This window comes from Chanos chanos, chromosome 6 (genome assembly GCF_902362185.1).
Source record: "Chanos chanos chromosome 6, fChaCha1.1, whole genome shotgun sequence".
In the NCBI taxonomy this organism is placed as follows: domain Eukaryota; kingdom Metazoa; phylum Chordata; class Actinopteri; order Gonorynchiformes; family Chanidae; genus Chanos; species Chanos chanos.
In genome coordinates, this window is record NC_044500.1 from 27,964,681 (window position 1) to 28,095,585 (window position 130,905).

The 130,905-nt window shown below is 39.6% G+C and overlaps 1 protein-coding gene across 1 annotated transcript; it reads left to right on the plus strand.

The window, feature by feature from the left end:
- The first annotated feature begins 13,474 nt into the window (after positions 1 to 13,474).
- Positions 13,475 to 115,873, plus strand: grm4 (glutamate receptor, metabotropic 4). Its single transcript, XM_030776573.1, has 10 exons — positions 13,475 to 14,002; positions 58,838 to 59,054; positions 73,573 to 73,708; positions 77,412 to 77,566; positions 77,723 to 77,863; positions 89,654 to 89,854; positions 96,507 to 96,643; positions 96,862 to 97,797; positions 110,382 to 110,628; positions 115,824 to 115,873. Exons 1-10 carry the CDS (start codon positions 13,475 to 13,477, stop codon positions 115,871 to 115,873), a joined length of 2,748 nt encoding a protein of 915 aa, XP_030632433.1.
- Positions 115,874 to 130,905: the final 15,032 nt, after the last annotated feature.

Consider the following 130,905-nt stretch of genomic DNA (forward strand, 5'->3'; position numbering starts at 1 on the left):
GTGCAGCAAAGAGCCACTCTCTGCGGAGATCTTTGATAGGCTGTAACTTGTTTAATCTTGACAGCTTGCAGGAGCTTGTCTTCACATAAATCAATGAATCAGAGAGAGATGACAGTTATCACTATTGACTGTTCCATATCATTTCCACAAGAACACCCAAGATAATCCTGCAATTCATTTCACTGTGATTATAGGCCAAATGAGCTTCAATACCAAAGGCTGTATTTCTCTCAGTGACAGATAAAACCGTACAAAAATACATCTTATAGGAAAAGTACTGTAATATATATCCGCCATCTTAAACAAGATGCAAAAGAACATTTCCCAGGGTTTGGTTTTTGACAACTCAGGGTTTGGTATTCTGAAGAAAATGAAATGATCAGATCTTTCAGAAAGTAAAGAGCCCCAAACTAAAGCAAACAAAAATGAGCACTGTCAAAACCCCTGTTGAGTTGGATCATTTGTTTTAATGGCAGGTTTGAATAAAGATACGCAGCCCTTCGGGTTCCCAGGAAATGACAGAAAACAATGTTAATCATTTTTCATTGCGGTGCAATCAGACTATGACAACTGATAAACACACATGACAACATCAGCAGAATTAATGTCAAGGGTAAGTATGTCGTGGTGGAGCTTTTACACACAGCTGTGTTTACTCACCAGCTTTGTGAACCAGCGGTGAGGCTGATCCGATCTTGTTCCGCTATGGTGTCAGATAAGAATCGGCCACCGTCCCTGGTTCTCCACACAGGCTCTGATCCGATTACCTCAGTACTTATCACACCAAATATTTGGCCAACAAATGAGCATTCTCCATTCTCCTGACAGTGTGTAACATCCAGGGCTGTCAGAAGATGTTTACTCTTGAGTTAACGGCTACATTTCCAACACACATATACACACATACTCACACACATGCACGCACACAAACACACACAAACACACACACACACACACACACACGCACGCGCTCATGTACGAAATAACACACACGTCCCAATGTGCCAAAACTATCCCGTGATTTAAAAACCATATGTGTAAAATACATATTCAGGAATACTTGAAATCAACATATTGCAATAAATGTTTAACACACAAAGTAAAACAGGGCATGGTTACTCTCTACAAAATTTAGAGGAAGTGAGAAATATCTGTGGAACTCTGTACATGCCACGCAAGCTGTGCAAAGCTCAGTGAACGTCATAGTGAGTCATCTGCTGGAACTACCTGGAGTTTGTTTGTTTGTTTTCTGCTTTCCATAGGAAATAACACATCAGTAATGTCTAAATGGACCAAACATCATTTTACTGTATTCTTCAATAGATCAAGCTGATGATATCTTCAAGTAAAAAGTGCGATCAACTTGTTAGTTTTGAGCAACACACACTTTGTTGGACACTGAATTCAGCTTTTCTCAGTTCACTTTATAATCTCAGTTCACTTTACAATCATTATTTTCTCTATACACCGATTTGTAAAGGTACTGGTTTTTGGGGAGGAAATGGATTTCTTTGTAGCCACTACATCCACTAATGATATGAGTCACCCAATGATTCAGCCTTACACACAAAAGAGAGAGAGAGAGAGAGAGAGAGAGAGAGAGAGAGAGAGAGCACTAGTGTGGCCCACTTGCAGTCCTTCTGTCCTGGATCATTAACCAAAGCTCCCTGTGTTGATGGCTTTAATGAGGAGTCAACAGGAGAGCTCTGATGTGAGGCTCAACCCTCCACCTCTTTAGTGGCTCATTAAACAACCTGACTGAGAAAACAGCTTTGTCTGGACACAGGCACTGGTGAGCCCAACGTCTGAAAAAGAAAAAAAATCCAAATGGTTTTGAATAATCAGCACCTTAGCTGGTCTTCATATTTTTTAATGTGTCGCAGGTGCTTGGGTTGAATGATGAGTCTGTGAATGACTGCAGGGAACAATTGCTGGACGTGACCCAGTCTTTGATAAGCCCCTGAGATAGACAGAGAATGTCACAACACAGCTGAATCCTGCTCTGTAGATATATTGTGCATTGTATTTTTTTTGTTTTTTTTGTTGCTCCCCCCCATGGTTGCCAGGTGCATTGTTAGCCAGCATAATACTGTGGCTCTGCCTCTTTGTTACTATGACAGTATTGGACCAAACAATCTTATATGAATTAACCTGGACTTATGTGCGTTAAAGTCTGTGGGTCATGGCTTAACGGGTGAAAGATTTGATCTCGTCAGGAGTGACACTGTCAGTCTGTAGTAAAATGAGATATATTGGCTGCACTCAGTATCTTGTTTGCAGTTGGAGGAGTTCATATTCGCTGATTAGTTTTAGTGTGCTGTTCCAACACGAGTGCTGCGATACATTTCTAGGCAGCGTAGGCGCACGCTGGAAATCTAATGGTGTGTCATGACAAACATTTGCATTGTATGCTCCTCAAGAGGCTGTATTTGTCAATAGCTAAATAGGTAAAATGCTGTATTTTGTAAAATGACACAGTGGAATCACTGGTTAAGAGACCCCAAAACTTCTACATGACGTTTCTATATGAGTGCAGCTTTAGCTTTTTTCTCTGACTTTATATTCTAGACTGTGCCTCTCCTTGAACCTCAAGGCTGGATAAAACAGGCTCTGTCTCAGATGAAACGCGGAGAGTGGTGTGGGACGGCGGAGTAGGGTCATAAAAGATAGACTGATTAATGAATATCTAGTGACGCTGAGGGAGTCTGTGTCCAAGCACCTGCCAGCCAGTAAACCCTCTCGCATCCACACCCCCTCTCTCTCTCTCTTCCCTCTCTCTCTCTCTCTCTCTCTCTCTCTCTCTCTTTTCCCTCATATCTCCCCTAAGGTCTGAAGAGATTCACATCTCTCTGCACTCACAAAGACAGAATCTGGGTCAGGTCTCCACGCGTTTCAAGTCATTTCTTCATCTAAATGGCTGTATTCTTCAGTGATTCGCTCTCAACTGCTTGTTTAAAGGTGAGAGCTTGAACGAGGTGGCCTGCTAGAGGAAAATAGGATACTTTAGAGAGGGACTAATTAGCATAGGAGGGTGAAGCTATCTGTCGTTGTCATTGTCCCCACCACCCCTTTTTATCTGGGGACCTTTTTTTCTTTTCTTTTTTTTTTTTTTGCATTGTAAACCAGGAGGGGAAAAAAACAGCTTCTCGGAACAGTCCAGTTTACACATTGTCTTCAGTGTAGCTCAGCTGAGGTTTCTATTTTAATAAATGTCTCCTTCATTACCAGAAGCTTCCACCAGCACATGGTTTTCAGTGTGCCCAAACGAAGGAGGCTCAGAGTGAGGCACAGAATCCCTCTCTGGGGTAACTGTCTACAGGTTTTTTTTTTCTTTTTTGTTTCAGTAGACAAATTGCACTGGTGTTTCTTCAGGTCCACAGCCAGGGGAAATCAAATGCCCACAAAAGAGACAGATGATGCATAATGTGGTATCTTTCCTCTTCTAACTGCTGAACCTGATACCAAGGAAACAACCCACCTCTCTCCTGACTGCTTCCAACAGATGCAGAGTGGCGTAGGCAAACAAACGTTTCTTTGAAGGGAACGTACGGTCATCTTTACCAAATCGTCTGTATCAGTCTCATTCGTGATATTGGCTGAAGTGCAGGACAACTCTTCACCGCAGCCTGAAAAACAGCTCATGTTTTAATGATGACTTTACTGCCCTTGAGACCATGCTAGTGTTGATCCTCTTGTCCTCAGGAATATCAATAGGCTCAGAACATTATCATAGCAGAATGTCAGTTAGTCCCAAGCAGTGAAATGTACTCTAATCAGCTCTGATGCACCATTTCACTAATAACTATGTCTGAACCCATGTTGCTTGAATGTGGCGATTAGCATTCTTGCTATAGCATTTAATTTAAATATTATGGCAAAAAAATCCACCTTTGTCTACTGTTTTATACTCATTAGACAGAGACACTTTGTGAGTCTTTAAGCATACTATTTAGGCATAACTATTTCCTTATTATTATTATTATGATTATTATTATTATGATTATTATTATTATTACTATTATTTATTGTTGTTGTTGCTGTTGTTGCTGATGTTGTTTTTGGTGTTGTTCTTATTGCTCTTGTTCTTGTTGTACATAACAAGTTGCTCCTCTCAAAATTTAATAGGGTGTATTTTTGCCTTTATGAACAAAACTGATTCTTTTTTAATTTCAGATTGCAGGGAATTTTCTAGCAGCAAAGTGGTATGATTTTTTTTAGAGACCAATTTTTTCTGGTTATTATTTATGTATTTATGGACCAACTTTACTCCGGATATTTTAGGGAAGAAAGAGAGAGAGAGGGAGAGAGAGAGAGAGAGAGAGAGAGAGAGAGAGTGCTTAAGTAACGTCTAAGAACCAGGCCTGCTGGAAAACTACTTTTATGATAAGTATATTGTTATAAATGATATCGTTCATAAGCTGAAATGTTAATGATAATACATTACACTGTGTGAGTAAAAAAAAAAATCTTGCAGTTATTTTTCATAACCTGAGTGGACAAAAATTTGGGGAGATGAATGGACTATTCAGTGAGAGGTCGTGTAAGCAGAGTATGAAATAAAAGAATTCCTTTGTAAGACAGAGCTCACAAAAAGTCAACCCAAGAATGGTAATGATCATCACCATCATGAATGGTATTTTAAATGGTTTCTAACCTGTCACTTTTTTAATTAGTATATTTTGTTTGTTTGTTTGATACGATTGATTTTGGTTTATTAGGAGTATATCTGAATGAAGCTTTGTGATCTATGATCAAGTTGAACACCACATTTTACCAGTACACCCCCTGACTATGTTGAAAAACTCCTTACCATTTTTCACGAGTAGACTCTCTACAGAGGAACCCTGACCTTACCAGGGATGTCAGGACTTGCCTTTCATTAAGGCCTATGATAACGCCCTTAAGAACCGCATTTACTTGTTCCAGGTTCACCTGGTCTGTATGTATAACTTTACTTTTTTTACTGGAACCATGCAAATATTCTGACAGATTGTTACCATGTGACTGCACACTAAATACATACATTGAAGACTGAAGCTAAAACTGAATATTCAAATGAGATTTGTACTGATTACATCCACAAGAGACAATAGTTGGCATAAAGACACCCATGTTATTGACAAGACTAGTTGAGGCAGAACCAAGCCACCTCATGATGAAGCTGTACAAGCCACCTTGCACTGAATGTGTGTATATATATATTTTCCATAGCAGAAACTGTATTGCAGAGAAAATGAAGCTGCTACGGACAATTAAAATCTCAAATTGAAAATGCCACGAGTCTGGAAGATTACAACATCAGATGTATTTCAGACAATATGTGAGGCGTGAACAGATTCATTTGGAGTGGGCTCATAGCAGAGATTAATCATATCAGACTTGAGTATGTTTTGATAATGTAAGCATATAATGAATTATACACAGTTTATGAGGAAGAATAGATATACATTTATTAAAAATAAATAAACAGAAAATAGAAAATGAAGAGCTATGTATGTTTACACAAATAATGGTTTACAGATCAACATTCCTTAACATGGAAATAGTGCAGTGTTGTTGGCGAGTCAATGGTTGACTAGAAAACAGACATTACAAAAAAAAGTGAATTATTTAAATGGTTTCTGTTATCTCTTATCACACTGCTATTTTTTTCCTTTTTGCAGTACTGTTTTTCTCCAGTTTTGTCTGCTAAGTCCACCATTTCACTGACAGCATGGGAAAGTCTTTCTGTATTCCAAAGCATTTATTCATATCTAATGGAGAGATATTGTTCTGTTTGTTCTTGTTAAAAGATAAACTCAGCGGAGAATGAATGTTCTTGTTGTGAGACAAAGTTTGCTCAACACCATAGTGACTGGTGGGGCAATTAAATTCACCACAAGTGTAGACAGGTACAGGTTTATCAAAGGCATACTGATCTAGCGCTTTAAAAATCCTTTCACGTTCTCTGGGATAGCTACGTTCAGGAGAACCAAAAATACAAAGCTTTGTAGACATGACACAGCATTGCTCTCACTCTCCTTCTGTCTAAATCTGTCAGACTGTTTCAAACAGATAGCTATGATAATTCAGGAGGAGGCCAAGTCAGGTCCTGGGGGCCGTTGTCCTCTCGCTTTTTGTTCTCACCTTTTAATTGGGGGGCTGATTTTTATTTGGGAAACAGGTTTGTGAATTTTTCGACCGATCAGAGACTGAGGTTGGACCCTCCAGGACTGCATTAGGACACCCCTGTTATGAAGTATAAATATTTAGCAGAGAAACCGCTGAGACACATTGCATCCACTGCCCTCATTCTTTGGCGTGCTATACTTCACTATGAAAAAAAAAACTTAATGAAACTTGTTTGAAAAATGAACACATAGAACACTTCAGAAGAACCCTGGCAGCCCAGGGTATGAACTGAAAATCGTTGGATTGAACTCACTTGTGGCGCCTAAAATAATAATAAAAAAAATCTGTCAAGGAAAGTGAACAGAAGCGATAAAAACAACGGCTTGAATGAGGAGATGGTTATTTGTGTATACTGTTAACCGAAGTGGGACCACAGCTCTGTGGTATTTTGGTGAATGAAAAGCACATAGGCAATGTGTTACTGAATCTGACTGGTGGTGTGTTGTGTGTGTGTCGGGAGGGGGGGGGGTATTGGCTAGCCCCCCGTCCATATAACCCTCCCCCCCTTTCATGCTGAAAGCCCCTCCACCACTGGTCTCTCCTCCCCTGTTTTCTCTTTCCTCACAGCAGCACTGCAATGCTCTATGATTTCAGAGAACTCTACTCCTCCCATCTCCATACAGGGGCAGAAGCTGGGTTCTTCTACTGCAGCACAGCTGGTGAGGATCTTTAAAAGACAGAGAGGCAGAAAGGAGAGGGAGAGAGAGAGAGAGAGAGAGGGAGAGGGAGAGGGAGAGGGGGTGAGAGAGCGAGTAAGTGAGAGAGAAAGAGAGGGCGAGAGAGAGAGAATATGTTAGAAGCATAGATCAGCTTGATGTTACTTCTTGTCCTCATTTACACGTTTCTCCGTTTTTTCCACACCCTGTGCCAAAATGTCAGGATCAGAGTAGCAACACATCCTGCTTCTGAAGTTTAAATAGACTCTGCTGCCCCCCCCGCCCCCCCCCCCCCCCCCCCCCCCCCCCCCCCCTCCATTTCATTGCTGGCACTAACCATTTCAGAATCCCTCTGCTACACACTGTGAGAAATTACTGCAAAAGGAAACAGGTTGCACGAACATTTAGGAACGCAGCACAGTTGTGAAGTGGAGTATACGTTGATAGGGGATGTTATGACAGTGGCACTTAAGCACTTTTAAACTAAAAAAAAAATTTTTTTTCTTTGATATTCAGCTGAACATATTTCATTTTTTTCCCCTCTAGCTGTCTTCCTACAGCTTGGTCTACAAAGGGTTTTAAAAGATGTTGGTTATAGTTACTGCAGTAACATGAAAAATGAGCTTGGAAAGTGGGCCAGTGTTGAAGGGTCTTCTAAGAGAGCTGAAGATGTCCCCTTTTTTTCTGCTCATCATTTGCAACACTTTGCTTGGGGGTGGGGGTAGGATGGGGGGGGGGGGGGGGGGGGGGGGGTGCTGAAAAAAAGCAGCACGCTACCATAATGTCACTCCCTCCTCTTAAGAAGTCCCCTCATCTCGCCATAAAAACATGCGGTAATGACCTATCTCGGGTTTGCCCGCTCCTGCCTTAACAAATTACATGGAAATTCATTCATTTAAACATTCCGGTGCTGGCCCAAAACATTTACTATCATCTCCGCTGGAGGAATTACGAAAACATAAAAGAACGCATTCATGCACAATGCTTATACCCTTAGGTTATCGTATGCCCTTTACATTTGAATTTGTTGACTGTCATGAATTGAGCCACCAAACCGTTAGAGGTTTTTTTTTTTTTTACTCTCTCTTTCTCTGGATCCCTCTGTCTCTTTCTCACTCTCTCAGCGCGAATCCCACATTAGACCCACAGCAGTCTGTGACATTTTGCTGCTGTAAAACATTTTTTGTTTGTCACTGTGGCCCAAATGCGCCGTAGCAGATATTTACAGCTTTAATTTTGCTGAGGCTGGCTGCAAATATTTATTTATCTGTGCTAACCTGAGAGAATTTGAATGAACCTTCGACTTGTGGTATAGAATAGAATATTTAAACTTTATCTCTTGCGTCCCATGCTGATCCCATACCAGTGTTCTGACTCAGTTAAGAAACACACCAATATCACACCAATAAGGTTAGTCCAACAGTTGTGTTTGCTGTGAGTCCTATTACTCTTCCACACATACATTCCCACATCTATAGAATCGTGATTGCAAATATAGAAAGGAGCAGATTGTACCAAAAAAGACAAAAAGCAAAGTACCTATTACTGCCAAAAGCAGTTTACATTTTCCCATAAAAACAGAATGTGCAACACATCTGTGTGTGTGTGTGTGTGTGTGTGTGTGTGTGTGTGTAAAATACATACAGTGTAACCCACAGTTACATTACAATACATTATGATAACATTTTACATTTACCCTAACAGCATCTTGGAATGTCTCTGTTTCCAATCTGAATTTGAACTTCACGTAGCTCTGTCCGTCCTTACTTATTAACTTAGCTTCAGGAGCTGTTCCATTCGTAGTGGTGTGTGGGTGTGTGTTCGGAGAGCTGCTTGCTTTGCTGATGCAAGGCGTTTTGTTTACAGTGACACTCCAGATTCAAGTGATCCATGTTTTTCTTCAGGGTAGATGGGAGTCCCCAGCTCCCCACTAAACTGCCTGATGATGAAATATTAAACTGCCTCTGCTGTTTTCTTCTCTGTTCTTCCACCTATTGGACTTAAAAGGAAAGATGAACCGCGATTTAACAGTCTCAAATAGGTTACCTCCCATTCAAGGTAGAGTGGAGCACAGGACTTAAGATCTGTAAGTCAGCAAAGTTTTATTATTAAGCCCATGTTCACATGTTTTACCCACAAGAGCCTTGTCCATTACTTGTCCAAAAACAGATTTAGAGCCTCTGAGAATTTTAGTTCTGAATCTCTCCTGTTCCCTGAGCCAATTTTGGTTGTGCATTAGCAAGTCTATCCAATAGCTTGTTGGAGAACATTGTTAGGGAGAGGGGAAGAAGTCAGCATGTTTTTGCTGCTTCTAGTGCTACCTCTTGATTCTTAGGTTTTCTTAATTAAATTGCTGAGTGTCGAGCACATGCCTTACAAAGGTCACATTGGGTTCAAAATGTTCTATGTGTTATGTCCAGTACTATACAGATTTGGATGTCTAAGCAAAACACTTATCTGTCAGTTTACTTTGACAACAAACCCAAAGTCTAGACTCTAAAAAGCAATGTTCATTAGTTTGGTAACTTGATAAAAGCAATTTCATTCCCTCTGCAGCAATCCCTTGTTTTGTTTTGTTTGGGTTTTTTTTTTTTTGGAATATTCATGCTGGGATGACAGGAGTGCTCTCTTTTATATGAAATGGACACACTTGGACATTCATCTGATGACCAGAGCAAAGTCCAGTTTAAGAGGAAGGAGTGCATGCTTACCTCATTCACTTCCCTGACGCTAATTAAATATGAAGTGAATGAAGTTGTTTTGCCTTTTATGAGACTGAAAACTGTTAGAAAAAAGAGCCTGTTATTCCTGAGTGAGGGACCTGCTTTCTTTTTGTCTCCAGCAGACCTGGTTCTTCCTCATTCACAGTGAGAGAGTAGATGGAGATTGTTCTTTCTGGATCACTTACAGTTTTCCCTGACTGAATGGTGTCAAGCTCAAAGAGTCAAAGAGAGAGAGAGAGTGCGAGAAGGGGGTGGGGGGTGGGGGGTGGGGGTTTGGGTGACGGGGGGGTTGTTGCCGTGGAAAAAGAGGAGCTACCATTTTTATTCTGCAGCATGCACTAGAGCAAGGTATAGTCCTCACATAAATGTGTGCTCTGTCTGTGTGAATGGAAGCTGGTGGTTGCATTGTTCTGGTTCATTCTACACGATCATTACACTAAAAAAAAAAATGTACGTCTTAAGAAATTTAGGATCTTTATCCTCCTGTTTGTTCATATCTGGATATGTCCCAGTGTTTGATCATGTCTAGTTACGTAAATGGTCTTTCACAGAGCTAATGACTGCATGTGAGACAAATGTGTAGCCTGAAGAGAGATGGAGTGTAGACAGAGGTGAGAAATGTCACCACAGCTTGAGCAGTTTATTCATTAATGAAGAACACCGATAGTGATCTCGATGCAACTACTTACCATTACCATGTCTAATAAAGCTATTGACTGACAAAGACCATTCATGAAAACTCTCAAAATGAGCTTAGCAACAGTTCAAAGATCACAACTAAAGAGAGAGAGAGAGAGAGAGAGAGAGAAGAGAAACTTTGAGTGTTCTGGAATGTTACCATTAATCGCAAGCCAGAAGAGTTTTATTTTTTCAAGCAAAATTATTTTCATAGTTAAATGCGACTCTGGGAGAGATTTTATGTATCTTTCAATTAGTCCATGGCCTGTGGTCTGCACTAGATGTTAGATAGTGATTTTAAAGTCTGCTTCCATTAGCTTTGTAATGATGTCCAAATCCACAGGCACCTGAATAAAAAGGTGGTAGTGCTGGAAGTAACTAAGCAATGACTGACATTTCAAATTTCTAATAAAACTGTAAGTTTTAAATGTACAAGTCAGTTTCAAATGTTGGTTCATCATTAAATATTTGCCTTCAAGTACCACATGACAATAGGAAGTTTTAAGCTAGTCAGTTTGCCACAAGCAATAATAGCATATAATGAATACCACGTTTTCTAATGGTGGTGTTGAAAATGTTTCACAACTTTGTCAGGGACAGAGCCAGCAGTGCACTGGTAAATGTGAAATGCTCGTTATGGTAATTTTCCACAAAACGTTAATAAGCTTGAGCAATGAGCTTGATTTTATATATTTTTTTAACGTTTTGTTTAAGTTGGTTTGCTTTCTGAAATCACTGCTGCTTTATTATCTGAACTGTGGAGGTACTCATGCATGTAAATTATTAGCAGCATTTCACATTTTCATATCTATGTCTAGCCATGCTCTCTGACTGACACTGCTATGTTGTTTGCGGTAAGTGTGTCGTTTTTAAATTTTGTGTTTGTGAATCAAATGCAGATTTCTTACTTAAATTCACAAAAAAACTAGTCATCAGTGTGATCGTGAACGGTTTTCAAATACATCACATTTTGCAAACTAATATAGTACGCTTCAAATTCAAAACATGATTTGTAAATAAATAAAAAAAAAAGTGTTTACAAATACTTTCATTCCACTCGTGAATCATGTGACATTTAGTAGGAATTTCTTGTCGCTTTGTGGTCAAATGTTTTTCTCACAAACAGAACAATTGTTTTGTGGACAAATGTTTTTCTCACAAACAGTTCTGCATATGTGCTGGACAGATTACAATCCACAACAGCAATTAAGAGGATTAAGGAGTTTTAAAGGAGTTTTTAAGGAGTTTTTAAGGAGTTTTTCAAAGTTTGCAACAATTAGTCATATAATCATATTCTTGAGACAGATGTAATCTGGGTTTTTGTTTGCACTAGGTACAGGCCAGACTCTGTGGTTTAGGACAAAGAAAGATAGGTAGAGAGAGAGAGAGAGAGAGAGAGAGTATTTATATTTGATATCTCATCTGTTTGGCTAACATTCCCACAGTAGTGGAGTGTGGGCGTGTGGGAATTATGTGCCAAACCTTATCGAGAACTCTGCAATGAACTCTTAAATCTCACGAGAGGGCTCACCTCGCACCCTCTCTTTTATCAGAGCACCTTCTCCAGGTCTGAAAATCCATTTCACAGTCCCCTTCAGAAGCATTGGTGTAATCCTTTGAAGTACCTTAGCGCTGTCAGAGAGGTGTTCAGACACTTTGCATTACACTAATGTAAGTGGAGGTAGGAGGACAGGCATGTGGGAAGCGAAGAGGGAACAGACAGGATGAAAATGGAAGATGGTTGGCTTGATTCTGTGAGTGGATTTAAGGGTACAATCATTCTCAGATCAAAAGATAACAGTAGTAAAAGTAAGGATGCTTCAAAAAAGCTGAATACTGACAAAATTTTTTGAGGGGTTTTCTTTTTTTTAAAATTTTTGGGTTTTGTCAGATCAGTGTACAGCGCATGTAAGCATGCTGCCATTTAAACAGACCCAGTCTGCAAAAAAAAACAAAAAAAAAACAAAAAAGGAAAGAAAAGAAAAGAAAAAAAAAGAAATACAATTTTTTTTTTCTTTCGCTGTAATTGAACTGGATCAGACATTGATTGTGCACAACATCCACCAATCAGCAACCAATCTGCGAACATAAGCATTAATTATCAATTAATCACACTAACTAATCTGCATGTATAAGGATTAATTACTGCCCAGTTAATGCAGAATTTAATAATTCATTCATGCCCGCAGTGTAATTCATTCAGGCTGATAACTTTACTTTGCTAGGGCATCAGGACTGTTGCTCTTGCCTTTTGACAAATAGAAAGGGGAGTGGGGCGGGCTGACTCACAAGCAATCAATGGTACAGGAATCATTTTCACAAGCATTACTCATTTTCCTGCCAATGCAGGTTTACTCTGAGATAAAAAGAATTTTATAAAAAAAACGCATAAAAAAATGGTCACAAGGGGTAAAAGTGGTTCATTCAAATGCAGCTCTCTCATTCTCAATGTTGAGAAGACACATGTGGGAGCGAAATCACATTCTTTTTGACCTTGGGAACCCTTGGCAACCTTTTAAATTCAAGATACACAAGAAGCAAGAAGGAGAGAGAAAGAGCGAGAGAGACAGAGAGAGAGAGAAAGAGGGAGAGGGAGAGAGAGAGAAAGAGAGAGAAGCCATGAAAGGAAAGAGAAAGAGAAAGAGAAAGAAAGAGATCAGTTCTCAGTAAAATGCGGGAAAACAGTTTTACCTCAACAGAGAAATGCTGTACAGCATCACCAGCAGTGCATCCATACCACTGCTTACTTACTTTAACATTTTCTTCTCCATCATGCTCTACCTCATTAACCAATCTTCTCTTCTGTCTTCTAGAAAATTCCTCACGGACCGGTGAAGCTGAGCATCCGTTGGGACTGACCTCCGCTTTGCCTCCCTGAGGAGATGGGAGAGAACTCCTGAGGGAGTGGGCAGAAAGAGAGAAGTCCAGCACTTTTCATTCATTCACGCCAGAGCAAACGGAGATGAGATGAGCTCCATATGGGCTGGACATTAGCCAGTGATCTGACCATCACAACGGTCACAGGATGCAATGAAACACGGCCGTTAACGAGAGAGAGGGACCAGAGCGACAGCTTAATACAAACAGACTTATAATCCAACATGTCCAACATGACAGAGAATCTTAGGAGATTCTGTCACCTCAAAGGATATTATCATTAATCTCACAGGACAGTTAAGAAAGGCAGGCCTTTTATCCCTCACGACTGAAAGCTATAAAGTTGTACATGCGTTGAGAATAGTGACTATGACTCACTGTCTTATGAGGGTGTTTGACCGGACGACCCGTCTGGGTCTGGGTTCGGCACCGGTCCTCCTCAGTGTCTTTTTGGTTACGTTGGCAGCCAGACCCAAAGGCCCCGGACACACGCATCTGAACTCCATCCGCATCGATGGAGACATCTCGCTCGGCGGCCTGTTTCCGGTTCACGCCCGTGGGCATGAGGGGAAGCCCTGCGGGGAGCTGAAGAAGGAGAAGGGCATCCATCGGCTGGAGGCCATGCTGTTCGCGCTGGACCGTATCAATAACGACCCAGAGCTGCTGCCCAACATCACGCTGGGAGCCCGTATTCTGGACACGTGCTCCAGAGACACCCATGCCCTGGAGCAGTCTCTCACCTTCGTCCAGGCTCTTATCGAGAAGGACGGCACGGACGTGAAGTGCCAGGGGGGCGGGGCGCCCATCATCACAAAACCCGAGAGGGTGGTGGGTGTGATCGGAGCCTCCTCCAGCTCAGTCTCCATCATGGTGGCAAACATTCTCCGCCTCTTTAAGGTAGGCGCTCAGTCACGCTTGGCTGTTTTAAGCTGGAGTGGTCGAGTTTGATTTGAACGTCTTTCAAGTTTTGTATAGCTCTACAAGGAGATATATATATATATATATATATATATATATATATATATATATATATATATTCATACTCTGTTCATTCTCTGTTCACTATTCAAAGGGTTTTGTTCCAATTCGGTTCATTTCAGATTAATCTACAAATGATTCTGATGTTCACGTCAGAACGGCACAGAGGTTGTCGGGATATTTCCACTTGGTTAATTTCTCTGTTAGTCTGTTTCACCTGAGGACCTTGTGCTGTCATAGTCTTTTTGGGAAACTAAAAGATGCAATATTCGCACAACATTCAAAACAAATGAAACGGTTGCTCCAAAACCAAAGCTGCGCATTGAATAAAACAAAGTGAACAACTCTATTTGAGAAGAGTTGTAAGTGAGGGTGAGTATATTAATAAGAAAAAAAAAGAATATTCTTCAAGAATGCAAAAACAAAATTTGAAAGAGGAGAGGGGCAACTGGATGCTTTTTTTTGGGTCAGAATTTATTATATGAGAATTTATTATTATATTATATTATATACAATTTCTAGTGCATTTCGACTGGAAGTATTTGTCAGATGTTGTCAGCTATGTTTTAGATTAATGTTAACTGACAAATGATTATACTGGATTATGGAATGGAGATATCTTTATCATATGGAGCAATGCATTTGAAACAATACTAATGACGTGTAATATCTGTGCACTTCATTTATCATTGTATTTACATAGTTTACTGGTTTGATCACTGGTGATTACCGACACATCACACATGGAGTACTGTGTAACAATGCTCAAAGCTGTGTACAGTGTAGTGAGACCATACAGTGTGTGCTTAAGCATGAAAGTCCAGATAAAGTACAGTTGAAACCAGGGAATTACCCCAGGGGTACTGTCTCTACCTGTCAGCTTCACAGCTGTGATAAATGTGCTACTTGTTTGTATCACAGGACACACAAAGCGAACATGTTTCTTTCCTCAACCTTGATTCATCCTTTACGCACATCCATTTGATTTGATTCACATTTGTAAAACATTGTTGTGCTCGATGCTTAATCATTTGGAGACTTTTGAATGAGAGAGCAACCAATTCATCTCCAAAAGCATTTTCCTGACATGTGTGTTCTTGGTTCTGAAGGGCAATATTTCAGTTTGATGAATGTTACACAGTACTCTTTTGATGAACAAAACAAATATGCAAATGAACATGGTTTTGTGCCCGCCAACCGATTCCAGCAGAGTGTTCATACACACACACACACACACACACGCACACACACACACACATCAAAAATAGCTGATCTGTCTTATTTCTGGGAAGAGCTAGGGTTTTCCTTTTTTCTCTTCTCTTCCCACATGATGTGAACAGTCTTTACGTAAATCCACATATGGATATCAATGTCTCATTCAGGAGGAGAGGGATAGTTTGACGTTTAGCCAAACACAGAAGATTCCAGACTGTTCACATATCTTACAGTTTCTGATTATTAGGGATCTTCTTAATCTCCAGGTACTGCAGCTCAATTACGGACAAGTGGCTCATACTCAAAAGCTTTGATTCCTTTTTGTAATGAACTGGTCTCTCATTCATTACACTGAATCATTCATTCAACTTACAAGTTGATTAAGCTCACATTTTTTGGGAAAAAAAACCTTAACCTTGACCAATGAAGGTTTGTTTGTTCAGTCATAACAACAGATGCCCTGCAAAGATCAAAAAGATGCTTCTCAACTTTTCAGCTGATCCCCTTGTGTCACGTGTGCAGAATGTGTTTGCCTCTTGGGATCATCGTTGCTCCTACTCTAGGCGCTTGGCTTTATGAATAATGTAGAGATTTTGAAGTGGTTTTGAGTGCAATCGTGGCCCGTGGCCTCCGTGGACTCAGGGCATTCCTGTGGAGACGGCCGGGTCCCACTGAGCCCTGAGACAGATGCCTGGTGTTTAATGGCCATTCACTGTCCACAGAGTGCAGGCTGTGCGCTGTCGTTCATCAGCTGCGGAGGTGTGATCAAAGACAGAGCCTCCGTCAGGGTTGGGTGGGGATGGGGAAGGGGGAGTATGGGGTGATGGGGTGGTGGGGGGGTGGAGGGGGGCTGGAGCAGGGGGGGTGGGGGTTGCTGTAGAGAAAGAGGTCTGTGGTGTCGTACCGATGACAGGTCTTGGCCGTATTTGCTGCGATAAGCACATTTATCAGCTTCTGTAAACATTCACAAGACAGAGTGAGAGAGAGGGAGAGAGAGAGAGGCAAGCAGCTGCATGTCTTTAGCCATGTCCCAAGGTGAGAGTGCCTAGAGATAGGCAAATTGGGCACACACACACACACACACACACACACACACGTACACACACGCACACAGCTGTGTGTTAAAAAGCCTCCCAGACCATGATCAGTGATTGCCCTCCCAATCGAGTTATCTTCAGGAGCATGTCTCATGCTGCCCCATTGCTTATCCGCTCTGCCTCAGCAGGATGTCCACCCCCAACCTGCCCCGCCCCCATCCTCTTCTTCAGGATCTTAACATTTAAAGCAAAGTCAGAATCCCAATCGCCTTTCAAATTCTTCAAAGTCTCACCTCAGACATTTTGAAATGGTTTTCTCACATTGCTGCTATCACTTTGCTAAAAAGCTTAGAATCACACACACAGGCAACATTTGGAGTTATTATTGTTGTTTCAGAGTCCAAAAGACCAATTTAGACTCGGGCCACTAAATTTCAAAGAAGCTTACAAGTGAGCAGCATTAATTATGTTCTCTTTTTGATTGAAAAATGTCTCATAGACTATTAGGCTAAAAGTCCCTGATGCAGTGTTGGAATGGGTCTGGAGTATGGATTAAACCGTAAAGCAGTGAATGTGCTAGTGTCTAGCCCCATCCATTTAAAGGCCTCAACTCCTGCTGAAGGCGGATGGATGATTTGCACATCAGCAGAAAAAAAAAAAAAAAGAAAAAGAAAAAAGCAGCCCTATGCAGCCCGGTGCCTTTAATGCCCTCTAGATATTACCCCTACAGAAGTGGTGTTTTATGGGTTTATCAGAAGTATTTAATGTGAGGGGAAAAGGGGGAGTGACACTGAAAATTAATGCACCTTGGTGACATGTAACGCGATGTATCATTTTGACTACAACTGTACATGACTTCTTTCTCTCTCTCTCTCTCTCTCTCTCTCTCTCTCTCACTCAGTCTCACATACACACACACACACACACACACACACACACACTCATACACACTCTCTCTCTCTCTTACTCTCTCACTCTCTCTCACACACACACACACACACACACACACACACACACACACACACACACACACACACACACACACACACACACTCACTCTCTCTGTCTCTTACACACATCCTTCCCTTCCCTCCACCTACCTGCGGTTGGGAGGCAAAAAGACACAGCGCATGCGGCTCTATGTCCAGAGCTGCCTAATGAATATTTTAGACCAGAGTTACATAACGCCGAACGCTCAGGGCTGAAACTGCAGCTCAACAACTTCTGAATGCTGAACTCATAACCACACTGAAACACAGCTGAGGGAAACAAAAATTTGGAGATTAAGGACACCCTGATTGTGATTTGATTTCGTTACAGTTTTGGGAAACAGGTTCTCTAACCGAAGCCTTCAGCAGCACCAAAAACAAGTTTCATCACTTCAGTTCCACACACTTTACCCACTTATTCCTCCTACACTCTAAATGATCCAGATAATTAGGGAGTGGTCATATTTAAGGAATCAAGAGATGGAAATGAGATGTTTTGAAATCAACCTGACCTCACAAAGCTGCTGGAAGTAGTAATGTGTGGACGAACATCAATATGCAACATGCTTTTATTTCATTATCATGAAATGTGACACAGTTTTTTGTGTGCTGCCATTTGACCTTGTATGAGTACTGCTCCAAACAAGACAATGTGTCAAGATTAACTGATTTGTGTTCAAAATTTCTTGGCAGTTTTCCCAAAAAACAACAACAACAACAACAACAAAAGCACATACTCATACAAGCACAGATGGAATAACTGAGTTGAGTCCATAAAAAATTCCAGGCTCAGGCAAACAAATGAAAACAACAAACCATAAAACATCAAATTACTTGTTTCAGTCAGTTCTCCTAGCCAGCACATGAGCCGCAGTAAACATGCTTTTGGGTTTGCACATCGGGCTGCACATCTCTAAATTCATGACTTCAGGCTGTTATGTTTTTTTCACAAACGTGGAAATGTTCATCATGAAAATGAATAGATAAATATATTTCCCAGCAAATTGAAGTTGGGTTCTTTTCAGCCTGTGTGGACAGAACGACATGGCAACTGCCGGGAAAGATTGAGCAAACCGGAGGATTTTAACAGGTAAGGAAATTGTTCAGAGGCTTTGGGATATGACAGGGAGCTGAATGTGACTGTGAGGAAGGTAGCGCGCCAACACACCATGTACCCTCGGGCACTTTGCCGCCGTGGTGAGAAGAGGCAGGCGAAGGGAACCTGAAGAAGTTTGAAAACAGGACCTTAGCACAGGGGGCAAAGTCAGGAAAACGTAGTTCCAGGAGAGGGTGTGTTACAGAAAGCCAGGTAATGAGGGAGAGGAGGAGCTAGTATGTTACAGGACCGAGAGAGACCGAGAGAGAGAGAGAGAGAGAGAGAGAGAGAGAGAGAGAGAGAGCGAAAGGGCTAATGGTGAACTGTGGTGGGTCTTGTCTTTACTACAGATGATGGAATATTCTTTCACAAAGTGAAATCATTAAAGCTTATGTAAATATGTACAAACTTACAAACTCTACTTCCCACCATTGAAAACTTTTCATGTACAAGCTTCTAAGTGTTTTGAAAGAAATAACATCCTACAGATCACATAGGCAAATCAGAAGAAGTGATAAAGGAGAATGAGTACCCTGAAAGGGAGTACAGAAACACGTTGAATATCGAAGCTTGTCAACGAAGACATCCTGAATATGGACAGTGTCCACACATTCTTTTGTCACATTGATGGTGTCTCCCTGATATCTCATTTATCTCATTTAATCAAGATCTCACTTTGCATTTTCTTTTTCATTTAATCAAGATCTCACTTTTACATTAATCTCTCTAATCTCTCTTAGTTGTTTATGAACAGTTAATGGGTAATTGACAATAAATGAAATGTTTATATCCTGGCATGTCTTAAAAAAAAGCAGTTTCTACACACACCGCACAGTGTAAATCACTGCGTGAAAAGAGGTGTATTCGGCCTGGAATACATCTGTATATTCCCGGATACTCCGCAGATTATCGGCTGTATCCGGCAGTTTGCAGCTCTGTTACGCGGCATGGAATACTCCTGAATATGTACCGTGTTTTGGGGTCTGCCTAGAGCCCTTAGTTGCCATGGTGAATAATCCCTTGGGGTGCTTGGAAGGGAACATTTGCACTTCACACCTTGGGCCACCAGGTATCCTGCAATTGGTCAAAAGTCTTTCTTTGGATTGGTGGAGCAATGTCTTGCCCCTCCTCTAAAACCCTTCCCCATTGGTCCATTGTGGGTCCCCAAACATGAATTCATATGGTTTATATAATAATAATAATAATTATTATTATTATTATTAATATTATTATTATTGGTGGTGGTGTTGTTTTATGTTCATAGGTAGATTGTATAGATAGTCTGGCAAACAAAAATGAATTACACAAATTTTATTATAAATAAAGCAAATACAGTATAATATAAGGCATATAAATTGACAATTTTATATATATCTATATATATATATATCTATATATATATATCTATATATATATATATATATATATATATATCTATATATATATATCTATATATCTATATCTATATCTCTATATATATCTATATATATATATATCTATATATATATATATATCTATATATCTATATATATATATATATATATATCTATATATCTATATATCTCAATGTACAATATATAACAGAATAGAATACATTAGAACAGAATATACTGTAATATCATAGTATATAATACAAATGCTTTTGGGAGCATAAATGAAACTCTAAATGTTGAGCATTCCCAAGAACAACCCAGCTTCCGTGGTCTCTATTCTGTAGCACCCCACACAGTGCAGACAACTCTGTGCTAGGCGGGAGGACCCACGCTGGCCTTCCATCCAAGATGGCGGCGTCCCCGTCAGAAATTATATCTACTGATGCGGTCCTCCATATGGCAGCCTCTTCCTCAGTTTAAAGAACACTAGCTCTGGCCTTGAGCAGATGCAAAACACAGTGAAAAGAGAAATTAGATCACTGAAAATAGCAAATGGAGAAAAAGTCTAAGAACTACTAGGGAAATGATCTTTTGACTTACTCTTCTCCTCCTTTGCCTCGTTCGAGTGGCGATCCTGCCCCCCTCTTTGTTCTCTGGATTCACCCGGTAACTCTTTCGAATAGTCTCAATCGGTCTTTCAGGATGCTAGAGAGAAAAAAAAGCGGAGGAGAAAGGAAGATTGATTAAAAGTTCGTTTAGAATTCCAAGCACTGCTATGAAACAATCGCGACGATATAGTCTACCAACAAAACACGCTGTCCTACCTTGTCCGTGGATCATATCTGTGCGTGTTGTTTTCAGCATTATGCATGATCCGCACAGCTTCCTGTAGAAGCAAAATTAATACAAGAGTTAAATTCAACCACATTAAGGGATAAAGCAGATAAAGAAATGTGAACGTATCAGAATGCGCGGCAGTCAAAGACGAAAGCCAGAAGGCTACAGAAATAAACTTACGGAAACAGAGTTATTTCCCGCTCGTCTTCTTTTCTCGGGCAGACTCCTCTTGCGCCTCTTTGATGGGACTCCATCCTGTCCAACCGCCGAATAACATTCTCCATGAACGTTTACTGCTGTTCAGACATCTTCTTAAAAATGCATTTAACGGGGACACCAGTTGTTTGTTTTCGTTCGGACTCGCCGTTGGAAAAATTGGATATTCCCGGCGCACGAGTAGCCTCTCCACTCCGCTGTTCGTTCGAAAACTTAAGTGTTCTTTTGCAAGCCATCTCCAAAATGCACACTATCGACAGAATACGGAGTAAAACTTCTGTAATCCTTCAGTGACTCGCCTCTCCTTACCTTACTACAGGTAACCCCTTCTCCAAAGCAAATTTCGCGCTGCAGTTGCACACAATGCTATTGGTTCCTGTCACCCTACGCCATGCACGCACAGAAAACTGATTGGACAGGACTCAACCTTAGATTCTAAGTGGGTGGTTTGAAAACGGGGCGCGTCCTCGTACTGAGGAGAAACATTCCGAACAAACAAGCGAGAATCAACAACAAAAACTCCTATGCCCTGTAAACTTTTTTTTTTTTTTTAAAGTCCTGTATCCTTTGTCCCGCATCCCTCATACTGAGATAATGTCCCGCATTTTCGCTGGTCGTTTGGTTTTTTAACTGTCAGAAATAAAAAATATAGGGATCCATTATTTTACCCGCCCGCACATGAGCATGGTTTCTATTTAATAGCGCTATGTCAAAAGCAGTGAAAATGCAACATAGGCGAGTTTTTTTAAAAGCCTTGCTTTCACCAAATGGCTGAGAGGAGAGCGTTGAGGGCGGTCATCAAGAGTCTGTGGCGACCGTCAATCAAACTGTGCAGCTGTGGGGCCGACGAATTTCTTTGCTACGTCACAGAAACCAAACTTAGTGAAACTTTACAGATATGAGGATAAACGCTGTCAGCCGACGTCATGGTCAAAAAGTTCTTTTATCCCTTCTGACCATGCTTCTCATCCAATAGAGATTTTGGCTTGATATAAAGATTTGCATTGAAATTGTTTTATTTTATTTAATATTTTATTCTGAGCCTTATTTATTCTTATAGTTGAATTTGGTCAGGGGTTTAACTTGAAAGACTTGAGCTGTATGATGCCTGCTGCTTTGCTTAAGTACAGTTGCCTTTGATGGGCCTGTAATGGCCAATGCATGTTGGATGTCTATCAATACAAGTGTATACAAGTGTTTCTTATACAGTTAGACTGACATTACATCTAAGTTTTACATCATCTCTCAGCATTAGTAACATGTCCCACATTGTCCCACACAAACTTACTACTTGTCCCCCATTTGGTCTGTTTGTATCTGGTCACCCTGTACCTTTGACCCCAAGTAAAGGACAGTTGCATAACCATCAAATATGTAATTAATGAACCTCTCATTTAGACTTTTTTTAAATTATGTTTTCAGTTTGTTTTTGTATGCTCCATTTGAAGTGTCCATTGTAATTTAGCTGCACGACAGAGCAATGATATTAAAGGCTACATGGGCCTACCACTGCTGTATTATACACCATGCAACACCTAAGAAGTTTGTGTGGTTATCAAAATATCGGCTAAATATTACATATAGGCTAACTGATAGAAAGTTACAGCGAGGAAGGGGGGCAGGCTTCTATACCCAGTCCCACCTAGACCACTGACTGTTATTAGCATTTGAAAGGCCAAGCCATCAGCTAACGACTGTGGTCACGCGGTTGCCTGAAAACTGCCGTCTGACAGCTGTATTCGGACATTTGCGGGAGTTTTCAGGTCCGCATGACAAAGTTCTGCGGGCATCCGAATACCTCCGGAAAACAGCAGGTTTAGCGGAAGTTTACTTCGTCCGGATATTTCCGAATACACCACTTTTCACGCAGTGAATGGTTCCACATGAATGAAGCAATGCACTAGAGGGTAATAACTATTATTTGGGTCAGAGATGGATTAGTAATGTACCATGTTATCTGTAATATTGGGCACTATTTCTTTTGTAATTCTTGTTTGATCTTATATGCTGTTTTTCTTATAAAAGCACAGTATGCCAACATTATCGGCTATACACCCACTCAACTTTCCTCTGTAGCTAATGTAAGTCCTGAGCAATGCTATCACACACACTGAATAGGTTCTAGATTACTGGTTATTTTTAAACTCTGAATGCACTGCTTTCAACTAGAAAGTGAAAGATTTTAAACTGTTGGTCGTGCTGTAGCAAGAATAATTCAAATAACGATACACACATGCACTGAATGTTTAGCTTTAGAATGAAAGCAGAAATTGTAAAGCCTTTTTTAAATAGAAAAATAGTAACAATAATAATGTACCAATTATCTGTGACAGAGAATACACAAGACACCTGCTGAGGATTATGTAAATACATCATTTCACAGGGAATCAGTCCCAGGCTGATTTTCAGACACCTGAGAGAATGCATCGAGTATCACTGACCTGAGGCCTGTTAACCAGACCAGTGCCTTGTTACAGCACCGTGTCGTATTGCAGGGGTGTGTCCTGCATCTGGGGCTGATGGGCAGAGTCCCGACTCTGCCGAGCTTTCCGCCAGCGAGCAGACGCCATGGGGAAGTAATCGGCCTCACTCTTTGGAGCTGGTCTGTTGGCCGGGTTCCCTCTCTCTTCTCCCTATCGCTGATGGTTGTCTTGTAAATAAAGCTCTCCTCCAAATATGGAGGAATGAGGAAAAGAAAAAAAGATATCAGAAAAATCATTGTCAATATAATATTTAAAATTCAACAGAATGTGATTACATTACATCTTTAAATCAGAGGCAGATAATATAATCAAACAATTTAAATCTGACACAAGAATTCAACAGCCAGTGTAACGATTTACTTGTTACCTCATATACATAAAGCATCTTCATTACATAAAAATGTGATGTAGTACACATCTCATCTACCTGTTCCCACTGCACCTGCTTTGACCCACTATCTCTCTGTTCATGTGGCTTCATATTTGCTTTAACAGAAAGCACAGACGGATCTTTCTTTTGGCAATGTAGGTCTCTGTCCAGATGAGAGAGAGTCTCGTTTTCAGTTTTTACTCTCTCATCTGACAAGAACACAAAGTAAGGGTCATTCAGAGGAATTGTGATAATTAAAGTAAGATGTGAACTACATCATTTTAGGCACAAACACACTACACATAAAACAGCATAAACCTTAATAAACTTTTTTTTTTTTAAATGATGATTGGGTTTGTGTTTATCCATTAAATCCAACATTAAGTTTTTCAGTCAATAACTGTTTTACTCAACCACTGTAACCTAATGCCACTGCTAGCTGTGTTAAATACACCAGACCAACCTAAAACACTGCAGCATAGTGTTCTTTTGAATTAAATGCCATAATGAAATGATTTAGAACACTCATTGTAATCTACTTACTTTTTACTTACAGGGATCCCCATGATTTTAGTAAACTTCATGATCATTTATAAACCCTGTTATGATAAAAATTTCAGATTGGACATGTACCTGTAACTGTTCAATACCCTTTCTTTTTAGAAGTCGAAGAATAGGTACACTCGGCATAAGGAAGACTATGTACTGCCTTCTGTACCTCTGTATAATGTTTTTAAACACAGTTTAGACTAGACTTTAGACTAGCGGGATGCGCTTGATCCCGAAACATCTAATATGTATCCGGTCATGATGTGATTTTAAAAGTTTCTTGCAGGCGCCTGAGAAAGATTTCAAACATGAATGAAATCTAACATTTCCTCCTTCAACCAAGGACTGTCTTTTCCTTTCTATTTGTACATAGTTCTTTGTTATTTCTGAGAGACTATTTTAAAATGAGAGAAAATTATTTCAACTTTAAGAACAAAGATACTTTGACCAAGATACCAGCCAATTCTAGTTCAGATCCCTAAGTGAAGGCCATTTTAGTCTAGTTTACAATACACAGGGACTCAAAGATATCTCAAGTCATAAAGCAATTGTTGCAAATTTACAAAATAGGCCATTTAAATTCTTTGCAAAGAGTCTTCACAGCTGTTGCTGAGAATTTGCCTTTTTGAATCAATTACAACTTCTCCACCTTAGCCACTGAAATTTGTATGAAACAGATTGTCTCTATCATTTAGGCCAGAGCAGCAGGAAATACTCAACTGCGTCTCCGGTTGAAGACTCAGATCATTGGTCGTTTTTTTTTGTGCATCCTATAAGCATAGCAACGTTAAGCATGAGAAACTGTTCTTACATACATACAAATGAATCCAATATTAGATCTGCTCATGAGATCGGTAGTGGTTGATTAACAGTACATCTTAACGACAGACCCTAGATTAGGCAACGCATTCTCCCTTAACAGCTTGAGCGTCGTGATTCACCGCGACAACTGAGCGGAAAATGCATAAGACGAGTCTTTCTCAGAATCAGTCTTGTTTATGACCTCTGGCTAGCGCTTCTGTGATGAAACGGAGTAGTTATTTAGAAATATGAAGTTTAAAAGGTGCTTATAAATTTGACGGGTGAATTGGAGCATGCTAAGTGTACCAAGAAGTCATGGCAGGTTAGACAACAATAACCAGGAAGAGGTCACTTTCCTTTGGGAGGATTTTGTGAATAGAAATTCAGGGACATCTTGTGTTCATCCAGCCAACGTTGCACATCCATTTCTGGATTCTGTAAAAGTAGAACATTGTCAAAAGGGCAAGCATTATGTACTCCAGTGGTTCTAAGTCCTAAGGACCCAAAAGACCCTATTTCAACTTATGTACTGATGACTGACCTCTGTTCTTCCTTAACTAAGTGTATTGGTGGTAGGCGTTAAATAAAATATGCTTTTCTAAATGATTCGCAGTACTGGATTGAGAAACAGTGATGTATGCCAGTATGACCTTGTGAGTCAGTGTTTACAGGTGGAGTAAATGGATCCTTTAGTTGTACTGATACAGAGTACTCTGCTGTACAGGTTAAGAAAGCTGCTGTGTTTTGTACTAGCTTGTGTTTGAAGTAAAATTGCCAGGTTGTGGGAATTTGCTTTGCTGTGTGAATGAAAGATAGTAAAATGCAGAATTGATATTTTCAGAACTGGGATTGCTCAGCTCTTCAGTTTTTCATAGATTCACTGATGAAGAGCCCCAATGTCTCCTTTGACAGCCACACCGGCAGAACGGCTCTGTCAGTTAGAAACCAGTCATCTGTATTCATCGCAGTTTCTGTTTCTAAAGAAAAAGACAGACAACAGAGTGGTCAGTTCAGTGAAGAAGTGTGCCCCTACTGTTTTCTAAAGCCGTACTGTTTCTAAAAGTGCTGACTTCCTCGAAAAGCACCAAAGACAATAAAAAAGTTCCAAAGCAACCAAAAATGACCAATGTATAAAAAATATGTTCCAAAATACCTTCCAAAACAATAATAGAAGTTCCAGTACAATAAGTCACAAAGCAAGTAATAGTGACCAGTAATCCGCTCATAAAAACAATAGACAATACATGACAAACACTGAACAGAGAGACAAGACAAGACGGCTTAGCTGCCATATCAGATTCAGAGGAGCGCTATGTGAATACTTACATATTTTATAAATAATATTAAAGGGTAATGTAAATCAGTATGAAAGTGGTTTGTGATTGTAGCTGATCTGAGTTCCCGCATCGAGATGGGTTTTGTAATCATGCTCTGAAACTCAGCTCACGGATTCTGAAGTAGTCAGTGGGGACCATATCCGCCTTTCACCACTCAAAGTACATTTAACACCTCCATGAGAGCTCTCAGGCGGGCTGTGGCCACTCATACATCTCCCCATCAACTCTGAAGACACAGGTGCCATTCATTACCAAAACCCACTGAGGTAGCTCAGTCCTGTTTTTTCCTCCTTTCTTTATATTTGTTTGTTTTATGGCTGCGAGTTGACCGGCTGGTTTCTATGAGTTACCGCTGGTGGTCAGGGCCAAAGCAACACATCATTAACAATAGCTCCTATGTGGAGTTCTCGCATGTCTCTCTCTCTCTCTCTCTCTCTCTCTCTCTCTCTCTATCCATCAGCTGTAAAAGCCTCTGGCAGAGTAAAACTCATATCATTAACCCCACCCATCCTGCACATTCACAAAGGCAATTTCGGAATTGCTGTCTCTGAAAACATAATTAACGTAAAGAGGCGGTAAACATCCAATTCTGTTTTAAAATGATTGGAAACCTCACAAATAGCAGCAATGGAATATTTTCAAGCAACAAATTATGGATGGCTAGGTTAAATGCTGCTCCTAGTATGGATCACATCAGATTCCTTGAGAAAGATTTTAGCTTGAGAAAACAAACTTGGATTGTTGTCATCTTTTTTAGAAGAAAAATGTCAGGTGACTGGCATGTAACTATCTAAATTTTAAATTAAAATGAAATTAATGATAAGTGTATGCAGGACACTAAACTGAAGCCTGGCAGAAATGCTGACACATAATGAATAACAGAGACAGTGGGAAAAACTTGAGTGTCCATCAAATTGAATGGGGGGCATTCTCTTGCACAGATCTTAGTCTTCGGCAGTTTGTGTCACGTGTGGTGCACTATCAACTTTAAAACTCAACTGATTAATTATATCAGTTTTCAGTTTTGCAAATCTTTCTCAGTTGTACTCTGATGGGACTTTGGAATATACCAGACTTAGAAACCCTTAAATGAAATTGACTGGGTTTTCTACTGTTGCTTGGCCCTAATAGGAAATTCAGTCATTAACCACTGAGTCTGTGAGTCATAACAGCACAGACTGCTTTTGCTACTTTTGTGATGCTTGTCAACTCAGTAAAAAGTATCATGGATTATCTCAGACTTTACACCAATCTGTCCATTAAGACAGTTTCGACTGAATATTATTGTTGACATTTTCCCTTGGAAAGAATAATTAAATTTACCCAAAGACAATGCCAATTGTTTAAATCCTTGTGCCTGGGAAATTACAATTGATTTCTGCATTGTTCTCTTTCTGTCCATGGAGAACATAGTGCTGTTTCTTGGAGATACTGCTGACAAATCTTGACTTGATTGGCACTGACTGAATGCCCTGCATCCTGTGTGATGTAAACAAGATGCACTGATAACAAATTGTATGTGGGGAAGCCTGTGGTTTATCGGCATGGTAACCATTGTCAGGGTACATCGGCCCGCGGTGCTTCGGTCTGTTAAGTGCACTCAGTCTGAGCACTGCGTCGTTGGATATCTATCGCAAAGAGTTCTTTTCCTTTGAAACCCGTTGTTCTGTCATGAATGAGTTAATGCGTATACCTGACCTGGTGTTTTTTTCTTTTTTCTTTTTCCCACTCGGATCCTATCAGTCGTATTTGAAAACGGTGATATTTACATGGACGTCTGGTCTGTTCCTTTGGGCTGGCCTCCAGAACTCAGGAGGGTCACTGGAGAGAGGGTTTTTTTTCCTTCAACCCCTTCAGGCGTCACTCCGCCACGCTTGTCAGACAGTACAGTGAAATTGGCCCTTTAGTCTGGGATTAGTTTTAACTTACATCCCACATTGCACCTTGGCATCCCGGTCAATTCCCCACACAGCTAAAAGAGAGGGGTTTTTTTTCCACAATCCTATTACCTTTTCTTATTCCTTCTATCAAAAGCTCCCTATGTGTGTGGGACAAAAGAACACAACACTATAATAAAGTATATTTTGCACATGTTGCAGAATTAAAATGCACACTCACATGGAAAAGGACGAGTCTATCTAATACACTGTACTGAAAGGTCATTAAAACAGAGCAGAAGAATTCTTGTAGATATATATCCTTCATTTATTTGATAGTTTGTGAGAAACAATGCCTGAAGGATACAGTTTTCAAGAGCAAATCTCAGACATATTAACCAGTGAAGCTTAGCACCCGAGACCTGCAGGGAGAGGGGTTTCAGTCTTCTGGTAGATTCCGAAGATCAGTGAGAAATACATCTTGAACTTCAAGACAGGAGAACACTGTATGAAAGAATGCATTAATACCTTTTTGTGACATTTCTATTATGCATTACACAGCAATGACTTAACAGGCTTTGCCTCAGTCTGTTTCACAACAACTTGCATGGAAAGAATTTCCAGAACAACGAGTAATTGTTTGAGCCTCTATGTATTGCTTCAAAGTGCTAGCATTCGCTTCCTGTGGATTTCATTCTCCTCCTCTCCGCTAAAACTTTTTTTCTCCTCTCACTTCCTGTCTTTTTTGTGGCAAAATGAATGACTCATTCATGCCATTTGAATATTTATGTTGGCCTTTACAGCAGTATCAGTGAGGACAGCACTGAAAGTCCAGTAGACCTCCTTCAGTAGCCTACACTGTTCACAGAGACACGGGTTAGCATGTCCCCAAGCTTCCTCGGAAAGTCTCTGTGCCACCAAGTTTTAAATCTTTCAATGATTGTTCCAGACACTCACAAAGACTCTCTTTCATTTCCTCATGTGATAAACAGCACTTTCAGTATAATACTGCATTTTCAATATGTCAAGAATTCTTCAGCTTGGCCTTGATTCTACGCATACATGTGTACACAGTTTCTTTTATTCAAACAATCTCCCCTGTTTTGTTCAAGTGTCAACTTGGGGACTACAAGTTTGCACCAGAGGGCATTCAAATTCATATTTTTTTTGTGTGTGTGTAATGGAGGTATTGCAGGCAGCTGGTATCTTTCATGAGCTTACTTAGGATGTTATGAGCTATGAGAAAAAAAAATAAAAGGCAGAAAGAAACACCATCATGATTGAAATGATCGAAGTGAAAAAGGGGCTGATGAATACATCCTCGCTCGGCCGAGTCAGTATGAATGGCTCTCCCGCTGTTCATTAATGTTTCAGCTTTTTTTTTTTTTTTTTTGCTTTTGTGAGTGAACCTGAGTGGTAGAAACTCTGGGCTGAGGGGCCCCATATCTGTATTGATTTAACAGACCATTGACGGCGTGACAGCCAGATCAAGACGAACAATTCTGCTCGATATGTATGCTGCGTGGCCCGTTTCTCTTCAACCCCATTAGTTGAGAGTTAGAGCCAAGCTGGCCAACAAATATGTTTACACTGTCAAACACATACAGTAGCAAATGCACCAGCAACGTTCGGCTCCGTAATTACGGGTGGGGAGTGAGAGGGGAGAGGGGTGGATTCTCTCCCTCCTCTGCACTGATGCTGATGCATAAGCCTGGGGTGACGTTATTCTTAATGCTTTACTGTTCACATGACTCAATCATTGTCTTCATTTTATTTTGCGTGTTGGCATTACCAACGGCTTTGCTTTGGAAAAGAAAAAAAAATCCACTCTTCTACATAGAGGAAATGTGACGTAGTGATGAGAGAACTGGTGGAGTACACTGTGCCAGAGTACAAAGCAGTTATTAAGACAGGGAACAGGATAAAAAACAGGGTCCTGGGACACTTCAGCATACAAAAAAAAGAAAGTAAAACGTTTTTACCTCCATTCCATGTTATCCCTTTGTAGAGACTTTGTCATTTTTGGACTTATTACTTCACCACACAAGCACACCTAGTCAACTGTAGTACCACTACCTCTACATATCCTTTAATGCTTGTGGTGGAGAACAATATTGACAGCAGTGTCTCTCTCTCTCTTGCTCTGTCCCTCTCTTGCTCTTTCTCTTAGACACACACACACACACACACACACACACACAGTGATTCAGACCAATATGACTGAACAAGTGAGTCTGACCTTGATAAACTCTGTGCATAAGCCTGAGCTCAGTCTGTCTGCACTGCCATCAGGGTGAACCTTTCCTTTAACTCTCACTCTCTCTCTCTCTCTCTCTCTCTCTCTCTCTCTCTCTCTCTTTCTCTCACTCTCACTGATGCATTGCTTCACTTTGAATAAATTGCATATTGATGTTAAGAGCTTGTCATTTGCTGGCTAATGGCTAATGACTGTATAAGGAACTATTTTTCTGCCTGGATGGATACATTACTTGCTCTGTCCTCATAGGCATCCAAAACTCACACAGTTTAAAGATGAATAATAACTGCCGGGACATGTGCATGGAATGTGAGATCATCTTGATTACATAAATACGTATGTAAGAAAGAATAAATTAGATGGCGAACATGTAAAATGTGAAAATATCGTGGACCTTGTGGATCAATATGTATTTGACTTTTTATTTATTACATGATTCAGCTTGGAAAATGCTGTCAGACATAACTACCAGTGACTACATACACACACACACCTGTAACTACTGTTGGCAGCTGACGTATGTGCAGCATGTCACTACTACAGCCACTAGCGTGGAGTTTACGTACATTTTTGTCATAACACAAACAAATTAATATAAAGTTTGTCATAGCTGACCCCAAAGAGGGACAGGCTCTCTAGCAAACAATTTCAGAGATTTTTGTTAATGGGATACAGTATATCTGCTATTTCAGAGATGAAGAAGCCAAATAAATTCAGCCCTAGCAATGGCTGAGGTAATATTCTGAGCAGGTTTGGTAATGCACATTTGATTTTCTTTGAATAGCCTTTCTGGTTGTAGTTTGTATGTTGTGGAACTACCTGACCACTATAGAGTCACTTTAGTCTCATTTTTACCTGTGAAGATGTAGTTTTGAGGCATTGTTTTCCTGAACTAAGAGCTACTGGTTCATATGTTTTGGAAGAGAGTAAGTGAGTAACTGTGCAGTACATGTATGACTACTTACTGTGTTTAAATGACTAATAAAGTATCGAAAGGACTACTGGGTGTCAGACTTATACTTTCTATTTTGTAGCTCTGCATGAGTTTTAGAAAGAAACTTAGGAGTGAAGTAATTTCTGTCTGTCAGTGACTATCCCAACACTACTGTTATCTGAAACCTTTTCCCTACTTTAGGAGTCTCTGCTTGACTGTGTTCTGGCCTTGCAACAAACAGCAAAATCTGATCAAATAGCTTCTCTCTCTCTCTCTCTCTCTCTCTCTCTCTCCCTCTCTCTCTCTCTCTCTCTCTCTCTCTCTCTCTGTCTTTATCTTTCTTACTGTCATACTGTCTATCCAGGGCCACTCCATCTCCTGCCCTTCTGACCCAGTCCTTCTCTCTTTGTCTAATCTGATAGAGGACTCAGTACGGACTTTAGTCTTCATCTTTGTAAGCGCTCCACAAATGTACATCTAGTCTGTGGCCCACAGTACCAAATTAAGACAAAACTGTATCTCATCTCTCCCTCAGTAATATCCTATTGCTCTAACTCGCTCTTTATCGTCATCCTCCACTTTGAAGCTTTAGTGATGTCAGAGATGATGGTGTAGAATAACATTCTGTTTTACTGTCAAAATCAAGACGCCACATTACAGAGAGGTCACAGGTCAACCACCCAGACTGTCTGAACGATCAGAGGAGGTAGACTAAACAAACAGACCAGTCCATTTAAGCCTGCATGGAAAATGCTTTGTGTGAGGATTTTTATTTACTATTCTTCTTCAAGGCGCTCTCATGGCTGGAAGTGCTTATTATGTAGATAGGTCTTGGCACACAATGGTCTTTCTAGTTTTGTGTTGCAGTGTACACTGCTGCAAAATGGTAACAGCCTATTAACATGAAAGAGGGCAAAGCCATGGAGCTCGCTGGGCACAGTACCTGTCCTCTGGCACATGTCCACTTCCCCCCAGTATAAGACATCGAGCAAAGCCCTTAACACAGCCATGCCCCTCCAGGGCCCGAGTCAAGTATCATTCAAACCATAACATCCAAGGTGAACACAACACATCCTAAATACTAACTTCTGCTCCACAGTTATACAGCCTCTCTGTTCCCCTCATTCAGCTCTTCCCATCCACACGGGTTTTTTTGCATGTTATCTCATTAATTCTGTGGCAGTAATAATCAGCGTGAAATGTGGATGAATAAGACTTTATTTAGACACCATCGCAATGTACCAAGCATTCTGCAATAGTTTTTTTTTTTTTCCTGTATGAGATCCAGGCAAAACTCTTTCTCTCTCTCTCTCATACGCACACATATACACATACACAGCTGTCATAAACAAGAATATGGGATTATGGTCATAAATCATATCAATTTCTCTGAGGCAAGAAACCATGAAAAGAAAATGTCGTCACAAACGCCTGTGGCTACTAATTACACATTACGTTAGGTTTGTGCATTCTTCGCCACAGAAACATAAGATGCAATACTTGGAGCTATTGATTTCATCTGGACTCCGTCATGTCTGATTTAATACTTGTGCTGTTAGGCATATGGACCAGTGAACTGTATAATAGCGCCATCGCAAGTGACCTGTTTGGGCCGTCACACAGAACCGTACTATGGTCCAAAACATGGAAACACTCAAACAGCTTTCTACTTTTCCTCTCGTAAAGATTTCAGGATGTGTTATGGAATAGGTTATTTTCTGTGAGGTGGCAATGAAGATTTTTGGGGTTTTTTTTTTTTTTGGTAGATGTTGATATTTGAGACATTGAAGTGCTCTTCAGTTAAATGTTGCAGGAATTTATTCACACATGAGGAGAGATTTCATTTGTTAATGTAGTGTTCTCTCCCTTTTTTGTTCAATAGTCCTCCTCCTTACTCCAAATTGCTACAGTAAACGTTTTTACAGGAGCAGCTCACATTGTGAGAATGAATAAAAAAAAAAAAATCACCGCACAGTCTTGTCTGAATTTATGGCCCTAAAGTAATGGTATGCAGTGGAATGGCTTCCCTTAGGCCGTTCAATTTATTGTGGTTTAATTATTCATGGTCTCTTAAGATACCTACATGTTTACTAAAAAGGTCATTTAACCGGGCTGAGCTGTAACATCAGCTAAACAAGGAGTGTTAAACATATGGGCATGGCTTTGAATGCTGGCAATAGCACAAAAACAGAACAACATTGTCATGAGTGGTATACATTCCTAATGGTCTGTGCTACCTATGACCCCCATGAACCGTCCGCTGCTGGGGAACATTATCCCAAATGGATCAGATATTTTTCTCTCTTTCCTTGGTTTAGGCTGAACTTTTTTTCTAATGGACTATAAAAGTGAGGACACCTTTGTTTTGAGCAAAGGAAGATGGACTCTGCTACCGCACTTATCTGACCGATGGGAAAGTTGAATCACTAAAGCACATGGATCGATGGTTCAAAAGGGGGCCGTTGCAGCCAAATGGGCGACTCAGGCTGGATTGAAGTGTGTCTCCTGTTACAGTGCATTATCTGAGCGCTGGAGAAACTGGATACTTAGACTCCTGAATCTCAATGCTTAGACTTCAGAAGCTTGTCACGTTCTAATCACAAAAAAAAAAAAACCAAAACACAAAAACAGCAATCGATCGCTTCTTTTCATGTAGATATAACCATTAAGTAAAAGTATAAGAACAGCTCACGGTGCTGCGTGATATAGAACTACCTTGCTTTCTCTGGTTCATATTCAGCATACAAAGGGTTAAGGAAGCAGCATAGATAAACAATAAATGGTTGATAGAGTTAGCATTGGTCTGTAGGGAAATATAGACAAATGGATGGAGCATGGCATACAGGTCTACCAGGCCTGTGGGGACTCATTGCTCTGGCGTTTGCAGCTCTCTTCAGAGCTCCTGTCTAATTTTGTGTGGAGCTTTCTCTCCCGACCAGAGCCTGGGCAGCGTGGTGTGGGAGGGACCATTACACACGAGTCTGGCGTTCGTTGAATGATGAGAGGCGCTGAAATGATACTCCTGAGTCCCATTCTCTCCAGCAGCTTCTGGCCCGGTCCTTTCAAACAGCGGCTCCTGCCTGCTACCCTGCCCCCACTCTGAGCTACCCTCAGAGCTGGACTAATGCACCATAACAAACCCACTGAGCCTGGTCAGCAGACAGCCATGTATTACCACTTTCACTGTGTGCAGGTACACCATTTTTAAAGCATATTTGGGGCACTTCTGGGGAAAAAAAACAGCGAGATGCACTGCACTTAGAATGTAGTTTATTTATTTGTTTCCAACGAGATGGTTTGCCATTCTCCCCCTCCCCCCGTTGTCTCCAAGTGACTGCCTTCAAACATGAGTTAAACACAGCAATATTTTATCTATTTAAATATATTAATGAAAACTAAAGGCCAATGAGTAAATAAATCAACATGGAATGGGTAAGGTGCTGATTAAAGGGCCATGATCTGCAGTGATGCGACGTGAGAGGAGAGACATCTGACCTCAGGGTTGAGTTGTTCTTTTCAGATCACAGAGCAATTAGCCATCATAGGTCCTTGATGTTCTCTACCAAAGCATAACCTCTGAAACCTGGTCTCCAACCTGAGGCTAAGTCATGATCCTTGATCTGTGAATCAAATGTCTTAATTCTTATGTAATACCATTAGAATACACAAGAGGGCGCTGAATTGGTTCTCTCATTAACATAACATTTGATAACTTTAAAACTGTTCTCTGTTGCCAGAAAAACACTGTTGTTTCATACATTTGCAGATTGGTGTCTGTAGTAAATTAGCCCCTCAAGAATTAAGATTTATGACTTTTTTCATGATATTAATTGCTGATAGCGCAGCTTTTCTTACACGGTTTATTTCTTACACGGTTTATTTAGCTGAGGTATGTCATTGAGATCATTTGCTTTGTCTTGATCAAGTATACGTTAATCCATTGTTGGGGTCTGTGATGATAATTAAAATGTCAAAAGAGAATTGTACCATGTAATTGTATTTTTGATGTCTCTCTGCTGAATATTATTTTCAAAACTGAAGTCGTCCGGAACAACAAGAAAAGGGAAATTACCCACTGTTCCTCTGATGGTTTCATCAGTAGGCCTGGACTATTGTTCTACAGAGAGAAAGATCTAACTTTTTTTTGGTACTAGTCAATTTGCCTCATCTTAACTGGAATTTCATGTCAAGAGATCTTTAAGTAATTTATGTCTTTAAAGGAATTTCTGAAACATTAGAAAGGAGTCTTCATCTGCTCCATTTTCCCTACATTTCCCTTTATTTTCCTTTCATTTTCATCATACTAAAATAATCAGTAAGTTCCTAGTGTTGTCACTTTTTTTGAGATATTATTCTGTTATTGTTAAAGATTAAATGAAGTTTTTACTGATAACCTGAGAAAAAAGAGAGAGAGAGACATACAGACATACTCAGGTATTATTTCTAAATTCTTATTTTTTTATATTCTGCCTCAGACTGTAATATTCCCTCATTGAAGATGCACTTGCCAACTGAAAGGAATATGGTGTTTTCTGAGTCATTATTTTCTATCCAGCCCAGTTCTGGAACTGATTTTTGAATGGGGGTGGAATATAGGGCCTGTTCGCCATTGTAATTAATTTGGCCTATTTTGGAAGACCTCTCTTTTTCAGCTTATTGCCTTTATTAAGAAACAGAATGCAATCTCTGTTCTGGAACCAATACATCACAGTAAGAAGGACAGGAACTCTAATGAAGATTATAGCGCAGGCGATGGGGTGTTCAGAAGAGCATATCAGTGTGAAAAATATGCATAAATGCATGAGCCGAGCTGAGAGTGGAGCATGGGTTCCCCCATCTGAGGCTTGAGAAATGGGATGGGACAAAATCTTAAACATAAGCAAGCCCTCAGGTCAGTCTGGACTAGTCTAATGGAGAATATTCAAGCAGCTCAGATTGGCGTATTGACCCAGGATAGTTAATATGCCAAAGCATTGCTTAGGGCTCTGTCTTCCTTTCCATCTCTCTTTTGGAGTCTGACCCGGATTACAAATAAAGTTTGATAAATCTAAGAATCCCTCTATGCATGCAGTACAGAACCTATTGTTCAGCTGTAGCTTATGCCATACACACAGTTCTCATCCTTCATTGTGTTCTTATGTCTTTAATACTTCTAAACCCTCTCATGAGTCAAAAACCCACACTTGAACAACTAAACAACACTCCTCCATTGTTACATGCACATGTTTGATGTTAGAGCCTCAGATGGAATGAAATGTTTCAGACATCATGTGCGTTTTTCTCAGCTTTGTACATTAACCCACTCAGGCCACGCCATGCCGTAAAACATGTTATTATTTCAAAACGATGTGACTCTTAATGATGTCAGTTGTCTATGATACCATGCAACAAGTTTAATTAAGGTCAGGCAGAGCTATGCTTTTCTTTAATGAGATTTGTAAGTTATTAATCATGAGGAGGAATCTGTGCACAGCATTTCACCGGCTGTGAGATAGAGCTGTATCTGAATTTAATGTCATATCAGCGATAGCCATGTTGCATGAGCTAATGTCCTCTGTCAAACACATGGGGCTTGATATTGCTAGCTGTGACAACCAGCACTCAGAATCCACCACCTCTATTCTTAATGTTCCTTTTACCTATAGGTAAAACAGACATGCCAATCTAGTTTACAGTGGATAGTTTTACTTGCATATCCTTGTTGTTTAATATCTAAAAAAAAAGAAGTTTAAAACACTGTTCAAAAAAAAAAAAGAAAAAAAAAAGAGGAAGAAGAAAAGAAAAAAAAAGGAAAAAAACTTTTGCCTGGCATTCCAGATCATTTAACAAGTGACACAAGGGTAAACATAGTTGAATAAAATATAAAATATGCTATTTTAGACACTACCAGAAGTCCGCGTAGCAGGGATGCTCACAAGTCATTTTTTGCACATCCATGTCAAGTCTCAAGTCTTTGAGCTAGAGTCCAAGTCAAGTCTCAAGTCTTTGGTCACAAGTCCAAGTCAAGTCTCAAGTCTCTCATTGTTGTAATGAGTATTCTATCATCTGCGTGCCATTTGGTCTGCTTAGAACACTGCATTGCTATACCTGAAGAATTCAAAACATTTAATGCATTATCATCACTCCTTTATCTATTAGAATATAGCATTGATTAGTTGTTTGGTGTATGATCACTTTAAACAGGCTATTGCAATGCAATATGAAAACACACACACACACACACACACACACACACACACACACACACACACAATGAAAACTTTCTTTTAAAAAGTTAATAACTGTATTTTGTAACATTCACTCATCTTCTCAAAATATTTGGCAAACACCAATCTAATCACAGTAACCTCTGTTAGCCACAAAGCTAGTAACAAGTTAATGTTAGATAGCTGATGCTGAGCTGACATGTTTGCTAACCGTCCCTAGGCGCTAATGTTAACTTGTCTTTCATGTTATCAAGTGACTGACTGACCTATCCAGGTGCGTTTTGGGTGCCTGATAAAATTTGATGTGGTCAGTCCAGCATCCTTTATTTTGATACTGCACACCTTGCATTTAGACATTCTTTTGTTTGGGCCTTGTGTGAAGGCATTATAGCCAAAGGTTATCACAACTGCACAGCAGCAGGAGTGCTCACCATGGATCTGTGGCTACATGCATGCGTAAAGTTAAGTATGATAATAAGGGAGGGAATGACATCCAGTTCGTCAGACATTTCCTTAATGTTGATGCACCACAAAAATAAAAAATGAAATAAATATTGTGCACGAGTCCCAAATCTCCAGTCCGAGTTGAATCTCAAGTCTTTTGAGGATGAGCCTCAAGTCAAGTCACAAGTCACTGTGTGTGCGACTTAAGTGCAACTCGAGTCCAAGTTGCAAACTCGAGTCCCCATCTCTGCCAAGTAGTAACAGCATCAACACTAGGGATAATAAACTGTAGAACTAAAATAAAAATCTCTACAATAATTTTCTATTCACTGTAGCTTTTTGTATCTGCTCTTTCTGATAGAGCCTCAGGAGATCTGTTCTTCTATCTTCTCTTTTCACATAACAGATAGCTTTACCAAAGATCCCCTAACAATTTATTAAAAACTTTCATACCAGTCAAAAAAAAAAAAAAAAGTTTATTTGCAGTTGACAAGTCATGCAGCAGTAAAGAGAAAAGTAATTATCCCTGGCAATCATTGGTTGCTTTATTGATATAATTGAAATAACTCTGTAAGATAAAATTATCTTCCGTCAAAGACTTTTTGTAAATCTTGCTATAAGTCACATAAAACTATCAAAGGCTAAAGTGCTGATTAAATGGGGAGGGGAGAGCCATTTAAAAAAAAAAAGGAGAGAGAAAGAAAAGAGGGAAAAAAAGCTGTTATCAATTACTCTAGAGGCGTAAAGGAGAGTGCCAGCCAACCTATCCCATTTAGCCAACGACGAAAGTCTCTGGGCTAATGGAATTTGAGCTGGCTGCTTGTGACTCATGCTGTCTGAGTAAAACCATTAGAGAGCTGTATTAAATGAGTATTACCGCGAGGACAGCCACTCTGCCTTTGTCAGGATCCCGCACCACTGATTTAAAAGTAACACCGCACTATCGACCCTTACCAAGCATCCACTCTGCTAACAAATAGCAACCGCAAAGCTTTAAAGTTACTTGAGAGAGTTCTTTTTTACTGCAGTGGATGCGTTACCTTCTAAGTTCTAAAACAAGTGGCCAGATGAATACTATTTAACCTTAAGTTTGAGATGCAGCTGCCGAATTTAGGAAATAAGTACCTATTGAACCCGGTCCCCCAGGGCAGTCTGTGTATCAATGTTCTACTGTACTGAATAGACTAAACTCTAGCTCACCCGGAGCAGTCTGTGTATCAGTGTTTTACTGTACTGAATAGACTAAACTCTAGCTCACCCGGAGCAGTCTGTGTATCAGTGTTTTACTGTACTGAATAGACTAAACTCTAGGTCACCCGGAGCAGTCTGTGTATCAGTGTTTTACTGTACTGAATAGACTAAACTCTAGGTCACCCGGAGCAGTCTGTGTATCAGTGTTTTACTGTACTGAATAGACTAAACTCTAGGTCACCCGGAGCAGTCTGTGTATCAGTGTTTTACTGTACTGAATAGACTAAACTCTAGGTCACCCGGAGCAGTCTGTGTATCAGTGTTTTACTGTACTGAATAGACTAAACTCTAGGTCACCCGGAGCAGTCTGTGTATCAGTGTTTTACTGTACTGAATAGACTAAACTCTAGGTCACCCGGAGCAGTCTGTGTATCAGTGTTTTACTGTACTGAATAGACTAAACTCTAGGTCACCCGGAGCAGTCTGTGTATCAGTGTTTTACTGTACTGAATAGACTAAACTCTAGGTCACCAGAGGAGCTGTGCCTCAGCACGTGTACCAAGACTCTACATTGTATCTAATTGAAATAGCAACCTGAGATACAAATCAATTGTTGTAAGCAGTGGAACAGGAAGAACTGGCTACTCCACACTCATGTTATTATTAGATTTCCAACAATCTGATAACCTTCCTCCTTTTGATTGTCTCCCCTCCTCCCATTTCTGAAGTTCATGGTCAAATCAATGTTTTGTTTTGTTTTTAAGATGAAAAGTGCAATGAAAAATAGTACCAACTATATTCTATATAAACAGGCAGCCTATATCCAGAATACCCTCTTCAAATTACCTCTGGAGTTTGTTAAACATATGAATTCACGATTTCAGAAGGACCTAGGGGAAGAAAAACAGCTTGATGCAAGACGATTCATTTATCTGTTTATGTATGAATTCATATGTATGTATGTATGCATGTGTTGGCTGAAAAATATTAAATGTAAGTCATGCAGATAATAGGAATCTGCAGGTATGAAATTTTCATGCAGTAACCTTGCAAACTGCAAACATCTCATTACACAGTATGAAATAAATCACAAATTCAATTTTGTTACACTACAGTCCAGTGCCAGTATCAACACGTATATGCATGTAATCAGACCAATATTACTACAATTTACAGCAAGAAAATAGTCATGTGAAACTTTAAAGACATAAGAAAACAACAACAACAACAAAAACAAACTCATTACTCAGACAGCAGGGTAGAGGAGCCATGCTATGTGACCTAAATTGCAAACTGTTAAAATAATTTGAATATTGATTTTATGAAAACAGGTCATCACAGAATTAAAAAAAAACAAAGAGTACATGCTAAGCTGTATTGGTAGCAGTACTATTCTTAATCTAAACAGCTTCAGGTCTAGCTGACTATAGTAGCAAGTTTACTTTGCATTCATCACAAAGCCGCATGGGACTTCTACCATGTTCCAATCAATAAAGGATAAGACTATGTGGTTGGATTTGTTGCCTTTTTTTTTTTTTTTTTTTTTGATGTATTGAAACTGACTGGTCATGGACTGTGATCAGACATGACAAAGGGAAGCCACTACGTGGCTATGCAAAATAAAATATCATTTCGTGTTGTGTTTTACTCATCTGGATTTGGACTGGTTACACTTGTAGTAAAAAATAAAGCTTGTCAATGTGATAATGACAGTTATCAGCGATGTTACCCCAGCTTCGACTCCATTATTTACCATATACTGCTTTTCTGTTGTAATGTTTAGTGTGTTCTCAGTATCGGTGGCAATGAAGGCACCCTGCTACCTCACTTTTGACATCCTGTCAGATATAATGGGGATGCCAGTTATGGGTTATAACTAAATGACAGGAAATAATTATACGCACAGTTTAGGGTCACAACCTGTTAATGCTGTGAGTCATATGATAATGTATAACCAAAACATGGTGGGTCTTAGCTTATGCTCAGCTCCATCCTGCGATGCCTGTGTTTGAACGATCTGTCCGTGGTTTGTTTTGAGTGGGACAAGATGTGAATGAATGGCTGAGTAGGCACGTGGATTTTAGGTGTAGATGACTGTGGTATGTGCTAAGTCAGCATAATGTTCCTAATAGCCAAAGGAACAGAGAACCTCACAGAATCTTTTTGCCATTTGGATGTGATTAGAGATTTGACTTGTTCACGAGCAACCAGCTTATCAAATGATCAATAACAACATGGCCTTTTGATATTTGGAACAGGAAATGTACTTCATGAAAAGTTAATAGATTCAAAGCTTTTCCTTTTGCCTGCTGAGCCAAAATAAATAAATAAATAAATAAATAAATTTTTTAAAAAAAGGACTGCCTCTGATGTGGAACATCCAAGCTCAGACCGCAGAGACTAGGCCTCCAAATTTGCTATCTGGAAGTACAGACAAATCAAAGATCAGAGACAACACCATGACAACAGCAGTGATGGAAAGGAGGGGTGGAGTGATGCTTCTCTTCTTTGGAAAAAGCACAAAAATACCCTTCTTCCCTCTCTCTCTCTCTCTCTCTCTCTCTCTTTGTCTCGCTCTCTCTCTCTCGTCAGCTCTTTCCCACCTTTCCACTAAAGATGGAAACTGAGCTGACACACCTGCTTGTCTGCAATTATAGTCCTCAGTATGTTTTGTTTTTTGTTCTTAAAATTGCTACTTTCAGACAACATCTTTCTGAAAAGCCTGGATACCAGTCAGTGGTTAAATAATCAGTCATTCAAATATGCATTAGAGGTTTATTAATGCAATATTATATGTGGTCATTTACACAGAAAAGATACAAAACACACACCCACGCACATGCAAAGGCACACACAGACACACACATTTGCAAACGCACGTGCACACACTCACACTCACACTCATTCTCTCTCTTAAACACATACATACAGTAATCATAGCCATAGCAGAAAAAAGAATAACTAAAAAAATCATAGCATTATTTTGACATAATAAAAAAAAAACATCTATATTTTATTATTAAAGACAGTAACTTCAAATGGAACACCGGCAACAGGAATGTAAAGCACTGCTCTTTCAATTTCCCTACTCACGTTATACCGGTTCAAGTCAAAGATTTAGCCGTGAACCGTTTTCATCTTCAGAAGCAGTAATATATAACTACATTCTGTGTATTCTTCTGCAGCAAGAATTAGAATGAGCTTGCGCACAAAGACATTATTAATTAACACAATCCCATTTTAAAAACCTGCCCTGGTCCTGTTTCAGCATTATAATGACTTGCCCCAGCCCTAGTGATCTGTACATGAACACGATCACTAATGAGCTTATGGAAATCCAAAGTCCCAGGCAGAAATTCTGCTTGCAGTTCTTAATGAATATACCCAGAGCTGAATTTATGATTTTGAGAAAAAAAAAAGAAAGAAAAAAACAGGGTGCACAGAGATATATCCCTCTGTATGAGTTGAGAAATTCTCCATAACAGCTGAGAACATGACATGGCCCCACTCTCCCCTGTGCGCTTTTAAGAGTCAAAGTGCGAGATCCATACCGGCATAACAAAACCCCCATTTCTCAGCCAGGACTGTACTCCACCTGTGCACTTCTATTTATGACTCATAAAACAGTTATTTAAATGACGATAAAAGAATGGAGACAAGAAGTTTATATGTTCCCAAATGACTCTCTAAGTGACTGTCCATCGGTTTCTGCTGTTGTTTGTCTGTGGCTATATTTAGTGCGCTTACAGTGTCACTGATAAATGAAACAGCCTGTTAACTCACTTTCAACTGGCTGTCAGTTTAGGTTGAGCGTCACGCGTGCCAGTGGGTACTATCCTTGGGTACTAGACTTGGGGTGTCTCATGACTCTTTGTGAAAGCCTGCCAGGCAGACGACTGAGAAACACTAGCTTTGTGCCTCAGAGGCAAGCCAGGCAGGGTCAGAATCCCATTGCTCAAGCCCAGAAGCTCTTTCTTCCATTGATGAAAGGAAAGAAAAAGGAAAGGAAAGGAAAGGAAAGGAAGAAAAGAGCATCATTTAATGGTCCATCCTCTGGTTCACCACAGAGAATGAGTCATCCTCATGTCATGGTCATACTGTAGATTTAGAACAGTGGTGTCATTCTGGACAAAAACCTGAGAGCACACAAGATATTTAGAGGTGTACACAGGTGGTATTTTTGTAGGTAATCAGCATGAATTATGGAAAGATGAGGGCTGTAGCCACTCTAGTACGGGGGAGGACCTTTTGGACCTTTTTTATTATTAAATGGTTTATTTGAATTGGCTTTTAACTTGACCTTTTGGACCTTTTGCTGTTGGGGTAGGTCAAATGCTAGGTCTTTTGTATAAAAGAAATTTTAATTAAAGAAATTAAAGAAATTTAAAGAATAAAGAAATTTTACCCATGTGCCAATCTATCTCCAGGCCAATCCTCAAAGGTCCAAAGATTTCCTTGCACTGAGGACATTATGACGGTTGGAAAAAAAAAGAGGTGATGTGCATGAAACTAAAAAGTTTTCAGAAATACGCTTGGCCTCACATACATAAAGCTAACAGATTTTTTTCCTCAGTGTTTACAATGTGTGATCCAGACGTGACAGTTGCTTTAATGGTAGGCTGTCGTTTTTTTGTATTTTTTTTTTTTTCACCTGTGGTTCCGCAGTATGTCAGTTGAGCATTACCACCCGTAAAAATAGCTGCCTCACTGACTGACGGCAAGACAAGATGAGCCACAGACGGCTTGTGGAGGACTCTTTTTCCTCCCCTTCAGGGAAATACAGCATTTTCAAACGTCTTCCTCTACAAACGGAAAAACTTTGTGTAAAATATTGAGGTGTGCTGGAAAAGGAGGGCCAACAAACAAACAGATAGCACAAAGGAGAGGAGAAGCCCCCTTCACAGCAGTGTGTGTTGTCTTTCAAGGAGGTAGTGCAAGAGCAAACTTCACAGAGATAACGTATTAAAGGAAATTCACTCTTCATTGTAATTCTGTGCTGATGCTTGAGCAGAAAAAAACATGTATATAAAGGTTCTCTCCAGTCCTTTTTAATGTGGACCACAGAGAAGCTATTTCAATTTGCATAGATTCATACTTTTCAGTGTATCCTAATGTACAGGGACATGTACGAGTAATTAGAATGGAGGAGATGAGTAAATCAATATACTTAATTTGTTTTCCAATCTGGAAACAACTCCCTTGCATTCCTAACAATATTACTAACCAGGGACATACACTACACTGAATTATACTCAACAACTCTGGTGATAAACAAGGTTACATCTTTTCTCCGGCACAGTTCTTCATCTTCATCAGCTGGGCAATTTGTCAAATTCTGGCTGACCTACCAAAAGAATCCAGTGAACACCTCTCACACCTGAACGAGTTTGATTCTGTTTATCTGGCCTTAACTTCATCCAAACACAGATAAAAACCTCAGACAGAATTTTTTTTTTAAGAGGGCTTAGTTGTTTTGTAGAATACTAATTTGGAATTTTCTATATGGATTATATGTCTGCTTTTGTCTTAAAGTTCATTATGTAACCTCTGTATGGACACTGTAAGCAACTATGGCACGAGGAGCAGATTATAATCTGAACTATGACATTTGAATGTTTTCCTGAAATAAAGAGTGTTGACACAGACACTGTCATACAAATATCATGGTATGCAGAGGTGACGCACATGCTTGCAACCACATGCCAGTGGGAGAGTCAGTCACTGAAAGAATATAATATGCAGACCTTGACTACATTAGATCAGATCAGATCAGGTCAGAGTTCAGCAGAGTAGACTATCTCAGTGAAGTCCTTCAATGTGTGCTGTATGTGTAAAAAATAAAATTCCATCTGAATCCCTGGACATCCAGTCTACACACTGCCAGATTGGTTTTAAGTCCTTATTTTTCTGTTCTAACCGACAGATCTGAACATTACTAAATCGGAACATCCAAATCATGAGCATCAATGCAACATATCTCATCCCATCTACAGAGAGGAGACACTGGGATGGTGCTTGAATACACTGTAGATTTTGCTCTCTTTCTAGGCCTAATTAACAGCAGTGTTAATGCCAAAAAAAGACATCAAGACCCAGCTGAACAAAGCCAGAGGTGCATTTAGGAACCTCTTTTCCATCTGGAGCTTGAAGGAAAACACCCTTTAGACCCACGCAGCTTTATAATGGCAGTGTTAAATCTCCCTTTCTAAATAAAAACCAAATGCTAGGGGGTGCTAAAAACTGATGTAAGCAAATCTTAACGGATTCCCCATTGGTCACTCATGCAAAATATGAAACATCCCCTGGTCTGACTAAAATTTCCACCATAAACCTGTGCTGTGGGGGGAAGAAGCTGTACCAGCATTGCTTTCAACATTACGACACACGGATTCCAGTGGCTCAGGCATGTGCTGAATATGCACCGCAAGAATACGCCCAAAAACGGCTCTCAGATGGTCCCTACTAGAAAGCAAAAATAAATAAATAAATAAATAAATAAATAGCAAGCTGCTTGCGAGACATCCCATGGCAACAGTCAGTGTAGCCTGACAGTGCAAAGTGTAGCCAAAGACACATAGTCAAATGGCACAAGACTATTGCAGCCTTATGGCTCCACTGGGACCAACAGGGCTAAGTTAGTAAATAGCATGTACTACACATCGCAAGTTGCTAAAAATCTGCTTTTTTCACCATTAACAGCACATCAGGTGCCACCAAGTCACTTGTGAGAATAAAGTGTCAGCTGTTGTCAAAAGTTTTAACAGAGTCTCTTGGATGATAGACTCAGCGTGTGGCAGAATTCTTCGTGAAAGACAGCATATCACTTTGCTCCTACAGAAGGCCTCTGACTGCCATCTGCTGAACTGTGCCTCACGTCCAGCTGAGAGCGGGGCTTAGCGACTTGCCAATAAAGTGCCTGCCACCACTGAGGAACTGTGAGGACTTCAGATTGGCCTGTTGGCAGGCATCACGTAGTCTTTCTTTCTCTCTTTTTCTCACTCTTTTTTCTTCTCTCTCTCTCTCTCTCTGTCTGTCTCTCTCTCTCTTTTTCTAGAATTCTCCAAGTCTTACAAGAAAATAGCTGTCCACCCTTTTTTCATTAGAGTTCATGACATATTTAGCTACTTTTCACATATGACCTGTTCCAAAAACCACCAGTAGCAGAATCATCATAAGGCTAATGCAGACCAAATTGGGAGTTAGGACCAGTTGTGCAACACGAGCGTTTCTGTCTGTGCAACCATTTTCAAGGCAAACAAAGAAAGCTGCGGCCAAGATACTTGAGAATGTCCAACTGTCCTGTCTGATCAGGTAGGACAAATTTTCTATTTGACGAACCCTGGACAAGTCGGACACAAGATAAAACTAACAGTCCGTCATGGAATTCAATCAACCATATGGCAGCTCATTCATATCAGAGATCATAAACGTTAAGGCCATAAAGAGTACTCTGAAGTTGTGGGACACAAAGCTAATGAATGAAGAGAAGTGGCAGTAGAGAAAACATGGCCAGTTCTACATGTACTTCATATGTTTGCCCGTGGGTTAGTGATCCCTTAGTGGAAGGACCAGCCTGGTGTATTTCCACAGAAGCAGTACTGGTTAAACACGGAGGCAGCCATGTGGTTTTCATTTGGGTTTCTGGGCAGATGGATCGTCAGATGTTGATAATGACACAAGATTTATTTAATATTCATAAGCCTGGGTGTTCTCTTGGTCAGAGTCACATAAATGTGTTCCCTGACCCCAAAAACTCACTGCCCAGTGTGTCAGCTTTGGCTGATGGCTGACAACCAGAGCAAAGTACCAGTTGTTGCTGCCGATTCAAGAGCGATGAGTGTGGTGTCATGCCGCTTTTGTGCTTTTAAATACCAAGCCTTGACAGTCATGCCGCGCTAGCTGTTCTTGGTTAAATAGATATATAATGTTTTGGCTAAATAGACACATTCGTGGTGTAATGGAGCACTGGAAGCATTTGTCCTAATAGTCAGCTCTGTGTGGGTAAACATGTTGTGGAGGATAGACAGAGAACACAGCATGGTTTAGAGCTGGGAGCCCAGGGCTGACTCATATTCTGTTTATGGCCAGACTTCCATTTATGATGCACTTGACATTTAAAGGGACGTTTTGACACTCACGGCTTCATGGAGCTTAAAATGTTTCTGATTTAGGGGGGCAAGTGGTCGTATGGGTATTTTTTTTTCCCTGGAAATCCATCCTGTTGTGTACACAGAGTCCTTTAAATTTCTCTGTCATTTACTCTTTACTGAGTTAAAGTCAAAGTAATGAAAAAGTGGAATCTTACTGTTTACTCCTAACAGTGATGGTAAATCATACCTGTGTCATTGACAAAATAGACAAAAACACCACAAACTCTAAAAACAGAGTTTTTCTATATGCAAATGCCTCCAGCCAATGCTGTGAAATCCAATATCTGTCCAGTGGACAGTTGTCCCTATAAAAAAAAAGTGAATGCCTTTTGCTTTCTTTCTTTCTTTGTGTAATTGTAACACCTGTGTTTTATTTACTTAAATCCGTCTTGTTTCAGCTCTGAGTTCAGAGGTCATTGTAAACTCATAGACCGATGCCAGTGCCACAGAGCTTCTCATTAAATGGGAGAAATTCCACTGGGGTGGGGGGCTGTGAAGAAAGGGAGAGTGATGAATTGTGTATCATTGTGACAGGAAAACAATCAGGGAGTCTGTGTATTTCAGTTCGATAAGGGACATGACAAAGACCACAACAAACACCATGGCATGTTCAGAGAGCCCGTATTCCCCCAAATCCCCCATCTGCACGCTGCTCTCTTTAGTTTTTTTTTTTTTTTTTTTCTCTCCATGCCTCCTGAGGTCTGGACCCAGACGAATGGTGATGTTTGTTGAATGCGTCAAGTGTCAGAGGGAAGGCATTGCGTATTAATGCCAAGCTTGATTAGTTTCTCTGAGTAGTCTGACACTGAAGGACACAAAACCAATCCAATAAAAATATGGCACCACAGGGCTTAGCAGTAACATTATTTTTTTTTAAAAATTCTCATTGAAATGTAAAGGCAGGTTGGTCAGGCTTTCTGAGGTTAATGGTCAATGCATTTGACCTGTGCACACAAGTGGACTTGCACTGATTGATTGAGGTCACATTAATGCAGGTATCCAGAACCTGGGGAATGAGACATAATTTCTGCACGTTCCACCTTCTGAACCTGAATAAAATTAAAGCAGTTTAAACTCACGAAAGAGTCAGCTTCAGTAAAATGGGACAGTGCATTTGGCACTGTGGCTGACAGAGGCTTAGAATCAAGAATTTAGAAGTTATGCAAAAAAAGATTTTGGCTTCTCTGAGCGATTCACACAGTGCAAGCTGTGAATTTTGAATATATTTTGAACAGGTTTTTCCCTTACTCAGACTTTTCAAAGATGGACTGCACCAGGCTTGCAGAGCTAGACTGACTTGATGACAGTCCGGTTCAGTCAATTGAACCACTAATCCAATAAAGTCTGCTCTGTTCACAAGGATCTCAAACACAGTCTTGTCACCAGAGGCAATGAATGTAGGTCAAATGTCAAGACAGGACTGACCAGTGGCAGACAGCTATTAACTTGTCAACCTTTCACTCTTACTACAATGCTTTGGCTATCACCATGTGGCCTAATTGTCGTGAGTTAACACACACCGGCTGCATTTAGTATTCAGTAATCGCTGTCTGACACAAATCACAGCAATTACAAAAATACAGCAATTAAGGGCACAATTTGCTCTCTCCATAAACAACATCACAAATGGATATGAACATTAATCAAACCATGACCTTCTCTGCCGCTAATGACGCTTCTTTTTTTTTTTTTCCCCAAACTTGGGTCTGTTTATGTTGGTGTGTTCTGCATATGATGTGAAGAGGCTGGAGAGAGAGAGAGAGAGAGAGAGAGAGACAGAGAGACAGAGACAGAGACAGGGAGACAGAAAGAGAGAAATTCAGTTTCATTCAGGCTAAAAGTTTAATCAACAAGCCTTTGAGGCAAGAAGGCAATCCATCGGCAATGAATGAAAAGCACTATGATACAAATTAACCGGTGATATTAAGGAATATGTATAAATTACATCTGATTTCGCTGAAAATTAGCCTAGCTGAATGCAGAATAAACAGATATAAAGTAAGTTGTCAGTGAGAGATGAAGTTGGTGAGAAAGCGTATCGAATTCCATTTCTCGGCCGAGTCTGCAGTAATAACACCTGTTTAGTCAAGGATATTGAGGATGTACTGAGTTGTTTGGGATAATGTAAGCAGCTATAAAGATGAGTATTTAGTATTCTAACAGAGAAATTCAGAAGGCTGACTGAGGGCGGGGGGGGGGGGGGGGGGGGTTCCCCCTTATTTATATTTCTTGCGTTCATCACCAGAGTGATAGAAGAGTGACACAAAACTGGCAATGAGTTCAAAAGTTGCCGTATCGTGACAGTGTGGTGATTGAGGACACATAGTCCTGCGGGGGAACTTTGACCAGCAACAAAGCAGAATTCACGACAATCAAGCTATTAATTTCCCATCTGGAGCCACGCAAACCGCGGTGAGTTAGATAAACAAGGATGTATGGTGGGAGGCAGTGAAATGGCCTCCCAAGCTAATCATCATAATTAACCAGGTGGTATTTTCCCCCTGCCAATATTTCACCCGCGGCCACCACAGAACGCTTAAAACGGCCGAGGCATCTCTGAATAATTCATGGTACTCGTGATCATCAATAATTTAATCCTTTCTTCATTAAACACGTGAGAGGGAGCAACAAGGCAAGTGTCATTAAAGACTTTTTTTTGGCAAGTTTATCCTGAAGAGCATGGGAACAGAATCTGTCACGAGTCCGTTAAACATCCTTTTTTTTTTTTTCTTTTTTTTAATTTGTTGGCGTACATCTACTCCTGCCATCTCGAGAATCGTAGGGCCTGTTGAATGAGTATTGGAAGTTAAATTTATCCCCAGAAATGACACTTGGCCGTTTGAGGACAAAAGATGGCAGCTTTCACCCAACCCCTAAGCATGAATGCACTGGACTCGCTTTAAATCGCTTTGCACTACAGGCCAAGAATATCACATTTCTCCGTATTCAAAAATAATTGCACCGTTTTCAAAACAGTTCCTATTTCGCAATGCATAGTGAGACAATTCTTTTCTGAAGCAAAAAGCAAAAATCAAAGACAAGCTTTACATTCGCATTCAACTGTATGACTACATCAGTTGAGAACGCTTAGTCACCACTTCCTTTCAATAGCTGAAGGAGGAATATGTTTTCATGTGCTGCCAAAACGTTGCAAATGAGACCTTAAAGGAAAGGCTCCTTCTGCCAAAATCAGAATGTTCCCTTAAGTGGCAGTACGTTGTCTGGGCTAGGGTGTGCAGTGGGGTGGGGTGATGGGGGGAAAAAATAGCACAAAGAAAGTTTTGTGAGAGCTATGAGTGGCCTGGAACACATAACAAATGATTCTGTGCTCTCCTATTAGTGGGTCTGTAAATCTTGTGGGGGTTACACTTGTTTATTCCTCTGGGAGGCCATTAATATGCAATATACTAAGCAGCCTCTACCAACTGTAGCTTCCTCTGTCTCAGAGCACAAGAGTTCTTCACTTTCAGAAATACTAAGTGTTCATTCTTACAGAAAGCCATGAATAATACACAGCTAAGACAATACAGCACAAGCTTGACACTGTTTGTCACGAGCTGTTACTGTTTTTTTTTTTTCTTTATTATTTATTTATTTTTCTGTCAGTGTCTTTATTGGGTTTCAGTGTTGAACCTGTGAACACCCTGAATGTCGCTCACAAGTCACAGGCTTGGGATGAAACCAGTCCAAGAGGACCATCATGCTATCAAATGTCTCCATTGCCAAGACAGCTAGATGTCTTACACAGGGAGTGTGACAAACAAATCAATAGCTGGAGCAGATGTTGTCGAGCCTGCATGCCTTGGCTAAATCCCCAGTAGCAATTATATCCAAACCTTGCCCTGACCCTATGACTTGACTAGATCCTCCCTTTCTCTCTCTCTCTCTCTCTCTCTCTCTCTCTCTCTCTGTCTGACCAAACAAGCCCTATGTTGATCTGCTCTGAGCAGATAATGAACTGACCAGAGCTCTCCTACTGCTTTTTGCTCTGTGTTCCCTCTCATCTGTAGGATCTCAGATAACTGGCATGACCTTAGTGATTTTCTCATTTGCCACTTTAACTTTGAATGAGTTTCCAGCATCACCACTGCAGCACAGACAACCAAGCCTGCATGGAACTAGGACCCATCAGTGTAGTCATGTGCGTAGAAAGCCATTCAAGCATCACAGAGGCACCAGTGGAGACTTATTGCGGAGTGGATGCTAGTCAGATATTCCTTTAATTCACTAGGCGTTAAGACTCCCATTCTAAACGGTGTATAATGAGGAGAGGGTGAATAGGGAGGGAAAAGATGCCTTGAGAAGGAAGCATGGTGACAGTCTCATTCAAGGCTTGAGATAGTGCCTCAGATAAGTACAACCACATGCCACTCTCTGTTGTGCAATGGAGTGCTAAATCTTTAAAGGTCAAATTTGAGTGATGAAGATATTCTGAAAAGGTCTAATGCATGCAGCAAAAATGGAGTCTCTCTCTTTTTCTCTCGCTCCCTCTCTCTCTCTCTTTCTCTCTCTCGCTCTCTCTTTCTCTCTAAAAGAGTTGAGAAACAGAGAGGGAGAAGATGAGGTCAAACTTTCTGTGAAGAAGTCAATCATTTTTTGTGATTATGTCAGATGACAGTTATGGTTATTTCATTTGAAAACTTTATACAGTGAAAGCCTATCTCACATCAGCTGATAATCAGCTTAACAGAAACCCATAAGACTTTTCTTTTATGTAATACTTACGTAACAGACTACTTGCCTCTGGAAAGGAACAACACTGAGGTGCGTCTAAAGGAACAGAACACTTAAAAGCAAAGCAATAAGATGAACTCTGCATTTAGCAACAGTGGAATCACACATGTGTATCAGTGCTTACCTAAAGCCCTCGTAGAGCATATGAGTACATATGAAAGTCTTTTTTATGAAAGTTTTAACATACCTGACTTGTATTATCTGACCCTTTAGAAACAGAATGAGAAGAATTAGTTCTGGGGGAAAAAAACCCATATGCACAAAGTGGGTGGGGGCACTCAAGGAAAGGTCTGGTAAACTTCACCTTGGAACCTGTTTTTCTATTGGAAAATGGTAATGTGTGTGTGTCTGTATGTGTGTGTGTGTGTGAGTGTGTGTGATAGGAATCTCAGTCAATGGTATGTATTTATTTATTTATTTATTGCTGTCTAAGTGATTTGAGTACACTGTATGCAGTTTTTGCCAACAGCATTCAGTGGCAGTAATTACAAGATTTACCTTTGACTTACCAAATGTGTAGTGTGAATGTATCATTCAGACATGTGTGCAATGATACAGTCTCTGCACTTCAGTGACTTTTCTTCATTTTATTGTTTACATGCATAATTTTATTCACAATACATAGTTGCATTTTAACTTTTTTTCCCCTTTTGTTTGCGAATGCTTACGAGAAATGATGTGTGTTGTTTAGAACGTAATTTGTAGTAGGTTCAAGGTTTTCAGTCAAAACTTTGAGTGTTATAGAACTGTCTTGCACAGCGAAGCGAACTGCAGAAACTGTCTCTTTTAGGTTCAGATGTGGTAAAATGATCCAACCTGCTGTGAGTTCTGAAGCATCCTGGATTTAAAGTGCCTCGACTCTCAGCATTAGTCCTCAGGATTGGATCTCAACAAAAGGGTGTAGAGGAGAGATATCAGCTGAAACTGCTCAAGTGCCTCTCACTCTCTGTCACTCATTGTGTATAAGCCATGCTGATATGCCATTCCACTGACATATCAATTTCAGTGGCACAAAGCTTTAGAGTGGGTCTGCAGATGTCAGACTGGCTTCATCACGTCTCTAAGAGGAGCTCTATTTGACCCAGGCACTGTGGCTCCATAGATGACTCTAAAGGCTACACTTATTTCTCTCTGAAGTGGGCATAGATTTGTTTTTAAGGAACTAATAATGTACAAGAACACTTTAATGAGGAATAAAGGGATATGACACAGTTACAGAGATCACAGACACACACACACACACACACATGCATGCATAGGCACACACAATGAGTTCTGAACAACACAAAGCCACAAAAATAGAGAAATTCTGCCAAAAGCTACTGTGACAACTGAATCGGAAAACTAAATGGATGTTTAATGCAGAATAACCATTCTATTTTTAGACGAAAGTATTCCTTCTCTCCGATCAGCTTTGTGCAATAATTTCCGTGAAAATTAATGGGAAAATTGGCTTGGCGTATTGGAATTGTATTACAGCGCTCCTGCGCAACGGCGTTTGCTAGACCAGTGTCTGTTCCTAGAGCGTTGCCAATTTGTTTTGTCCAATAATTATGCTGCGTTTTGTCGTTCTATTCTCGTAGCTCAGCCATTTGCTGCTCCACTTAGCCTGACAGTAACAGATGTGAAAATTGCATCTCCTCTCAGTGTGAGCAACAGCTGATAACAATTGAGAAGCAGTGTTAGATATGGGAAGCAGGGTATTTGTTTTAAATGAGTTTATACACATCCCTCTCTGTGTCTACAATCTGCTAGCAGTAACACGCAGCAAACTGTGGACTCAACATAATGCTTGGATAGACACCACAGGGGAAATGTCTAGTGAAAAAAAAACAAAACAAAACGGCTAGATGCATTTGAATACCTTAATTTAAGACGACTTCATAGCAGAGTGATGTAATCTGAGGTGCCTACGGAGTCACGATGTAGCAGGGCCCGAGTGTATTGTCTGTGAGTGCAGACTTTTTAAACATGCTAAAATCTTGTAGTACGTCAGCAGAGTTAAATATGACATTGTCTACAATGGATGAATAATATTTTAAGCCGCTTTTGATAAAGCTGTTTTCCTGAGAGTTAAGATGGAATTGTATTTTTTCCGTTCGGCTCCTCTGAACACTTCTTGGGTTGTGCTCCTAATTCCCCTCAAAAGAACTCTACAAATCCAAATGCCATTTTCAATAAGGTTAAATAATGCTACTCTGGTTTGTTTGCCAAGAAGGCAGCAATCACAGTACAAGAAACGTTTAAGGGAAAAAAAAAAAAAACAACCCAAAGGAAAAACAGCATCAACAGATTAACAAATTGGCCTGTTTTGTATAGTCAAATTGGTTACACTTCTTCAAAGGTTTGGAAAACCTAGTGATCTCCTCAACAGGGCCTCGATTAGGGACTTGGGGGTGTTGGTTAAGCGTTGAAGCAGAAGCTGAGGTATACTTACGCTCTGCAGGGGCTGCTTATCTCAGGGGCCAGCCCATCAGCAGCAGGCCCTTTTTAAGTATTGATATACTGGAGAGCTATATTGGCCCGTTTCCTCAGAGCGAAAGAGGTGTTTAAAACATCTCCTTTCTCAATCACTGGAGAACACAAACAAAGCCCTGAAATGCAACTCCGTCCCCTTCAGAGTGAAAATACAGCACATTTACCAGCTGTCACGGACGGCGCCCAGTCACGCTGTGAAAAATGCAACTTTTAAAATCTACAGAAAAGGATCAACTATGGTTTCAGGCAGGCTATATTTAATGAAATGAAATAGTTCGGTATGTCTAGTCTTAGAGCACAATGTAGAGAGAGAGAGAGAGAGAGAGAGAGACAGAGAGAGAGAGAGTGGGGGGACCATCTTATGAATAACTATAATTTACTGAAATGGGGATGATCCAGTATGATACAGATTTCTTGGAGTCATAGTGTTCCCTGCTCATGTATACTTATGCAAAGATCTGTGTGCCTTAAGCCCTATTTTAGGCATCACATTTACACACAGCTGTTCGCATTAATGGGTACCCCTCACCTGCACCAGATGCTGAACAAATCTCATGCTTTCTCTTTAATATTTTATGCTAGCGAGGCTAGACAGCAGGGAGGACCCTGAGGGTCTGTACTGGAAGACTCTTCTGTCAGAATCACACAGAGTAATGGCATTTTCTATTCTTTTTTTTCCCCCCTTTCTTTTTTTTGTGATGCGACAACATTTTGAGCCACTTTTAATTGGCAAATGTAGCAGAATTCAATATTACTGTGGAACGGTTCAGAGCTATTTAAAAATGAGGACTATCATGATATCACCCTAATCTATGTGTGATGATATGCTTAAAGAGAAAATGTTCTGATTCAGCGCAGATTAGCTGTGCTAAAAAAAAAAAAAGGCAAAAGGCAAAAATTAGTATTGTATAGAGTCGTTAATGATGTAACACTTAAGGTAAGCTCTTGGTATTGCTAAACAAGGACGTTACGCACAGTTTAATTTAAAAATAAGCCCAATTAGTTGGTGTAATTGCTGCTGTCCTGCTTGGCCAGTGGCAGTTAATGAGCGATCTGCGCTAGGTATTTTCTCTTTAATCAGCCATGTGATAAACGTCCTAGAGGTATAATAACATAAAATATTTAGACTTCACGTGTATGTTTAGCTGAAAGGATAATACTTTCTCTTTTTTTATTGCAGCAAACGACTGTTATTCAGAACTATGCCTGCATGATCTTTATGACTTTTCATTACTCGTGGAGTGTGTTCGACTGCAGCGCCTCACATTCAGTGTGTGTCCAGTGAGTTGGGTCCTGTTTGCTCCTGAGTAATGGATATAGTGATCTGTCCTGACAGAATATGTGACTGTACACTGTAGCATAAACCCTGTGTGACTTCATATGTCCTTATGAAACCATAGCGGAACAACATGGAAAACAAAAGGGAACTGAGTGCTGTGGAAGGCATATGTTTTCTTCACATGATCATTTGTCCTGTTACCCTGTTAAGACAAGGTGGTGATAAGTTAACTTTAGCAATCAGTACTCAGTGCTTAATATATCCTCAGTAAAATTGTGAAGCACTGCTAACACTAAATGTTATGAGATTTTTTTTTTGACATTGCAATCTCACCATATACAAGGGAAGAGCATTTGTTTTAACTGAACTTTGTTCAACCGAGCAATAAAATCAACAAATATCAGGTTTTAGGTCATATTCACAGTTGTGTAATGAAACACATATGCACTCTGCAGTGGCATTACTGTGAAGTGTTCACTTGTGCAAATTGAAGCTCATTATGTTGTCTCTCTTTTTTTGTCTTTTTCTTTCGTTTTCTTTTTTTTTTTTTTTGGTTTTAAGTGCATAGACTGGGCTAATGCGGTCCGCACTGACACATTCAAATGAAGCTAAGTCACTACACCTTATATGGCTCAAAACTGAGAATTCATAAATAAAAAGTGACAATTTATTGGCTCACAGCCACCACATGATAATCACAGTAAATGCCAAATTGGCTGTAGGTCAAGTGCACATTTACAAAGCCATCTGTTACTATTGTTAATGACACTGCATAAAAAAGAAGGGTGCATTTGCCCATTTAAAGGGAACTAAAGGGAAGTAAGGGAGTTTACTTCTGTGCTTCATTTACTGTCCTACAGCTCTTCTTATACGTCCTTTGGAAGATTAATTAAACTCATTCCATTGGGTTAATTACGCAAAAAAAAAAGAAAAAAAGGAAACGCTAGAAAATCTTCGACATTTCTGGACTGGAATGCTGCTTTGGAATTTACATCACTGGAGTGTGCTGAAAATAAGTGAGATGCAACACAGCTTATATTCTTTTGTTATGCAGTTGAATTTTTTTTTCCAGAGGATGTTGTGGAATAGGAAGACAATTAATGAATGTAAATGAAATGAGATTCATTCAAGAGTCATTGAATTTGAACCTGAACTGACATTTGAGGCAGGCATTTAATGCTAGTTGTTCCAGAATGCATCTGTAATTGATCTGAATAAAGGAGCTACAGCTCGGATTGCCACTCTAATTAGAGCTACAGCGTCCTGCTATGATGATGATACAAAAAAACAAAAAAAAAAAATTCAAGTGGCAAAATTGTGTGTAATGAAAAGAGAAGGCAAACGGTTTCCGTTTAATTAAAGCTGTTGGCTGATGAACACTTAACCAATATTTAAACTGATACACCAGCCCAAAAAACACTTGTTTTCATGATGTTGACTTGTGTATAATAACTTTGCTAAACAACAGCAGTTTATGACAGAAGGGACGGTGATTTAAAGCATAAATTTTGGTTCTCCTTTAACTGAATTTGGCCATTTAGTCTTGTGAGGGGCCACAGTTAGGTCTAGGACATGAAGGACTTCATGTCTGCTTATACAAGATCTCTAAGGACCACTAAATGTCTCCAGTCTGTCCGCTGCTGATTGACAAGTGTCAGTGTAAATTCAATTTCTCCTCTTCTCCTCCTAACCAGAACTGACGTGACATTGTGTATAACTTGCCTGATGACCCATACGGTGTACCTGTGACTGCCTCTGTGCTTTTCAGCAGATAACCGCTTAATGCGGATGGCTTTGGGGGATACACGTGGAAATCTTTTCATTTTGGCCTGAGTTGGATAGACACAGTCAGACTTTGTCTGAATAGGGGGCTTTGCTCTGCCCACTTCGCTTCATTGTCATGTCTCAATTTCTCAGCATTTGAAAAAAAGAGAAGAAAGAAGAAAGGAAAAGTGAAACAAAAGCTTCAGTTAGCAATATGTATCTAACCCCCATCATGAAAAAGGTTTTGAGTTAAAATGCATTATCACAGTCTTTTAAAAAAACATGGAATATGTTTAGAATGCCTAGTTACCGGTGATTTCACTCAAAGGAAAGTCACACTTCAGCGAAGGTGAGAAGAGTTAGCCTAAACCTCTTCCAGGAGATGTAAAGCAGGTTGCAGTATTTGTAGACACTAGTAGCTGTGTTTAATTATCACGTTCATTTTCACGTGACGTGCTTGGGAGAGCATGTTGTTTGTGCAGAGGTACCTGCAGCTAGGATGGCACCTGACTGTCTGGGAGTGCCACTGAACAGTGAGTGTGACTTTGGCCCACTTGTCTACCTGAGCAACCGTGCCCAGCTGTTTTTCCGCAGGTATCCAACACACCGCAGCAAGTGGAACTGTGATTCTCAGATTTAAGCCTATCAAACAGACCTTTGCGCCGTTTAATAGCGTCTTAACCAGGTCTCGCCTCTGGAGCACCCTGCTTCACAGTCTGTGAAACTTGTGAACTAAGCTGAAATTTATATTCAGTTGAGATGGTCATGCCATGCAGAAGAAAACACCAAACAAACAAACACACAACGCTAAAACAAACAGATATATCCTTGCCAATAACTGGGGCTGCCTTTAAAAGTTTATGGATTCTTTTGACTTAGGTGTCTGTGGCTTGACACAGACATTATCTCTGAATGAACTGCCTTGATCGCCTGCGGTTTGAAGGAGACCACCTGTGGCTCAGTGAGGGAGAGAAAGCACAGCAGGAGTTGCGGTTTATGCGATGCTGGAGTGTATTGTAATCAGGCTGAGGGGGGCTTGAAATCTCTGGGCTTGTGTGAGTTGTGTACTTAACATGGTAAACAACATGTGTATCTCTCTCTCTCTCTCTCTCTTTTTCTCTCCCCTTCCCCAAACAGATTCCCCAGGTGAGCTATGCCTCCACGGCTCCAGAGCTAAGCGACAACACCCGGTATGACTTCTTCTCCCGTGTGGTTCCACCCGACACTTACCAAGCCCAGGCCATGGTGGACATAGTGCTGGAGATGCAATGGAACTATGTCTCCACAGTGGCGTCAGAGGGAAACTACGGTGAAAGCGGCGTTGACGCCTTCATCCAGAAAGCTCGTGAACATGGTAAGTTTGGGTCCGCAGTAAGAGAACGCTTAATATACCACCCATGGAAATGTTAAAGGCTATATTGAGATTATCTGGAAAAAAATTACTTAATGCAGTTTCATTTCCATTCCCTTGCATTATTTCTGTATCATTACATAGTTGAAAGAGCACAGATATTGGAGTGTTTTGTTATAATGCTTTGTTGTGCCTCACTAAAATATTGCCTGTGGTGTATACTTTGAAGCAGGGCAACTCATAAGCCAATCAATGGCCACATATATTGTAATCAATAAGTCACAATTCCAAACTGAATTTATCTTCTTGCTTTGTCAGGTTTGATAGTTATCTAAATCCTATTGGTGATGTTTTGAAAAATTGCAATATGCCAGCTAAGCAGGTACAGGGACTGAAACCATTTATTTAATGTTGTTAGTCCATCCAACAAGAGAAATGTCTCCAGAATGAGAAAAAAAAAACATTTGGATTATTTGATTGAAGGAGAAGAGAAGAGAAAAACACAGGCCACGAACAACAACACAGAGTTGCACCTGAATTCACCCTAATTCAGTACCTAGATTACACACAATGGACAGGGAAAACAAAGTGGCCATTTGACACTCATAGCAACAATAGGGAATGTTCCTGTTAGACAAGAATTGTGTGAGAAAGATGGAGTGGAATGATTGATTATATTTGGTCTTGTCTTCCCCCCTGCGGTCCAATGACTATTTATCTTTGTCAGCCAAGCTTCAAATTCAACTTGACTGACAGGCCAAAGCCTGTTTCACAGTGTTAGGGAAGAGATAAAGGTTTGGATCCTCAGCATCAGACATGTGCTGTCAGAGATCCATGTGTCTACACTTGCTTTATGCAGAAAACTACACACCATTAAAGAAGAGATCCCCTTATGGCATCTGTAATGAGCTTGGTCTACATGTTAGGAATATGTACTGCTATGGCCACAAAAACTGCGTCTTCTTCTTCTTTTTTTTCCTTAAGCTTATATTGAATAGCATCACTTGTTAGCAGGACTGGAATTGAGCTCCTGAGAATTTTCCTATTATTCTGTCATTCTTCAGGGAATCATTTGAGAAATACCTGCATGTATAGCTGATGCAGTAAAATAAAGAGCCAGTTCTCAGGAGGTTTTTATATATGTATGTATGTATTTTTTTTTTTTTTTTAATACAGGCAGGCACTGCTGGAGTTCTAGCACAATGCTGTTATAACAGCATGGGTATCATACTGTGTCATATAATCATGCTCTTATGGTTATGGTTCTCCTGTATTGATCCTTAAAAAGGGAAAATTCAGAACAGGGGCCTGGGGGGAAGAGGAATATCTGTTGGCAGTAAATCTGAAGAACCAAGCAAGCATTAGATTTATTGCTGATCTCTGTTGTGGCCTATCAAAAATGGATATCATCAAAAAGGCGAGATTCACCATTACCACAATCACCAACTGTAGCAAAAAGGTTTCTGTGTTCTGCTAAAGCATTTGGTCTACAAGCAATAAGAAGCGTGATGGAAAGTGACGGTAACAGTTGTCAAGTGCTAGCAGCCACCCCATGCTAACTCTTCAGCTGCTATGGCTAGCAGCAGTATTTTTGGATCAGAACCGAGAAAACAGGCTGAATAATACTGTATTTGACAAATACAGGTTGTGTGTTTGCAGCAAAATGTGTAATTTTGTCAATAGGTCCAGCTGGTTTAATAAAAGGACTAAACAAAAGACTTGGTTGATACTTACATGGCTTTTGGTGTCTCATGGTGAGTGTGCTGGTTTGTTTCACTTTAATGGTAGCTTTTTTTTCCTTTTTTTTTTCTTTGCTGGCAGCCCATAAAATATTTTGCAGTTTCATGTAGTCATTAGGTGCTTTGATTTGTTAATGTTCACACCCATGCTATGATGAACAACAGTTATCCTTGACTGTGGTCATTTTTGCAAGTTTGCAGGCTATGACATACCCATTGATGCAAGTATCAAGACGTAGTCCTGACCCCTCGATAGCCTTCCAGAAGTAATCATACAGAAATTTGGGGATTAGCAGGGATTGTCCCTGTAGCTACCTGTCTATGTTGTAGACAAGCAAAAACGACCCATTTTATGGACCGTTGCATGCCAAATGAGGACAGAACAAGGAAAAAAACAAAACAACAAAAAAAACATGGCAAATAATTTAGTTCCTAAATATGCCTAAAGTGAAATGCATACATTGAATGGAACAGAAGATAATACTGTTGCTGGAAGAGCAAAAGTATTAGAGAAGATGACCTTGGATCTACATTGGCTTGGCAGTCTTCCAAATCAAGGCCTTTTAGTCAGACCGCTCACAATCCATTTTATAAGCATAGGAATAATATTCATCACTAGTTATTTATCTGCCAAGGAATATGAATGAATGACATTGAAGGCACTCTATATATCTCTATATTTACAACCTACACTGGCAGGACACAATGCTGTATATTACGGAGAATGTTCCATGAACATTTGTGTATATGTTAATGTATATGTACATGTATTTGTATATGTCTCTCTCTCACTATATTTATATATATATACGTGTGTGTGTGTGTGTGTGTGTGTATATGTATATGTATATGTATATGTATATGTATATGTATAGTGAGAGAGAGAGAGGGAGAGAGCTTATACATGAAACATGTATATCAAACTGTAAACATGACCTGTAGGGGACAAATGATCAGTGAATGGTTTTCCAAAGACCTCGAAGACCTTCACAATTTGAAATGTCAGGTCAAAATGTCTGAAACCCTTAATCTGTTTAGCCCCTGGCCCTTTTCCCACACTGATGGAATAATGGAAGAGGATATGCACATAAAAAAAATACATGATGAAATATTGAATTTACCTCATTAAAACATATTTTAAAAACACATATACCCTCAGGCCCGGATTTTTTTTTTTTTTTTAGATTTGATACTCAGCAACTGCTCGCAGACTTGTTCAAAAGTAATATCTAAGACCACATCAGAGCCTGGTCGATTGTGCCATAATTCTAGCCGTTCTACAGCAATGTTCAGTTATGTCAAACTGTGGGAAGCATTGATTGATTTAATTCATTAGCTCCCGTAATATTCCCCTCAGTGAAGTCAGAAGCTGAAGCTATACTGTAACCTTTAATTTGATCATTTTATTCCAAGCACCTTTTATGTCAGTCTCCTAAAGGTGCTCTTTTGGCTTGTATATTCCTACTCTTTCTGTTGTAAGATTTGATAAAAACTGACTTTTATGTAGATTATTCTGTAAATATTCATTTGGAAGATAATAAGCAAGATGAGGATGCCAACCATAGCCACTCTAAAACAATTTCCACAAATGAAGACCGACAGTGCAAAGTGAAGGACATGTTTTGTGCGTGTGTGTGTGTGTGTGTACCATGTTTTGGTATCTTTCTGGGGACCGATAGTCTCCAGTAAGATACCATAATCTGACATAAAGTGCCTGGTGGGGACCGAATGCTGGTCCCCACGAGGAGAACAACATTTCTCTAAACTATATTGTTGTTATTGATAAAACAAAAAGTGTCAAAACATTTCTTTAGTTAAGGTTAGGGTTAGGGTTAGGGTCAGGGATAGGTTAGTCTTCTTTATTTACAGGATAATGGGAATCAATGGGAAGTCCAAGCTAGGATATCAATACAAATGTGTGTGCATGTGTGTACGTGTGTGTGTGTGTGTATGTGTGTGGTGTTGGGGTGGGCGAAGGAAATGGCTGTTTACCCCTGCTCCAGCCTCTTGTGTTGTCCCCACCATGCCTGCTCTTTATTCCCACGGCAGAGGAAGTCAGGCAGCTCTTCCTGTGTCCATGGCCCTGGAAGTGACCCCTCTGCAGGTGCAATCTGGGGTAGGGAGAGGGATTCTCTCTTTGTCAGAGAAGCAACTAAAACTGACAGTAGAAACAGTGGAAATAGACCAGTCTGAATGCGGATTCTTTTCTTTCATCAATCTTCTTTAGCAAACACGAGTAAAGTAGAAGTGGCGTTGTTGGAACAAAAGCCGCCTGCGCACAGAATGACCACACAGGATGTCACAAAGCGCTCCAGACAGGGACTGATGACTGACACACACGCAAATGACTCTAACTGCTGGCGAAAAGAATAAGACAATAAGAATGTGAAAGTCGCTGGGTCGCTCATCCGAGTCACTGAGTGGAGGGTGAATTCGATTTGCCAGGAACCAAATTACTTAGGAGAGACAATCAATTTGGCAGAGAGGAAATATTACGAGAGCATGAAATGAAACCGTCGCAAACAGCAGACTTAATTTATAAGACAAAATTCTCACAATTTTATTGTTTCATTGAGAAATGTAACTGTGAGAGTCAGGAGAGAAGACAACCAAGGGCGAAGGCAAATAGTTATGCTAATATTTGAAAAGTCATTTTTGCTTTTCATCAAGGCCAAAAAACTTCTCCCAAATCATGCATGAATTATGCATGACAGAACATGTTTGAACAGACAAATAATATTTGGATACTAAATGGAAGCTTAATGTTAATAATCCTACTGACTCCACTTTTTTTGACATTTATTTAAAACTGATTTGCTTTAAACATGGTGATTCTTTGTAAAATTGTTTTCATAAATCAGTATTTCTTTTTATGAATACAGCATACTTGATGCGAGATTATGGCTTCCTGTTGTGTTGCCCTGTATGTCATAAAATTCACCAGAGGTGCCGTACTCGTGGTAGCTAAGAATCTCCTGACTCTCTCCAGTGCTGAGGTTTCCATTTTTCAATCCCAGTATTGCCACCGGTTCGGCTGGGCATCGCTAAGGACACAGTTTGCCATCCTCTGGGAGCAAGAGCTGACAGGGAGCAATGGCTGGGACATACAAGAGAACAGGGAACTGAATATGCCCAACTGGGAGTAGAATTCTAAAAAGGGGGCGGGGTGGATTTAAAAAACAATATTCTGACTTTAAAGCTAATATTGTTCAATTACAATGAACAATGTATGATGCATTTTTGAAAACTATGGCAAGCATTAGAAATATCAAACTAGGTCCTGCATTTACACTTGTGAGTTTTTGTATGAGGGTCTTGTAGTTGGTACATAAAAAAAGAGAGGATGTAATTATTCAATCAACCAAGACATATTGTAATGATGCTTAGATTCAAATTAGTACACCGCTCTGATGAATGAAGATAGATAGATAGATAGATAGATAGATAGATAGATAGATAGATAGATAGATAGATAGATAGATAGATCTTAAACAGAAACTTCAGTGATCAAGCCCCTAATTGTTTTCAAAATATCCTTTTCAGCAAAAAAAACAAAAAACAAAAACGCACCAGTAAGGCACACCCTAGTGATATGAATTTGGTGTATTTAAAGTCAGAGCCATCCTGTGCAGGGCTAATTGGCATGGCAGGGTTTGTTGTGTTTATGGGAGTCTGTTGTCTGGCATTAGATAGAGTAGCCCTGGTGCTGTCCTTGCCTGTCCCACAGCTGTCCTGACAGGATTCGCTACAGCAGTCTGTGGCTCTAGCAGTGTGTTATGAATAACCATGAGGCTCATTTAAGCCACAAGCCTGCTCTCCAAAGCCATCCCTGGAGCCACAAGAGTGTTTGCACATCTGCCCAGGATGCTCTGAGAGAGAGAGGGGGGAGGGGAGGGGGGAGCATTAACCTACAGACATCACTCTCAGTGGTCTCTTGCCTGCTGACAGCTCTTGCTGAACATACATGTTGGTTCCACTCATTAGACTTAATATCACAACATCTATATCGATAATTAGGAGAGTAACACGGGAGTTGTATGAGTTTGCAAAATTGTCATGGACAGCCCAACAGCAGGATGGTAACACCAAGAACAGTTTGATTTGGTTCCACACATATTTAAATCACATGTATTCTCTAATAAACAGCCTTTTGATTGTTCTGCATTCTGGTCCATTATATATCCCTTTGAGCACCTCAGACTGGCATAATCTGGTTTAATTAATTTGATGACAAATCACCTTGGTAATGCTCATTCTGTTTCTAGCTGTGTAATGATCTCCTCAGAGGTAATACAGTGAGTAGATCTCCTACTGAGGTGCCAGCACAGTTGAGTTGTTACAGTGGCCAGAATAAATTCTTTGTACCTACCTATTGAGTAATTGCTGCACATTCAATAGCGTATGCATTACTTAAAAAAAAGGTCTTTACAAATATTGTAAGCATGTTCAGTTACCATGTCTTGTCAATGTTCCCCCATTTATATGCTAGACATACTACACAATTTTTCATCCATAGCATTGCTTTTATTAAAATGAACTGAACCCCCCCCCCCCCCCCTCCGAAAAGAAAAAACCTATGTTTTCCCTCACTACAGCGAATCAGGAACAGAGAGAATGATGTAGTGGTTGTTTGCTAGCTTTGGACACTGCTTAGATCAGTCCTGCTCAGACAGGTCATCTCATTCACTATTGCTTTGACAAGTTCAGGGAACTGCTTTGGCAAATCCAAATTTCAAGACTGTGGCTGTCAGCTCATGTTATGAATCATATGGTGGTGTCCCATCTTCAGCCACAGAAGGATTTGTAGTCTCGAAACAGTATCACCATGAAGCAGTGCTCTCATACCGTGCGAGATTCCAACTCTTCTGTCGTCAAACATCAGTGAATATGCTAAGTCCGCTTACCTTTCCGAGTGTCATTAGAGCCGAAACTGATCAAAACGCTATTATCAAAAACATCATGCCAATGACGCTGGTCCTTGGTCATTTGCCCTTTTTGACTTCCCATTCCACTCCCTGTATTCACAGTCGCTGGGGTTCTTGTAATGAGGGCTAAAATTTATAATGTGTCCGCAGCACCGCTGAGGGACCTTGACAGGTCAATTGTTGGAAGAGTAGAAAGGAAGTGGTGTAGTGGGGTTTTTTTCGTTTCTTTTTTCTTTCTTTCTTTTTTTTTTTTCTTTAGAAACACTCTTCAGACGTGACTTCTAACAGAAGAAGTCACAGAGGGAGGTTGTTGCCCTGAAGTGTGGCACAGCTCGAGTGTGTCATCTGCGGAGGGACAAACAATCTTCAAACCCAGCATGCTCCAGAAAAAAAACCCAACGACGGAGTGGGTGACGCGAGGCGCATCCCACATATGCACGTCCTCATTTCAGATGTTTCCCCAAATAAGATTTTCAGAATATAATTGATACCACACAGAGATACTGATGGAAGCATCAAAAAAGCTTGTTAAATCTAATCAAGTACAGGAGGTTACTCTCACTGTTTGTGTGGTAAAACGTGGGGAATCTTAATTGGGTCTCCTCCACTACAGATAGAGGACATGCTAACCTCCAGCCTTTTTTTTCCTTTTTTCTTTTTACTGTTGTGGTAACATTGTGGTCATACCAGTTGAAAATACAGTTTTTGCACCAGACTAGCTCAAGGAGGGAAGTCCCATCTCCATATCACAGTTCAATCACCCATTTAAAAGAACAGTTCTTCCAAATTGACCCTGGCGAGCTGATAATTGAGGCATGCGAGAAATTGTCTCCTCTTCCAATCGTATGCTAATTTCCCTCTGCTCTGAAACTGTAGTGCTCCACACAAATACAATTAGTACATAGCTTTTTTTTTCTTACTTACGTGACTACTTCAAAGCTTCCAAAATGATAAAGGGAATTTTTTTATAGAGAACTTCAATGTCTTTATTATTAAAACAATAAAACGTTACATTTTAATATAAAATATATAATATGTTTTTCATATCAAACACCTGTATCCCTGTACGCGGAAATTTGTCAACATGTTGGTGTGTGTAGATTTGAGTAATTGATTGTCTGTCAAAAGTGAATGATCATTTGCTCATATTTACGTTAGCTGGCCTGTGAGATTCTATGGCCTTAGTCTTAAATATGAGCAATGTTGGATGGGTCCCTATTGTTTTTATTGAACATATAACACAGGCTTGTGATTAAATTGAACTGTTTCGGCCTCTTGCCTAAAAAATATGGGGCTCTGGTTTTTGTGGAAATGTGACGCTGTCTATCTGTCGAGGTGACAAACTCCGAGAGGCTCAGACAAAGCCATATAGTTAAGCCCCTCCACAGTAGCGCGGCCATTTTCAGCAACAGAGAGGAAAACAAACAGGCTTTTATACATTTGCCTCTTAGAAAAAGTCAGAGACAAAACATTAACAAATCATGCTAAAAAGTTTAGACGCTGCAACTTTCTTGTTCATATTCACCCAAACGCGTCAACTTGATTTTTTTTTTTTATAAGGTCTTTAAGTGTTATTGAAGATGCTCTGCTTGGGCCTTTGAAGTTATAGATGCTTTGTGAAAATCTCCAATTTAGCTCTCTTGCTGTGTGCCTGGCATGGATAACTGACTCCGGCAGAAATCTCAGGATAAGATTCTGACACTATGTCACTTTGACTTGGGCGTTGCCTTTTCCATTACCAAGGAAAATGCTCAAAGCAGGACTACTGATAACTTGGATTAGAGTGACAGGAGGAGAATTCTGTTTTCCACAATGCTCCTTTGTATTTATTTATTTATTTATTTATTTTATTATGGAATGATGAGACAACTGATGTTTATTTTCTTTTGGTTCTTTCTTTCTTTCTTTCTTTCTTTCTTTCTTTCTTTCTTTCTTTCTTTCTTTCTTTCTTTCTTTCTTTCCTTCTGTATTTCTTTCTAAGATCTGCAATGCCTCATCTGACCAGCAGTTTTATCAAATATCATCTAGACCTCAGTCTCATCTTGATATCCTGGCAGCCACGACCCTGTTTTTATGAGATCTCAGTGTGAAAATAAAGTTGTGAAGGTTACACAAAGTTCAGTTCTACAAAGCAGTGATACATGGGTAAAAGAAAATTGCCCTAGAGCTACCCTGCTGATGTCTTGACTGCACTGATTTTAAAGAAAGGACCTCTAATTTAATTGTGCTTCTATCCATGATGACCATTGTTTAGGATGCCACTGTTTTTAGTGGAGGACAGAACTCCCAAGTACAGCTGTTCAAATTCAGGCAAATTCAGTGTTTAGATATTTTCCATATACTGGCCCCTTGCCTTGGAACAGTGACCTCTGGAAGACCATTCCTGTTTGCCTTCACAGAGGGAGTCTTAATCTGATCCCAAATTATTGGGTTTGCTTCTGTCCATGTTAGCTGCTCTCATCACATGTGATCAGCATCAAAAAGAGAAATCTTGCTCACTCGCTCATTCACTCGCCTGCTCGCCTGCCTTTTCCAAAGGCATTTATTTATGTCCCATGAACTGGCAAGGATTTGGGAAGCATGCTTACATTCACTTCTTTTTTGAACATTACTCATAGATGGTCATTTTCATGTTGTAGCTTTTCAGTACAGTCAGCTATACAGTGACTTATTCACTCCATAGTTGAAGAAATATGACTCATGTTTTGACCCTAGAGTACGCTTATGTTCTTAGCACTGTTTTAAGTCAGGTTATTTATCTTAATTATTATACATATTAGTTTTTAGTCATGTCATTTCTGTAAAAAATGAAAGGAAAAAAAAACATCTGAACCACACACTTCATTTTTTTCCATTGCTGTCAGGAAGGTACTTTAGAGTTATGTTTAAAAATACAGACACAAAAAGTGAAGAGAAAAAAGTTACTTTTAAAGGACAAACACGTACGTCTGTATGAATAATAAAGAAATAGCCTTTGCACTGAAACCACTGAACAGAATTGGCTCATTAAACTGATGATGCTCCATTAGTGATATGGGCCAGCCTGAATCGGGTCCAACCCATGCCACCCTGCCTCTCACTGTTTAAGCTGTTGTGACAGAGCCGGAGGGGAATGCATATGTCTATACAGCTTTGAGCTATTCTCACAAAGAATGTTTCCAACAGCCTATGGGATTACAACAAAGACTCACAATGCTATCTGCTCTTTTTGTGGACAAATATAACAACATATGTAAAGTGCACATTTCTTACTGAAGAATAAGGAGAGCATAAAACGTGTACAGGGTACTAACTGTTCCCCCACTCAGGTCTCTATCTCTGCCCTGCTCCAGGTGCTGAATCATAATTGCTTGTCCAAATGACCAGTCATATTCATGAATTGTGGAATGGTGCCATTAAGATTTAGTGGTCGTTCATTTAACGTTTGTAAAATTTTAGAGCCTGACAACTGAGAGAAAGGATAAGATGGGGCAAGAGCCAACAACAAATTTTGGAGAGCATCAAGGCCTAATGCGAAGGTGGATCTCTGCCCTGCTCATGGTGGGACGTGGGAAGAACACTGCTTGTGTTTATGTCTGAGAGCAGCCAGTGCATTCTGGGCATATTCCTTTATCTATCTATCTATCTATCTATCTATCTATCTATCTATCTATCTATCTATCTATCTATCTATCTATCTATCAACTCACAAAACACGGGGTGATAAGAGATTGAATTCTGAAATTTAACCAGAGTTAGACTTTGTCCTTGCAAATGGGTCACTGTGGTGACAGAGACCTTTCAGTCAGCCTCTTGCAGAGACGATACTCCCTCGCCACAGACATGTGGACGCTCCAAACGACCCGATATTCTGAGGCATATGCACACTGCTACACTGGGTACATGCACGCTAGCGTCCTGCCGACAAGAAGTCTCTTCCATATGGTGCCTTTGAGGAGTTCCTCTGCTTTCTAATTAGCGCCTTCAACATTAAGCAGCGGTATTTTTTGAGCAAGGACAGGTCAAACCTTTGTAAAAATGCCTTTTGTTCAGGAGCAAATAATTTGCTCCGCCTAAGACCTAAGTTATTTTTAAGCGCAACATAAAGTATTAACAAGTTACAGCATATTAAATGTACAAACAAGTGAAACTGGATAAAGGAGAAATTTGTGAATATATTATGTAAATGAATAAAGGTGAATTCAAGGAGTTTTTCTACGTCACACACTGTTTCTTGGCACTTGTTTTACTTATAAAAGCTGTTGCTGTGTTGGTACAATATTATAGTGCAACTGAACAAGGCCATGTCTCATACTTTAATAGTTACAACATAAATACATATCTGCTCATAAACTTGATGTAATGTTGGATCATAGCTGTAACGTACGATAAAAACAAAGAAATGTAAATACAGTCATAAGGTAAAATAAGTCATATCTTAAAATCCCATCCTTACCTTCTGTCAGCTGGTACCCCACTGGCAGTTACATTTCTGTCATTTCTTTATGTTTACATTTATTGATTGGCTTGATGGGTTTTTTAACATTCCTTGGATACTAATGGAGAGCCTACAGGCAGAAATGTTGTAGTTGCTCCTGAAAAGCACAATCATTTAGAATGGATCTTTACTACCAAATGCAAGCAGAGCCTCAGAATGACACTTTTATATGTACAAACAATTATTTAGGATACAGCCTACAATATCTCATAAGGGACACAAATAGCTCTTTAATTTTAATGCTGAATGTTTTTTTTGTTTTTTTTTAAAGCCTACCTAAGGCTTTTCAGTATTGACCGAATTCTCCTGTTGTGGATTCTCTAAGACACGGGAAGGATCTGTCTGCAGTGGGTTACCTAGACATCCCCCAGAACTCAGATAAAGTGCCCACTGAATGACACATGATCAGAGGACAGATTGGACTCTGGGTGACAGGCAGATTTTGGTTTTAGAACACTGTGAATTTTCAGACATTTAGGGTTAGATTTTGAGCTGTCTCCTCTCAGATCATTTTACACTTAAGTTTTCTGCTTCTCTTTCCCTCTAGATATGCTATGATGGATACAGGATATCCTTGCATGTATTGTAAATATGATCACATCAGTGTCAACCTGCTTTTTTTGTTTGTTTGTTTGGAGACGTTTGGGAATGGCATGCACATTGAACCTCCAAAAGCAGATAAAGATGAATGTGGGGCAGGATCTTTCTCAACACATTCACAAAATTCAAGTTCATTTGCATTGTGACCTGAAAGATCTGAAGCTACAGGGACATACCTGCACATATGCAGGGGCAAATTTATGGTGACCCACTAGAAATGAGAGATGACATAGATCTGCTATGGAGATATAATTCACCTAATAAAAGGTAGTCCACAAATCAGTTATCCAGCTGAATGATTTCATGAGATAAATACATACAGAATTGTACATAAAGGGAAAACACTAGTAAAGGGGGAGATACAATTAGAGAACCCAGTGGAGCAGCACATGAGCAAATTGGGGTTTCAGGGCTATAAACAATTGAATTGAGTTTTTTTACTGAAAGAACTGAACCTGAAGTCTCTGTGGAGGGACCATATTCCTCCCCGAAGCCCGTCCCACGGCTGTCATGGCAACCTGATCCCTACAACCTGTCAGCTCTAATTATCTTGTGGGAGAAGGGCTCGCTGGAGAGACAATCTCAAAGTCTGAGGTCCTGATAAGTCTAAAGCAATTAGCGAACCATAAAATATGGTACATTTCACAGATAATTTGCACATATAATCAACTCAAACTGAAAAATCCATCATAAAAAAATTACATAAAATAACTCCCTCTCTGCCAGGCTTGGCCAGGGAGCCAACAGCTGGGAATCACCACTGTATTCTTGTTTGGAATGTGCAGTAGTTGCACTGTACTGCTGATGCTGGTTCATCACGTTGTGTCAGAATGTACCCAGTTCCTTTCAGTGAATCGTTTAGATGCAGCAGAACCCTAGGCCTGAATTTCCAATCACTATCACTGACTGCAGTGATATTGGTTTATGTAGAAGATCTAGAATCTTCCATCTGGTCAGAGCGTTATACTGGTAAAATTAAATTTGGACTCCTTTACACAGTCACATTATTGCTCCTCACTGTGAATGTGTCTTCAGTTCTCCAGATGGTCGTTTCCCATATATCAGATGAGGTCAGTCAGTTTCTATATATGTCATACACACAGAATTGTAGGGGTGAAAAAACAAAACAAAAAAAGTTCAGCTAATGTTTTTACAACGTGTATGTGCATGCAATGCCAAAGCACTGCACCTACCAAAACATTTTTGTCTATTTCTCAAAAGGCAATGACACTTACCCAAACATTTTGTCTATTTCTCAAAAGGCAATGACACCTACCAAAACATTTTTGTCTATTTCTCAAAAGGCAACGACACCTACCAAAACATTTTTGTCTATTTCTCATAAGGCAATGACATGGGACTCTCCAGGCCCACTCCTAACATTAAACTAGTGAACTAATTGAACTAATAAAGAAATTGTGAGATTTGAAAACAACGGAACCATGCTTTCAGGTTGTTTTAGCTCTATGCTGTTTGATACATATTAAATTTGACAAGACAATCATTCTTACGACATATTCTTTTTCGCAATGCTGTTATTTTGACTGAACCACTGTTTGTGTTACTGTAAGTGGTAACATGTCCTGCAGGGTGAAAAAGCATTTGTTTATTTTGTTTATTTTGTTTGATTTTGATTGTTGTTTGTTGTTGATTGCATTTATTGTTCAAATGCTTGACATTTTTAAAGGAATATTGTGTCATTTCTGAGCCCAGCTGCTTTTGTCCTTTAGGAACGTTAGACAAACAGAGTGTTATTTGAAAAAGTTTTGCCAACTGTAAAAGAGGAAAAGACAGCCATTGAACAATCAGTATCTCTTTTTTACCTGTTTTCACAAGAGAATATCCTTTATCTGATGCCGTCTCACCTCAGAAAATCTTTCATTTAAAAGGAAAAAAACACACAGGTAAGCAGACTGAGACTGTTCAAGAGCAGTGTGTTGTTGTTTTCTCTCAAATGTCTCTCTTAAATGTCTCCAAAACTCGATCCTGACTGCAGAATATCATTGGCTTTAGCAAGGCACTCACTGACTGATCTTGTTGAAGGCAGACTGAAGTAAAAGAGAAAATATGAAAAAAAGGAGATATATATTTGTGTGTGTGTGTGTGTGTGTGTGTGTGTGTGTGTGACCTAAAACTGCATGTCTTCATTTTCCTTTGTTCTACCTACTGACTGATCTTATGGCATAGCCTTATTGTTGTACTACTTTTAGACTCTCCCTTGAAGCAAGAGGAAAACTGATAAACTGCCAGTGCAATGAGCATAAAAGTTCAGTTCTGTGTAATTACAATTGTAGGTCATCCCAAACAGCAAGAATACAGGCCAGGAGCCCTGGCTCCAAGACCCCACTGTGACAGTCACTGTGACAGACTGTAAGGTCTGAAATGGTCTCGCATGTAGGACACTGTTTTAAAGGATCTGAAATGCAGATTTATTCCCTTAACTTTCATGAGACAACAGCTTGAAATGATGTCTTTCACCTCTACCATGTCATTGTTAAAATGAAGAATATCCATGACTGACAAAAGTTAAGAAAAGAAAAAAGACACCAAACAGACATACACACACACAAAACAACAACAACAACAACAACAACAACAAAATGTATTTTGGAATATGCTATGTTCACCTCGTTTATATTTTTGTGAAGGAATTCAAACTTTAAAAAAAAAATTCTCTTTTTCCCCCTGTTGTATTTAGAATTCATCACAAAGTCATTCATCCACTTGACATAATGTTGCAGATATTTTGTCACAATTCATTTTTTCTTCTTTGTTCACAGGGAGTGTGTGCATCTCACAGTCTGTTAAGATCCCACGGGAGCCCAGGCAAGGAGAATTTGACAATATCATCAAGAGACTGAGAGAAAATCCAAATGCCAGGGTCGTCATTATCTTCGCAAATGAGGACGACATAAGGTGAATATTCCGTGCTCTTACAGTTCTGTCCCATAGGTTTGTGTTATATTTCAGTTCACTTAAAACTAAAGACAAACAAGTAAATAATAATAAATGAATGATCAAGGTGCACTGTTGTTAAAAATAAAAACAAAGAACTAGAATGTGAGGTTTTTGACTGCTCCCAAAATGCCCTTTGACGGTGGAATGTATGCCTATATGTTGAGTCTTGTGTTTGCATTATACCATATCGTAAGCGTCAGAATATAATGGATTGATTAAAATTATTTCTGGGATTACAATGAATAAGGCAGAGTTGATATATTATGTGTTAAATTTTTACAGAACAATCATTCTGACTACATAATATTGTCTACATATGTGCTCATGGAACTTTTATTGCTTCACTGGTCCTTGCACAAGTCCCAACACAAATAGACAAATGCAGCTGTTTACAATGGTGGCAAGATACATTTTTATGACTTCCAGGACTCTGTGTGTAATTCTTCTTAAGACATATTTGAAAAAGCTCAAGTTATGAGCACTGCACCTGGATTCACTAATTTGCTCCATTAGAACCCAGCTGTTGTACTGTAATTTTATAAATACTCAGACCTTAATGAAGCCCAGCTTAAGGCCAGTCATTAAGAGAAAAAAGTGCTTTCCATTGTGGAAAATTGTTTTCCACTTTTTTGTTACATCATTCCTTGAATGAGCATTCAATACTGAAAGATTTAAACTGTTTCAGATTTAAATGACGTATAAATCATGGTGTGGCCATTTCATTATCTACATTTTACACAGAAATATGAAATGTCACTCAAACAATTAAATGAAAAGTTACAAATTCACTGTCCCTAGCCCACATCCTGATCTCTGGTAGTAAGACTTAGAAATGACTAAAATGAGAAACTTTATGATGTTGAGAATGTTATTTTATTTCAAGTTGTTTTGTTTGCCCACGGATTTGTTGGATGAATTAATCTCCAGTGAACAATCAAACAACTGATTATCAAATTAGCAAAATGTTTAATTTCCACTTTGGTTTGCTCTCATGCTAATAACATTTCATTAATATCATTTTTTTTAAAAAAAAATGGTAGCAATATATTTAAGGAATCCAATTTCTCAGAAAACAGTAACATAATTGGAACACTAATCCTTCTTAACAAATCAACAAAAAAATGAGTGACAGTTGCTACCAAAGATGGCACATGCAGTATACAGCGAAGACCTGGATGTTGGGGGGAGAGTGGCAGAACTTCTCCAGTATGGCAAAAAAAAAGGGTGAGAAGAGAGAGGGCATAGACAGCCAGAGGACAATCAGCGTCAGTGCAACTTAAGTGGAGAGTGTTTTATCCATCATGAGACCAACTAACTCACTCCTGAACCCATCCGTCCACTCAAATCCAAGTTCATCTCCAAGGCCCTCACAGACAGGCCCTAGTCAAAGGGCATCACCTAAGAGAGAAGCTGTGGTAAATACCTGTGGATAGAGTTAGGAGAACACTGGCTATGAGAGAGAGAGAGTGAGTGAGAGAGAGAGAGAGAGAGAAAGAAGATCTATTTCAAGAGGGAGAATCTCTAGCTCAAAAGAGTCCAGAAAAACAGTCTGTGAGAGGGGAAAAGGCACAATGAGGACTTGACTGAATTTAAAAAGACAAAACTGGAGATTGTTGGCAGACACGCAGCAGTGGCAGAGACACACTCTGAAAGTCTGACCACGTCCGTACCAGAGTTGGCCCTCTGACCAAGCTATGAGTTATCGTGATATGTAAACATGCAGTGTCTCTGTTCGCTATTTATCATAGAAATAGCATTACATGTTGCAGCCCAATAGATCATGTTGCAGCTCTATTTCAGACAGACAACACCAAAGAGAGCCTTAAGAAGGTGCTTGTGCCTGCTTGCACTTATTTTTATAAGTTGAAATGTTCTGTTAGTTTTGGGGAAAAAAGTGTGAAATTGCAAAGTTTTGTGCAATACATTTATTTAACTAAATACACAATAACGAACCCTGCAAAGCAACCCCAACATTCTAAGAAAAATAAAGCTATTTTTCCCTTTATTTATCCTCCTATCTTGGGAGAATGTTTGTAATATTGTTCTGTTTTGCCTCCACACCAGTCTACTGAAATGCCCTCTGCTCTATGCAAGTCATCTGACAACATTCCCCAAGTCCACTTCCACAGTATTTTTGATTTAAATCTCATTCAGATTTAAATTACCCCCCCCCCCCCAAAAAAAAGGTCTTAAGAGGGCACTGACTTGGAAACACACATACTCATATACATAGACATGTAATTCTGTGTAAATAGAGGTGAAAATGTAGTTTTTATCTGTTTTGTGTTTTTCTTTTCCTGCTTTATCAAAGCAGCACAATATGAATGTTCCACCAAAAATTTGATTCCTGCAGCATATCTTTTTGTAAGCAAACAAACAAACAAACAAACAAAAAAGCTGTGCAAGCATCTGTTAGTAACTAGTTTGCTAAGAAGTTCCTCCTAAGTTTCAACCCAAGAATTTCAATCAATAATCTTGGAATATATCAATATAATAATCTTGACATATCTCAGACAATAGTACTACAGCATTTTGTTTCTATTAAAAATAAATGAGGAAATTTCCTCAACATGTAACCACATCTTGTCCTAAGCTGCTGTCTGTGGCCATGAGTAGAGCAAGACTTTGGAAGCACTTAATGATTAAGAAGTACATCAAGGATCACATAAATTAATGACTCCAGTACACAATGCCAGATTAGTCTCAGAAAGTTTTAGAAAACACTTGTAAATTAATAAATGGTCTTAAGAGCGGAGTTTGCAAAAATGTTGTGCACTACAATGCTTTAGGACAACACATCCCAGATTATTTAATTTTGTCTGTTTTTATGGCATTTTCCCCCAGACAAAGCAATGGCTTCCACGCTGAGCGCTATCTCTTGTGGTTGGGTTCTGTTTCCCAGCAATGACAAACTATACTCCAGAGACATCTTAGGCTTTTATAGCTCTGTTATTTGCCCGTTCTGATAGTACAGTTAGCTGTGCATGACTGGTTTTCCCATCGATGGAACTGCTTTGTAAAGCATTTTTATGTGTTTCACTGTTAAATGCTCTCAGTCGTTAGCTGTCAATGAAATATTGACTTGCAATCATTCTGAATATTGATTTGCAGTAGCATTAAGTCAAAAACACTTGACTATTCCTAATGATCTTGTTTTTCAAGTTGACAGTTTCTCTCAAAACATCACTGGGTTTCTATTTTTATTATGAGTTACTGTATAACATTACAACAGACAGAGAATAGATATAACTATGACAGTCAAAAGAAGAATATCACATTTCATTTGCAGAACTTTTTTTTGTTTTGTTTTGTTTTTATGTTTGCAAAGTCATGAAATTAACTCCTCCACAAACAACCTGTCTGTCTGTTTGCTTGCCTTTTTCTCTAGTGAGGCACTGAAACATCTGTGTTCTTTAGTACACTTAAGGTGACCCTAAACCTAGTTCAGATGGTAGATAAAGTTGGCTAAAGCAACAGAGAAATACTTGACGAAAATAATGGATCATGTTGTTAATATTGAGAAAACATTCCCATTTGGATCATGTCACATCTGTATTTTCAAATACCCGATATGCCAGGTGTAATCTGGAGGGGGGGGGGGGGGGGGGGGGGGGGGGGCAAACTAAAATAAAAACAACTCAAATCTGCTCTTTCCTCTCAGGCGGTTGCTGCAGGCTGCAAAGAAGGCCAATCAAACTGGTCATTTCTTGTGGGTTGGGTCAGACAGCTGGGGTTCAAAGATTTCCCCTGTGCTGCACCAGGAGGAGATGGCTGAGGGCGCGGTCACCATCCTGCCAAAACGCCAGTCCATCAAAGGTACGTAAGCGTGAGGGACAAGTTTCGAACTTTGCCAAATGCTGAGCTATGGAACAGTGTTCATCCTCTCCCTGGCTGATTTGTTCCTGGAGAGTGGACTGACATTTGTCCTGAAATTCTTGTATAGTATACTAATGGTGTTACCGATCTCTCCAGGGTTCGACCGTTACTTCACCAGCCGCACTCTGGAAAATAACAGGAGGAATATCTGGTTTGCCGAGTTCTGGGAGAACAATTTCAACTGCAAACTGAGCCGACATGCCTTGAAGAAAGGGTCGGGAATAAAGAAATGCACAAGTAAGAAATTTGTTTTCTGCCCACTGGCAAAACAGTGTTTTACACAGCTGTATAAAAATAGAAAGAAAAAACAGGTATACATATGAGAGATGCTAAAACTCCACTCTGAAAGGCTTAGCTAACATAGCATCATTCTTTAAAGAGTATTCTATTCTTTTACTGATTCTTCATTTATGTTTTTGTATTTTTTTTTTTTTTTTTTGTGATTGTTGTGAATTGTTACTCCTGTTTGCACATGTAAACAGTCATACGTGATTTTGCGGAGGGGTTTATTTTGAACTTTCCAGTGATAAACAGAGATAATCCTATATTTGCTACATGGGGAGTTCTGTCTGTGGCACTGAGGGAAAAAGGTGATGATTCCAAATTGATTCAGCATGTCTCTGAAAGAGGGGAGCATCCATCCAGACAGGAGTTCATCTGTGGTCAGAGTGAGACTGCTTGGCAGTGTTTGGTCACTGGCTCACAGAAATGCATTTCAGATCTTCTTATCTTGGGAGGAGGATGTTGGGGATCTTAGAGACCCTCCTGATCCAGCAGTACCGCTTCCTGCAGAGAGGACCTCGTCTGCGTTCAGAGTGTGACCGTTTGCCAGCGTTTGGTTATTGGCTCACGGTTACGCATTTCATGTCTCGTGTGATCTTGTGGAGAGCATGCTGAGGATCCTGGAGAGACTCTGCATCAAGGAGTACAACTCCTTCCAGAGATTATCCACAGGGAGAAGAGGTTTTTCTGGGCCAGCACAGTGTAGCGGGGGCGGGTGCCAAGCAGTGGCACATGGGCTCTATAGCCTGACATGTGGCTTTGGGATGGAATGTTCTGGAACTGTTAGAGATAATGCCGAGGTTATGTGTGAAAGCTATTACTATGGCACTTAACCAAATATAAAGCCCAGAATACATATAAACATGATCGTGACTCTTTGAAGTATAAGATTATAAGGTTGTCATGTTAAATGAGCAGACTAGACCTTTGTGTGTGCACTTACAGTCTATGCATCAACAGAACAATGTAGTATTGTTGTTGGTCATGTAGGCCTAAACTGGCTTTCTGCCAGTATTTCATTATTGGGTGAATATCTTGTAAAATTAATTACCGGCGTATATGCTGCTTGCTCTCTTGTCCCCTGCACAGTGCCAGCACAAAACTGATCCATTATGCATCCACGATGAAATTAATCACTCCGTTTTGTGCATTAACTCTAGAGCATGCTGGCAAATTATTACTGTTACTTTGTGGGAAGTCCTTGAAGATTGCAAATGATAAAATACAAACTCTCTTCTCACTTGGTAAATCAGACATACAATTGGCTGTTAGAAAAAAAATTTAAAACTAAAAGTTGAGGACAATTCACACCTGAAGTAGCTTGAAAGGTTACGGTTAGAGATATGAAATTGCGAGAGAGAGTTTGAGATATAGAAGTGATGCTGAATGAGTGAATGCCAAAAAGTACATCTGATCATAAAATATGGATTTGTGAATAACTTTTATGAATCCAACTGATGGTGTTACTCTGGGAGTTAGCGGAAGTAGCTTAGATGAAATGTATCAGGGTGAATTTCTGTTGAATGCTATACTCAAGTAAAAGCATTGTTACTTTTTATCACTGACAACTAGCAGTATCCCTCCCCATGTAACAGATAAGTCAAAGTTAAAAAAAAAAAATACCAGGTCAAAAAACTGCTAAAGTGGCCATGGATTTTTGATGGCAGTTTAGAATTCAGAAGCCATGCCTGTCCTGAAATAAACCAAATCTGTGTTTCCCTTCAGAACAATACAGAATAAAAAAGGTCTGTTTTTTCCCCCAGTTTATAGAAGATGCCTTTAATTACTCCCATCTTTCATTTAATCTAAATTATTCAACATCAAGCCCTCTAGAAAGAGAATGAAATGCTCCAAAACTGTAAAAGAGTGGGGTCATATTTTCCTGGAGTAAGGAGCAGATAGCCTGAGTGTAACGTCACAATGAACCTCTAGGTCAAAAGACAACGACCCATCCAAATGGACAGCGCTCACTCCTACCCCAACAGTTCTGTCTATATGACTGGATCTCCTGGTCTGTGATACTTTTTAGCTTGAGGTTGCCATGGTTATCTCTGGCATCACCATACAGTCAATTAAGATCTGATAAAGTAGCCAACATGTTCACTCAAAAACTAAATTATGAGGTAGATCATTTTGGGCATCTGAAATGACGTTTAGCCTTGTAAATTGCAATCTAAAAATGGCTTATTTTGCATTGCTCTCGGTGGGAGATCATGTTTGTCTTTCCCCAGGGGTGTGTGGCCTCCAAATTCCCATCTGTCTCTATAACTCCAGCGCCAAAGCAAGAGCTGGGCCATGAAGGACCCAGCAATACGCCAACTCATTCACCATTGGAAATAGAAAGTAGTGTGTGCATCATCCAAATATTCCAACTAATCCTTCAATTATACCACAAGGGCCTTATCACAAAATCATACTTTTCCCTCTTGCAAAACTGCAACATGGGAATTTTTAAGGTACAACATAATTTGGTCATTGAACTAGGTTTGTGACCTCAATTGTATAAAGATCCAGGACACTCGACTGATGGCTGAAAGTAAATAGCAGTAGTCATACAGAAGAAGAAGTATAATTTTATGACTGTTTAGGCCATGTTTGCCAGGGAAATTGTTCCATAACCAGCATTGAAACAATCATTCTGATGTATATTGCATTTTTTATTAATCTATGTTATTATTTACTTTTATATTTTATTTTATTTTTTAGTGTAGGTACGTGTTTTACATGTTGCCTAAGCCACCTTGTGACCTATTTTATTGTGACAGTGGGTCAAATCACAAAGCAGCCCCTTACAACTTTAAATCAAACTTTTAAGATGTTCAGCAGACTGCATATGAACTGTTTAAAATGAATTATGTTCAAGGGTCCTCATGAGAAGACCATAGCTGCACCTGATCCTGATTAATACAGAAACTATTTCAATCAGTGTCATTGCTTTTATTTCACATCAGTCACAGTTTATGAAAGTTGAGGTTTGAAATGAAAAAAAGGACATAAAAAACAGTGGTTGCTACACAGAGGATATAATCTAAACCAATGAAACTTATCCTTTGTCTGGTAACAGTATGAGTGAAAAGACACACTTGAAGCAGTTTCATTAGCATACAACATACTAATACTAATGCATACAACACCTGTAATGCTTGGATTTTATGCCCCGGGATGGAGTCCACTTTTCCAGGACGGACGATCAAAATCCAGAACGATCACAGACAATCCATGACGGATGGCAACTGTATCATCAGAGCCTCTGGTCCAGATGTGCAACTGAATCGTAGGTTTAGCCACTAATACCTGGCAGGCTAACAGTTAATGACAAAGCATCAGGTTTGTTGTCGTATTTGGATCCAGTTTCTCGGCAGAATAGTAGAGCCTATTTGATGTGGTTTACAATTGGGCAAATTTAGCTTTCTTTTCTTATTTCCAAATTTGACGGGAAACTGTGATTAAGAATAGCCTTGTTGTTTGCCTGGGAGAAAATATGCAAACTGTTATTTAGTGCTCTTTGGTGGTGTACTCACCACCATGTAATTACACAATGTTCAGGAATGAAGTGTTATGATCTTTATCTCATTTGCTAATTGTTTCCATTTTGTTTAATTTTGTTTATTTCATAGTGTGACTAAATTAGTTACAACGGTTAACAACATAAAAAGAGCTAGCAATATCTGCTAATCCTAATTACAGCTTATGTTCCACTATGTTTAATAAAATGAGTAGTATTTGCGACTAATACTTAGCTGGACAAGTTAGCATTGAGGAAGACAGAGGTCAAACTTGCAGTTATGAATACTTTTGGCGAAATAGGACACACCCATTCCATCCTGGCAGGAGAACTATTTTGTATATCTAAATGAGCTTATTTTAAAAGTTCTGCATGTCCAAAAAAAAAAAAGGAACAATGATAAAGTGGAGGGAAGAGGGGAAATCAATTGCATTACATAAAACAAGATTGTCTGAAGGCTATTTTAGAAGGAGAGATGTGAATGACACAGAAGCAGTCAGGACACAACATAAATAAATGAATAATAAGAAATAAATAAATAAAAAACAAATGTATTGACTGGACAGTGACAAAATCTTAATTAAAATTATAAATATAAAATGATAAAAAAAAATATTTCTTTGCCAGTAAAACTGAAAAGTACCATTAAGTCAAGTTGCTCTGAAAAGCACAAACTTTTCTTCCAAATTTTACTGACATAAATTTAAAGGAGCAAAATGCAACTCTTCTCTACCCAAGTTTGTTCCTACCACTGGAGAGTCAAAGTTTAAGATTCCCAATACTACTGCAGTGCACTTGAGCATTCGACCTCAAGCCTTTGTGCTCTAGGGGGACTGTATATTAGCTGACCTGTGATTGGATCTTCTACTCAGCAAACCTCTCCCCCACAACAACAGTGTATGTAGTATAGTCAGAGATAAAACAGAACACAAATTTCAGTTGCAAAATGGACCATAGAGGTTACATTGTTTTGTAACTATCTAAAATAGATTTTTCTTTTCCTTTTTTGGCTTTTGAGACATTTCTTCTTAAATATCCCTTTAAGCAAACCATTTCAGTCCATGCTAAATTATGTAAATTATGATTTTTGGCACATCATAAATTTAACAAAAAATGTAGTACCCAACCTCCAACCTTACCCCTGTGATAATCATGCTGAGCCGGTCACACATTATATATATAACTATATATATGTTGGCACCATGAGGGTAATGTAGCGATGGACAGAGCTTTCATTGACCGTCAGGATGTTTGAATTTCTGATTCCCATCCACTTCAGCAGTGTTCGAGGCAGTAAACTTGAACTGTTGCCATGGCAACAGTGGGGCTGTTTCATTCATAAGCCCTCTGAGTTCTCAGAGTGAGAAAAAGTGAAGATGCTTCAGAATCCCTTTGTGCACTCTCTCTCTCTCTTTCTCTCTCTCTCTCTCATTCCCTTGGTGAGATTGCATGAAATACATAACATCTCTTCTCTGTTTTCAGAGGTGAGTAAACAATGTGATGTGTGTGTATGATAGAAAGAGAGAGAGAGAGAGAGAGAGCTCTTTTCCTCACGTCTGAAAAGAGAACGTGTAATATTTGTCATAATCACGAAAATGGCAACGCTCAAAATGAGTCCCGTAATCCCAGGCATCCGACAAAGAAATAATAAATCAGGATGGAGAAAAGATGTATCAGAACTGTGCTGGAGAAGAGCATTTTTGTATTTTTGGTGCTAATCTTTGAGAGACTCTGCAGCTCTGCCCTCTCCCACACTCAGTTACAGCCTGAAGCACTATAGACACAAAGGACAATATATTAATTTCTAAGCACTAACAAAGAGCAAGAGCTAATGTCTGCTAATCCTAATACATTAATATTTGCAGCGACAATTTGCTGATTTTTCTGTCTTTTTATGTCAAATTGTCAAAAATGGTTGACCACCTGATTAACGTGGTGGTGGTTCAGTAGATCTAATCTCTAAAGTCTATCTAGACCCCCCATGGTTCACAACACACACACACACACACAAATTATTATCTGCATCTTCACCCCATTAAGAGGTCTGTGTGAACCATTGTCTCTTTCAGCTATCAATATAGCAGTGGAGTTGCACCGATAGCTTAGATGGGAACCAGGCTGGTGACAGTCACAGAGGGACACCTTTCGTGGTGATAACCCATCCATCCATGTGTCTGAAAGCATGCACCCATACAGATCTGCTTCAGTTCCCACCAACACCGTTGATAATGGCAAATGCAAGACAAAATCCACGGCAGTGCTTCAAGGCATTTGAATGGGCAAATCAAAGTACAAGCAGTGACATTTCAGTGCAGTTATTTCCTCACAGTTGGTATAGAGCAGTACCTTACTGTCTTTATCTGCCCTCTGCATTATTCACTGCAGATCGCTCTGCGAAATTTCAACTCAATTTACATTATGAAATCCAAGCAAATAAGAGTTTGACAAAAAGTAAAAGACGAAGAAATACCCATATGCCCATATTGCAGCTATATTTTATCTGATTGGCAATGAATTTGAGGAGAATACAAAAAAAAGAAGAAGAAGAATACACGTATGTTGTCTCTGCATGTGTTTGGGTCTGTAACTGAAACTGGATTCTGCTGTGAGAGAAGATAACCAGGAATAGGGTTCAATACTGAGCCAGCATGCTGATGTGTAGGATTTAGTGTTGTTTCCTCCTTTTGTTCCTTTTAGATTTCTTAATGCCTGATGTTCCCCAATGGATGAAAAAAGCCAGGGTGCTGCATCAATGCTCTGATTTTTTTTTCTTCTTCTTCTTCTCCTTCCTGCAGCTACAAAAAGGCACAGAGGATACTGAGGGATTAAAATGCGGTCTATCTCTCCTTTCAGCCAGCTCTTTCTCAGTTCATCCCGTGTACGTTCTGTTCTGGTCATATCCTGTGTGAACAAACAAGAGACTGTGCACGGTGCAATACTGGCCTTGCTTTTGTGTACTTTACTGCAGGATTGTGGTTGTGCATTATCAGCTGTGATACCTGACAGAGGTCGACTTACCAACAGCTAGCAGGAATTTTTAAATCGCTGTTCTACCGATGCCTCATTAGATCTACAACCATACGTCAGCATTTGGCATATTGTTCCAAGAAAGCACTGAAGCATCGAATTCTATTCAATGAATTTTTGTGTGTGGCTACCTACTTTTAAAAAGGGACTTTTACATAAAAAAAGTTTGCAAAAAAAAAAAAAAAACAGTGTGCGTCACGATAATTCCCAAATGCTAAAAATGACAAGACGAACATTAGGTTCGGTCAAGGACTTATAAAAAAAAAGAGGTGCTTTTATGACCATTGATGCAAGTGCCTTCATCTAGGTTTCTTTTTTTCTTTTTGCATTGCGTAGTCCTGGATGACAGCTGTTGTGTGGGCAGCAGGAGGTATCTTTCAGAGAAGACAAAAGCCTATGTCTTCAGGGAATTTGCATGAGTGCTCTGATCAAAGACGAAGGCCAATCTTTTATCTGTGCGAGACTGTGTGATAGAAGCTGATTGCAATAGGAAAGAGCAGAATTGTTTCTCATGGGGCTCTATGTTCAGAGCCTACATATCTATAAATTGGGAAAAGAAGTGATTTTATATACCAGGCACTCACCAAAAAGTCTAAAAAATGAATCAGCACTACCTGTTTTGGCTCAGTTTTAAAAAGTGCACAAGTCATAAACAACAATTGCTCATTTGCTGTGTATCTATATTACTTTGTTCCTCAGTCCTAAATAGGCCTAACACATTGATGTAAATGATAACAGCTGAGACAGCACCATATTTTCATGTTTCTATACATATAAAGACACTTACATCATTACAATATCATTGATTTAAATGAAGCACTCCTGGGGGGTGTTCCAGAAAGTGGGTTTAGTAAAAACTCAGTTAGTTAACTCAAAGTAGTAAAGCTCCTAATAGAAGAGCCCTATGGCTTCATTCTCCTAGCAAAATAAAGCCATAAAGCTCTTCTATTAGGAGGTTTACTACTTGCTCTGAGTTGACTAATTCAGAGTTTTCACTAAACCCGCTTTCTGGAATACCCCCCTGTCAGACAGCTTTGATGGGTTTTGCCAACCACCTTACATCTCTAATTTACACCTCTGGTGCAGCAGTGCTTGGGTACATTTTCAAAAAGAAGACTCTTTTATTGGACTGCTTGTCGCAAACTGAGATAAGAGGGGAAAAAATGTGTTGCAGTGTTATACTGAACATTGAATTGTCTCACCTAATTATATCATTTATGACAATGTGTGTGCATTTTATCTGTGTTTTGTATGTGTCAGACTATTTGTCCCCATTTAAGCCAATCTAATCGCCAGCTCTTAATTCTTGGCAGTTTTAACCACTATAGGAAGAGTGGTGCAGTTGTGATGTATTTTCTAGCCCTAAAGAAAAAAAAAATCTGTCAAATAAGCAATTCCATTAGCTTTTGGCTAGAAAAATAGAACATATTCCAGAATACAAGATATTCCATATACACAATCATATCTGAGAGCTGAGTGACAGCTTGTGGCTTGCAAATAGTGCACTTTCATTTTGGGTAGTTATAAATCATTGAGGAGTGATTGTATTGTTTGGAATTAGTCCAAGCACTTTACTGTAGAAGGCCTCTGCTCCGGTTCCAGTCTGGCTGATGTATGGCACTGTGTACAAAAGTGGAATATTGATGTAAACTCTATCTTCAAGTCCCCTGAAAGGAACCCTGTAGACTCAATCCCCTGCCAGTCATTGGAAACTGAAGATCACGGGTTGGGTTTGGATGGAGAAGTCACCTGAGGGTAGAGTTCTGTGCTGAGAGTTGGCAATTGCTACAGGGCACTAAGTGGTTGCTCTGTAATTGAGTGGAGGACGGTATGACAGACACAAGCTCTCAGTCTTCCACTACACTACTTTACTCTACTCTGATGTCATTATCTCAGGCTAAGCCAGTTCGCCGAGCATCCGGTGCCATCTTCTGGAAATAAAGACAGGAAAAAACGAGAGCATTGCCATCAGTTTATGAAGAGAGACAGTCTGATGTTACTTGCCGAGCGTGTTTGTTCAGTGTTGAATGTGAATTAAAATGAAAACAGACATTCAGGTGGAGAGGTTAAGTCTTACTGAATGTTTGGATTCAGGTCCAGTACTTTGTTTAATAGTCAATTATAACCCCTGTGGTGAGCAGAAAAACAGAGAGCAGAATAATATCATTTGTGTCCGTGTGTGTGTGTGTGTGTGTGTGTGTATGTGGGGCACAGTGGGTCCCGATACCCTGAGCATAATTAAAAAAAAGAAGAAAAAAACGCAAGGCAATGCAGGCTTGCATACAGTATTTCTAGAACATTTCTTGGCGCACGCTGAGTGGAAAGCCATTTAGCCATGGAGAGAGAGCAAAGCCTCTTTCAGCCCAGAGACTTAGACTCGTTACAACCCACAAGCAGTGAAAGGCTGTGGAGGTCAGAAAGTGGCGTTCTCTGTAACAGCTTCCAGTCCTGACACCCTCCCAGTCTCAGAAAACCACACTGTGATGGCACTCTTAATCTGAATGGATTTCTCTCCAGGCAGGGGGGAAAGGGGGGGGTGGGGGTTGCCTGAAGACTGGGTGTGCGTGCTCAGATTCAACAATGAGGAGAAAGAGAGAGAGAGCGAAAGAGAGAGAGAGAGAGAGAAATAGTGAGAGAGAGAGAAATGGTGAGAGAGAGAGAAATGGTGAGAGAGAGAGAGAGAGAGAGAGAGAGAGAAATATTGAGAAAGAGAGAGAGTTTGTGTGTGAAGGGAAAAAAGAGTGCATTTATGGAGAAGCCAAGACAAAGCGTAGTGTGTGGGCTGGCCTTCTTCCCTCTGCGACAAAGATATCACCCAGACTTTTTCTCTTAGGCAGCTTCTACACAACCACATTGCAGCAGTCAAACGATGGCGTTGTCTTTGTGTGTGCGTGCGTGTGTGTGTGTGTGTGTGTGTGTGTGTGTATGCATTCACACTTTGTCCAATCACATTGCTTCTTATACACAGCCACAACCTGCTGGTATACTCCAGCCCTTTAAAGATGCATGGTCTAGTCAAAGATGTTTGATAGCTTTTGGTACTGTAGCCGTGCCAGGCAGAGATAGAGTGGCAATGATTACAGTGAGAGAGTAGCCAAAAAAGACAGTTACAGTCTGTCAGAGATTTGAGAGGAGCTAAAGGGGCTTTGTTTACACAGCGACGTTGGTGAGCCCAACTCTAAAAGTAAGGGAGTAAATAAATAAGCCATCTGAATTTTTCAAATATTTTGCATGTTGAGGAGACAGTATGTAGCAAGTAAGCATGTTAGACCCACTGTTGTGTACCAACACTCAGCTGAGCCTACTAATTCACAGTTATAATGTACATACCATAAGAATGTTAGATCAACTAGTATTGATTCATTTTAATTTTAAATAGAGCTCAATGATCAGTAATAGCAATTTTTTTAATACAGAGGCAAAAACCCCCCCATGTATTTGTATGCTGCAAAACTGAGATATGTTCATCCCTGACATCTGGCACCAATCTGGCTGTAACCGGAGCACAGGTATAATTGAAACTCTTATTTCACAATTAAGATCTTGCATCGAAAAAAATGAGAGAGAGTTGAATTGAACAGTCTCTACTCAAATGAATATATGGCTGTCAGCAATGATTATATATGAGTCGGGAGGCATAATTAATCTTGCACTCTGTCTGTTATCTCATCCGTACGCCTGACATAGCCTCTCTCCAGCATATGAAGAACAATATGCCAAACATGGACAGCAGAAGGCAAAAAAGACCAAGTAAAAAAAAAAAAGTCAGAGAGAGAGAGAGAGAGAGAGCAATTTGATTTTAGCTGCACAGCTCCTGCATAGACATAGATAGGTTTTCTCAACAGAATTCTTCAAAGTAGAGATGTGTTTGAAACCATCATTAGGCAGTGCATGTCAGTTTAATGAATGACTACATTTAAGTGTGATGTTTTGCCACGATGGGATGCGCCAGTACCTTTAGGAACGTGTTAATTTATAATGAAGTACACTTGGAGAGGATATGCATATGTCAAGACGATGTCTTATTGTGGTGCTTCAGTGGCTTTTAACTGAAATGTTATTGTGGATTCTCTGTCCTGTGTATTTTTCAAAGACTCCAACTGGTTCAGCTAAGCTAAAGGTCTAGGAGACGTTGCAAGCTTAAGGTTTTAAAAAAGGATTTGTGTCTTCACAACAGTGTAAACAACTGACTTTCAGCTACTTAATTGAGTGAGTCGGTCCCTAACAAAAGCAAGGAAAGGTAAATTCACTAAGAACAAATTGTTTTTCTTTTATGCCAACAGCTAGTACACATTTAAGGTGATTTGTCTTTCTTTGGGATATTAGCTAGCTTTAGCCCTGTGAAAAGTAGAGCAAACATAATGAAAAGTTTGAACCATCATCCTCTCTGATGTGCAAACCTACTCAAGCGTAAGACATCATAGGTATAGTCAATGGTTTGCTGTTTTTTTCCTAACTGCATGTACAGAGGCATCTTATTAAATGTATATGGAGCATAGCACTAAGGCAAATGAGCAAAACCAAATGAGCTAAGTTTTGTACACATGTATATGCTGCTTTCAGTCATTTAGACACACCTTGTATTATGTTGAAAGACAGTGACAGACTGGCCTCCAGTGGTTAAATGAGGGTCCCGTTCTCTGCTGTGAGGACCCCTGGTGTGGATGACTGACTATGGGGTTTTTAAATCTTGACAGATGATGTGATTAGCTTTATACCACATCTGGCTCCCTCCATTATGGATGTGAGATGCAAGGCATTATCACGCTAAATCTTTTGGAAATCTGAGGATGTCTCTGTGGAGGGTTTATGTAATGAAAGTGAAGCTGACTACAGGCAAAGCCAGCCAAGAAACTGTCTCTGGCTTTCACTGAGTTGAGACCCAGTTGACATGAGGGAGCCTTTGGTGTGGGAGGGGTGTTGGGAAGGGGCGGGGGGGGTCTTGTAATCAACCCGCAATTAAATGCCTTTTCCCCCCGAGTTTGGTCTGGAATCGATTGGACTTCTGGAGGCTTTCCTTAAAGGACCAAAATACCAAACCAAATCATTATTCACTGTCAGTGAGAACATGTCTTGTGGACAAGTTTAACCAAACTTCATATCTTTCTAACTCAAAATCCAAGGTGGTTTTAAAAATGAGCTAAGATTTGAAGAGGTCTACTGTCTCAGGTGTTTGTTTTTTTTGTTTCTTTTCTTTATCTTTTGATTCTCAGATCAGGAAAGGATTGGGAAGGACTCATCCTATGAGCAGGAGGGAAAAGTACAGTTTGTGATTGACGCTGTCTATGTCATGGCTCACGCCCTCCACAACATGCACAAAAACCTGTGTCCTGGAAAGGTGGGGCTGTGCTCCAAAATGGACCCAGTGGATGGCAGTCTTCTGCTCAAGTACATTCGCAACATTAACATCGCAGGTTAGTTGCCTTACTGTTTTTCATTCTGTATTTCTGTCTTTTTTTTCTTTCTTTCCTTTTTTTTCTTTTTTTCTTTCTTTCTTTTTTTTGTTCTTTCTCTCCCCTTGTCTTCACCTAAAGCGATATCATCTCTAACTCATGCGTGATATCTAAATATTTAACGCACACACACGCACACACACACACACACACACACACACACACACACACACTCCCCTGCCACACTGTTATGTTTTCAGTATTAAAAGCTGTTTCAGAAATGTGTTTACATATGCACTGAGGGCAATTTTTCTCAAACATAGTCCAAAAAAAAAAAAAAATTGTTTTCATATTTTTGCCCAACAACCAGTTGTCTACAGAAGGCAGACTAAAAAAACACAACTATTAAGGAGACCAGCTGAAAGAAAGGATTAGAATTGTTTAAAGTACAGAAATCCCTGAAGGACAGTAATGTTTTCATATGTGCTTAGCATATCCAAACTCTCACCAGGTTCCTTTTGTGTCATTACTGTCTCAATTAGTCCTTTTTTCCCACTGAGCAGAGAACAGCCCTTAGACATTCTCTTAACCTTGATTAGTGACAACAAAACTAATGAACAAACCTTAAACTAGTCTTCAGACTGTCTCGCCTCATAAAGCACAGAACATTTGAATATTTTAATATGAGACTTTTGAGCAGTGTTTAATATAAATATTTATAAAAACCCAGTTTTGCCATGTATTTATGCTCATGCTGTTGAACGACTTGGGCCTTTATCCTGAGTGAGTGCACGTGTAATTAGTACCAACCTTGGTACCGATTGACTGGAAGTTACCCTTAATCGCTTGATCTTGCATCAGCAGACATCAGCATGTTCACACAGCCTCACACTGCTTGCCCTTCAGGCTGTTTGGAGACCAGAAGCTTATACTTTTCATTATTCATCATCAAACAAAGTGATGCTATCAAAATCACATGTGAGATTTTTTTTCCCCATTCATCATGAATGAGGACGTATTCAGAGCATTTAAGTACCATCTGTTCTCATTACCATGAGTAACAGCAGTAGGCAAAGCCTACGTTAGTCATTGTCTTTTTTTTTTCAGGTTACAATAGGTCTCTTGTTTTTCTTATTGTAAAGTCACTCTCTGTATGCACTCTGCAGAAGGACTACAAGTGTTTACACTTTAACAATGGTGGAAAGCCAGACAATGAGAACTTTTGAAACTTGAGCAGCAGTACACAAACTCAGTATAAAACAGATCCCTAGGTTAAGTGCTCTGGTCCTGGTTAGGATGCTGTTCCAGGGTTACTGTTACTTATGTCATAATTATTACTACAGTGCAATATTTTCCTAATACATTGTGATGTTTTGTATAGTGTGAGGTTTTGTACAAATGAAGTAAGAAAGATTTTTCATCTAATCCCTCAAACCCAATCCCGCCTCGATCCCAATCCCAAATAAACCATGGGGTCACATTTCCTTTTCACATCACTACAAAATGTTCCAATTATTTTAGAAAAGAAAGTACAGGAGTTTCACTAAAGAATGCAGAATTGTTCTGGAAGTAAAATGATCCGAAAGTAAAATCTTGCTTGGTAACCGTACTTAACCTTCAGACCCTTATTCAGATGCAGTAAATCACATAAACACTGTTATAATGTAATTACAGTATTTTGAACACTTCTCCAGTATCACCTGTACTTATCCCACACTAAATCATAGTTTCATATGACTAAACATGGGCAGAATATAACTGTACAAGAGAGCTGTTGTAAATGATTCCAGCAATTATACAGCAAAGAAAAATGTGAGGAAATCATGTATTCCTTTTGACGGATAGGATGAATAAGAGCATGTGTGGAATACTTCCCCTCTCTGGAGTTCTTCCCTATTATCTATTTCCTTGCCTCCCTGTTCACATCCTTGTTCCCTGGTTTTTCTCTTTGCAATCAGCAAAATCCTTTGTCACATGTGCAAAAATGTCTACACAGCCCCTTCTGAGCAGGGAAGGGTGGGTGCTAACACCCCCCCCCCCACACACACACACACACACACACACACACACACACCCCAACCCCCACCCCCACCATCCCCAATAAACTTACCTCCTTTGATCAGTCTTGAAGAGTGAGGTTTGTTAGAGGCTTCAATAGGGCTGAAATGGAATGAAGCGCCCCATCAGTTTTCTGTCTGTGTTGCCATCACTCTTGTGAAGGTGAGCTTTGCTTTAGAGCATACAGAGAGCAGGGGTCTTTAAGCTGTCAGCCTCACTCTGTGCTCAAGTTATTACTGTGGACCAGAGGCGCAAACAGTGGGTTTCTTCAATCTTCTGCACATTTCCTCAACCCTCACACTGAAATGACAGATTTTCTGTTCTGTAAGGTGGAGAGAAATAGAGAAAGACAGAGAAAAGAAAAAATGAGAGAAGGAGAGAGAGAGAGAGAGAGAGAGAGAGAGAGAGAGAAGAGAGAACTTGTCTAAGGAAAATTTTGATACATAGTGCTAACAGTGAAACGCACAGTATTCTTTTGTGCTGAACCCCTATGTGAATTTAGGAGCAGACGATACTGTCAAGGGAAGAGTAGTTGTCTTGCATTTTTATATTGTGTTATGAATTCTAAAAAATCATTTTTTTTGATCCTAGGAATACAATGTAGAAAGACGGATAGGAAGAAGAACAGATCTTTATGTATGGAGTTGCAAAGACAAAAAGTCAAACTCTCCAAACGAATTTCTCCTTAGGCTGAGTAAAGTTGAGTGTTTCACACCGGTTGAAACTGTTTATACTTCACATCCACGCAACATCCGTCCAGCTCGTCAAAGTATGACATGCCACTCAGTGAAAGGCAGTCCTTGTGGACAGCTGTTGATGAAAAATCAGTGAACCTTGATTTTTGCCTCCTTTGGTGTCAACTGCAAACTTTCTTTATGTCTTGCACATCTATTTGAATCATACAAACAGTAGTCAGAGACAACTGAAATGGTAATCCTAAACTATAATGTAACCTGCACTGATAAAAAAAATGTTACATCTACTTAATTTAATTGTGGAAAGTTTTTCCACGAAAATAAGTCATGCTCCTTCAAAGTTAAGTCATTTTGTTGATCTAACAAAATTAAGACAGATTAAATGAATGTAATTTACTGTGGTAACTTCAATTTAATGTGATCAAGTTAGAGGAGCGTGATTTGTTTGAGTAGGTAGTTACTACAGCTGTCAGTGATCCAGTTTGAATATGTGGATCAAGCATTAATTCATAAACGCTAAAGCTGAAGACTTATCTGAAACCATCTACAGCCTGCTTGGTCTAACTTGGTCACGATATCTAGTGTTTGCAGCATTCATTAATTTCCTAAGCTGCTTGTCATAGTTAAGGTAGTGGAAGATGCTGTAGCCTATCCCAGTATTCACTGGGCGAAACACCCTGGACACATTCACTCCTAGGGTATACTTTAGTGTCTCCAGTTTGCCTGCACATCTTTTGACTGTTTCGATTCCCAGTCGCCTGACCAGGAATCAAACCCAGGACCTTCTTGCGCTACCCACTGCACCACCACGCAGCCAGCAGAAAACTTCACAGAATCACAGAATAAATGGACACACATTTGAAAAGTGTCCACACGGCGGAATGAGGTACATAAGTGGGACAAGTGCACAGTGTCATAAGGCATAAGTGGCTCATTCAATAAACACGTAAATATAAACCTAATGACGGATTCTTTGTCATTTAAATGGAAAACTACCTGAAAAACCACAACAAACCTGGTGTTATAGGCATGCACTAACAATTGAAAACCAAGTGTCAGCTGCATCAACTGTAAGCTGCTGGAATGAACTCTTAACGTTTCTTTTCGTCCAGTGTTTTTTGCATGGTTGCTGCAGCTGCAGTCTCCCAATGGTCGGGACATCCATGAGACTTGGATAAACATAGTTCATCCTAGTTCATTTTACACAACTGGTTTTAGTTGGTTGAACTATTGGCTTATGTATGCTCTTTCAACTGTAACATTACAAGTAATATGTGGAAATTCATGAATTCAAGTTATTTCACCTTGATTTATTTGCTTTAAATATACAAACATCAGTTTTCATTTTTTTTGAGTGTGTAATGTTTTTGAGCCTTTTTCATGCTGTAGCATTAATATCTTTCCTGCATTGGTAGCTATGGTGAATGGAAAGCACTGGCTTTTTTTAAATAACATCCATTTTTCAGTGTACTAACAGGCTCTTGAGGCCTCCTCTGCAAATCCATGTACATAATCTGGCAGGGAAGCTAGACGTCTTTTTTTTCCTTCTTACAATGGTAGTCCCTCTCGGCAAGACCTGTCCACCCATCAACTTGTGGAGACTACTTTTCTTGCCTTGATGTTGGCAAATAAATGACAGTTCCTCTTTCTTTCTTTCTTTCTTACTTTCTTTCTTTCTGTCTTTCTTTCTTTCTTTCTCTCTCTCTGTAAGTGAAAGAAAAACCCTCAGCCTTGTGTTTTCACTATATAAACCGTCCATCGAGTTTGTTTCATAATTTAACACAGTGCACATTTGAATCGATTATTTATGAAAGCAGGTCAGCCCCCGATCAAGCTATTACTCAGCCTTACATCACCAGGAGTCACTGGATAATTCTAAGGCAGAATGACAAAATCCAAACAAAGCAATCATTGTCTGCTGTCCAACAGGGTTAGGCAGATTGTGGCATAACAACTCTTGCAGCAACCCTTCTCCCTTTGAAACAAAGCAGGAGGAAAATAATATTAATAAAATTTTTGCCACCTCTCTATACCCTGTGGAAAAATGGCTGGAAATGACAAGAACAAGGACCTAAAGAAAGATACACGCAGTACTTTAATCACCCCCATTACACCCTCTTTCTATACAGACACACACACACACACATACAAAAAAATTGGAACCAAATCCATTTATCGTTCAGAAGGTTCATTATGTATCAGTACAACATGAGATGAATTAGGGGCCGATGTCTCTTTGGAAGATGGACGCTGCCATTAGGTTTGGTCGCTATTACAGGATCAGGACGGTATGACTTGTCAATGACAGTATAACATTTTGCCAGTATCACCCAACACCTTCTTGAAATGACTTTGTCAAATCTGGTGATGTCTCATTCTTGAGCTAATCTTACAAGGCTCTTGAAACGGAATGAGACAGAATCGGTGCCGCACACTGGGACAATATTATGATATAACCATATCCATCTAATTCTGGGCTTTCTTGACTGGCTTTTCATTTCCAACTTCTCCTAACCTTAAGGCCATATTCTTTCATTTTAATATCATCACCCTGTCACTGTGTTTGATAAGCACGGGCACCAAGATGGAGGAAGTGTGATCACTTTTAAATTCATTGTAGAAGCTGCGGGTGCCCGGAAAGACACTCCATTACAGCCATGTGACAGTTCTAAATATATTTCAAAGCCAACTGAAGTTGAACTAAAAGTGGAAATCAAAACCTCAAACTTCAGTAATGCAGCATTAATCCTTGGGCTATTACATGACAAAGCAGACTGGCTAAGCTTGTAAGGCAATGATAAGTTACTCTTGTCAGTAGGTGTCAGTAAACATACTAGTTGCTGAGTAGCAGGAAATACTATGGTGTTATTTCAGAAATACCCTACATTTCAAAAGATGGTTATAAAAGAATACTTTGTTCAGTTATGGGACTTGTCCTTTGGGTCATTTGAAAAATTATCATTGGTGAAGTGGCTCTTGGCTGAATGACCCATCAGTCCCATTGTGAGAAGATAAGAGTCTACCTGTAAGCCCATTTCTCTGATCCCTGTTTGAAGTGTCAGAGAACGTTACGTCAAGCACTGTCTAAATGAGCTTCTGAGGCAAAACTCTCCACCCTTTGATGCCACAGAGCAAACTCACTTCGCTCTCTTTGTGGGATGTCTGGAGGCTAGCAGACTTTGGACCAAGTATACGTACTCGCACACACACACACACACATACACACACATGCTCCCACACCAGTGTGATTCTTTGCAATGGTAGAGGACGTCTTCAAGTGATTATACAATACCTCATATATAGATCATTACAGTCCCACGCTTCAGTGTCTTGGTTGTTATTTAAATATGTATCCCCTCCCTTCTGAAGTTCTGTTAATCCTCTACATCTGTTCTTGTTTTGTGCTGTGAGCTGCACTGTCACTTCAACGTGGCTGAGTCAACCCCAAAGGCTTAATCCAGACAGCCTGACTCATCACTGTGTGGATTAGCTCCTTGCATCCTCCAGCATGACACAAAGTAGTGGATATTCATCAACGGGATTCCAACCGCCGAATATAATCACTCAATGAGAAAGCCCTGAGTGGATTGTAATTCCAAACAGTTATGCCAATATGATTATGGAAACACACTCAATCCTGTTAGCGCTTTGTAGATCCGGTTGTTGAGGTATATAGCCATGGCGAGATGCTTTCAGGGTATCTTCAAAGTGATTTACAGGTTTCAAGCTAATAATAGTAATTGTTATACTCTATTTTTGCATTCAAGACAGCGATACTTTTGTTTAAAACCTAATGAATGATTTTAACTGTAGTTCATTTATACACTCTGATGACACTCTGATGATAACTGAGGATATGCGGTCGCTGTTATGGATCATGTTACTTTTCCAAGCCATATTTTTGTGTTTATGTCTTCTAGGCATCGCTGGGAATCCTGTGCTTTTCAATGAGAATGGAGACGCTCCAGGTCGCTACGAAATCTACCAGTATCAGATCAAAAACAGAACAGCCGAGTACAAAATCATCGGTCAATGGACTGACCAGCTGTATCTGAATGTTAGACTCTCATTTTTCTCATTTTTCTCATCTTTCTTTCCTTTCTCCACAGCAGAGTCAATAAGCCGTGTTATGATTAATGATTTACCCCGGGGAAGTCTAAATTTTACCTCTTAAACAACATGTTTATATTTATAAAAGTTTAAACTTCATTTCATGAGTCATGACATCGGTGTTTTTGTATGAACTGACTTTCTGTTGTCATTCGTCATTCACAGAAGCGGGCTATGCAGTGGCCAGGCGGTGTTAAGGAAGTCCCCTCATCTATCTGCAGCCAGCCGTGTAAACCTGGGGAGAGGAAGAAAATTGTGAAAGGCATCCCCTGCTGCTGGCTTTGTGAACGCTGCGATGGCTACCAGTACCAGGCTGATCTGTACACCTGTAAGATGTGCCGTTTTGACCTGCGACCAAACAAGAACCACACAGCCTGCCAGCCCATTCCTATTGTCAAGCTGGAATGGAGTTCGCCTTGGGCAGTCATTCCTGTCCTCATAGCCATTTTGGGTATCTCAGCAACCCTGTTTGTCGTAATCACCTTCATCCGCTACAACGATACACCCATCGTCAAGGCGTCCGGCCGCGAGCTCAGCTATGTGTTGCTGACAGGGATTTTCCTCTGCTACGTCACTACCTTCCTGATGATCCTGGAGCCTGATGTGGGAATCTGCTCTCTACGCCGTATTTTTCTGGGACTGGGCATGAGCATTAGCTATGCGGCTCTTCTCACCAAGACCAATCGAATCTACCGGATTTTTGAGCAGGGCAAGATGTCAGTGAGCGCGCCGCGGTTCATCAGCCCTGCATCCCAGCTGGTGATCACTTTTAGCCTGATCTCGGTGCAGCTCCTTGGGGTGTGCATCTGGTTTGCGGTGGACCCTCCACAAGCTCTCATTGACTATGAGGAACAGCGAACAGCCAACCCGGAGCTGGCGTGTGGCGTTCTCAAGTGCGACATCTCAGACTTGTCACTCATCTGTCTCCTGGGTTACGGCATGCTGCTCATGGTGACATGCACGGTTTATGCCATCAAGACACGAGGAGTTCCTGAGACCTTCAACGAAGCCAAGCCCATCGGCTTCACCATGTACACCACCTGCATCATCTGGCTGGCTTTCATCCCCATCTTCTTTGGCACCTCACAGTCATCAGAGAAGGTAGGTGGAGTCATGTGGTCTCAACTGTTCCTGTCCATTTTCTGATGGCCTTGTGCCCATATGCTTTTGTCCCCATGTTTAATCAACCAGATCAAATTCTTATATTATTGAAAGGTAGCCCAGTAACCAAAACATTTGAAAACTTTTCCAGCTATATAAAATAGCTCTTACCAATGTCCTCAACTCCTTAGGATGACTGGGCCTTCTACACCAATTTTTTCTCTAAATTTACGGCAGTTTACAACAGCAATTTACCATTCCTCATGAGACAAAAAAAATTGCGTACAAAAAACCAGTGTGGGATGCATGAAAAATGCACACCCCCAGTTCTGTACATACCCATGTGCATTAACGCCATTTGTTCTTAAACTGCATGATCATGTAAATCTCAGCTGGCACAGATAAATGCCCACCCCCTTATCAATGCCATTAAAGGTCCGGTGAGTTTAGTAACACATCCAGACAAAAAAAAAAAGAAATATAAAGATGATGCTATCTGAACTAAATAGAAGAAAAAATATATAATTTATCAAAGATCAAAATGTGGTATGACTGTGCTTAGCTAGTTATCACTGGTGCTGTCAATGTCATTCCAGTGGAGTTGGATTGTGTCAGAAAGAACTGATTTGATCTGAGGGTTGAAGGCAAAAAAAACCAAAAACATAAAAGCAAAAAAACAAAAACATAAAAAACATAGCTGTGAAAAGATGCAGTACAGCAGTCACTGCAGGGTACTTCACACACTGGAGAGATGATCAGATAGACTACACTTTCACAGTACGTAACGTTTAATCGTGTTGTCTCTTTATCTTTTTTAAAGAATTTTGCTATCACTCTAGTCTGTATTCAGACACTGGACACAGCGGCAAGTCATATCTGTTAATGCTGATATTGTTTTTACGATAAAACAGTTGGTTACATACTGTTTTTTTATTATTATTCTTTAAACTGTTTATTTTAATCAGGTCAGAATTTTCACCAGAATTGGCTGTGCACAATGTGTATAACCATCAAAACTCACCTCTTGCATCTACAGGCCTAGGCGTAGTCTTTAGAACAAAAATTTAGTAGTGCTAAAATGTTGCTTTTAATTTTTTTTAATCTGTGCATAAACAGGATACTTGTATACTGCGTAATCTATGTTTTTGTCTCCTGACAATTTCATTTCATGTCACTGACCAAGACTAAATCTAAATCTCATACACTAGTCGCTTTTTTCAAGCTCCAATAGATATATCAGCTTGTTCATGTATCTATTGCTCTCAGAAGACTGTTATGAAGACTGACAGAACCATCTTCATGTTCAACTGGGCAGCATGTCTATAGACTGCTATGATATGGTGAACCTACTGGTGCAGAATACAAAGGTGTTGGTGAATGTAGCTTCTGAATGAACAGAATTTGAGAGATGAATCTAGAAAAGCGATAACTCCATTGACTTCTGCCTGCCTGCTTTCTTGCCAATGGAAAGGATAGCATAAAGGATCCTGATAGTGGAGTTCATCTCACAATTGCATGGCACTTTAGGCACAACAGAATATTGTGACATGAGATAATTAGCAATGTCCTCTCCAACTTGAATGTCATCCTATCTGATGATCTAAATGTCTCTCTTAGGCAGACAGATCGCATTCACATCACGTCTTTGTTCAGGAAATGAACATGGACACAAAGATCTGAAGACAAAAGGCTTCTCTTCAGCCAGTATGGCTCATTGCCATCAAAAGATGAAAGAGACTCAGAAAACAGCACAGGGACCAAACATCAGCTTTTAGCTGATGATGTAATCAGTTGGCAGGCATGTCTTCGAATAACAAACCAGAGAAAAAAGGAAGGGGAAAAAAATCCTCCACTAAGGAGTCTTTTAAAAAAAAAAACGCATTTCCCTAAACCGTGCATTACTCATTCAATTTGCAAACCTGAAACGTTCTCTTTCAGAAGCTTAAGATAAGAGGTTTCCTCTTTCTCCTCTCTCAGGTTCCTTCGTTTTTTTAATTAGTGTTTCCTTTGGAAAAGGCTGAGAGAGCGAGTATGAGGAGAAAAAATATTTCTGCACCCAGGTGCGAGTTGACTCTTACTGTAAACTGTTAGGCTTCTGTAACTAGAGTTGAGTCATTCTGCTCAGAAGCTTGGTGAGTCAGACTTTTTAATCAGGTCTTTGTAACACTGTCTGGATCTTCACATAGGCCTATCAGGAAATACCACATTGCAATGAAACTGTGAAGAAACAAGATTAGAGCCCTGTCATTGTTTAATGACTGATTTGGACGTCTATGTGTTGGGGACAATACGTGTAGGAACATCATGTTTTATGTTTTTCAGACCAAGACCAAGGTATCCCGTATAAATGCAGCTATGAACCAGATTTGTGTGTGTGTGTGTGTGTCTGTGTGTGTCTGTGTATGTGTCTGTGTTTGTGTCTGTGCGTGTGCCTGTGCCTGTGCGTGTATGTGCACGCGCGTGTGTGCACATGCATGTGTGTCTGTGTGCATAAATGCACACATGCGTGTGTGTGTGTGTGCGTGTGTGTGTGTGTGTATGTTGTAGTGGACAGGCAGTGTCACATTATTTAATATTCTGTGTCCCATCCTGAACTAACACCATACAGTAGATGCTGACATCATTATGTATTCAGGCATGCATGCCGTTATGAGACATGAGTACACCATAAAGGATACGGAGGTAGGCGAATTATGACTCATGTTCTAATAGCCTCATTAACTCTGAAGCGGTTGATCAGCAGTTGATACTGTACTTGACGTGATTTGACCTAAACACCCTTGACCAAACATGCAAGGGTTTTCACATGTATTGATCTCCACCCTTTGAATAAATAAAGATGATTGTTGCAATGATAAAATGGACCACTAGAGTAATCTTATTCTCAGAGGGCATCAGTTTAGATGCAGAAATTTAAGTTTACAAAATTCATATGACAGAATTTTCGGCGTCTGGAATAGCTGAACTATTCAAGGGGAATTAACATATCAAAACAAAAGCACCTCACAATCATCTGAGCTGACAAGCACAACAAAGCCTCTGAGCCTCAGATGACATGTCTTTTAGCGCAATTAAATGCCCCGCTTCCTCCTGGCTCTTGATTTACCTTCTCCGTCCGCCTGTGCGCTCATCAGCCGTTCCCTGTCTGCCGCCTCATCAGCGCACGCGGGCATAGTCATTTTGTTTGTCATCCCATGTCAAGATAAATATAATAAATGCCACCAGTGGCTCCGTGTACTATTTCCAACACGGAGGATGCAGCCCGTCTGCGTACACGATCGCTTTAGACCCGTGTTTTGTCTAGAAATCAGTCAGACGTCTGTTCACCTGAAGAGCTGATTTAAATCAGTTATGCCGACAGGCGGGACAGGGCCTGATAATGGTGCCCGACAGCGGGAGGGGTCCTCCTTGCATTGTTCGCCATTCAAAATGTCTCCCCCGCACAAATTGCAATCTGCCATTATGCTGTTAAGAGCCACACATGCTTGGGGATTCTCCACTTATTGTTCCACTGACAATGTAATTACTGACTCCGTTAGAGAGGGGTCAACAGTTCTTGCTCTGGTACAGGTTTGTATCAGGACTAAAATGAGCCCCACATCTGTCTGGGTGACACCAAGATTAGGGAGGTGGGGGAGGGAGGGGGGCAGCAACGACTGTACTGATACAAATAGACATAGATGAAATATCCGGCATTTTCTACAGAAATCATTTGAAGTCGAGCGACTGCTGGAGGGTATATGATTTAATGACCCACCCAAATGGATCACACCTAGTATGTTTTTTTGTTTGTTTTTTATCCTTTCTTAAAAACAAAAGTGCACACTGCTGAGCTGTGACTTGGGACAGCCATACGTCAGATTTGACACGTACCTCTATAAGGCTAGCCAGCTGGAACACAAACACTTGTCATCCTAAGTAACTGTATGTCTGTCGAACAAGATTCTTTCTTTTTTTTAATAGCAGCAGAAGTGATTTTACCTGACAGATATTCAACAGAATGGAACAATGGCATGCAAAATGACTAATCTCATGTCCACCATGTGAAGTTAAACTTTTCTTTAGTTTAAAGCCCAAGTGTGTGTGTGCCTGTGTATGTTTTTTGTTTTTTTTTGGGGGGGGGGGGGTTCTTATCAAAGCTCTTCCTCTTAAATTATTTTATGTATGGGAAGACAATTGGTGTGTGTCTGAAAAGCAACATGAGTAGAACACATTTAGTTCAGATACATATTACACGAAACATGTGATGAGACAAGACAATACGTAATCACATTAATGAATATCACACAGGGTAAGACCAATTCAAGTTTCACAACTAACACAGTGTCTGTTATTTAATTAGTTAGTTAGTTAGTCATCTCCTTATTTATCTATTTTATTCATTCATTGATTCATTCATTCATTCATGGTTTTATTTATTAGCATCACAATCTCAGTCCTTTCAGTTATCTGTCTTGCACACCTCCACTAAAAGCCAAATGCAGTCTCTTGTGTAATTTTCTTAATAGCATAAATTCTAATCATTCTTTCTTTGTCAACTCCAAATTGCTGGCAACTGAAAAATGCCACAGAAACACTAATGAGATTATTGTTTTACACTTTTTTTTTTTATCTTGGCATTGTGGAGCCGGTGGCCTTGCCAACTAATTTAAGTTTTACGAATATGGGAAAGCAAAAGTGGTGCACTTAGTGTGTGCTGAGACATTGTAGATTGAATTTAAGAGGGACAGAGCCAATAATGGTTGTCTCTCATTAATCTTCAAATATTCTATGTGCATGCGCATACACACATACCGCCTCTGGGCAAAAGCCGGTGATTAGCAGTGTATGTTTGGCTTACTCTCCTTTCTACATTCATCTGTGTGTATGTGAGTTTGAATGCATTTTTTATCCAGAGGGGATTAAGGGAGAAATTCAGTCCAGAGAGTCAGACCTGGGGTGTAATACAAGCTTAATTACTGAGGATAAGATACCTCGGCCTGAAATAAACCTTAGGTAAATCATCAGACTCAGGCTATAATAGGTCCTCCAATAATGCTTGACGAAGAGCAGTCAAAGTTCAATTAAATTCAAACTAGTCTGAACATCTCAACTGTTCTCAGATTAATGTGAGGTTACGCTGTCCTTACTGAGCTGGGGTTGCTCTTTGAATACACATTCCTGTTTGGTTTTTTTTTGTCTAATATAGCATTCATGGTAGACCCCAAATCAGATCGTTTCATGTCATAGTCTGTAAAACAGTACTGCCATATTGATGGGGCAGCAAGCTCTGTATGACACATTTGGGGCAGGACTTGGTGGCAATAGTCCTCTGTTACCACAGCTAAGGAAAAAACCCACCACAGCTGCCTAGCTATAGTGCTCAACCCCTTCCCCCACAAACCCCCAGTTCTCTCCACGCACCCCTCCTTCTCTCAGCAGTGCCTGGCCTCCCTCAGGACGATCATCTGTGACAGTCTCCTCTTCCTGGAGGGAGAGCACAGCAGTGAGTCACACTTAATCACAGCACGGGGAGCTGCCAGAGCGGAGGTCATGTCTGGGAGAGCACCACAGTGAGCAGTGTTTTAAAACAACAGCGGGGGGCCTTTAGCAGGAACACACACACACACACACACACACACACACACACACACATACTCACACAGTGACAAAAATCCCAGGCCATCAGAAGGTGTTTTAAGATGAAATGCCATTTAAAGCATGGGAGACATCACAGGTATATGTTTTTTTAAAATAGCGTGGCATTCTCACATTTCATTGTCAAATTCATCAAATTGATGAGAAAAAAGAAGTAGAGTAAATTTATGCATAATCTTTCTGCCTCTGGTGATGTGTAAGTCCAAATCAATACACTGTGATACTTGAGTCATTTGCAAGAAAAATTTGCATCAGAAATGGAAGCTTGTCAGTGAACATTAGCGTCGTTAATTGAGAAGACCCAGGGTGCTTAACAAGTAATGCAATCATTCCTTTCTTTAAATACATCTAACTGTTTCATCTTTGATTTTCCTTGGATTTCTCTTTCTGCTCGTGGATACAATCTTAAATGATGCCCAAAGCATGCTAACAATGTTCTTTCATCAATGGAGAGTAGCGACTGACACAGAAATGAATATCCTAATGTGTTACTCCCCATTTATTACACCTCAGGTTCTGTAAAAATATTTGTATTCGGCTGAATGATTTATTATTTGTAAATTTGCTTAAACGAACTATCTGCAGCAGGGTTGTGGTTGTCCTCATTGTTCTTAGCCTGCTCAGCTCAGGCCTGTGAGCCTGCAAGTCCTGTTGGATTTGGTTTCTAACAACCTTTAATTGTCTCTGATTGGTTGAGAAATGTTTCACACCTGTACCACAGGTAGAAAACAACTTCTGATTATGTGAAGATATTGAAAGGACTCCAGCAGATAAGGGTCAAACGTCAGTGCCGCCTGTGCTATATATAGAGTCCACTACATAAGGAAGTCTGGGGAAGCTAAGGAAGTAACAATGTTCTCATATGTGTTTGTATTGATTAGAACTTGATCTCTTAGATTGTCCATCTCAGGTCAATTCTGCACTTATCGATCAGGGTTCACTGGGACAGACAACTAAATCAATAGTAGTGGAGTTTATACAGCAGAAAGGATTGGTATGACAAGGTCTGCCGCTCTGGTTCTGCAGATGATCAAAAGCTTTTGGCTCATGGACAGATGAACTGTCTTGTTGTTCTTGTTGAAATGAAAAGAGCATGTAGCGCCGAGGTCAATCAAGAGAAGGTTACCTGCAAACAGTCAACGCTAGAAAATGTCTTTAGTTGAAAACGAATGTCGATAGAGGGCTTTTTTCCTTTCATTTGGGATCAAAAGAGGGCAAACGCTTTAGCTCAAGGGCCACATAAAATTTTGAAACAGTGTACAGGACATTTTTGTTTAAAAAAAAAAGAAGAAGAAGAAAGAAAAAAAAACATAAAAGAAAAAAAGCGAGGCGGCAGCGTCCATTAAAACACCTGAACTTGAAATTGGAATGAAGTAAGATGCACAGAGATGATTTTCTGTTAACAAAGATACAAAAGAAACAGTACCATAAACAAGATGCAGGAGGTAGGAGGGAAATGCACCATCTGTCATCCATTCAATTCTAATGTGCTACAGTATCATAATCAGGAAAGGTACTATGAACACTCTAAATTAATACAGAAGGTTAAGTTCAAACAAACAGCTGTTGGCAAAAACACATAGCTCAGTACTATGCTTCAGATTGGGGTGGTTCTGGAATGCACTGATTGACTTGGCAAATTTAAAACTCATCTAGACACAGGGGTCTTTGGGCGAACATACAATATATATTACCACATGCTGAGTCCGAATGCATATCAAAAGCAATCTGACATAAAACACAGTGCTGCATACCTTATACTTAAGACATGCTTTGTCAGCTGAATGTGAACTTCAGAGTTCAGCCCAGAAGGGGTGCATGCATTTCCATTACAAAAAAAAAAGAAGAAGAAGAAGAAGAAGTTGCTGTGATATGAAACCAATTCTGAAATTGTGACGCATCTCCAAAAGATTACTTATGTGACTCAGCAAAGCTCACTGAATTGAATGACGACCTCAGACGATCGCAAAGCTACTCTACAGTCGCGCTCTTCTATAGACTACAAATATGACGCAAGCACTCAGTCCGTGGAGGGACTGATTTAAAGGGCTGATTTAAAGGGGTGGAAAGTTACAGTGTGCCAGTAATTTTCATTCAGAGCAGTGGCCAGCATTTAGTCATAACCTCAGCCATTGTCTACAGCTGCAGCCAAATGCCTTTGTTACTTTCAGTTGTGTTCTTAATGCAAGAACAGATTTCATTGAGCGTTAGCATCGATGCCTAATATCAATTTGCCGCTCCACCAAGGAAAAAACGAGGGAAAAAAAGATTAATTTTGTCCAGAGTCAACCCCTGAAGTTGACGGATGATGTCCTACAGTATTTTATTTTGTTCCAAAGGTGCCGACAGTGCTGCTTGCGTAAAATGAGCTTTTTCAGCTTTGGCAAGGCTAATGTCTGATCATTCATCCCGTGATACTCATTTCTTTTTTGTCTTCCTTTTCCACAATTAAACTTTGAGATAAACTGTCAGACTTTCTCAATAGGTGCTCATACATGAGTGGTAAAACCACAGTGTGTATGGTACTGTGTTCTCCTCCATGTGGTTTACATGTCCAGGTATCCAGGTCATTACGGTCAGAAGGATGATTGACTGATCCACTGACTGACTTCTCTTTGTATATGGTAGAATGGATCCTGTGAATATTGTTATCTCTGCTTCATTATCAAAGGTGGCTGTGTTTACCAGAAAGTGCACAAGAAGCCAGTGTAATCTGTCTGACAACACTACCATGACAGCTGTGATAGTATGCTAGTGTGACTGGTCACCGGTAAAGATAAAATCTAGATACAACATAGGCTTAAGTTTGTTACTGGAGAATACCAAGGGTGTCAAATGAAAAAGTATTGAAGCATATGTAATATGTGGAACTCACAGAGCTTCAAAAAGAGTGGCCTACCACCAGCTTCACTAGATACAGCATTATTTGTGCACCAGGTATAGTCAGAACTGTTTTGCATGGAATGGTCTTGAAAGGAAGGTGCGACAAATGTCAAAGGCCAAATTTACAAAGATAAACACATGATATTTTAGAGTGATTAGCCGACTCGGCATTATGATACTATAAAGTGCCCAAACAGAACTGAAGTTGAGCAATACAAAGGTAGTAAGCTTGAAAGCAAATTGTATATTGTATATTGTTGCAATAGGCTATCATTCCAATACATGAACTTCATGTTATAAAAAACAACCAACAATCAGAGAAAACAGTGAATCAGGAAAATAAGAAGTGACTGTATTCTCACTATTGCATTATGTTGATATTTGCTCAGGAAGCAATGCTCTGTAGAGCACAGTTAAACTAGTTTTAGGGTAAACTGCTATTTTCAAACCACTTTATAAAATTGATAACCTCCCATTGACAATTGGATTTGTTCCACGTTATGTCATCTGTGGGTGATCTGTTTTGGATGCAACTCTCTTCGCTCCTCAGTATCAAATAAGCACATATGCCTGGGTGAAAATCTAATCCGACTGATGAAAATCATTGTTACTTGCTGTCATGTCTCACCGGGTTTTGGGATACTGTCGATAGCCACACACAGCTCTGGTGAAAATTTCAAAACATACATGTTGGTGGGATTTGCTTTGAGACAGACCATGAAATAAATAGAATAAGTGGAACGAAAAGCATCGCCTCACACGGAGGCACTGCTGAGTCAGCGGTATGAGGGAGACAGCTCTCAAGAATTATGCCTGTAAAAATAAAGGCTATAAAAATATACCACCACCACCATCAAGGCAAGGCAAAAGACACTTGCTATTTTTAATGTCAAAAGGGTTGGGCAAAATTGTTGTGTCATCAGCTTGCACATACACGTTTTATATTCAGATATTTGCCAAAACGATTAAAACACACATTTAAAATCAATGGTGGGCATACTATAGTTTTCAGAAATGATTGCTCTTGTCCTTTGTGGAAATCCACAGCCTGTGGGCTACATATGCTCCTCTGTCTTGTCTTGCGATTTCCGTCAAAGCCAACATCACAGTCCTGGAGTGTGTGTGACAAACACTCGCTCTTTCTCGATAGTAAGGAATTCCATGGATAAATAAATGATTGTTTCCTGCCAAAGAAACATGCAGCGGTCCCCTGGAGTGCAACCAATCCCCACTGACTAATTACAGCATCATGTAGAGACTCATCTCTTTCAACTTTTTAAACTGTCTAAGAGCCTGAAAACTTCAGCATTTCATCATTAGACTGATTCTGAACATATGGCGAATACAATGAAAGTAAACACGTACACGTTTAAATCCAAATGGGTTCTCTAAAGGATCATACTTTCTGAAGTCATTTACCTAAATGCAATAGAGTCACAGTATTGGCACAATAATGTCTATGCCATGCCTACAATAAACATAACTGTCGTGTGATTCCACAACTGCACGACTTTAAAATCTGAAAACTCTTCTTATGGGTCCCCATTTAATGTCATGGTTACAGTGTCCAAGACTTGTATGATTCATACTTCTTTGAAAAATGAAAGGAAAAGGGCATTATTACTCTTGTCACTTATTCTTTTCATACATTTTTCCAATGTGGATTCCACAGGCAATAGACTGCTTGATCAGTCTGAGCCCAGCACAAGAAACCTCTAATATCAAGTGTCCCACCAGTTAAGTAAGACCCCTATATTTTAGTCAAGTGAAAATACATAACAACTTGATACATATATGTGTGTGTGTGTGTGTGTGTGTGTGTGTGTGTGTGTGTGCGCGTACTGATGTCATAGCAACTCCAAACCTCCTTTCTCTCAAACAGCTTGTGATAGTTTCAAGGGGAAAAAAATCCCTTTCTTAACAGGAAGCAGTGAGGCCACAGGGGAATGTACTTTCTCTTACTGCAAACATATACCTGATGAACAAGCGGTAATGCTTCTTTATTTGTTATTAAACATAATGTAGAGTAGGCAGTGCCTTAATTGAACAACTAATTGAGGATCGTGACTCAGCACATTAATCATTTAACACAAACTTACAATGAAAGGTAACAGCACATATTAAAGTTGATTAAATTAAGATCTAACCTTTTGCAATTAATTACACATGAGACCTGTTACCATACAGCTAAACACAACTACAGTGAGTAAAGGAGAAAGTGTCCAAAGCAAAGGCAAGAACAGAGTGCACTGGGACACACTAGCACAGTCTGTTTAATCTTTAATTACTGTGGAAAAAAAAAACAGCGAGGGGGTTGTTTTTGAGTGTGACTGTAACAATAGGGAAATGAAATGTGAGGATAATAAAACATAAAGGATAAACAGTTAGGGCCCAATAATGAGGTTACCATTTCTGATGACAGTACTGATGGTTAGCACTTAAAATAACAATGATTTTTTTAGTTGTTATAGTTTATTACTCACCATTATCTTCTTTGTACTTATTTTTCATAGATTTGATATTGACAGTATCTTGAAAATAAAAAAAGTCAAAGAAGACAATGTTGTCAATGCTTGGCAGATTCATTTTAGTCCTTGTGTAGTCAAGGTATATTCATTTTCATATTCAAGCCAAGAGCTTGAAGGGTTGAAAGCTGAGGTTGTGCTGTGTATGTAGGTTAACATACAGCCAAGCTTTTTACACTTTGATTTCAATTACTCAGAGTGCGTTAATTTAGTTGATCATAATAGGCTTTGTTATGTGAGCCCATTCAATTCTCATGAGTTTAAACAATATATTCATGTATCGTGTAGACGTATGACTCACACTCAACATGAATCTTAACTTCGGTTTGATTGTTCTCTCAAATGCAAACCCAGTCATTTCATCAGTGAACTAATTTGAGCATGTTTGATGAAATTCTCTGAGGATACCATAATCAGTTGTAAATGTAGTCTTATTACTAAATAATAAGCAATAAATGAAGAGTGTTTTTTCAAAGGGATACATTCAATCATAAATCATGACAGTGAACACATGCTTTATGGACCAGTTTACTTGTTGAAGAGATACTGACCATAAAAATAAACAGTCCATGGTCAAATGCACATATACACAACTTTTGTCACACTTCAAATTACAATCCAGCCCAATTATATTGGAACTGTATTAAAAGAACCTTTACCATCGTTATTTTCTGTTAAAAAAAAATACACTTTTGGTTAGATGGAGTAATAATTTTAGGATCTTTTCCAGCTTTATATTGCAGTGGTTGGGGTCACAGTTGCAAACAGTGAAATTTCAAGTGTTAATTATAGTGTAGAGATTTAACTTGGTTGATTTTTTTGTGTGTGTCAACATTATACTATTTAAAGAATCTCTGTGCCAAATATTGTGCTCTTATAAGCAAGACAATATTGACTTTGTCATCTCAATTTACAAGCAAAGCAGGAACTAATTTGATAAAACCCACAGTTAAACCAAAAACGAAGTCAGTTTTGCAAATAGTGCCATAATGATTCTCTACAAACCGCCCTGACCTGGTACATCACTTCACACTCATGAGTGAACGCAACTGAATGTTAAACAAGATTATCACAAACATATTAAGCAACTATGACTGCAGTCACTATCAGTGGTTCCATGCCAGGCAACAAAAGAAAGCTATAGATCATGTGAACACTTGTGCATCACAAAGTACACATTTTCATTTTGTGAAAGCATAAGAATCTTACATAATTGTTTCGACACTTGGTATTCAAGGTCTTTTATGCCAGTTTCAGTTGGAATGATCAGGTTGACTGCCTCCTGTAGAATCAGATTTGATCAGACAAGAATAATCTTTCCTTCGTCTGATTTTCTACATTGTAAAATAAGATGGATTGTGTGAACCCTGAGTGCTACATTTATTATCATGTCTCTACCACAATTGTGTGTTGCTAATTGTATTGATGTTGTGTTGTGCTTTGTAATAGTGTCATAAAATCACAATCTGTTTACCCATCTGTCTTTCCATCTTTTCCTCTTCTTGGATGATCATGTTTCTTTCTTTCCCCATTTTGCAGATGTACATCCAGACGACCACGCTGACCATCTCAGTGAGCCTGAGTGCGTCTGTGTCTCTGGGAATGCTCTACATGCCCAAAGTTTATGTGATTCTGTTCCATCCTGAGCAGAACGTGGCCAAGCGCACGCGCAGTCTGAAGGCAGTGGTCACTGCCGCCACCATGTCCAGCAAGTTCAACCCGAAAGTCAGCCTTCGACCCAATGGAGAGGCCAAAACGGAACTCTGCGAGAACCTGGAGACCCAAGGTGAGTCAGGCAGGAGACAGTGAAACATGTGTGGGCTACTGTGAGCCATGGATGAGAGATTCCTATCTGTGCAGAGGTATGTGTGTACAACGCATACACACACACACACACACACACACACACAAACACACAAATGCATAATTTTCTGACTAACTTCATCAAAAATGTATTTTTAGCTATATTTATCTTATGTGCAACTTTTGCAACATAGTTTTTCTTTCACCATGTTAACATGTTTTAACATGTTTAGCATTGCTTTAAATTGCATTGTCCAGTAATCCCTTTCTTTCTCATACAAAAGACAAATTATGATACAGTACATTTTTTTGCATTTCCTAAATGGTTGCAGTGTTGCTTTGTCATCAGCACTGGTATCTGTATAAAAGCTCTCAGAAACCTAGAAGTTAAAAGTAGAAAATACAGAACCGTGTTTCTAGGTTCCAAGGTTTTTTTTCTGAAAAGCAAAGAATCTGAGTGCTTTTGAAGGCTTTGTGTATTCCCAGAATACCCTGTGGTGATTATTTCTTATTTAGTTTCTTACGCACAAGTAATGATTTATTTTCTTATTTATTTATTTAGTTTCTCTCGGTTGCCTGGAGGCACCTGAGTATAATCCCATAATCACTCAGCTCCTTGCCATTATTTATGGGCAAGTTGCATTACAGTTACTTTACACCTCACTTGGTTTGGGAAATTACCTGACTTTTTTGCCTCCTCTGGACATTAGAGTCAGTTTTGCAAATCAGGGTTTGGAACTGAATATTTTACAGTCCTATGAACATCTGGTCTATCAGTAGAGCATCACAGTAAGGAAGTCACACTTCACACAAAATTAGCATTAGGCCAGGTTATTACATCAACAGGGTGTAACGTCACTGTCATCTCTTTATAGTACAATGGATCAATAAGCTTTCAGGGTTAATGCCGTGCTCCAATACACACACACACACACACACACACACACACACACATACAACCTTAAAACCCTCCAGAGAGGTAAAAGGTTACAGTTGCTGTCACACATACTGTTAAGCTTCAAAACGTTTTCCGTGTGATGCTTGGGGTAATTCAGAAAACACTGTAAATTATCGAGAGGTAAATTGGTTTACTTTCACTACTACTGCACTCTCTCACAGAGCCCATCTTCCGCTAATTTGAATATCAATAAAATTCAGCAGCTGACAGACGGCCTTTGTGTAACAGCAGTAAATAACATGGTAAATGCTTGACTCAGCAGAAGTGACGTGGGTGATTATGCAAACACAGTCACTCAACCTGTATTAGCACAGGGAAGGACAACAATATACATCTGGAGAGAGAGAGACAGAGAGATTTTCCTTTTCTTAAACTCAAACTGGTTTCCAGTTCCAACACACATGATATGACATGTGTATGTGCGTGTCTGTGTGTTTTTGTGTGTGGATGTATGTGTGTGTGACTAATGCTGTTGGAGTGTAGCAGTAACTAACTCTGAAATCTTACTGATGCATCGCACACACACACACACACACACACACACACACACACACACACACACATACTGTGTGTGTATATATATATATATATATATATATATATATATATATATATATATATATACACATAGAGAGAGAGAGAGAGAGAGAGAGATGCATGCATACTAGTATTAGTATACAAAAGAAATTCAGCACTAGACTATTCCAGTACAGCGTTCTTTGCAGCAGTCTGTTAAATGCACGCATTCTCCTGTAACTGCATATTTTAATGAGATCCATCAGTTCAGACAACAGTAGAAAAAGACACGCTGCAAAATGGAGAGTTTAATATATTCAAAAAAAAACTGCCAGGTGGCTGCTGGGATAAAACTAAGAATATTTGCTTCTATGAATTTAGTTTTCACTGCGGCATATCTAATTTGAAAAACCATTTAAAGGGAACCATTTAGTTAATGGCGATAGTGAAAGAGAGACATCCTGAACCCTGACAAGCTACTCTGTTTGGGTCTAGATGATATGGCCAAAAAAAATCTCAACATTCTCAGGCTTTCTGGCTATAATGGCATTTACTCTGTATTTTTCTATAGTGTGTGGATAGCGTGTGGGTAGCGCGTGGGAGATGTTGGTTTATGGATGAAAACTTCACATTGTTCCACATTGTTAGATGCATGAATCTGATCTGAGGTGCTAGTGAAGAATCTCCTATAGGTTTTCCTGGAAATGGCCAATTAGACCAGGATAGAACCATTGGACAAACATTAACCACTCTGATTGTGAATGGCTCTGTTTTTGTTTGGCATTTGACTTAGGGTTGAGTGTGGATTTGAGTGGACCTAAATGTCAGGGAGATGCATCCAGTGCCATAGCAGAACCAGCATGACCCTACACAATGTGAAACAACCAGTCAGGGGTGCAGTTTTCTTTTACACATGCACCATGCGTACTCATATTCACTTACTGAGGAACAAGAGAAGAATGACCAATGTGAGCATCACTTTTCTCCAAAGTTGTGTAAACCAGTGTGATGCTGATAGCCCCTGATTCAGAAGCAGAAATGTTTAGGTATAATAAAAACTTTACAAGCTGACTTTTGGTTTCTTTCTGTGTGAGGATTTGGATCAGCTCCTCTTAAGAAAGAGCTGCTGGCTCTCACTCACCAGATTGATATTTACATTCAGCTGATTGCAAAGTTGCTTGTTTGTTTTGCCTTGCAACTTGAGCCAACACTCAGACATGAGCTTTTAGTCACAGTTGGTGCTAGTTTCTGATGTCTTTTTTACATATTTCCATAACAACACCTTTGTCACTATTATTCATGAAGCTGAGTAATCTTCATCTTGGAGAATTCTCTCCCTCTCTCTCTCTCTACATGTATACATAGACACACACACACACACACACACATACATATATATATATATATATATATATATATATATATATATATATGCACACACACCACACGCACCAGCTATTTTTCTGTGTGTTGCTTTTTCACAAACGCTAGCATGTGAAACAGTAGTATATGTGATGAGTTTCAAGCTCACACAAGAAGTAACAGTTTTAAAAAACACTGACATCTCGTGGTAACAGCAGTGCATTGCAAAGAACGAATGTCAACTCACTTTGAGCGTATTCAGGTTTAGAGACCATCATCCATTACAGTCTGGTGGCATAGATTTTTATATCCCCATATTCATTCTGATAGCATTAATGCCAAACCCTAAATATTTGCTTTAAAGATCAAATACAGTGTAATCCCAGTATAAAAAGTATGCAATATAATCACATTCACTCTCTGTCACATTAGTGGCTCTCTCCACAAGATCGGAATGTGTAACATGTTATTATTATTATTATTAAAGAAAAAAAAAAAGATATTACTCCTCAAATCTACTGTCTTTCTCTGTTTCCCAAACAGTATCCAATACTTAAAATAAAAAAAAAAATAAAAAAAAAAATAAATTGCAGTACCAGTGAAAATCAGGCAAGTCTAAAATCATACTATTGTGAGAGACTGAATGTGTGTGAAGTGTTCTTTGGGTCAGCATGAGTACTGTTGAAGAGGGAGGTACAAGGTGGCACAAAACCTGCTAAAGTCTTTGCAGTTCACAACTCCCCAGGCAGATGTACAGCTGTGCACATACATGGAATGGCTTGAAATTTTTGTAAAAACGGTAGACTGTTATTTCAGAAGTTTCCTGGCAGCACTGTAGGCAGGTGAGTAAGTACAGACAGGGAGAGGAGTAAAAAATTGCATAGCGGTACCAAATCCCATTTTTTAACACATGATATCACAAGGCAGGTTTTCGAAACTTGAATATTTAAAAAAGGTTCATTTGTCAATGCCATCAGGGACGTGAGCTCGGTGGAAAAATGTATTTCCTGCCCAGATAGCACTACCGAACAGGGGCTGTCAGCAGAGGCAGCCGTAGCGGCAGAAAGCGTGCTCTGATTTTTCAGTCTTGACTAGGCCAGTCATCCTCCACTGTTCAGTTTCACTGAGCAGACAGCTGGAGAGTGCATCCATTACCCTGCACACATATGAACCAGGGAATGGGCCAAATTCATACTAAATTAAAGGAGTGGAAGAGAGAGTTAAAGAAAAGATATCCGGAGTGCGCGTCATACATCAGCAACAGTGAAAAATGTGATGTTTGCTAAAACCATGATGCAGTGGACAGATGTCAGGACAACAGAAGTGCTTGCAAAGGTAGCGCAGTGCTACTGATGGAACGCTTTATGAATGCACCAATGTGTACATTACACGTGTATTATTATTCTGAAAGTTGTAATTCAAAACTCAACCAGTTTTTAGGGACATTAGTAATTCTGTTCAGAGATGAAAAATAAGAGGTCATTTCCGGCCTGTTTCACTCTTTAGCCTTTGAGTGTGACATGGTTAATACTGTGTAGGTCCAGAGATTTGCTCCAGTCTCAGTGTTTGTGGCAAAAACCCTTCCAAGCACATCATCTAATAATAAATAGCTTCTGTTCTTTCACTCCTGGTCCGAATGAAATGAGGCCTAAATGAGAATCCCAAACTTAGGGACAGTCCAGTGGCACTCAGAGGTGACAAAATCCACTATAATCTGAGTATGTGCAATGTTCTAACCTGGCTGGAATCACTCAAAAAGCAAATAAGGCAAAAGAAATCCAAATTTCCTCTGGAGATTGATCAGTGCACCAATGGAAACAGGAGCTGGTGAGATGAAGATTTTCATTTGAACCAGGTATAAATTTTGTCTATTTTTAAAAAGGGTACCTATAGAGGGGGAGAAAGCTTGCAACAGTGGAGATTATAAGGATATAAAGATGGTCTGTGTATTGTTGCAGGGCCTCAGAAGACCAACTAGACAGTGATGTAGTTTTGTTCATTAACTTTGGTCTGGGTTCATGCTTTTATTTTATAGGGTTCACTGGTTTTGCAAATTGCAAACAAAGCAAAGAGTATTTCATAATTCATATGGAGCAAGAGGGGGAAAAAGTGTAAGGACTGTGTTGAATGTTGATTTTGCTGGCCCTGTCCCAAATTTGTTGTATTTTCCAGGCAAAATGAGATTATGCCTGGGAACTGTTAAATCTACAACATATTTGCATATGTATTATGTGTGTAGTATGATTTAGTTAATTTGAAAACCAGTAAAATGCAGAGTGGTTTATATATGATTCATAATTTTATTCACTTGTTTTCCTGTCCATTTCTCTCTTCTCTCACAGCATTTAACCCCAAACAAACATATATCAGCTATAGCAATCATGCAATCTAAAAGTGCAAGAATGGCTGCTTAAGACTCCTAAAAAAATATAAATAAACAAACAAACAAACAAACAACAACTACAACATCAACAGAACTTGAAGTTGGAGACATTCTGGTTGTGTCTAAAATGAAAGATAGCTACAGAGATCACTTTGGGATTCTACAGCAAAGTCTTGGCGAATGATCGAAAGACTAATGGAAACCAGAGGAGGTCCCGACCAAGACCGTCTTATGTCAACTGTGACATTGTCGTGATGGTCAACCATATCTTGGCTGAAAAGTGAACTGACTGCCACAGAACGGAGACACCCTGGACTACTCGTCACAGCCTGCTCTGTCTCTGGTATCACAGATCAGCTAGCATACTCATACTTAAAAAGTGTGATGTTATTTTGAATTTGAGATGCTTTTTTGGCTCTTTGTCATGACAAAACAGAAGGGCTAGTATACACCAGAAACTAAACTATTCTAGGTCAGTGGTATATTCACCCTATTTCCTGTGTCAAAGGAGTTAAAAAAAAAAAGACAAGATGACAGCGGTGAAAGCAAACGCAGCAATCTTTGTTTAAAGCATGCCCGTTTTTACATCCTGTGTTGTATTTCTTTTTTTTTGGAATGCTTTCTAAACTCTGTTGCTGTTGTAAGCACTGTTTGGGCCCTTTGTGATATCCAACTGGTTGAGGTAATGGTGAGTGCTCGTTTTGAGTAATGTTTGTTTGTGCTTACCTGTATTATTTTCATAAACAGAACTCAAATTGCCCCACTCCGTTTTCCCTGACAACTGGAGAGCTTTCACTGCCACCCGTGCTTAAACCACATTAGGATTGCTGATTAACACGATAATTAATAGACCTTCCGGTAAACTGCAGCGATGGTAGACTCTACCCATTTTACTTACCGCAATGTCTCCATGTTCATTCTCAAAGGATTTACTGAAGACCGCTGGAATGAAACTGACAGAAAACAAAAGGAGATCAAATATATAAATAAATAAAGGACAAAAAAAGAGATATGCACTGGCATGCTGTGTCTGGGGAGTCAAAGATATGCTAATCGTACTGCATCTGTTAGCTCCATTTTATTGCCACTTACAGAATGAAATGGTTTACTTACATGCAAGAAGGAACAGGACATATCTTCTATGGATTTACTGTTCCATCCACCCCCTAGAGGAAATTACTCTGAAGAGTAAAAAAAAAAAAAAAAAAAGAAGAAGAAGAAGAAGAAGAAGAAGAAAAAAAAAGGGAACAAAATATTCGTGTGAAAAATCCTCTTATTATGGTGTCAACTAATCTGATGCAGATGCAGTGAAGCTGAGCATTTTGTTTCTCTGTGGGTTGTGATGTGAATTAACCAGTTACTGCTTTTAATTTTTTCCATTTGTTTGTTTTTTACAGCACAGTTTGTGTTGCTGAATAAAATCCAATCTGTTAGTGCTGATCAAAACCTAAATGGCAACTTGTGTGCGTCAATGATCAGTAATGTTTGCGTTTTTTGTCCTTACATATAAATATAAAATTAAAAAAAAAAAAAATAAACGAGAGAGAAAAGATACAGCTATAGTGCTTGGGTTGAGTGTTTGTAAATTGAAACAAATGACCTACTGTATGTGGAGCATGTTCAGTTTTTTTATACATACAAAAACATATTTCTAATAAAAACTGTTTTTCGAAGCCCTTTGATTTTTGCTTGACCTTCTTTGTTGGGGTGGTGTTTGGAGAAGAGGCAGGTGGTTTGGTGAACCAATGCAAGAGTGAAGAAATCATCTGATGAAATCTTCCAAGTGTGTCCAGAAGGCTCTGTTTCTTGGACTGACATGAAGCACTTTTCAACGCTCACATCTCAGCCCTCCATCCACACCCTAAAGGCCAACTGTGTCCGTATGAACCTCCTGCTGGGGAGAGGGGCCTAATAAATGAGCCTTTTTAGGCCGGCGGCCAGACATGCCACTTTATCAGAGCTCAGCCTAATTGGCCAAGATTGATGAGGGATCACCTCACTCACGGGCTGTAATTGCCTCTCTCTGCTATTTTCCCCCTTTTTTCCTCAAGTCCATAAAATATCCACCATATTAACGCATTCACTGATTCTAGAAGCATTCTAAATGCACTGATGTTGTTTATGTGAACAACAACTTGATACAATTCTATTGAAAATAAACACACTAACAATACATGTAAAAATATGTTAGAGATAATACAGAGAAAATAGATCAACTAGTGCATGTACTATTGAGTCTGTCTTATATTTCATTACTCAACCCCAAAACTAATGTATCTTAAGTTTTTTGTTTTTTTGGTTTTTGTTGTTTTTGGAAGTTTTTATGTCAAAATGCAACACTTGCAAATAAACATAAAATATAGACTATACACATCATAAAGAAATAGTGCAACAAGTGCTTGTCAAGTATTCTAAGGCTTTCACCCATACTAATGTGGTCCAGTTCCTTGACACAGAGGTCCACAGAATTCCTTTTTTTAGCAGCCATCAACAGTCAATGTTATTTTCATGTCATTCGCATTAGATTGGAAAATGCATGAGCAAAATATGGAAATACGCACCAATAAGAGTGCAACAGTAAACTTGCTCTCCACTGATCTTTAGTTTGAGTTATAACCAGAAAACAAAGCCACCGGCAAATGTCAGGGACTGTTGTTGTCCGTCATTTTCAACCAGTTACCTGGCTGCGCCAGCAGATGAACTGGAATGAGACCATTAAGAAAATACCACAAGAAATCTCCCAGAAAGATACTGTGGGCGTTGCAGCACAAATGAAAAGGAAAAAAAAAATCCCTGTTAGAGGGAAAGAAGTCATTTGCTGAAAATATATTTTTGCAAGAGGGGCTCGTATATCATAAGTGCATTGCATTGGGCCATTATTACAGAAAACTTATGATCTGCCATCAGCAGTAACAGTGCAGCCGTGGACAGGTGTTGTAAAGAAGAGCTATGGGGCCTAGATGCTGTGATGAATTACAGCGTGGAAAGCTCTAGATGAATCGACCTGCCCACACTACACTTACTCTCTACTATTTAGGCCTGTCCCTAACAAATACAGCACGTAAAACACAAAGCATGATTAGCACACAGTCCATCGCTGTGTCTGAGTCATCTGTCTTAACACAGAGATACCAACCAAACATGCAAATAAATGAATGAGGAGGGTATGGTTTTGCATTGTTTTATTACTTGTGCAACAATACAGCGAATAGGCCCCTCCCACTGCATCAAAGTTTTCTTGACTTGACTCAGTATGTGTAAACAACAGATAGTCTCTAGTTATAAACTGTGTTTATGAAAACTGCCACTGTTTATGAAAACTACCAAATGAGGGGAGCATACAGGTTTCTGAAGCATAGTGCAATTTCTCAGTTAACATTATAACTTCTGTAAAAATGAGTTATCAAAACCCAGGGTCGTCCAACAGGGACACCTCTCATATTGAGCAATTCTTAATTTTGATGGCATGTTTGCTCTTTCTTTCTGTTATGCAGAAACAATTGTTTTGTACACTGCCTTCCTGGAGTTTATGCTCATCTATAGTGTCTCTATCAGATCAGCTCTTAAGCATGTTAACCTGCTATTGAATCCTTTTTTCCGTCTTTCCTTCATTCCTTCATCGCCTTCTTTCTTTCTTTCTTTCTTTCTTATTCATCAAAGGAGATTAATTTGTCAGATGTAAATGTGCTTAGGAGCAGTTTTGTGCAATGAGAGGCAGAAAGCAAACCCCACTGGATGCATTAGATGATCTGAATGAATAATAGTCTCCGAACTTGAATCTGGCAACATACCGTATACCAGTTTAGCTGTCACATCATATTTTGCATCTTGATATCTGCTGCACAGCCATGACTGTCATTACTGTATGTCTAAGGGCAACATTCTCTCAGTCTGAAGGCTTCACTCAACATGACAAATGTCATTCAAACAGAGAAACAGCGCCACATGGTGGCCACATATGTGTTGTTTACCTGAGAAGAACCACTTTCAGTATCATGTTAGGTGACTTGTACTTTGAACTAGAGGTCCCAAAGCTGGCTGTAAGATATAGATCTCAGATTTAAAAATTTTATCTCAGAACTTCTTTAACCAGCCCCTAAAAATATCTTTCAAACGGACCAGCTATTGTTTTTGAGCTTATTTAAAAATAAATTCAGCACAGTTGGCCTGAAGCAACACAGCACTGTTTTATCTACCTAGTGGGGCTCATATAGCTTAAATATGTGAAGATGAAGTAATACTATACAACAAACTCTGGACCTTACCCAGAATCACAGGGGAAGATGGCAATCGAAACACCAGAATCACATGTTCTTCAAGTGCTCTTTGGGCAGATGAAGCGACATATATAACAATATGTATTTTCTGTTGAGCCTGTGTGAATAGGACCAAACGGTGCACGTACATGTATGCGTTAGGCGTCTGGTATCTGCCAAAAGCATAGGCACCTCTGTTTATCATCGCAGGGATGTCAAGTTCTAACAGGGTCAGGCAATTTACCCTGGTCCTTCATCTATCAAATTGGCAAGCGTCTGAGAAAGACCTCAGTGATTTGGCACGTTCTGACAGAGAGAGAGAATTTCATTATGGGTACACTGCACTTGGATTACACCGTAATCACAACAATGAAAAACTGTCATTATTAACAGTATGAGATTGTCAATCACAAGAAAGCCGAAAAAGGTTAAATGTCACCTGAGCCATTCCACCAGTCTAGGTTCTGATCACTCTGACAGCTTCTGCAGAAGCAATGAACTATGGTCATACCACAGGATCCTGAAAATAGGATTTTAGGTCAAGCTAAGTCTGGAAAGCACTTTCTCATTTCTAAAAGAATGTTCCGCTTTCTGTGTCACAAAGTAATGCAAGGCAGTTCTGACTTTATATCTTATTTCAGTAGACCTTCAATAGCTTATATCAAATTCATTCTGAGAGCACTTTTTTGCTTGATTTAATACCCACAGAAACGTATAATCTCTTTTTTATGGTTTATGATTTGAAAACTAAAACAACAGTGTGGCATACATTTAGCTCAGTGGCCTTTTATTCTCATAATTCAAATGTTTGAAAATAAACAAACAAACAAAAAAAAAATTCCGGTCTGAAACACTATGTTAATCACCATCAATCAAACAGTTTTCTAGAGCCAGCCCTCCAGACTTGGCTCCACCCACAGGCTCATGCTGATTCAATCTAATCATCCAGCTGGAATCTTCCCAAAGTGATTCAGCCTGATATCTCAAATCATTCCCTCTCTCTGCTGTAAAGTCAGCACACATGTGTTTGCAACCTCGTGATCCTTGGCTTGTTTATGTATATGCCATTTTTATAAACTGATAGTTCAAATTTACATTAAAGGAGGTAATAACTTTGTTAATATTCATTTTGTTTGATTTTTGTATTGTAATTAATTTGAATATGCCATCATTGGAGGACAGCCATTAATGATATAAGAGATTATGAGTGATAATCTGTAACAATGATCTAACCAGTCTTTTCATGCAAACATGTTTTCCCTCTATTCATGCTATTTCCAGTTAAAACTCTGTTATCCGATTTGACCAGCTTAAAAAAAAAAAACCAGATTTTCAATTCTGAATCCCTCTGCGTCTGAGCTCATTGTTGATTGTTTCTGCAGTTCACATAACATCATATTTACTCAGATCCTCCTCTCTGCCACATCATGCCTGTATGTGTAGCATTAATGCACAGCAGAAGATACTGCAGAGTCAGGTGAAAACCCAGCCCTTTCTTCTCAGCTGCGTGAGCAAGTGAGTAAGTAAGCAGCCGTCACTTTGATTCGTAGCTGATCACAAGCACATCAGAGTACAGTATCTGCCAAAATTTCTTGTTTTCTTTTTGCTTTTTCTTTTTTACTCGTCAGCAGATTCTCAGTGTGTAATTTTCACCAGCACACCCGTCACCGGACTACACGGGATGAAGCCTGTAATTACAGTCAGGATTAGATGGTCATAGGATTGCGAATGATTTCAGGTTGCTGTTGTGGTTAGGTTCATTTACACTGTTGAGGGATGAAAATAGGATCGTCTCCAAGCAGCCGGCGTGCAACATAAGGTAACACAGCTCCGCATTCAATCAAAGCTCGGCTCATAGCAATGCACTCACAGTAAACATAATTATGACTTAGCATGTTATTATTATAATATGCTTTCAGAGCTGTGAATTTTGCTTTACATATACATATAAATATATCAATATAGATAGATAGATAGATAGATAGATAGATAGATAGATAGATAGATAGATAGATAGATAGATAGATAGATAGATAGATAGATCTGTCGGTATGTTATGACAGCATCAGATGTTTATGCTGCTACACCACCAACAACCTCAGCCAAGGCCATCTGTCCTCGAGTGTTTCGAGCCCTAGCTCAGTACACTCTCAAGATGGGGGGTGCACAGTGGTGATCAGTCACTACATGTTGGTGGTGGGTCTCCTGCTACAACTCTTTCTCCTCATCCACACCCAACAGGATGCTCGCTCTGCAGCCGTGGAGATCTTCAGTACTGCTGTTCTCCTTGCTCACCCTGTCACCCCTAGAGCACTAAACATCCACCATCCGCAAAGCCTCGGCATCCCACCTCAACTGGGAATAGTCACCTTTGCCAGCCTTGCTGTCGGCAGTCAGCCATCAAGATGTCATTCTTTGTTCTTTTCCTCTCGTGGGCTTCCTCACACCTCTCTTCCCATGGCATGGTAAGTTCTAAGATGATAGATAGATAGATAGATAGATAGATAGATAGATAGATAGATAGATAGATAGATAGATAGATAGATAGATAGATAGATAGATAGACAGACAGACATTTTGTAATCAGATCTACCATAAGAGCAACATTGGGTTCTGGGACATTTTTCTAGCCTGTTGCTTTGTTACAGTTATGATGCCATGGCAATGCCGTACTCTTAAATGCTGTAAAATCAATACCTTCAGCATGGGTACATGGTTTATTATCTTTTATTACTATGATCCTGTAATTTTTTCCCCTGTAATTATAAATACACAGAATCAATCTGGGTTACAGAGTGAGTATACAGACACTGAGCATATCCGTCTCTGAGGGTGATAATGGATAGGACTGTCTGGGCTGTATAACACTAAGTGTGTGATTCATTTCTCTGCAACTCCAGCAGATGCTAGAAGCAGGGTGGCTGTACTTCTAAAAGATGTTAAGGACAGAACTCTTCAGAATAGGCTGTAACTAGAGCAGTTATTTAAACCATTCACTTTCATTTCCCATGTCAGTTTTGTCCACACACCAGAGTTCCTCTGTTTCTAAATGGATTTATAATAAACTGACTACATGAACTGGGTGTGCAATAATTTCAGAACAAATGTGAAATTTGTCTAAAACATGGACAAATAGAATCTGCTGGAGAACTGTATATAAAGTATTATGGATATCTATGCCCTACTCACCATCTCTACTGCAATATTTCTGTGATCCACTTTCATCAAATAATGGGCTCATGAGGAGAAAGATGCACAGATTAACTGAAAATTACAGTCAACAGATAAATGTTTCTTTAAAAATTTGCCAACAAGCCACAGATGTCTAACTATCAACAATATCATGACTGACTCTGATACCTGTTTTATCTTTGTTTGTTTGTTTGTTTGTTTTAGAAAACCAAAACATTCTATTTTGACTGGGTCATATTCATGTTGGAGGAGGTGCTGATTGATTGCCACCTTGTGGGCTTTGATTCAAGACATTTTCAGCCAATTATTGTCCTCAATGAAGACGTGCATAGCACATTTTAGTAGGGTACATTATTACCATTCTTCATTCCATTCAGCCTCAATCACCAGCCCTGTGCTTCAGTCCTCTCCAGGGTATAGCCCTGACAGGACAGACTCTTCACATGAACTGAAAAAGATCTGGTTTAGGATGGCTAATTGTGGACTTCTGAGACTGAAGGTGTCATTGGGTGTGTTTTACACTCCAGATCTCTAGCTTTCACGCATTCCTCATTACAGTCTGTGTTGTCACCAATCTCATCCCCACAGCCTGGCCCAGATCCCCAAATGACCACTCACTGACAGTGCTGACAATGAAAACAACGCCTCCCCAATGGTCTCTCAGCAAAGCCTGGTGGCAAACAGACAACACATTTCAACTTAAATACCAACGTCTGTATGAGAGAACTGATGGTGCCATTCTACACTATAAGCTCGGCGAATAACAATTCAGTGACAAACAAATAAAAAGTAATTGATTTTCACTCGGTTTCCTGGTATTATTTGAATATTTATTGGTGCAGTGGGTAGAGCGAACATGATTGGTTGTAATTCCGACAGTTATATAGTTACACATGCTAGAGATGTAGGCTCTATTAACCACAGGCAAGGAGACTTAAAGTAGATATGGATTTATGTTTCAGGGCTGAGTGAAAGTCCAAAGAGTCTCCTCCATCACCACTCCGCACTGATATACCCCTTCACCCTCCCACCCCCACCCCCTCACTCATCATCCCTGACAAGTCTGCGCAATCTTTCACCTTTGAGAAGTCGGACCAATTTCAAATTAGCACAGGATTGGATGGCTTTAATCTGGACACGTCACCAACATGTAAACCCATGCATAGGGTCAAGCCGACATGAGAGTGCCATGTTTGCGGGATTCCAGCTAAAGAGTCGCTGGATTTACAGGCAACAGGTGTCTGGTCTATAGGAGTCTGTCGCAGCTGTGGGAGTCACAGCACAGGGTTTATCACTGCGGTCATGGTGAAGGAAAAGGAATGAGTGAAAAGCTGGGGGATGTGAGGGTTGGGAGGAGTAAAGCTCAGATTGAATTTCCCCCCCCTGAGAGCTGGGGAAATAGCGAGAGAACCTGGTAATGGACGAGATGTATTAATAAAAATAATTTGCTATGCTCAGATACGTTGCTCTTCTCCTGTTACAATATCCCGACCAGAGAAACGAGAGGCATCGAGCTGAGCCCGTAAATAGAGAGGTGTCAGTTAACCCCCCCCCCCCCCCCATCCTCTTCTTACCCCCACACCTATCACCCACCCAGTCCCCTTCACCCCTCCCGACCCAACCACATGATGCAGAGAAAATTCCAGGGAGGCCATCCTCGCTGGGGACGAAATCTCTGATCACACCTCTGGCTTGGGGGAACGGAGCTCTGTGAGGCTAGACTTAGTCTTAATTCATGCTAAGAGAGGGCCTTATATAACACTAGTACGCAGTTTAAAGCACAGGTCTATGTGCTAGGTGTCATGTGTACACTGACACATCACAGCTACAGATCATTTGGAAATGTCTGCAAAAATACCTGGTGTTGCCCTGTAATGTTTTATCATTCTGAAATATGTAAGACAGCTATTATAAAATCAACATACTTTTGAATACTGTATACATCAAAAAATTCTGTTTCTAATGCTTTTTGTTGCTTTTTTTTTTCTTTTTCTTGAAATTCAAGGCCTTCTTGACAGGAGTGTATGTGTCCCATGGCATCCAAAGTAGAGCTGACTGCATGTTATATATGGTAATATCCATATTCTGTGACTTTAACCTTTGAAAAATTGCTCATGAATGTCAGGACTTTGCATTACTGTATGCACTAAACTCTTGGGTAAGAATCTTTATCATAAAAGAGACAAGCCAAAGATTTTCTAATGTGAAATTCTGAGCACTTAACTACAGGTTATATTGAGACAGAGCAACAAGTTATCATAGGACAGATTAAAATAACACAAAGACATTTAACAGGTGAGCCGAAGCCAGAATAGAATGGAGAAGAAAATACTGATTGAGTAAAACGTAATGGTACACCGTCACACTTGGACATTCATGTGGGTGGTGGAAGAATATCTTTTTTCACTGTTTAGGAGCATGTTTGTAATGAGGATCATATCACTGCCCATTTGTGTATGTCTCAGCTGTAAAACCTTTGCAGTGTAGGGGATCAGTCACAGAGCTGCACATTATCCTATTTACAAATAAGGGTCTATTTCTTGACGTTTACAGGGCACAGAACTTGGCAGATCTCTGTACAGTGTAAAAATGGTGTCTGTGTTATCCTTACTGGAATGAGCAGAATGACCACTGAGTGCCCATATACAAATAATAGAAGGGTATCTATGGAACAGTGGATTTGGAAAGGGCTGGTAAGTGGGCAGGGGACTAGTTTGGCAGTAATTATGATATCTTCAATTATATAACCCATGGGTGTTGTTGGATGAATTCTACATGGAGAAATACAACACCACATTCTTAGTCACTGCCCCACCAAATGGACACACACTGCCAGGCAGTAAGGGGTGTGTATGGGACAGGGCTCAGGACAACAGAGATATACATACTGGTAGACATGGTCCTCAAGGACACTGGCCAGCTATCTGTCTTCCATCACCCTTCTCTTAGTAAATTTAACTGTAATTTTAGTATAAACAGTACTGTAACAAGATACTAGGTACATACTGTTGGCATGTCATGTAAAAAAATTGTAATATTAAAATTGAAAGGAATTTGTTCTCCATAAACATCCACATTATTGAAATTGTTAAAAATATATCATTTTTTCATATTCCATGTTTTAAAAAAGGCAGTCAATACCTTTCCATTTTGTATATTGTAACAGAAAACAAGTTAGCACTAGACTGAAATAGAATGAAAATCACACCATTGTGTAGCCATTTTTATATTTAAGCCATTATGAGAGGAAAATGCACTATAAAAAAGATATGCTGATGTCAAAAGAGACCTTTAAAGGAGATAAGTCTGCAAAAGAGGATGAGTCAGCAACACAGTCCTGGAAAGTGACTTGTTCTTTAATGATAAATAATTACAGATAATCATACAGGAATTGGAAAAGGAATATCAAAAAAGAAAAGTGACAAGGGTTGCCAGTTTTGTAGGCAAATAAAACTTTCAAGGATATCTGAAAAAAAAAGACACTAAATTTTGCTCAGAGATGCCAATGGACATTACAACCTTCTAGAACATACCTATCTGTGCACAGACATATTAGTCCATATTGACACAGCATTAGCAACATCTGTAACTGTGTCTGCCACATTACATTTGCCCTGATATTTGTTTAGTCACATTTTTTCTTTTTATATCTATCATAACAAAATAAATGCTATTCAAAAAATTATTTCCAATATCCAACTTCATAAGAATGGTAAAATTGATATGTTCTCTATATAACACTATCATGGCAGGTATTAATACATTCAAATTATGACACAATGCGTCACATGAGTTACTTTTCAGTAACCTCACCACAGGCGGTCTTTTAATGAGCCCTGCAGCAGAAAATAGCTGCTGATTTACACGCTGTCCAGGGCTGGATTTGAGCGGGATGCTTCTGCATAGCTGCCCTGACAAAGCAGTAAATCAGACAGCTAGCACTGCCTGAGAGAGAGAGAGAGAGAGAGAGAGAGAGAGAGAGAGAGAGAGAGAGAGAGAGAGAGAGAGAGAGAGAGAATGATAGTGAATTAGTGAGCAAGTGAGTGAGAGACAGAGGAAGAGAAAGAAAGAGAGAGAGAGAGAGGGAGAGAGAGAGAGAGAGAGAGAGAGAGAGAGAGAGAGAGAGAGAGAGAGAGAGAGAGAGAGAGACCCTGTGTCACTTAAAAGGTTTAGAGGCACTAGAAAGCCCAATCACAGCACAAAAGTCTGAGAATACACACAGCGGATCTATTCACCTGACACAATACAGCATCAGGGTAAAATGTCAAGCATTTATTGGAAACTGGGACTAAGGGCCATTTCAGGGGCATTTTACCGCACTTCTAAGAAGATGTGGCTCCCTACATCTGTGAAACCAAGTCAAAAAAGACTAGACTTTTGAATTATACCTGCGAGAGGCCAAACCTCACTCTCCTCTCATTGAACACTTTTTGTTTGATGAGTAAAAGTGCAAAAATGTTTTCTCCATAACGATGGATGATAATAACTGTAAACAGTGAGCTTCCGAGGAACAAGTGAAACACAGAGAAGAATCTATTTGGACTTACTGGATAAGCAACCAAAGATTGGGGAATTAAAGTGGACATGAAGGAGGACAAAAGGAGGATGGGAAGTGAAGTCCTTTATTCCAGGGCTTGATTTTGTATTGTACAACCCTCAAAAGGGAGTGGAGTATGGTCTTGATAATAGATCAATTCCAATTCTCATATGAAAAGGTTATCAAAAAACACACAGTGAGGGAGAGAAAATGAGGGGTCAGTGGACAGCCAGCAGGAGGAGGCGTAGGAGTGTAAATTATAAGGGAGAACAGGTGAAACAGATGGTGGCTCTTATAAGGGATCCAGTTGTAGGAGTTGAGTCATACAATTTACGAAAACCGAGATGCCTCTCCAGATGACTTTGGAGACCTCTTGCTCACATGAGTGATTGAGCAATCAGAAGGTGACATTTCACTTTTCAAACTTTGCATTACTCCCACCACAGTAAAACTGAAACAAGCTCATATAAAGAGAATTTTTTCAAAGAGGTGTTTTGAAGTGTTTATCTTACAGGGTCCAGTGAGGAACAAAGCGGAGGAAGGTTTATTTATTTGTTTATTTATTTATTTTTCTTTTGCATAATGCGTCTGCTAACTTGGGTGAGCAAAAAAAAAAAAAAATGAAGACGGGGTCTGAAATATGACTCCATCAGAAATGTGACGAGAGCATCACTCAAGAGAGATGAAAGAAACCTGGCTCAAGATTCACTTGTGTCAAACCGAAATTGACATTAGAGCTCCAGCACGCAAAAACAAATTTCTTCATTATCCAGGTAAGCCAGTTTTCAAATATGCTTTCTCATCATCTTGAAAGTGTGTCTTTTATGAATTGTCTGAAATATCATAGAAATATCAATAACATTATTGTAAAAAAATCATATTTTCAGGCACTTTTAAAACCATAGTGTATACACTCCCAGATTTTTAGCAAACATCACCTTTGCACACTGGTCACATCCTTAAAAGCATTGCTCTGTATAAATGCTACATCTCGGATGTCTAATATTGCTGATTAAATCAGCCTACTTATGTTCAATTTTACTACCATGACCACAGATTCCTCTGCTTCAGGGAATTTATTTAAACTCGTGTCATCTTTAACTCACAACAATAACATTTCAGAACTATCCAATGAATGTATCCTAAAGAGTGCCCACAGGCAAAGGTGAGGCACGCATTGGTCAAAGCTACTTTAATCCCTTACCACGTAGCCATAGTAATAGTGAAAGGCTCTATTGCTATTTTCAAGAATATTTTCTTAGATACTTATTTATCCTGTTTTAATGCACCAGTATCATAGTAAAAGCATAACGTCTAACACATAAACACCTGCATATTCTGCATTGCTCACACCACTGCTCCTAGTCCCTGTTACTGCCAAGTGGTCTTATTTAACTTAATTAAGTACTGTTAATAAGTTTCATTCTCTCAGTCACTGATATAAGAGTACAACAGATATTTTTAATGTAGTGTTATTTGTAACAAAAAGCACTGCATTAATCTGGATAAACACATGAAGTTAGAGTTTTTTATAAGGTTTACCATAGACTGAGAGAGATCTTGAGAAAGAAACACAACATATCTGTCCGTGTGTGTCCACATAGGTGACACTTCTTGTCACTGGTTTTCTTTTACTTCTGTAATCTTGACTCTGACACTTTTGGTCTCTGATTTTGAATCAAATCACACTTAAATTATAGATTTGTGAAACATAAGCTCTCATGTTTACAGTTAAGTTGATCTGAATGGATTCTTTCTGCTGGGCTTGTGAAACTATACTAGCAAGCATACAACAGGAAAAGCAGCTGCCTGTAATCTGATGTAGTGCAGCCCAGCTGTTTTAAACATTATATAGGTGAAATGTCTCTATGCGTCTCTCTCTATCCCCCCCCCTCTCTCTCTCTTTCACACACACACATACACATTCACTTCTCTTGGGCCTCTAACGGTAATGATTATGACCATTGAATTCATATGTACTCAATACTGCCCATCCTGGAGAGCATGTAGCAGTAGTGTATTTATTAATCTCCATTTTACCACAACCAATGAGGTATAATTATTTCATACAGATGCTCACATTGCCATCAGTATGTGCAATGGCTACACTTATAGAAGTTCCTCTCATTAGAACCTTACATCTCTATAAAGACTTACTAACACAGACCTTTATCCTGGACCACCCCTCACTTAAACATGACAGTTCAGCCAGGCAAACTTTATCCTGGACTGCCTCTAATTATGAGATATATATTCAAGGATTTAATAATTCACCCACAATGTAAAAATGAACTTGGGCCAAACGCTAATAAAAAAAGCTTCTTTTTAATCCAGGCCTGTTAGAAATCACCTCTGGTGTTCTTATGTACGTATTATTTTTGCTGCAGCTCTGTTTTTAAATGACTCACCAAAGGGTTATATTGACTTGAAAGTTCTCTCACCAGGTTTTGTAAGCTTTGATGAGTAGTTGATTGTAAAGTTAAACCAAATAAACACATTAACTCTGAATACCTTTGGATAGTTTTTCTCTCAGGACAATGTGCAGACCCAAACCTCCGTACTCTACCAACTTTCATCTGTAATGTGTTTTTTATCCATAAATGTTTTGCGTTTATTACCAGCACCTCAATTAGTGGTCATTTGAGCCTACTAAAGGAGATTACATTTATGGGTATTCAGACCTTGAAAAAAACATTGGCAAGATGCATCTGAGAAATCAAATTCATTTGCCTAATTTATGCCTTTATCCTACAAAATGTATTTGTGCTATTTTTTATGGGAACATTATTTCTTCAAAGATTGATTAACGCACAAAACTTGACACCCTGTAAAGTGTAAATTGGAAATAGTCTTGTATTTCCTCTGTATGACCAGCTGTGCGTAACTGATCTGAAACCAAGTCATAAAATGTGGCAATTTGATAATATGAATGATAATAATAATTTTGGTAATATGTCTGAAGACACACACACCCATACACACACACACACACACACACACACACACACACACACACACAACAACAACAACAACAGCATAGAACTTCATACTGTTTA

Excerpts from the sequence above, each read along its gene's own strand:
- grm4 (XM_030776573.1), top strand. The coding sequence starts at position 13,475 with ATGACTCACTGTCTTATGAGGGTGTTTGACCGGACGACCCGTCTGGGT. Across the intron at positions 77,567-77,722 it reads AAAACGCCAGTCCATCAAAG|GGTTCGACCGTTACTTCACC; the intron begins GTACGTAAGCGT and ends CGATCTCTCCAG. Across the intron at positions 96,644-96,861 it reads CTGACCAGCTGTATCTGAAT|AAGCGGGCTATGCAGTGGCC; the intron begins GTTAGACTCTCA and ends CGTCATTCACAG.